The sequence below is a fragment of the Podarcis muralis genome, chromosome 14, assembly GCF_964188315.1.
Source record: "Podarcis muralis chromosome 14, rPodMur119.hap1.1, whole genome shotgun sequence".
Classification (NCBI taxonomy): Eukaryota; Metazoa; Chordata; class Lepidosauria; order Squamata; family Lacertidae; genus Podarcis; species Podarcis muralis.
The window spans coordinates 10,923,079-11,065,977 of NC_135668.1; the positions used below are offsets into that span (position 1 = coordinate 10,923,079).

Below are 142,899 nucleotides of genomic sequence, written 5' to 3' on the forward strand. Positions count from 1 at the left end.
AGCTGCAGAGGAGGCTGCCTTCTGCCTCTCACTGTTCTTCTGAGAAGCTCATGACATGCATCTCTCATAACTCTGACTCAGTCTGATGTTATGCAAGCATATAGGAGAAGAGGCACAGAAAACTGTGACTAAGCCTCTTGTATTGATGAGTATTTTTATTAGGTGCTTTTTCCCTAACTAAGGATCCATGATGTAACGGTCTTCAGGATGCAGAAAGATTTCATGCCAAGAACAAGAATATTTACTGAATTATGTCGACAGCTAGGATCATTTTTCATGGGTGAAGCCATCTTCCTGCATTTCCCCATGTCTGCGGTCTAGACCACTGAGCTTGCCGATCGGGCTTGCTGATCGGAAGCTTGGCGGTTCGAATCCCCGTGATGGGGTGAGCTCCCATTGCTCTGTCCCAGCTTCTGCCAACCTAGCAGTTCGAAAGCACACCAGGGCAAGTAGATAAAGAGGTACCGCTGTGGTGGGAAGGTAAACGGCGTTTCCGTGCACTCTGGCTTCTGTCGTTGTTATGTACTGAAGTTCTCACCCTGGGCCAGCAGGGGGATACTGTAGATAGTTTTCACTCAGGTCCACATATGCAAATAAGGAATTGAAAGTGACGTTCAGTGATTGGATAGTTACAGAAAGTTGTTACTGTTGCTTTGTAGCTGAGCTCTAGATAAGCAGGTTGAGTGAACCCTTCAGCCCAGTTCTGTTCTGGGCCTGTGAATAAAAAAGAGCTGTTTGAAGAATCGCTGTGTCGTCTGATATGTTCACCCACAACTTAACAGTCATGGTATTTTGTTGTGCTAGAAGCGGTTTAGTCCTGCTGCCCGCATGACCCGGAAAGCTGTCTGTGGACAAACGCTGACTCTCTCGGCCTGAAAGTGAGATGAGTGCTGCAACCCCATAGTTGCCTTTGACTGGATTTAATCGTCCAGGGGTCCTTTACCTTTACCTTAATAGTTCAGACCACTTCAATGGCTGTTAGCAACTATCAATCAGTGGAACATGTATGCATCAGAAGCAGCCAGTACCAGTTTCTCTGTGTGTTTCCGTATGTGGGCAAATAACAGGTGAAAACTAATATCTTGTGGGCTTCCCAAAGGTATCTGGTTGACCACTTTGAGAAACAGAATGCTAGATTACATGGGCCTTTAGTCTGACATGACCATTATGCGCTTATATTCTATGCAAACATTAAATCCTACATTGCGTGGAACTTTGCATTCAACTTACGGACAAACTCAATACAATGGTTCCCTTATTGTTATATGATCGCCATTCCTCTTAAAGTATTTCAATTTCGTGATTTCTAAACTTTTCACTAAAGGACCCCACCTCCTGCAATACTCTCTCACACTTTTTTTCTCTCTCTCCTTGAAATACCAACTGTCACTACAGAAAAAGTCAGCCTGGTATTTCTTTCAACCTTTGCTGTGGGAGAAGTGGCGATTTATGGCAAGAATGAAAAATCTGTTGGTTTTCTGAAGGAAAGGCCAAATCCTGTTGCCAGTTTCAGGTGCCTGGTCCTTGTTTTCTTCATGTGGGAATCACACACATGAGTAAGATAGAATCTTCATCTTAAGATGTTTTATGAAAACGCTGTGTTCAGCCAGACTATACTTTTTGGCAAATTATTGTGTTTTAAATTTAGACGAATGGGGCAGTTCATGTTGCCTGGTGTCTTTTGATCTTGGAAGCGGAGTCAGAGCTGAACTCGTTTGACTCAGAAGTCTGTGTAAATACTCCTCGCTGTTTTATTTGGATGAGGCCGTGTGTACTTATCTCTCTTCCTTCATAGCTGTGCACAATACTGAAGACACTTCCAGAGACACTGTACATTCAGGTTTAAGAATGGTCCTGTCTGCACTACACATTTTAAGCAGTATTATACCACTTTACATACTCATGGCTTCCTGCAGAGAATATTGGGAACTGTAGTCTGTTAAGGGGGCTGAGAGTTGTTAGAACATGGGTAGGCAAACTAAGGCCCAGGGGCCGGATCCAGCCCAATTGCCTTCTAAATTCAGCCCGCGGACAGTCTGGGAATCAGCGTGTTTTTACATGAGTAGAATGTGTGCTTTTATTTAAAATGCATCTCTGGGTTATTTGTGGGGCATAGGAATTTGTTCATTCCACCCCACACAAAAAAATATAGTCTGGTCTGTAATATAACCTGGTCCTGTCTGTAGTAGACCAGCCCCCTGCTGAAAAAGTTTGCTGACCCCTGTGTTAGAAGGCCCCATTCCCCTCACGGTGCTACAGTCCTGGCTCCCTGAGAAGGGGGATTGACTGTTAAACCACACTGAGAATTGTAGTTCTGTGATACAAGACTGCACATTGGACAGATATCATTTATTCAAAATGGCACAAACATTTTTTTAAAAAAATCCATCCCTGAGGTGACTGCCGTGTTGAAAACTTACCAAGTAAATATTGTGTTATGAGTTTTTGGTTGCAGACTTGCCTGAGTTAGGAGTTTCTGGCTCCCCTGTATTAGGAGTTTCTGGGTATGAGATACTGAACCCCAATCTCACTATGGTCTCATCTCATCTCACCCCTCCCAGATAAGCGTGAGCGAGCTACTCATAGGGAAATAATTGGGGTGGGGATGCACAGCTGATGGACAAGGGCACCCTATGCTGCAGTCTTTTATTACAGGTCCCACTTGTCTGAAATAATGTTTAACTCAGCCCGAGGCAGAGGGAATGTGCACAATGACTTTCTGTATTTGGTTTACAGCTGCTTAGCAACTGACCAGCCATGTCCCGTGTCCTGCCTCTCTGCTAGAAACCACTCCAGTCTCAGGTTGTTGCCAGCTTCTCTCTCTGCCAGAGGTGGAGAAACAGCAGGAGATCCACTTCTCTTGAAATTAGATACTTTCCTTAGGACAATCATATCACAGGAGCCCATGGTTTGGGGGGTTAATGGTTCTTGATCTGATCCGAATGGGGGTTCCACAGAATAGCAGCAGTCACAGTGAAAGAAGATGGGCTGCCTGCAGCTTTTTTGCAGGGAAACTGCAGCTACTCTAGTTCCCAGGTAAATCTGGCCAGGGTACGACATGGGAAAAACTGCTCACATTCCTCTCTGATTCAGCATAGGCTCCCCACTCTATCAGCTCTGCAAGCTCAGCATAGCTGGGAGTTTTTGTGTGTCGATGACGTATGTCTCAGAGGTGAGCAGAATACAGATCAGAGCACTGCAGTTCCAGTTTCTCTGCAGAACAGCCTGGAGTTGCAATAAAAAAATAAAATAGTTTGTTTTACATCTCTTAACTTGCTTTGGTAAGCAAACGAGCACGAGAGAAGATTTCTCCCTCCTCTCCTGCCAAAAGCACTATGCCAGTGTGTATACATAAAGGTAAAGGTACCCCTGCCCGAAGGCCAGTCGTGTCCGACTCTAGGGTTGTGCGCCCATCTCACTCTATAGGCTGGGGGCCAGCGCTGTCCGGAGACACTTCCGGGTCACGTGGCCAGTGTGACGAAGCTGCTCTGGCAAGCCTGCACCAGCGCAGCACACGGAAACGCCGTTTACCTTCCCGCTAGTAAGCGGTCCCTATTTATCTACTTGCACCCGAGGGTGCTTTCGAACTGCTAGGTGGGCAGGAGCTGGGACCGAACGGCGGGACCTCACCCCGCCACGGGGATTCGAACCGCCGACCATGCGATCGGCAAGCCCTAGGCGCTGAGGTTTTACCCACAGCGCCACCCGCGTCCCTATGTGTATACATAAGTGGAATTCCACATAAGTGGAAAATTAAGTGGAAACCTTTAGGAAAAGTTGTATTTCTAAGGTTTGACTGTTTATAACATCACTTTTTGAATATTAAGGTAAAGGTAAAGGTACCCCTGCCCGTACGGGCCAGTCTTGACAGACTCTAGGGTTGTGCGCCCATCTCACTCTATAGGCCGGGGGCCAGCGCTGTCCGGAGACACTTCCGGGTCACGTGGCCAGCGTGACATCGCTGCTCTGGCGAGCCAGAGCCGCACACGGAAACGCCGTTTACCTTCCCGCTAGTAAGCGGTCCCTATTTATCTACTTGCACCCGGGGGTGCTTTCGAACTGCTAGGTTGGCAGGCGCTGGGACCGAGCAACGGGAGCGCACCCCGCCGCGGGGATTCGAACCACCGACCTTTCGATCGGCAAGTCCTAGGTGCTGAGGCTTTAACCCACAGCGCCACCCGCGTCCCATTTTTGAATATTACCATGAAGTTATATATCATTAGAAAGATAACTTAATGCAGAATATAATCCAACAAACTGTGTTTAAGTATCTTTATTATATCAAGACGTATAGCCAAATACATATTTTCCTAAAGGTTCCCCTAGTTTTGGCTAGTAGTGTACATTTGCGATGTCAAATGACTGAACCACAGAGGGTTTGGGCTGCCCCCTTACGTTTGCTACCTGTCCACCATGTCAATGGATTGCCATAATTCAGGAGAAACTTGTCCCACTCTTTCTCTCCCCCCCCCTGCAAATCCAAACAGGAAAGTTGCATCAATTGCACAGAGAATATCTGGATTTAGGGAGGAGAAAGTGTGGGGAAGCGGGAGTTGAAAAGGAAGGCCACGTGGACGGAGGAGGGAGAATTAAAGGAGGCACAAAGGGTCTGCAATTTGCATTATGCTGAGATATGGATGGGCCATTGATCTGGAAATGCTTCTCCATACAAGTCCTGTCCATACTGTTGTGAAGACAGGATGGTGCTTTTGTAAAAGAAGATGCTGCTTTAAGGGGGAAAGGGAGGGATTCTAGAGGAGCTGGCAAAACAAAAAATAAAAAATAAAGAGATGCATAAGGAAGAGCCTTGCTGGATCAGGCCCAGGGGCGGAGGAAGGGTGGTGTGTGGGGGGGTGGACTGCCCCGGGTGCCTTTGCTGAGGGGGGTGACATTTGGCGCACCACCCGCCCGTGACTCCCAAGCCTACCCCAAGCCATCGGGGGAAGGGGGAGCTGCGCCACTTTGCCGGCAGCATTCCCCCCCTTTCCCCTTCATTTTGACAGCCAGGGGAGGCTTAGGAGTTGCAGGCGGGCAGCGCACCGAATGTCTGCCATCAGCGGCTTGCTTTGCCCCTGTGGGCGGCTCACTCTGCCCCCGACTGCAGGGTACATGTGCTGCTCCATGCACCCGAGTGGCTATCCTGCGCCTGGGAGGACACCCTCCGTGCCCCGCCCCCCCCCTTGGGAGCGCGCCCACCCTGGGCAGGGCGGGCATATGCTCCACCACTGATCAGGCCAAAGACACATCTAATCCAGTGTCCTGTTCTCACAGTAGCCAACTAGATGCCTATGAGGAGCTAACATGCAGGACCTGAGTGCAGCAGTGCTCTCCCCACCTGTGATTCCCAGGTGTTGCACACCACCCTAATCTCTGAGCGGTGTGAGATCCCGGGTGCTTACCCAGGGTTCATGTTTCCGATGGGAAATGAGTCATGGTGGAGACTGTGGTGTCTTCATGGTATATGGTTCATTTACACAACCTGAGCCTTCGATGGAGCATCAACACCACTAAAGGGTCTAGTTTCTCTCCTAGCCGGAGTCTTGGATTCAAGCAGAGATCCAGCATGGCTCTCTCTCTCTCTGCTTGCTGCTTTACTATTAGGTCACATCACAGCAAACTTTGCTCTAAAACTCAGGCTTTGTCCTTCAAGTTATCTAAGAGTTGAAGGAGAGGTTCCACCCATTTTTTTGCCTGGTACACAGCCCTCTTTCCTTTGTTCTCCTAATGGCCCATCACCCAGGTGATCACCTCCACAGGAAGATAGCCTGGGCTTATATTTTAACACTTGCTGGATCCAGGGATTGGGGCACCTGCAAACTCCTAACACCAGGTATTCAGAGGCAGCAATCATGAACTGCAGGAAGTACAGGAAGTAAAAAAGGAAGGGCAGGCTTGTAGAAAAAGAATACATACAGAGCCTCATTGGATGTTATACCTGCTATACAACTAGAAGCTCTGAGAAGGCGGGGAGCTGTATTGATCACTTGGAAGTCATGGGTCCCCCATTTTTCCACACTGCCAGTGATGTAGTGAATGGTGGGGATCTTGAAATGCATAGCTCCAGGATTTAGGACAAGTTATTTGTCTGGGACCTGTTGTCTTTGTCCATGGAGTTTTCTTGGCAGGGATACTGAAGTGGCTTGCCGGTTCCTCCTCCAGGTGGATCACGCTTGGTCAAAATTCTCCACTATGACCTGTCCATCCTGGGTGGCCCTGCACGACATGGCTCATAGCTTCTCTGAGTTATTCAAGCCCCTTCACCACGGCAAGGCAGTGATCCATGAAGGGGATGGAGGTGCTGGAGGAGACTCTTGAGTCCCATGGACTGCAAGAAGATCAAACCTCTCCATTCTTAAGGAAATCAGCCCTGAGTGCTAACTGGAAGGACAGATCCTTAAGCTGAGGCTCCAATACTTTGGCCACCTCATAAGAAGAGAAGACTCCCTGGAAAAGACCTTGATGTTGGGAAAGATTGAGGGCACAAGGAGAAGGGTATGACAGAGGATGAGATGGTTGTACAGTGTTCTCAAAGTTACGAACATGAGTTTGACCAAACTGCGGGAGGCAGTGGAAGACAGAAGTGCCTGGCGTGCTCTGGTCCATGGGGTCACAAAGAGTCAGACACAACTAAACGACTAAACAACAACATTTTTCTGGGGCATTGCAAAATTCAGAGAAGTGCAAATTTCAAAGGACAGCTGCGTTCCTGTTGGTATTCCATTTCGGAACATGCAAATTAGTTAGGTTTTGCCTTTAAGTGCAAACTGAATGCAATTTCTTCCCCATCCCTGCTGTGAGAATAGGAGTGCTGCGAGCGTATCTCGATTCTTATCTGTGAAATGTTAGGAGGTTGCACCCTTGCCTTTCCAAATCACACGTGAGATACGCCACAATAACATTTATTTTGAAACAAGTACTGAACCTCGTTGCTTGGTTCCGGTCTCCCACTTCCCTGCCTGTGAGACTGTGAGCAAATTGTAATTCACCATACCTCGATTTAGTTTGGCCATGGGACCAGGCTGAATCACATTTTGGCGATGGGGATGTGTGAGATGATTGCCCATCTCTGGAATAAGACAAAGACGCCTGGCAGCGGCTCCTGTGTATTGCAGCCTCTGCTAAATATATGCTGAACTTTGATTGATTATTGTTCCAGGGCTGCTGCGCTGGGCTGAAGAGCAGTGTGTCCCTGCTGCAGAAGTAAACAAGAGTTATACAAGACTCATTAATAAGCTGCGTGTGGCAAGGATGCAGTTTAGGACTGGCGCTCCAAGCTCATGGGACCTATTCATTAGTCTCATTGTAGATGAAATGTGTTCAAAGGGTGCCAGTCTCATACTGGCGCTTATTGTCCTGGTTACTAAGAGCTCTGGGCATCTGAGGGGAAAGATAAAGCACCATGGCAGGTGGATTCCAGGCAAGTCAACTCACCTGTGATTTGCTCGATTTGGTGACTTGCAGTGTTGAGCAAAGACTACAACACATGGAGACTTGGCGACACAGGTGCGTTGGCTGCTGGGCTTGGGGTGCTTCAGGCTGAAAGGTGGGCAGCATCAGCATCCATAGATTTTGTATCTAGGGGTCATGATGACTATATAGAACTCCAATGAGTTCAAGGTGGAGTAAAGGTAAAAAGGTAAAGGACCCCTGGACGATTAAGTCCAGTCAAAGGCTGGGGTTGCAGTGCTCATCTCGCTTTCAGGCCAAGGGAACTGGCATTTCCCACAGACAGCTTTCCAGGTCATGTGGACAGCAGGACTAAACCACTTCTGGCACAATGGGACACTGTGATGGAAACCAGAGGGCACGGAAATGCCGTTTACCTTCCCGCTGCAGTGGTACCTATTTATCTACTTGCACTGGTGTACTTTCGAACTGCTAGGTTGGCAGGAGCTGGGATAGAGCTATGGGAGCTCACCCCATCATGGGGATTTGAACCACCAGCCTTCTGATTGGCAAGCTCAAGAGGCTCTGTGGTTTAGACCACAGCGCCACCCACGTCCCTCTTCAAGGCGGAGTACATAATCCCTCACCCCTGCACCTCACAAACACTTTGTGACATGAATCAGGCTGGGAGACGGTGAACTGGCCCAAGGCCTCATGGCTGACTCGAGATCTGAACCCGGGTCTCCCAGATCCCAGCTCAATGCTTTAGCCACTAAACCACCAGTGCAGTAGATAACTGGATCTGCTACCCAACCTGAGCCCTTAGGATAGGATGAGATATAAAAGAAATGTAATGAATACAGTTCTGCCTGGGCTGGGTCAAGATTTTATCTATCATTTCGGCTTTATTTGATTTTTTTTAATTATCTGGTTTCCCTCCACTTTTAACTCTTTGCAACTACGACTAACAACATTACTTCTTGCAGATCTGTTGGTTCAGGATCTTTGCTCTTTGCTTCTGACAAGGCCAAAAAATGTTTTAAAAGCAAACAAATGATGCTAAGAATACCTTTTGCGAATATTGTTAACACAAGAGAGCCACAATTCTAATCAACTAATTAATTACAACCCACGTTGTATTCAGTATAGTTTTTAATTCCATGTACAGGTTTAGGAAATGCAAACCCCCATTTTAAGTGTCACTTCTTGTGAAAACAGCAGATATTATGCCCGCAAACTTTTAATTAAACTGCTCAGCAGGTAAGTAACATTGCTGTTGTTGCCCAGGGCAAAAGTCCTAAATTTATCATAAACACGGAACTTAAATCAGCACAGCTGATAAAAGGAAAATATTTTTAAAAGGAAAACAAGTTGATTGTGGGGCATAAATTGCAAACTTACTGTTTGCCCACAAAGTATGGGGTGCACACAAAATGGGTAGCCACTAGTGCAATCCTAGGGTTGCTGTTTTTGCCGGGGGAGAAACAAAAGGTCAACAACTTTCTGTCCAAATTTTCACTGTTTAAAATATGGCAACCCTAGCATAACACAGTCTGTCTTCTCCAAGTGCAATGGTTGCTGGTGGTCTAGCACTTTAAAGGACTGTCTAAAAGGAGAGTTAGCTAAAGGAAATTGACAGACGGTTGCAGATTCACAGCATGTACTGTATAACTCTGTGCACCTTCAGGCCAAAGTGCTTGTTGCATTGGGGCTCCATGTCTGGTGCTCCCAATGCCATCAGACATCTTGCAGTTTTGGAAGGTGACAGGGAGATGCACTGAAAAGAGCGGGGTGCATGAATGACTAGCAGGAAGCCGTGTGAACATCCCACAAGTCAATCCGGACGAATGCTCATTGTATGACTTATTGGTTCAAGTGGAAAAAAATAGGTATAAAAGGAGACTTCATGGATGTCAAGATCAAAGTGTGGAGCAAGTACTCTTTGGCGAGAGAACCCAAGCAGCAATTTAAAATAACAAAATATGCAGTAAAGCGTGGAAATATAGGCTGTTAGATCTTCAAAATATGCACTTCTAAGTTCCTTCCAAAGTTCCCCACTTCCCCTAGCATAGAGAAGGACACATTTGGTAAGTTAAAAATGGTTTACTTACAAACTCTCCAAAGGTCAGATTAATGTGCTTTTCCAAACAGCATTCAGAAGAGGTTGCACAGGCAATAAAACTTGAATTTCAGAAATAGACTGGAAAGAGAAGCGGCTGAATTGCAACTCATTACCAAACGTAAAACCATGGAGAGACCTGGTCTGAACAAAGACATTGGATTCTTATCTCATTATACATGACAAAGCCATTTTTCACCTTCTCACCCCTTACTTTTCCCTGTAAGACCTATTGCAGTCGTTAAGAGTTGTCAACAGGCTCATCACAGCTATCTGCCAATCACCCATTCACACCACCCTTCTGAGTAATACCCCTCCCCACCTTCTCACAATATAGAAGGATCTGGCAACTTCTGTTTCAGTGTATCTGAAGAAGTGTGCATGCACACGAAAGCTCATACCAAGAACTAACTTAGTTGGTCTTTAAGGTGCTACTGGAAGGAATTTTTTTTGTTTTGACTATGGCAGACCAACACGGCTACCTATCTGTAAATAAAACTTGGCTTAAGGAACTTGGTATAGGAACTCAAGAGTGGCTTGTGAGAGCCATGTGGGTAAACTAAAGCAACCAGCTTAGCCTCTTCACACACTGAGTTCATCAGGTAGACTGGGGGAGAACAACTGGATTTCCTTCCATGGACATAGCTAAGACTGGAAGGACAGCTCACTCTATGGTCATAGCTGTCAACTTTCAGATTTGAAATTAAGGGATCAGCAGCCTCACCTGTCCCGGGGACAGTCTACGGGATATCTAACAATCTGGGATAGCAGTGAGAAGCAGCGGGAAACAGTGCTGGAATAAAGCAATTTCCCGCAAAGATGGGAAGGTTGACAGCTATGTCTATGGTATTAATCTCTTTGTGCATTAATTAAACTTAAGCATGTTGGTTATATGAGGCTGGTTATCCCATATAACCACCTCATAAACAAATCAAAGTGAGTGTTTGATGAAGACTGAGCATCATCGAACCTCTGAGTAAGCTTTGTGCAAACAAATCAGGATTGATGCTCAATCAACAGGCCATCCGGAGGAGCCTTCAGACAGTTTAAGGCCTCTTCCTATGTTCCCATGAAAAGCAGTATACAAGTACCATCAGTCAATTAAACGTGCCAGGAAACAGAACTGCCCTAGTAAACAAGGATAGTTCAAGTGTTTGCAATAAGGCACAGAATCCTTCCTGCCCCAAGCTAGCCCAATTTAATCATTCCACCCTGCCAGCCCGCACACCCATGAAGGGATCTGAGCCAATCCCCACACCCCTCAAAGGCAGCCCTTGCTGCAAAAGCCATTAAACACAAGCCGCTGCTTGCTTCATTAAAAGAAGCAACACTTTTCAGCCAAAGTCTGCCGTCGAGCATCACGTTTCACAGGGCTGTGTTTGCTTACCAGGCATGTAGCAGCCTGGCGTGCCTAGGAGCGCTCTCCGGGAGCACATGAAGCTGTGAAGTGCAACGTGACTTTCTCAGGTGCTCAAGGAAATCCATCGCAAGGAGGGGGAAGCACCAGGGCAATGGAGGGAGGATGAGCTGATCAGCTGCAAAAAAGGAGGCCTGAACATTTAATAGCGGTGTTGAAGAGGGAATTTCTGCAGGGAGAGCATGTAAGCAAGCTGGAGGAAAGATGATAATGTTCCTTGATTTATTAAAAAGGGGGGAAAGAGAGGAAAAGAAATGAGGCAACCACACAAACAATTAGCAACTGCAGGAACAGATTCTTATAGTTAATTGCAGGTGTGGACCCTGGTGTATGTGGTAGGGTAAGGACTGGGGAGAAATTTGATTCAGTTTGTGCTTAAAGGCAAAGCAACCTAATTTGTACTTTCCAAAATAAGCTGAGAACCAAAACACAGCCATTCTTTGACACTCACACTTATTGGAACACTGCAATGCAGGTCTCCAGCCAAGTAACGTCTAAAAAATGCTTATACAAGACATATGCATATATTTCTGCAAACAATATGACCTGGCATTTAACATTCCACAGCTTCCAAGCATGCTCAGTCTCCATCAGGCTGCTCTCCCATCCTGGTTTGTTCCATTCATTCATTCATTTTAGGACTTACACAAACCACAGTTTCCTCGAGTTAAATGGTAGCACCTCTCCCTGATATCTCAGGATTTGGCTCCATTTCTACTGGCACTCACCACCTGTGTTTGCTATTAGAGGGAGTGATCAATAAGAATCATAGAGTATCATAGAGCTGTAGAGATGCAAGGCACCACAAGGGTCATCTAGCTCAGTGTTTCCCAACCGGTGTTCCGCGGCACACTGGTGTGCCGTGAGACCTTGCCTGGTGTGCCGTGGGAGGGAGGCGGGAGAGGCGGCACCCGAGATCGCTTCTCCCCACCGCCCCTTGCTTCAAAAGAGGTCCGGGGACAGCGGGAAGCGCTTCGCGCTGCCCCCGGACCTCTTTTGAAGCAAGGCTTTGCGGGGAGAAGCGATCTCCCCGCAGCCCCTTGCTTCAAAAGAGGTCCGGGGGCAGCGGGAAGCGCAGCGCTTCTTCCCCGCTGCCCCCGGACCTCTTTTGAAGCAAGGGGCTGCGGGGAGATCGCTTCTCCCGCTGCTCCGAAGCGGGGCGGGGGGGCGGGAACACCTGCCCCAGCCGCCCCGCTTCGGAACGCTGCTCCGAAGCGGGGCGGGGGGGCGGGAACCTCGCACCCCACCGCCGGGCATCTGAACGAGGTCCTGGACCTCTTCTGAAGGCAGGCGGGGGCAAAAGTCTTTGCTCCCCCCGCCTGCCTTCCCGGGACAGCGGAGACTTCTCCGCTGCCCCGGGCGATCTTAAAATGCTGGCGGGCGGGAGCGAAGCGTTCGCTGCCGACCCCCAGCATTTTAAAATCTCCTCGGGGCAGCGGAGACTTCGCTCCCGCCCGCCAGCATTTTAAAATCGCCCCGGGACAGCAGGGGCTTTTAAAATGCTGGCGGTCGGCAGCAAAGCCCTCCTGTCCCCGGAGCTTGCGGGGCGGGAGGTGGGAAGAAGGGCTTTTCTTCCCACCGCCAGCCTTCAGAACAGCCTTCTGAAGGCTGGCAGTGGGAAGAAAAGCCCTTGTCCCCCCCCCCCCCAGCCTTCAGAAGAGGTCGGGGGACAGACTGTCCCCGGACCTGGTCTGAAGGCGGTTTCCCTAGGAACGCATTAATTGATTTTCAATGCATTCCTATGGGAAACCGTGCATCGCAAGACGAAAAACTCGCAAGACGAAGAGACTTGCGGAACGAATTAATTTCGTCTTGCGAGGCACCACTGTACTTTTTATATAGTCAATATAGGCACAGAGTTAATTTTTTTAACATTGTCTAATGGTGGTGTGCCTCGAGATTTTTTTCATGAAAGAAGTGTGCCTTTGCCCAAAAAAGGTTGGGAAACACTGATCTAGCTCAGGGGTCAGCAAACTTACTGCACCCCAGGCCGGAGGGTGAGGGAGCACATGCCCATACATGTGCGCACACGCTATTTCCTGCACACTACCGGGTAAGAGGAGCACTGGAAATAGCTTGTGTGGATGTGCAAGGGCCTCCTCCAACCCGGATGTGCACCGGAAATAACACTTGCGCATGTGCAAATAACACTTGCGCATGCGCACAAGCTATTTCCGGTGCTCCTCCGACCCAGAAGTGGGCAGCCGCGCTGGTAAGAGCGGGCGGCGGCAGCGGGGGTCGCCATGGGCCGGATAAACAAGTCCCTCAGGCCTTATCCGGCCCGCGGACCTTTGTTTGGGGACCCCTGATCTAGTCCAACCCCCTGAAATGCAGGAATCTTTTACCCAACGTGGAGCTCAAACCCACAAGCTTGAGATTAAGAGTCTCATACTCTACCAACGGAGCAAGGCTCAAGAATAGCAGGTTAGCTTCATCCACAGTGCACTTTAAAATGTAGCAAAAGTTTAACAGCAAAATATTAACGTTCAATACAGTTTGTTAATGTATTGCACAGCAGGGACTCAGCTACACTGGCAAAGAAAAAGCGCTTTATACGCATTGTTTACGCATTCTAACACTGTGACCCCAGCTGCAAATAAAATGTTTGAAGTGGGTTTTAAGTGCAATATACAATGTGACACTAGATGGCGATGGTTGAGCCTTATGGAAAATTCAATGTATTTTTAAAAACGCTTTTAAGAAAAAGATTTTCAGAACTTTTTTTTTATATGTGTGTAGATTCCACCACAAAGTTTGCAACGCATTTAAGTGAAACGCTTCCTTGATGTGTCTAGATCCAGCCCAGGAGACAGTAGTTGGTAGGCCTGTCTGAATTAGGAATCAACAATGGAATATCTGCAGGACTAATTGTGTGTGAGATCAGGCATATACACCTGTGGTTGTGCAGGTGTGTGGTTGTGTAGAAGGGGAGGGGAACAGAGACAGTAGCAGGTAGACACTTCTTCATAAAGTTGCTGTGGGCTCCCAGGAGACTTACCGGTAAATTAATTAAGGCCAAGCAGCGCTCTCACGCTGGCAGTTCCTTTGTGGCCCCTTAATGTGCCTCAGCCAAAGAGTTTGGAAACTACTGCACAAGAAACTGATCGACTGCCTGGAAAGATACTCTAAAGGCCAGAGGATGAGAAAAGACTCTTGCAAATAACAGAGACCTAATTACGTGCTCATTTCAGCAAATAATGAGTGACAAAAAAATACAATACAAAACACCGGAGCTGAAGAGGGGCTTCAAAAAGCAGTGGTTCTTTCTGTTGCAGGAAATCTCCCCCCCCCCCCCATACCATATTTTTCCATCTATAAGACGCCCCCATGTATACGATGCCCCCTATTTGGGGGGACTCCAATTTAAGAAAAGGGGGGAGATGGCTCCATGTCTAAGACGAGCCACGATTTTGAACATTATTTTAGAGTAAAAAAAACAACAACCCTAGTCTTATACACGGAAAAGTACGGTAATTATTATGGATTTGAAGCTCCTAGTTTCAAGTATTGTTGGTTGCTAACTTTGCATCATTCTTTCCCCCAAAGCCTTTATTTGTGCTGATTAAACGGATTCACTCAATCAAGTAGAGGCAACCAAGGAGTGGCTGTTCTTGAGTCATATTCCCTTTTTCTCCTTATGGAACAGCTCTGGCACACAGTTTGCTTAGTAAGTCCTTTGCCTCTTCCTGCAGCAATTCATCAGAGAGCCCTGAATTCACTTGAAGTGCATGTATTCCTTTTTCTTTTTCACAGTCCGGGTCCTTTTGTTGTTTTTAATTCAAACTGCCCAAGAAGCTGAAAACAGAGCAAACCTCCTGTGCCAAGGAAAGGGACATTTCAAGGTTGCCTAAAGTCGAGCTGGTTGGAACACAGTCAATATGAGACAAAAAATAAAATAATCAATGGCATTTGCAATATAGAGTTGTCATTTCTTTCCTTGATGGGAGCTCTTAACAGCTGTGTAGCGGACAAAATCCACCTGTGGACCAGGGAATGAAGAAATAGTCCTCTTTTACCATTGTCCCCAACATCTTGTGTTTGGAAATGTAGTAGGGTTGAAAATGAAGGCTTTGTTTAGCTATTGTGACTAATCAGCCCAAGACATGTTGCTGCCTGAAGTGGAGCCCAGATTTCATAAATACACCCCACTGTAGGGAGTCTTAGTGGGACAGGTTCCTAAATGTGTCTACTTAGAAGTAAGTGCCACTGAATTTGATGGCACTTACTCCCAGAGACGTGGGTGGCGCTGTGGGTTAAACCACAGAGCCTAGGACTTGCCGAAGGTTGGTGGTTCGAATCCCCCCGATGGGGTGAGCTCCCGTTGCTCGGTCCCTGCTCCTGCCAACCTAGCAGTTTGAAAGCACACCAGCACAAGTAGATAAAGAGGTACCGCTCTGGTGGGAAGGTAAACAGCGTTTCCGTGTGCTGCTCTGGTTCGCCAGAAGTGGCTTAGTCATGCTGGCCACATGACCCGGAAGCTGTATGCCGGCTCCCTCAGCCAATAAAGCGACATGAGCACCGCAACCCCAGAGCTGGCCACGACTGGACCTAATGGTCAGGGGTCCCTTTACCTTTACTCCCAGGTAAGTAGGTTAGGAATGCAGCCTTAGTCTATTTACTTGAAAGTCACACGCTCTTACAGAAAATCTAGAGAGAAAGCCTAAATCTTTGGCAATCCTATACTTACTTACCTTGAATTCAATGACACTTACTTAATACCCTTCAACATTCCTCCAACAGGCCCAAAGCAGAAAACATGATAACATTATAAATGTAAAGACCTTTCATTGGGGGCGGGGGGACAACATGGATTGAATTGTGATTTGTTTTGAGAAATGCAAGAACAATAAACTGGTAGAAAGACCTTTCCTTAACAGATACACATTGCGACAAAACTGACAAAAACTTTACATCCCTACATAGTAATGGGAGTGAAATCTGAATAAATTCCTATTCAGAAGCACTTTCTGAAATATTAGGTGAACGGAAACAACAGCCAACCTTCAAAATTCACACTTCTCCAAATTTGGCAGTCGAGTTCTCTGGTCAAGTAACATGTACTAGGATAAAGTGTACATATAAATGCATATGTTTGTGAAAATAATATAAATAATTGCATTATATTAAAGAACATGACTGCAGAAATCTGCACATTAGGCAAAATTGCATGTACACATTGAGATTACAGTGGTACCTTGGGTTACATACTCTTCAGGTTACATACGCATCAAGTTACAGACTCCGCTAACCCAGAAATAGTGCTTCAGGTTAAGAACTTTGCTTCAGGATGAGAACAGAAATTGTGCTCCGGCGGCACGGTGGCAGCAGGAGGCCCCATTAGCTAAAGTGGTCTTCAGGTTAAGAACAGTTTCAGGTTAAGAATGGACCTCCGGAATGAATTAAGTACGTAACCAGAGGTACACTAAAATGCTGAAGAATTTTCATGAGGATTTTTTTTAAATGCAAACTGATATGGTAATGTGCAGAACTGAACTTAATATTGGGAGAAAATGAGAAAGGGAGACAAACAGAAATTGATAGATTCACTCATCCCTTGAGTTGCAGTCCAACATGTGGAGAACATCACTGGCTACCCCTGCTACAAATTCTACAAAACCTGCTGCCGTCCATCTTTGCCATCTGCCTGGAAACAAAGCGAAGCAGGATGAAAAGGGTTACACTCAATTGTTAGCCTTTCGGTCAGATGCGAGTGATATATTTGTTCAAACACGCTGACGTGTGTCGCTTCCAGGCAGTGACGACATACGTGTGGCTTTCTGTGTTTTCTTTTTGCTCTTCTGCCTGCACACTAGAGTGAGCTATTTATGAGGCACCAGGCGTTGCAACAGACAGTGTTTGCTGTTACTGAATTAAAAAAGGAAGAGTCCAGGGTAGGTTTGGACATGTGACTGGGCAGAGAGCATGCTGCTAGCTGACTTGCTGGCGTCTTGCCTGCCCAGGCCGCCTCCTTCCCTGTCCAATAGGAAGAGGCATGACCTTGTGAAAACCTGGCACCAGGAATCGTGCACATCATTAATTTTACTATTTAGGCCCTATACAGTGGTACCTCGGGTTAAGAACTTAATTCGTTCCAGAGGTCCGTTCTTAACCTGAAACTGTTCTTAACCTGAAGCACCACTTTAGCTAATGGGGCCTCCTGTTGCCGCCGGAGCACGATTTCTGTTCTCATCCTGAAGCAAAGTTCTTAACCTGAAGCACTATTTCTGGGTTAGCGGAGTCTGTAACCTGAAGTGTATGTAACCCGAGGTACCACTGTACTGCTTTTCTCCCCAAGCCCTCAAGGCACTTTCACAATTTTTTAAAGGATGGCATTCAAAATGAGAAATGCATACCCAGTGCCAAATTTACATATAAGCTAAACAAGCTATAGCTTAGGGCCCCACTTTTTGGGGACCCCCCCAAAAAAATTTAAAGGAACCATATAACACTGGTGCTAAAGGATCTTAGCTGACTCCCGGTACTTCTCCGAGCACAATTCAAAGTGCTTTTGCTGGCCTTTAAAGCCATAAACGGCCTCAGCCCAGTAGACCTGAAGGAGTGTCTCTGCCACCATCCTTCACTCCGGACACTGAGGTCCTCCTCCAAGGGTCTTCTGCTGGTTCCCTCCCTGCAAAAAGCGAAGTTACAGGGAACCAGGCAGAGGGCCTTCTTGGCAGTGGCACCCGCCCTGTGGAATGCCTTCAGATGTCAACGAGAAAAAGAACTACACAACTTTTAGAAGACATCTGAAGTCAACCCTGGATGTTTGATGTTTTACTGTGTTTTTATATATGCTGTAAGTCGCCCAGAGTGGCTGGGGAAACCCAGTCAGATGGGTGGGATATAAATAATAAAATCTATTATTATTATTATTATTATTATTATTATTATTATTATTATTATTTTAGCCAGCTCAAAGGAATCCCTCCAGTCATCACCGGCATTAATGGAAGGCGAGGAAATAAAGCTTCCCACAATGTCAAAATTCTCTTAAATAAATTAATAATACTCCCCTGTTGTGACTGGAAGGTTGGCTGAAGATAATTGATCATAGGGAGAAACAAACAGGAAATTACTCCGCCTGGTATAACGGATACTTGGTGTCTAGCATAATCAAACATAAATTATACATGTGATGAAGCACTTCCTGTCTTCTCTTAGAACAACGAATGGCTTCTTCCTCCTCGGTGTTTTCTAGAGACGGCAGCTCACATTTCAGCCCACTGTTATTATTATCTGGGCTTACTTTGGGGTGGGAGCAGGCAGAAAAGAGTTATCCAGCATCAAGACTGTCTTCAAACAGCACCCATTTGATCTGGAAACCCTTTTAAGTGCTCCAAGGTGAAGATGAAAGAAGAAAATCCCCACAGGATTAGACCAAAGGCCAGCATCCTCTTTTCCAGAATGGACTACCAGATAGTTCTGGAACAGAGGAGGCTCCCAATGGCCGGTCTTTCCAACCATTGATCTCCTCCAATCGTGCACATGATGCGCATTGCCACATGTCCACCGAAGGCCCAGCACTCTGTCACAACCTTTGACAAGCCCAGAGCACCAGTGCCAGACGGCAAGCCGCATGGTCTCATCAGCAGGCTCCTGCCACAGTGCTAGACCTGCCTCACGAGCGGGCCAGCCAGTTGAGGACTGAGTATGCTCATGGGGTGCAGAATACTGACTGTTGGAGAGTGACTGGCATGTGAGGGAGACACACGCTAGAGCATGGGTAGGCAAAATGAGGCCTGGGGGCCGGATCTGGCCCAATTACCTTCTAAATCTGGCCCGTGGACAGTCTGAGAATCAGCGTGTTTTTACATGAGTAGAATGTGTGATTTTATTTAAAATGCATCTCCGGGTTATTTGTGGGACATAGGAATTCGTTCATATTTTCCCCCCAAAATACAGTCTGGCCCACCACAAGGTCTGAGGGATAGTGGGCTGGCCCCCTGCTGAAAAAGTTTGCTGACCCCTGCGCTAGAGCATGGGTAGGCAAACTAAGGCCCGGGGGCTGGATCCGGCCCGTGGACGGTCTGGGAATCAGCATGGATCGGCATGGATCTGGTCGTTCAGGCTGCGCCAGCGCATGGGTTCGGCGGCGCCTTCTCCCTCCCTCCACCCACCCTGCCTAGAGCCGAGAGAAGGGGGCTGGGCTTTGTTGGTGCCAGCCCCTCTCCGGATCCCTTTCACCTGCTGCCCATTGTCCCCCCGCCGCCAGCCCCTGCTGCTTGCAAGACACAGGAAAGCAGCCACTGGGGCTTGTCTGGTGGTGTGGAGAAAGGAGGGGAGAGTCGTGGGGTGGGGTGGCTTAAGTACAGGTAGGTAGCAGTGTTGGTCTGCCGTAGTCGAAACAAAAAAACAAACAAAAATTCCTTCCAGTAGCACCTTAAAGGTAAAGGGACCCCTGACCATTAGGTCCAGTCGTGGCCGACTCTGGGGTTGTGGCGCTCATCTCGCTTTATTGGCCAAGGGAGCCGGTGTACAGCTTCCAGGTCATGTGGCCAGCATGACTAAGCCGCTTCTGGCGAACCAGAGCAGCGCACGGAAACGCCGTTTACCTTCACGCCAGAGCGGTACCTATTTATCTACTTGCACTTTGACGTGTTTTCGAACTGCTAGGTTGGCAGGAGCAGGGACCGAGCAACGGGAGCTCACCCCGTCGCGGGGATTCGAACTGCTGACCTTCTGATCGACAAGTCCTAGGTTCTGTGGCTTAACCCACCCACAGCACCTTACAGACCAACTAAGTTTGTTTTTGGTATGAGCTTTCGTGTGCATGCACACTTCTTCAGATACCATCAACCTAACAATGAACCAATCTATGCAAGAAATACATTTTTTGGACACTGCTATAAAAATACAGGATGGGCGTATAGACAAGTTACCTAAGTAGAATGTGTCCTTTTATTTAAAATGCATCTCTGGGTTACTTGTGGGAATTCGTTCATTTTTTTCCTTCAAAATATAGTCTGGCCCCCCACAAGGTCTGAGGGACAGTGGACCTGCTGAAAAAGTTTGCCAACCCCTGCGCTGGAGAGAGAAATGGCACCCTAGGGAATGGAGTATCCTGGAAATAGGCTAGCTGGCATCCTGTCAGAAGCACTCCACGCTGCGACTTGTTTCTTCACTGCTACCCTAGCTGTCTTCCGGCACAGCTTTGGGAATTACTGCTTTCACAGTTGCGCAGAGGAGAAAATTCCAGCAGATGCTACATTTCTCAAGTCTCCGTGACAAACGGTGCCTGCCAAAAAAAACCCCCATCTTCTCAACATGACTGTGAACAAGGCACTGGGCGCTCCTGCCCACCTTGACATATGGGGAACACTAGGAAGTAAATCCCCTCGTCACAACAATTCGCGCCACCGATGAGAGAAAGTGCTGTTAAAGCAGCATCTGATGTTGACTACCCTCCTGTGCAGAATTGCTAGGAGAGCCACGTCCCCCTCGCAGATGGCTAGTTGTCAAAGGGCCAAATCCCCCTTTCCAGAGAACTCTGGGAATTGCGAGGGGACGGGGTCTCCTAACCACTCTCAGCACCCTTAACAAACTGCAGTTCCTCTCATTTTGGGGAGAGAACCTATGGCTTTCTGAGAATTGTAGCAACAGTGGTACCGCGGGATGCGAACGGGATCCGTTCCGGAGCCCCGTTCGCATCCTGAACGCAACGTAAGCCGTGACGGCGCATCTGCATGGGTCACGTTTTGCCACTTCCGCGCATGCGTGTGACGTCATTTTGAGCGTCTGCGCATGCACGAGCGGTGAAACCCAGAAGTAATGCACTCCGTTACTTCCGGGTTGCTGTGGAGCGCAACTTGAATGCGCTCAACCTGAAGCGCATTCAACCCGAGGTACGACTGTATTTGATTCTTTGGAGGAAGCTGTAGCCGTTTAAGGTGGCATGATACTGCTTTAAATGTATGGTGCCAATGGGTCTTTGGTTAATTGTGCATCCGCTCAAGGGATTTTCAAAATCACCTTTGTAAAAATTGCCCTTTATTTGTGCCCCCCCCCATTTTTTTTAAAAAAAGTTGGTGGGGATGAATAGGGTGACAAAGAAAAGGGGGGGTCCTCTTGGCCCATACAAGAATGGAAACTGTGACTTTGGGCTCATAGGTACCATGCTCTAACCCAGGGAACTACTAACCAGGCCTCATTTCCCTCACAGAGGCCTTATTTTACTACTCTAAACAGGAAGCCTCTGGAGGTGAACCTGTTGCTAGGCAACACAGGCTCATACTGTACCACAGCATACCTGATTGCCAACCATAGGTTAGAATAGGCCAATATTATTATTATTGCACTTAGAAAAAAAAGTTTTTATTAAAGGTGTTTTTTTGTGTGTTACAGAACAAATAGATAAACAGGGAAAGGTACACCTATCACCTCTACTTTCAGTTATAGAGTCTTTTTCACACTTTGTTTACATTTAGTGAGAGACACTTTTGTCATAGGCATCTTGAGGTCGGGGGAAAGGGAGGAGGTTAGGCCCGTGGTGTGTCTGCAAAAACACAATTAAAAATCATACAGAATTTAGCGCCACATATTACAATTACTGCAAGGCATAAAAAATGATTAAGTTGTCCCCCAAGACCCTCAGCAGTTTTCAAGCAGCGCAGGCAGCAAAAAGTTTGAGAACCACTAACTACACGAAGAGCATGTTCACAGGAAAGACGAGTGCAGGAGCAAGATGGAGAGAGGAGCAGGGGGTGGGAAGGCAGAGAAATGCTATTCCGTTTCCATGTCAAAGTGAACCCACCTGAATTGCACATCCCCAAACTGAAACACAGCCAACCCTTCAAAAGTCGCATGTCACCGAATTTTGCAATGCAGTTCTCCAACCAAGCAACATGTACAAAAATGCATCTGCTAAGGTAAAGCGTGCATTAAAATGGATAATATATTTTTTTCGAATGATGTGTAAAATACATAAAAGGTGTTATATTAGGCAAAATTGCTTTGTAAAAAATGAGTATATTATACAGAATTGCTTACTAATGTGTATGTTAGAACAATGGCATAGCATGGGGGAGCACAAGGGTGGCTGCTATGGGTGCAAAATTGTTAGGGGCCCAGATTTCAACATCTGGTGCTACCTCAATACATTTCCATTGCTGGGCTTCATTGAAAACAGCTTCTCCATTCGAACCAGGAAGTGACCTCTCCACACAACAGAACCACTCTTATTTTCTTATCTCTGTGGCTGCTATTTCCTGGGTGACACTGAAGCCATTAGGCAGTTGAATGCGCTTGTGCATTCTGTCCATTTCTCTCCCTCCCTCCCTTTGCACGGCCCTGGGCTCTTGCAACCCATGCTATACCACTGGGTTAGGATAAATTTTCACTACAATGTTAATGATTTTTTAGGAAGGCAGGCCGATGAGGAAGCACAAAGCACCTATTTTAAGACTGGGGGAAAAGAGAAACTGCAAGGAACCAAAGCTGAGAGAGCCACCCATTCCTGAGAGAGAGAGAAATTGCAAGGGTTCTCAGGGATACACACAAATAGAAGCAGGAAGGCTTGGGGAAATGCTCCCTAATTGACTTCAGTGGCCGGACTTAACATTGCCTTTTTGTGAACACAATAGCGGGTGTGAGATGTGGACATGCAAACAGTTCTCAGCTAATCAAAGCATCAGCTTTACTTTACCCACTGAAGAAGCTCTAAAATTAAGCCAGCTGGTCCGTTTCCAAAACCATGCTGCGGGCGAGTACATTAGTCGAAGTAGTCAGGAAACGAAGTGGCAGGAAGCAAGTCCGTTGATACTGCAAGGATGGATCAAGAAAGATATTCTCAAAGAAACAGGAGAGAAGAGTCAGAAGTCCAACAGGGGTTGGTGTGAGGGCCAAACTAGTTATTAAAATGAATGAGTGAATGGTCACATTTAAGGATCCGAGGGGTTGATTCAGTAGACCTTTAAAGGTGACGATCTAATCCACACTTTCTGAAACAATATGAGATCCGACACAGAACCATCCTTCAAAAGTCACACTTACTGAATTTTGCAGGGTGGTTCTCCCCCTACCCCATGTTTACAAAAAAGCATGTATTAGGGGGAAGCATGCATTTTTTTAAAAAAAAATGGGACATGGGTGACACTGTGGGTTAAACCACAGAGCCTAGGACTTGCCAATCAGAAGTTCGGCAGTTTGAATCCCTGCGACGGGATGATTTCCCATTCTTCAGTCCCTGCTCCTGCCAACCTAGCAGTTTGAAAGCACGTCAAAGTGCAAGTAGATAAATAGGTACCACTCCGGTGGGAAGGTAAACGGCGTTTCCGTGTGCTGCTCTGGTTCGCCAGAAGCGGCTCAGTCATGCTGGCCACATGACCCGGAAGCTGTATGCCGGCTCCCTCGGCCAGTAAAGCGAGATGAGCGCCACAATCCCAGAGTCAGCCACGACTAGACCTAATGGTCAGGGGACCCTTTACATTTACCTTTATGCATAAAAATGAAGATATAAGCACAAATGACTAGGTAGTCTTTGAGGCCCCTTCAACTAGAGGATTCTCTCTCTCTCTCTTTCAGTCTCCATTCATTCAATGGACTGTTGATCAGTTTCAAAAGCTGCACTCTGGAAAGCTGGAGGGAGCAGCTGGTACCTCAAAGCGACTCACCTGGCCATTACCACACAAAGCTTCCTTAATGTCAAAAGTTCATCCCTCTTGCATGCAAACAAACCTTTCAACTCCACTTGATATTTAAAGGGCACACACCCTGCTAAATTCATTTATCCCTTGCAGATTGAAAACAACAACAAATGAAAACTTAATCTGCAGGGGGCGGAGGAATAGCTGATGGGGTAACTCTTAGTCATTGCCCAGACACCACTCCTAGCAAAGACCACAGGTTTTGTCTCCATGTGCATCTACACTAACGTGCCTGATTGCTTTCCGGTGAGGCAGCGGCAAGCCACATGACAACTTTCTGTTGCACTGCACTTCTGAGTTTTTGCCTGAAAAGTTATTTTCTCGTGCAGTTTGCTTTAAGGCATTCGTTTGTTTCTGTGATTTCATTATTCTTGGCATATTTCTAGAGACTAGGTGTGGCAATTATCCTTTCCCTCCCTTAAATCCTGAAAGCAGTTGTTTGGAGAAACTGTCAGTCAATCTTCAGTTCTTTATCCATTAAAAAAAGAGAAAGCTTTGAGCACAAGCTGGATGAGACCAAAGCCTACCTCAGGTGAACCTGAGATCTGAGGCTATCCTCCACACCTATCTGGCCATTGGGACTCTCCCCAGATCACATCCGCTCTCCACATTGGCCCAGCGCACAACCACCTTGAGGGTTTCAGCCTAGCTGGAATGTGTCCTTACACCCTGAGATTGCCTCCTACTTGCCGAGATGGAGAGGGTATGAAAGTCTGTGTAGAAACCAGCCTGCTATACAGAGGTAAAATTTACATTTGTTGCTCCACCCACTTTTGCTTCTGGCTCCACCCACCACTGACATGTCCACAGCCAATCAGAGTATGAGTTACCTCCGCAAGGCTCATGGCATTCTGACTAGTTGCTAGGCCACAGCTCCTTGGTTGGCTGTCAACAGAATTAACCCTTAGGATATTAACTGAATGATCCCTGCTGCTGTTCTTTCAGCAGTCTGCCCTGAGACTTTTAAGTACATAGCAACATCCCTATCTGTATTCCAAGCTCATGCCTGACCAATCACCCAAGGTCCTTTTCCTATTTTTTAGCAAGGGGTTGAGTTCAGAAAATAGGACGCCTATTTACCTCATTCAATCACAGCATGACCTTTGTTACTGGTGCATGCAAGATTGGGGTGGAGAGGTGTAGATAGGAAAACAAGAGCCGCTGCAGTGGGAAATGTGACATTTCTGTCAATTGACCTCATCTGGGTTAATGACATCCACTAGCAGCAGTGCTTAAGTATGAATAAATAAAGCCACCTGAGAGCTACTACTCTGGGCTGGTATCCGTCAGTTCAAAACACCATCTATCTTGTTTTTTTAGGGATTCAGAAAGAAACAAGGCAGAACGTTGTTGTCTAAGTTATTACCCACCCATTACCAGCAGATTCCAGAGCAGGCTAACATAATTTAAGGTTCAGTATTAAAAGCAGCGAAAACAAATGAGTCACAAGAATAGAGTGGATGCCTCTTTAGTATTCTGTCCGTCCTGAATCTCCCAACATTCAACATCTTTAGACATCCAACATTATGAGCAGGGCTGGCCCAAGACATTTTGGCAGCTCAGGCGATCCACAAAATGGCATCCGTCCCCGCCACCAGGGAAGGAAGAGCGAAGATCTACACTGGGAACAAGGGACAGAATCAAATCAACCTCCCCAGACGGTTGAAGTGGGAATCAAAGGCCGCTGCAGCGAGACTGGGAAGGGATCCACTCTGAATTATGCCGGGAAGGTGTACACCCCAGCAGAAGCAGAGCTAGCTCCTTTGGCACCCAGAGCGGTGCACATACTGTGCACCCAGGGGCAGGGCCATGGGGGGAGGACGAATATCCCAGGGGGGCACCGCAGCGAGTTTCCCAGGGAGCGAGCTGCCCATGGGGTGTGTGGAGTGATCTGCCCATGGCATGCTGCTTCCTGGGTGGGTGGGGAGCCGTGCCACTTTACCAGCAGCCTCCCTCCCTTCCCTCTTCCTTTTGACAGCAGGGGGGAGATCTCTGGGCGGTGCAACTCTGTCCCTTCCCCTGATGGCTCGGGGGAGGCTTGGGAGTTGCGGGAAGGCAGCACGCCGAATGTCACCCCCCTCAGTGATGACACCCAGGGTGGAACGCCCCCACCACCCCCTTCCTCTGCCCCTGGACCCCAGGAGACCCCACAAGTTTGCTTTTGGTTGCCTGTGAGCCAATAAGGTGTAGTGGTTAAGAGTGGTAAACTCATAATCTGGTGAACCAGGTTCGCTTCTCCACTCCTCCACATGCAGCTGCTGGGTGACCTTGGGCCAGTCACACTTCTTTGAAGTCTCTCAGCCCCACTCACCTCACAGAGCGTTTGTTGTGGGGGAGGAAGGGAAAAGGAGATTGTTAGCCGCTTTGAGACTCCTTAGGGTAGTGATAAAGCGGAATATCAAATCCAAACTCCTCCTCCTCCTCCTTCTTCTTCCCTCTGCCCCTGGACTCCAGGAGGATCTGCTGAGCAGCAGACAGATCTGTCCTCCAAGGAGCACATCACAGCCGTCACTGTCATCGTAGCAGCGCCAACATCAGTGGGAAATGCATTCCTTGGAGGTTGGATCTGCTGCCCCTGTGGATTCTGCCACCCGAGGCGGTCTTCTCGCCTTACCTCATGGGTGGGCCGGCCCTGATTATGATATTAGGGAAGGCAGAACGTTCTTTGTCTTTGTGAAACCTTTAGCGTCTTGTGTCCAGTTCTCTATCCCCGCCATAGCAGGGAAACGTTGGTCTTTTGTTTAAAATGGTTTATATGGAACTCTCCACCTCTCTCCCCCCCACCCTAGTTTTCCCTCAGCCTCAGCAAAGACTACGAAACCTGCCCTTGACAGATACTGATCTGGGGCGATGCCAGGTTGCTCATGCAGATGGAAGCTGCCTTCACCTCTCAGAAGCTACTGGCTGCCTTCCCTCCTTCTCATGTGCAACAAGGCATAACTCCAGCTGCTGACATCAACTGATTCAAAGGTCCCAGTTTAGACGCAGAGAGGAACGCTGCCAGAGGTGTCGTGGCAAATGCTGAAACGCAGCAGCTCACCATGACAGCTCCTGTTGTCATGTCCCCAAGGAGGATCTATAAATGCAGGCAGCTGTGTTCATCCATTTCTGACTCTCCTTCATTATACATACACACCCTGCCAAAGAGAAGTAATACAAATCATAATACCCAGTGTGTTAGGATAAGAATGACCACAATCTCATGCCTAGTTTCCTGGGAGTAGACTCCGTTAACCTCTGTGGCACTTTCTTCTGTTCTGGCTGGAGATATTCCACTTGTAAAACACACCGAGCTTTAGGAAAAGATTTTCAGCCAGCTGAAATACCACCTTTAGAAATGCAAATGACCTTGCAAATAAATGTTCTGTGAAGTCGGACACCCATCAAAGAAAATGAAAGAATTTCCCGGCCTCTGTTTGATTGTTTCTCTCCCGACTTCCACTATGCTAATTTGCCACAAACAGACTTGAAAGTCTCATTATCATCACATTCATTTGACAGATCAAGGAGGAGCCATCAATCACCGTGGAATTCAGTGGTTAAAATTCCCACAACTTGGAGTTTACTTGGAGACGACATAATGCAGGAAGCTGCCTTATACAGAGTCAGACTACCATATTTTTCGCTCTATAGGGCGCACCTGACCATAGGGCGCACCTAGTTTTCAGAGGGGGAAATCAAGGGGGAAAAATATGACACCCCCCCCAGCTCTGGGAGCAACGGACAGGCTGCACGCAGCCTGTGAACTTCTCCCAGACCTTCTCCCTGCTATTGCGGGAGGTGGGGGAATTCCCCCATCGCCCGCAAAAGCCCACAGGAGGGAGAAGGGACTGACTCGGCCAGTCAGTCCCTTTTCCCTCCTCGGGAAAAAGCCCCCAAGAGCGTGCGCTCTTTAAAGGCTGCGCAGCTCCTGCGGGCTTTTCTACGAGGTGGGGGAATTCCCCTGCTTTCCCCCACTGCCAGCCTCAAAGACCAGACTCTCCTGGCTTCAGCGAAAGCAACACAAAGCTTCTGGAGCACAGGCTTCGGAGGCTTCGCGTTGCTATCGCTGAAGCCAAGGAGCCTGCATTCACCCCATAGGACGCACACACATTTCCCCTTAATTTTTGGAGGGGGAAAAGTGCGTCCTATACAGCGAAAAATACGGTAATTGGTCCATCTAGATCAGTACTGTTTCCACTGGCTGGCAGCAGCATTTCAGGTTTTCAGACAGGGTTCTTCCCCAGCCCTACCCGGAGATGCTGCGGATTGACATTAGGAACTTCTGCTTGCAAGGCAGATGTTCTACAGAGCTATGGCCTTTCTCCCTCACTAAACCTCACCCCAGCCAAACTCCCGAGGTTGCTAGGATAGAATTGGGTAAATCCATCTACCATGTGCTGAGCTTCTTGGGAGCAGAGCAGGATATGGATAGATACAAGAAAATCAGGGATAACACAGATCTTTTGAGATACTCAAGTGGTACCTGCAATGAAAGGTCACTTTGTGGAGTGCTTCTATTCAGGATATGTGGGTGGTGCTGTGGTCTAAACCACGGAGCCTCTTGGGCTTGCTGATTGGAAGGTCAGCGGGTGGTCTAAACCACGGAGCCTCTTGGGCTTGCTGATTGGAAGGTCAGCGGTTCGGATCCTCAGCTCCTGCCAACCTAGCAGTTCAAAAGCATACCAGCGCAAGTAAATAAATAGGTATTGCTGTGGCGGGAAGGTAAATGCATTTCCATGCGCTTTGGTTTCTGTCACGGTGTTCCATTGCGCCAGAAGTGGTTTAGTCATGCTGGCATCCCCAACCTGTGCCCTCAATATGTTTTGGCCTACAACTCCCATGATCCCTAGCTAACAGGACCAGTGGTCACGGATGATGGGAATTGTAGTCCAAAACATCTGGAGGGCCGAAGGTTGGGGATGCCTGGCCTATGTGGCCAGCCTGTAACCATCACCTCAAAGAGGGCCTGAAAACATAAAAAAACAGTGCGGTCAGTATCACAAGATAGTTACCTGCTTAAGAAAACCCACCACCCTTGTCCCCAGCCCCAAATTCTTGCTGCCGCAGTCGTATGTGACACTGCCCCAGTTATCTTGACATATTTGCTTTATGATCTAAGAAGAGGAGTGAATCTGAGGGCAGGGAAAGAGGAGATCAAATGCTGAGCCATCATAAGTCCTGGGGAGAGAGGAACACAAGTCAGTTTCGCCTACAGGGAAAAACAGATTAAGGATTGGAAAACAATATTCAGAGAGTTGGCAGGGATTCCACCCACAGTGGAAAACAAACACATTCTCAGGGATGGAGGCTAGAGATAGAGTTGGCCCCATCCAACCAATCTTGCAGCCTCGGAATGATGACTCGCAGAATTGGGCTGGTGGAAGCAGCTTAGGAAACAAGCTTCAAAGGACTGGCCTACTAAGCAAGGTGTGCATTTCCAAGTGGGTTAGATTTGCATTTCGGTTGCGTTCCAAAGGGAGCTGCCCAGGCTTCCAAGTTTGGAAATCGGAACGGATTCAGAAGAATGGGAGCAGTCATAGAGGCTTAACCAGCCAACCAGCATCCCCAAGTGACTCAACGGTTGTTGGCATCCATCTGTCTCGAGAGACAATGGAGTGCACCTCCAAGGGTGAAGTCAAACTGCTGCATTAGCTGCACTGAAGTGACCTCCTTGGGGCACAAACCTGGGCAGTGTGTCTGGAGGTCCTGGGTTGCCCAGACAACAAGGCTCCCCTCTTGGCTTCGCTGATGTGGTCAAAAGGAAAGAAGAGCGATACGTTTGGCGCCAGCTTGGCTGCAGGAGTTGCCAGAAAGAGGCGTACCAGGCGCCACCCAACCATCTTAGGAAATCTATTCCAGATTTGTGCAGGGTTTAGTCCTTAGCCTTCTCTTCTCTTAAAGATAGCCCACAAGACAGCAGGAGCACAACGCAATGGCAGGGAATCTCATTTTTCCAATATTAAGTTCTGTTCTTCACATTTCAACATCAGTTTGTGATTTGTTTTTTTAATGTCCTCATGAAAACCAGCATCTCCTCATATACACATTTTGTGTGCAACATTGCCCAATACAGTGGTACCTCGGGTTACATACGCTTCAGGTTACATACGCTTCAAGTCACAGACTCCGCTAGCCCAGAAATTGGGCTTCAGGTTAAGCACTTTGCTTCAGGATGAGAACAGAAATCGTGCTCCGGCGGCGTGGCAGCAGCAGGAAGCCCCATTAGCTAAAGTGGTGCTTCAGGTTAAGTACAGTTTCAGGTTAAGTACGGACCCCCGGAACGAATTAAGTACTTAAGAAGAAGAAGAGTTTGGATTTGATATCCCGCTTTATCACTACCCGAAGGAGTCTCAAAGCGGCTCACATTCTCCTTTCCCTTCCTCCCCCACAACAAACACTCTGTGAGGTGAGTGGGGGTGAGAGACTTCAAAGAAGTGTGACTAGCCCAAGGTCACCCAGCAGCTGCATGTGGAGGAACGGAGACGCGAACCCGGTTCACCAGATTACGAGTCTATCGCTCTTAACCACTACACCACACTGGCTCTACTTAACCTGAGGAACCACTGTATACACAATTTTTACAAAAAAAAAAACCCTCTCCTATAATGGATTTTTGCATGCTGCTTTCACCCATATATGTATTTTTTTACACATTGCTCGGCCGGAGAACTGCCTTGCAGAATTCAGAGAAGCTTACAGGCAATACCTGGATCACAAGAGTGATTTGCTCATCCATTGGACTAAACGAGCAGTGTGACTTTAGAGCATTACAGTGGCTACTTCTCTGAGTGGAGCTTTTCGTTCCCTTATTTTTCAGTTATTTCTACCCCACCCATAAAACAAGCTTCCCCAGGTCTCCTTCACAATAAAAATAGAGACACAACGAAACAAAACAAGGATAATAAAATTCATGCAGCTAAACAAGATCTGTAACGAAAGCAGAGCATCTTAAATACCAATCAACAGAGACTTTAAAAAGCCTCACAGTTAAAATGTCTGAGGAGAACAAAAGCAGCCCTTGGCACTGAAATAACCTCGCGGCGCGACAGGTGTTATGCAAGTTTCACCAGGAAGCCTGTTCCGCAACAGGGGGCCATAGTTCTCTTTCCAAGACTATTCATCTGCGACAGAGGGGGCAAGAAAATCTCAGTGCAGAATAGAGATATATATTGGCTTCCAGCGCTTCCTGCTCAGAGAAGTATTCCCTGGCAGTCTTCCACGAGTGCCTTCTCTGATACTGACATTAGTCCAAATATCAGTGAATACCTTTAAAAGACCCCAATAGCTTGGTTTCAGGGTACCCGAAGGATTCCATTCTGCCTGCTCCCTAAGATCAAGAGAAATCTTTTTCTGTGTTTCTCCCTAGGGTGGAGGCCAATTGTTAAGTTGTGGGTGAACATATCAGACGACACAGCGATTCTTCAAACAGCTCTTGTTTATTTACAGGCCAGAACAGAACTGAACTGAAGGGTTCAGCCAGCCTGCTTATATAGAGCTCCAGAACAACGTAACTGTAACAATTTTCTAAAACTATCCAATCACTGAACGTCACTTTCGATCCCTTAATTGCATAACTATCTACAGTATCACCCTGCTGGCCCAGGTTGAGAACTTCAGTACATAACACCAATGATGATTAGTAACGCCTGAACCTAGTGGGGGTGGACTGTGGCCAAGGAGTTCCTGTGGATTCCTGTCTCTGCTCTGTGTATGTTTCTTCCTTTTCATCATCCATCACGTTCCCAGCCTCCAGTACCTCCCAGCTCATTCCCTCCTCTGGGGTGCAGTCAGTTTCCCACCACTAGGAGCCTGGGTCCAGATCTTCTCCCTCTGAGCTTTCCCAGTAAGGTCACATGGGTGGGACCAAGGAGGTCACATGGGTGCAGCCAATTTGCTCTGATTTTCTTCCCCTCCTTCCTTGCAAAGGGGTTGACTCTTTGACACCATCTGCACTAGGCATTTGAAACATTGTGCTCCGAACAGTCATGGCTTTGCCCAAAGAATCATGGGAACTGTAGTTTAAGGGTTTTGAGAGTAAATCAATCCCTCTTCCCAGGGAACTCGGATATTGTAGCTCCAGGAGGAAAACAGCAGTCTCCTAACAACTCTCAGCTCCCTTAGCAAGCAACAGTTCCAATATGTTTTGACTGTTCATGTGATATAATACTGCTTTAAATGTATGGTGCAGATATGGCCTCTATTATTCAAGCAAATGAAGTTTAGCCATCAAAAGACTAGACTCAGGGATAGGTCCAAATAGAATTTAGGATTAATATCATTTGTCTGTTTCTTTCCCTGTAATGTCAGGTCGGTGTTGAAAGAGAGAAGGTCAGACAAGGATGGTCAGCTAAACACCAATTCATTCACAAGACAAGAAAGCATCCTTTTAAAATCCGAATATATTTTGTTCAATAAAAATAAAATAAAAATCCCTTTTAATTTGTCTGGCTTAGCCTTTGCTTTCACTAAGATTACTACATAACCCTTGTTATTTTCATTCAACTTTTCCAACTGTTACATAAATGGAGCCTGAGAAAATCCCGCATGAAAGCAGCCAAGCCAAACTATGTATATATTGGCCAAAGGATTAGCCCTGTGCTCAGCAAAGGCTTACATTTTAAAGCTTGAATAACTGATTGCATAAAACGTTTTTCTTCCATCCAACCCGGTGAGAGGGGGAATTAAGGCCATTTGACAGAACAGACAAACAAACTGAAGCAAAACCCCAGTCATTGAGGATTCCAATATTTCCTGGGTTCAAGCCTTTTTGTCATTCAGGGATCGAAGACAAGGGCACTCGAGTTGAAACAAAAAATAAAATAAAATAAAAATCCACCACTTCCAGCAGCTGGGGTTATTTTCTTAATTATTATTATTAGCTGCAAAATGGCTAGGTCAGCTTTGAGCAGCTGTACCTGAATAAAGGAGATCTTCTCTAGTTCAAGATCCCTGACTTCCGCATCTTGAGCTGAAAACTAGGACATCAAAAGCAGCAAGCAGAGGTTTTTGGGGAACTGGGTGTCAAAATGCTCTTCATTTCAAACAAAACACTCTCTGCACCTACAAACCTTTGCCTATAAGTGAAAAACCTAATCTAGAACCGATATGTTTGTTTTCATATGGAATAGTACATGAACCCTCCTCCCCAAATTCAGAATGCAGCAATAACTGCACCACCCCACTCTGCAAAATCCCGACTGTAGATTTCCATTTTCGTTTTCTGATGCTTTGGGACATGACAGCAATGCAAAGCTCTAGCAAACATCAGGTCTTGATCACGGCTGAGATGTTGCAGAATCAAGATGCCTCAAGGATATCCTGCCACGGTGGCAAGTCTAGCAGCTGGGGCAGAAAAGCAACCTACTGCCAGAAGTTCCTATTTGGAGAAGAGAGTTTAATGGATTTTTGGTTTGCCAGTACTGCTTCAAAACAAAAACCAGACCCCAAAGGTGCTGTCTGTTTGCTGCAGGAAGCTTCCCTGCTCTGCTGTCACCCATTACGATACACTGAGAGTCCCTGCACACTTTCTCTCTGTGCTCTGAACATAATGTTCTATTGTTAGATCAGATATCAGCAAGTTAAACCCTATCTGGGCCATTTTAAACAAGCTCCCCTCTCTCGCTGTTCAGAACAAACCTTTCCCGTGTGGAGCAAGGCCAAGCCGATTTGTAATCATGTGAGACAGAAGCAAGCTTTCTAACTTCCCAACAGCCGGCCTGCGACCCTCTTTCGCCTTCCAGAGGCTGTCAGCTCCACCTGCAGTGCAAGGAAGAGCAGGACCATCTGGGATTGGTGGTATCAACTCCACCTGCTGCAACTGGAGTGGCAAGACGCCAAAGACTCGCCCTGTAAGATTCACAATTTCCAGATGCGTTGCAATCACTTCCAGAAAGGCATATTTCTCAGGAACTCACCCACACCTGTTTTTGCTATTGTTTAATAAGAAGCAGTCCATTTCCATCTAATCTAGTTGTTATAAGAACCTTGAAATATTAAGGATTGACACTCTAACTTGCTTTCTTTCTTCTTCCCTCCCCATCCCCTTTTCCTTTTGTGGGACGCGGGTGGCGCTGTGGGTAAAACCTCAGCGCCTAGGGCTTGCCGATCGAAAGGTCGGCGGTTCAAATCCCCGTGACAGGATGAGCTCCCGTTGCTCGGTCCCAGCGCCTGCCAACCTAGCAGTTCGAAAGCACCCCCGGGTGCAAGTAGATAAATAGGGACCGCTTACTAGCGGGAAGGTAAACGGCGTTTCCGTGTGCGGCTCTGGCTCGCCAGAGTAGCTTCGTCACGCTGGCCACGTGACCCGGAAGTGTCTGCGGACAGCGCTGGCCCCCGGCCTCTTGAGTGAGATGGGCGCACAACCCTAGGGTCTGTCAAGACTGGCCCGTACGGGCAGGGGTACCTTTACCTTTACCTAATAAGAAGCAGTCCATTTCCATCTAATCTAGTTGTTATAAGAACCTTGAAATATTAAGGATTGACACTCTAACTTGCTTTCTTTCTTCTTCCCTCCCCATCCCCTTTTCCTTTTGTGCTGTGTCTTTTTATTTTGTAAGCCCGAGAACAGGGATACTGTTATTTTCATTGATCTTTTTCGCTGGCTGAAAAAGTGTTTATTGCCCCTTCTGCCCAGTCACGTACACCCCACTTGACTGTTGATATACTTACAATGCTTTACATTTTTAGTGAATCATGCTGCAGGATTTATGTATGTCTAGACTGACCTTCCCCCTCCCCAAATGCTGTTTTCATGGCGGCTTAATCTCAAACCTGAAATTGAGCAATGCCTCATGTGGCTTCGAAGTCTAATTTGCAACAATTAAATTAAAGCCCTTGGAAAGTATGCATAACCTGAAATTGCTGTGCAATTAACTTTCTACATTCTCCCGGTAATGCAGAGTTATCTGTGGCCCAGTTACAGGAGAGAAAAAAGGGAAATGGGTTCAATTAAAGCCTATTTTGAAAACAGCCTCAACAGTTTCCCAAGAACGCACACCTTCTGAATGACAAAAAGAAAAGAAAAAAGTCACGCAAGCTTTAGGAATCTCATGAGATCAGGTCTGCTTAAGCCCTCTCAACATTCAGTTGAATGTTTTCAAGGAAACATTTGGTCCTATTTGCAGTGCGGGGTGTGTGTGTGGGGGGGGGAGATTTAAAATTATGATCTGCCAAAAGGTGCTTTTACAAAAGCCCCCAGCTTGGAAATGAGCGCCATTATGTGCCAATATCAATTAAGAACAGAAACACTTAAGAAAATGGAAAGCTGTTTTATATCACATCAGATGCTTGGTCCATGTAGCTCAGTACTGCCATAAGAGGAGCCCTGCTGGATCAGACCAGAGACCCATCGAGTCCACAATCCTGTTCTCACTGTAGCCGAACAGATGGCTATGGGCAGCTCACAAGCAGAGCCTCAGCACAAAAGCATCTTCTCCACTTGTAACTAGTATTGAAAGGCACAGTGCTGTCTCCAACAGTGAAGGTAGAACACAGTCTCATCCACACTGACTTCTGTTGTCCAATAAAAATTGGCCCAGTATACCTGAAGGAGCGTCTCCACCTCCATCGTTCTGCCCGGACACTGAGGTCCAGTGCCGAGGGCCTTCTGGCAGTTCCCTCGCTACGAAAAGCCAAGTTACAGGGAACCAGGCAGAGAGCCTTCTCAGTAGTGGCGCCCGCCCTGTGGAACGCCCTCCCACCAGATGTCAAAGAGAACAACAACTACCAGACTTTTAGAAGACATCTGAAGGCAGCCCTGTTTAGGGAAGCTTTTAATGTTTAATAGGTTATTGTATTTTAGTGTTCTGTTGGAAGCTGCCCAGAGTGGCTGGGGAAACCCAGCCAGATAGGCGGGGTATAAATAAATTATTATTATTATTATTATTATTATTATTATTATTATTATTATTATGGTTTTATACTAACACAAAAACTTCCAGGGCCAGATTATGTGTTTTGCATGACTCCCCGAGAACCATTGTTTGGGGTGACTGATAAACAGAACATATATTTCTCCGATTGGCCTTCCACAATCCTGCTTTCTGCAAGTCTGCTGCCAGCTGCTTCTGGTGAAGGGACTGCAGAGATGCAGATTCCTGCTTGAATACCTTGCGATTTCTCGAGAAGGAATCATAAAAGCAGGGCCGTCTTACGCATATCTGGCGGCATGGTGCAAAGCTCCCGCTGCCCCCCCCCGTCCCCCCCCCCGTTTCCCAGAGGTTTTTTAGGAAGGATGGCGCTGCCGGCGGGGCTGGAGGAGGCGGACAGCGGCTGGAGGGCGGCTCCTCCGACGGGGAAGAGGCGGAGGAGGCTCCGGGCGCAGTGCTGCTTTGGCACGGGTGGCATGGCGGAGGCAGGTGAGGCCGGCGAGCTGATGCCAGGAGGCACCCCGTCCAGCTTCCGCCTCTTCCTTGGCGCCCTCCAGGCCCTGGCACCCTGGCGCCACTAGCCTCTATGGGTAAGACACCCCTGCATAAAAGCCACAAGGGACTCCACCACTTCTGCCTGAAGCTGACTGGATCAACTTGCTGTCCTACTGTCACTCAATGGGGAAGGGCCATAGTTCAGGGGTTGAGCATTTCTTTGCACCCAGAAGGTCCCAGATTCAATCCCTGGGATCTCCAGCTAAGGCTGGGAGAGATTCTTGCCTGAAACCCTGACAAGTATCCAAACAAACCTCTGTGTTGCAAAAGAGAACGTCAACAATGTTTAGGCAACATGATGACCGTATACATACGTAATAGACAATCTTTTTGAATTCCTTCAAACAATAACGTTCAAAATGAAATCTTAGACTTAAAGTCTCTGAAAGTCTTTGAATGAAGGGAGGTACCGAACTTTGTATGATGAAAGATAAGCTGTGAAGCTTTGTGTGTTCAGCAAATATAATATCCAACACTGAACAGAGATTCCGGATATTGACTGCTGTTTCGTAGATCTTCGTCAGCGTGGTGGGAGAATATAGAATTGTTTCATGAACCCATCTTAATTCGAATAAATATATGTGAATGAAAATATCAAATGCTGTGGAGCAGTGCTCATGTAATAATGTACCACGCTGACGAAGATCTACCAAACAGCAGTCAATATCCAAAATCTCTGTTCAGTGTCGGACATTATATTTGCTGAATACACAAAGCTTCACAGCTTATCTTTCATCGTACAAAGTTTGGTAACTTGCTTCATTCAAAGACTTTCAGATTTCATTTTGAACTTGTTATTGTTTGAAGGAATTCTGTAAAGATTGTCTATTACGTATGTATATGGTCATCGTGTTGCCTAAACACTGTTGACGATGAAACCTTGAAAAAGCTGCTGCTGTAGTGTAGACAATACTGAGCAAGATGGACCAAATGTCTGTCTCAGTGTAAGGCAGTAGAGGGCAGCGCAATGTGTGCTTCCTTGCACAGGGTGAGTCCTTCTGCATTCTTCTGAATGACGGACAGGGCTGCAGTGTATGGCTCATGGGATGCAGCAGATACTCTGCCACTATCTCATGCCTGATTTTCAGCTGCTTTGCACCAGGAGTTTGGACTATATAACCCTTGGAATCCCTTCCAACTCTACTATCCTATGATTCTATGGTTTTCATGATTAAGAATAGCCATTCCCACATGCCTGAAGTCAGTCCATGCTTCCTCTAGAGCACACCCAAGTCCTCCACAGTCTTGCGGCCCAATGGGGAAGATCAATAGTGGCAGGCAGGCTGACTTTCAGGAAAACTCATCTGCCATTAGTGATCTCATGGAGGAATCTCCAGTCTTCTTCGGCAATTACTCACAGCCGAGTAAGATGGTCTTCCATAAACACGGTTTTAACTATGAGTTACAATGAGGCCAGTTCTGGATCCACACGTCCTTCCATAGTGGGGCATTGGTTTCTGGGCAGGAGTTGATCACGGTGAGGGTTTGCCAAGCGTGCCTTCCTCTTACCACGTTTCTCCCTTGCGTCCTGAGTTTGAGTGTCTTCAAAGCCCATGACACCTTTGGTAAAGGCTGCTCTCCAACTCCAGTAGGCTTCTGAGGAACACCAGGTTTGCTCATTTAGAGAAAACCACATACAGTTGGAAAACCAGTGTGTTAGAAGATCCGGAATCGGCGTGACGAACTGTTTCAAAAGGACTGGAGCAAATTTATATTTTATATGAAAGAAAACTTGAAACATTTGAAAACGTTTGTAGGTTTGAGTTGAAATGTTTGGTAATGTGAAAATAAGGAGCTGATTTACATATAAGGAGGTGAATGTCAAAAGAAGATATTAGGTAAAAAAGTGGCTATAGAAATGTGAAGAATTTGTAAAAGATGTTTGGAAGAAAGAGGGAGGGAAGGAGGTTGGTGCTTTGTTTGAGCAATGCTTTAAGTTACGTATTTGTGTAATGAAAATGTAATGAAATATGGAAAACTCAATAAAAATTATGTTTTAAAAAAAGGAAAACCAGTGTGTTAGACGATGTCGTCCAATCTTTCCCCAATTGCTCACATCAGTACAGAGATCCTGTGAGTTGAAAGATTCGTGCCACCACTAGTGTCTTTTTCAACTCTACAAAAGTCCCACTTGCTTGTGCGGAACTGGAAAACATCCTTATTGAGTTGACAACCTGGAATTCATGCAGCTGAGCTGCCCAGAGTAAGTTTTGCTTTGGCATTTGCTCTTTTTCTCCCACCCCAAGCCATCATACAAAGGGGGAGGGGGACAGGGCAGGGGGAGGCAGAGAGAATTGCCACAGTTAAGTTGGCTTGTCATCTCCTTTCTTTCCCCAAAGACGCACAACTCTTCGTTCAAAATGCAACATGACCCATCGGAATCTGAACAATACAGGGAGGAAAATGGCACCTTTGTACACTTCTTAATGGCAAGCATCGCCCGGTTGGGACCAAGGTGCCAAGACAGAGGGAGCGTTGAACTTGTCTGGCGCTGAAATTCAACCCGATTCAGTGGGGCTCGGAGATTAAATACTCCAGCAGCCTTAAGCAAATAAGCTTCCTGGAGACTTTTTATCTTATCACTGCAGAAAGCATCATAGATGGCTAATCATTATGCTTTAATTTAGATAGGATGTTCTGCCATCCAAATGTCTTGGACAAAGTGCAGATTTCTTCACTTTAAGGAAGTTACCTTGATTTTTCTTATCGAAAACAATGCTGTTGGAACTTCTGATATGATACCCCCAGCCATCCTCTGTCCCATCAAAGTGCATCACCTCTGTACAATCACCTGACAGGCTTTCTGGGCAAATGCACATCTTGAGTGAATCCCTACACTGGTTTCTTGTCCACTTCAAAATCCTGCATTAGGGGATTGTGTCCAATACAGGGATGGAAGGATCAATCAGTTTCAGTTTTCTCAGTTTCTCATTTTTCCAGTCATGATTTCAGTTGTCCAGGATTTCTGCAGCAATTCACTATTATTATTATTATTATTATTATTATTATTATTATTATTATTATTATTATCCTCATGGAAACTCATCAGTGTTTTGGTCAAATTTCTGCAAATAAACACATTTTTGTATGCAGTTTTGACTAACGTACACATTTTTACAAGCAATTTTCTTAATGGGATGCATTTTTGTATGTTATTTTCACTACTACATTCATTTCCACGCACCCTTTCCCCTAATACATGCATTTTTTGTAAACAATGGTTGGTTGGAGAACTAGATCGCTAAAGTTGGGTGACGGTGAATTTTGAAGAGTGGCTGTGCTTCAGCTCTCATGTCCGAAAGTGCAGAGTTGATAGATTTACCTTTAAATGTGAACTAATCCATCCACCTGGATAGCTCAGTTGGTTGCTGATAATGCCAAGGTTGCAGGTTTGATCCCTGTACGGGACAGCTGCATATTCCTGCATTGCAGGGGGTTGGACTAGATCAGCAGTTCTCAACCTGTGGGTCTCCAGATGTTGTTGGACTACAACTCCCATCATCCATGAGCTCTGGCCTTGCTAGCTAGGAGTGATGGGAGTTGTAGTTCAACAACATCTGGGGACCCAGAGGTTGAGAAAGGCTGGTCTAGATGATCCTCATGGTCCCTTGCAAATCTATGATTCTATGCTCTATCATCCCTAATCCTCTGTTAGTCCTACTTAATTGTTGTTGTTTAGTCGTGTCCGACTCTTCGTGAGCCCATGGACCAGAGCACTCCAGGCACTTTTATATGCCTGTTGTCTTTGTCCATGGAGTTTTCTTGGCAGGGATACTAGAATGGCTTGCTGCTTCCTGCTCTACCTACTTAGATTAAAGGTAAACGGACCCCTGACCATTAGGTCCAGTCATGGCCGACTCTGGGGTTGCGGCGCTCATCTCGCTTTATTGGCCGAGGGAGCCAGCGTACAGCTTCCGGGTCATGTGGCCAGCATGACTAAGCCACCTCTGGCAAACCAGAGCAGCGCACGGAAGCACCGTTTACCTTCCCGCCGGAGTGGTACCTATTTATCTACTTGCACATTGACGTGCTTTCTAACTGCTAGGTTGGCAGGAGCATGGATTGAACAATGGGAGCTCACCCTGTCGCGGGGATTTGAACCGCCGACCTTCTGATCGGCAAGTCCTAGGCTCTGTGGTTTAACCCACAGCGCCACCCGTGTCCTACTTAGATTAGACCCACTTAAATTAAAGGACTCAACTAACCTAGATTTTAATTTCACTTGGTCAACACTGCCCAGGACTTATTGGCATACAACCCAAGCTCCTCACCCTTCATTCATCCTTAACAGATAGCGACTGAACGAGGGCACTCGTTTGCATGCAAAACATGTACTCCACCTAGGGATGCTCGAGGATTTTGTTCCTTCTGTATTTTTAAAGCAAACTGACCCGATTTGTCCTTCCCGAACAAATGCACGGATTGGAATGCAGTTGTTATCCTTCAGTCCTCCAAATTTCACAATATCATCGTTGGCTCCAAAATGCATACCAAAACGTGTACCAAAAATGCATGCTCTGGGACAAAATGCATATGATGGTGTGTATTTCAGAATGAAAAGCATTAATAAATAATGCAAAATTTCTTATTTTTTAAAGAAATATGCACCCACCCTTGAGAAGGACGTATGCATGAAGTCGGCTGGACTTATAAATACATGTGGAAACCCATCAAGCTCTACCTTCAATGTCTTTTCTCTACCCAATGTGCAGCGTCACTCCCTCAGCTCATTCAAAGGCTTAATAGTGGGTTGCCTCCAATGCTAATGCCTGCTCAGAGAATGGATGGATAGTTGGAAGTCACTTCTATCGATCTTTCTCTCTCTCTCTCTCTGTTTTGTTATTATTCTTATCTTTCCAACCTTGGTATTCTATTATCATTTCTATTATCATTTTATCTTACTGTATTTGGGTAAGAATTGCAAGCAGATGAAGGGGATGTACAGACCCTGTGTGAGAGACAGGGAAGGGGAGATCTCTCAGTGCAGGAGGCTGGGAGACGAGAGAGAGGCTCCCAGGTGAGAGCTGGGAAGACACTCTGTATGGGACAAAAGTTAAGATTTATTTGTTAGAGACGATCCCTGGATTCTTCTATCTTTTTCCTTTTCTTTTTTATGATTCTTTGTGTCAATTAGCTTGTCTTTTATAAATAAATAAATAAATAAATAAATAAATAATAATAATTTATTTATACCCCACCCTCCCCAGCCAGAGCTGGGCTCAGGGCAGCTTACACCAATAAAATCACAGTAAAAACATAATAGGGGGGAAAGAGAGGAGAGGGGGGAAAAACAATTTAAAATACAGGTTAAAATGCAATTTAAAATGTAGCCTCATTTTAAAGTAGCCGATAAATCAAGACCATAAGGGGAAGGAAAGATAAGGGTCAGACCGAGTCCAAACCAAAGGCCAGGCAGAACAGCTCTGTCTTGCAGACCCTGCGGAAAGATGTCAAGTCCCGCAGGGCCCTAGTCTCTTGTGACGGAGCGTTCCACCACGTCGGGGCCAGGGCTGAAAAGGCCCTGGCCCTAGTTGAAACCAATCTAACCTCCTTGAGGCTTGGGACCTCCAAAGTGCTGTTATTTGTGGACCTTAAGGTCATCCGCAGGGATGAGGAGATGCTGTCCCGCAGGTACGTGGGTCCTACGTGGGTCCCATAGGTAAAAAGGTAAAGGGACGCCTGACCATTAGGTCCAGTCGTGACCAACTCTGGGGTTGCGCGCTCATCTCTCTCTATAGGCCGAGGGAGCCGGTGTTTGTCCACAGACAGCTTCTGGGTCATGTGGCCAGCATGACTAAGCCGTTTCTGGCGAACCAGAGCAGCACACGGAAACACTGATTACGTGGGTCCTATTTTTATTCTGAAAAGTGTTAATAAAACTTTATATATTAAAAAAAAAAAAACAGGGAAAGGGAAAGGAGAGAGAGAAGTCCTGTTCAAAGAAGATCCGCTGAAAAGAATAGGCATTAGATGCTTAGCTCCATTGAGTCGCATTCGACAAAGACTTCCCGTTTACACCACAACTTCTACCTGAGCTTCCCCTTCTCCTCCCCCTGCAAGCTTGCTCCCCAAATCTGCTCCAGAAGGTTGGGGGAACCCCCAGAACAGATCTGGGTGGTGCACAGAGGAAGAAGTTCGGCTGTACAAACAGAAGCCTTTGCGCAGATAGAACAGTTTCACAGGCTACAACCGAATGCCATGAACGAGCTGACTGGGCACCCTTACAGTGCACCCCAGAATCATCTGCAATGCGCAGGGTTCCATTGCAAGGAAGCATTCGCTGAAGCTATAAAACGATTACCTGCTATAAACCAGGCAAGCCAAATACTTTGAGAGAAAAGGGACTTTCTACCCCCACACCAGCTCAGCTTACATAAGTGTTCAGAACGCCCAAGCGTTGGCAAACACAGGCGATCGCTACCCTACTGACCAAGACTGGTCTGCAGCTTTCCGTAAGCTTTTCATGTTCGGGCAAGTGTGAAGAAATGTGGCCTGGAATAAACTAGGAAAACATGTTCCTTGGCCCTTCTGCCAGGGATTAGGGAAAGAAAGCAACAGTCAGAAACTCCTGCCACTTGAGGGGAGAGAGAGAGAAAGAGATGGAAAAATGATTGATCGAGTCTTAGAGTAAGTTCTCTGCCAAGCAACAGCGGTGGCAGCAGCAGCCAGAGCCTCTTTTAAACTCTCCAGATTATTCCACTGTTTATTTCTTCAGCCGTGGCTAGGCAACTTCATTTTAAAGGCACATTATCTAGACACAGGTGCCACATAGCACCGATTTTGCATTTGCTAGAACTCAATCTTTATTAATAATAATATTTTTTTATTTATACCCCGCCCTCCCCAGCCAAGGCCGGGCTCAGAGCAGCTTACAAGCAATAATAAAAACAAGTTGAATGATTACAACTTAAAAACAAAATTAAAATACAACATTAAGATACTGAAACATTAAAATATTAAAATGTAGCCTCCTCGCAGGAGGAGAAGGAAAAGAAAAAAGAAAGGGAGGGAGAGAGGGAATCAAATTGGCTCCAAGCCAAAGGCCAGGCGGAACAGCTCTGTTATGCCATATTAATATAGCCTCACCTGTTGTAAGAATTGCATCCAGGTGATTAGGCAAGAGCTGGTTCTGTTTTCTTTTTCTTCTGAGTCACAGTTGGCAAACATTGGAATACATGGACAGATGCAAATAAAAAGAAGACACGTGTGGGTGACTCCCAGGTCCTGCTGCTGCTACCACTGCTGCTGCTACCACCATCTTCTGTTATTATGGTTACAGCCCCTTCCATGTCTGCACTGCTTTATGGAGCACGGCATAGAAAAAGTGGGTCTCTGCACCCAAAGTACTGACAATCTCAATTTAGAAATTGAGGTTGGGGTGGATAGCCGGGGGGTGGGGGAGTAGCTGGTGAATGTGGCAATTGCAGCACAAGGAACCAGCCCTGAGAAAGAAGTAAGGTGTTAAAGAGGACAAAGGATTTTTAAAAACTTACAGTACTGTCGTACCTCTTAAGTCAAACGGAATCTGTTCTGGAAGCCTTTTCTACTTCCAAAACATGCAGAAACAAGGCACGGCTTCCGATTGGCTGCAGAAAGCTCCTGCAGCCAATTGGAAGCTGCGGAACCCACCTTGGACGTTTGGGTTCCAAAGAACGTTCGCAAACCAGAACACTCACTTTGCAGCGTTCGGGAGCCAAAATGTTCGTCTCGCAAGGCGTTCGGGATCCAAGGTACGACTGTAATTTGTTTTTTTCCTCTAGTGGCAGTAGTCTAGAACTCAGATGGCTCTAGGGAGAAAAATTAAGGGTGTATTCTATGAATCTAAAATAAGTATAGAGTTTTGCTGTTAGGCACAGTACTCCCTGTCGTGACAGTCATAAAGTGTAAACAAAAACGGGAGAGAGAGAAGTTTCTAGTCCTCATGGTCCTGAAAGTGTGTGGGAAATGTCTACTGAAATCACAGTAGCCAGAGTTCAAGGGTTTGAGAAACCGAAAATTTCCAATTGTCCTGCATAGGTTGAACAGTGTCCTGTGACCATACACAAACAAAACGTACAAGAAAACGTTATACAAAGTTAAAGTCCTGAGAGATCATAGGGAAAACTGAAGCAGTCTGCAGGCCAATGAAGTGCGCAGAGCAACTGTAATATTCCACTGAGGTCAAGAGCTTTCCCTCCACACACCCAGCATTATTTCAACACGGATATGCGCTGGCGTTGCTCTACGACCAAGCAAAAAGGCTACGTTAAATCTATATTACATAATGAAGCATCAGCCTCTTCTGAGCTGGCTTCTGTTATGTGAAAAGACCAAAGTAATACCTAAGTAACCTCACTAAGGGGATCAGTGCCTCTGCTGATGTCAGACTGCTAAGAAGATTAACAGGTCAAAATTCCAGCAAGTTATAAAGCAGCATTATTTTTCAGGGAGGGGGGAATAATACCCTAGTGGAAAACGCATGAATTTTATTAGACGGCGTTACAATTACACAGAGGAACGTTATAAGGAGAGGTTCTCAGGTGTCAAGTGATCACAAGTTTAGGGTAAATTAACAAAATAGGTAAAGGGACCCCTGACCATTAGGTCCAGTCGTGGCCGACTCTGGGGTTGCAGTGCTCATCTCGCTTTATTGGCCGAGGGAGCCGGCGTACAGCTTCCAGGTCATATAGCCAGCATGACTAAGCCGCTTCTGGCAAACCAGAGCAGTGCACGGAAACGCTGTTTACCTTCCCGCTGCAGTGGTACCTATTCATCTACTTGCACTTTGACGTGCTTTCGAACTGCTAGGTTGGCATATATTTCCCCCCAAAACTAAAGGAAATAAGGTATGTGGAACCACCCAGCTTTGATGCAGTGTGTGTGTGTGTTGAATAATGGAAAAACAGGCAACAGGTGGAAACAAAGATTTGGGGAGGCTTACATGGGATGGTGAAAATCTCAAGAAAAGTCATGGAAGTGACCATGATGTGGCCTAGAGATGATGAAGTTGAAGGAGCTGGAAATTTTTGTATGGACAGAGAGGGACGGGCCTTAAATGGGAATCTCCGTGGTAGGCTGAGGCCACATCCTCACCAAATATTTACAACAAGACGATACCACTTTACAGATTCATGGCTTTCCCCGCAAAGAATTCTGGGAGCTGTAGTTTAAGTGTGCTGAGATCCATGGTCCCCTTATAGAGCTACAATTCCCAGCGGTTTAACAATAAATCCTGCTTCACCAGAAACTCTGGAAATTCTAGCTCTCTGAGGGGAACAGGGGTCTCCCAACAACTCTTAGCACTTTTAACAAACTACAGCTCCCATAATTATCTGGGGGAAGCCATGACTGTGCTGTATGGTGTGAACGTGGAGTGAGGTTCTTTTGCCTGTAAGACCAAGCAAAGTTTTCTTCATAGCTAAGGCAGCAGCCATTCATCCTTCCAGACCAGAACTCACATTTAAACCCAACATGTGTCCTACTTTTGAACAAATTCTATCTTATTTTGGTCTGTTTCTATATCTAGAGCAGTGGTGATCAGCAACAAAAGGTCTTCGTGGCTAAACAGGAAGAAGAACACAGGTCTCCCCAGGTCTAGTAAGACACAGCTGACCACTACACAACACCCACCCATGTGTGTGTGTGTAATACAGGATCCAGCCATTTGATTAATGTAGCTATTTTTTAAAGTGTTAAACCTTAAATCACTTCTTCACCAGAGACAGGGGCCTGGCATAAGGAAGCAGAATCTATAAGCCACCCATATACCCTGTCGGCATAGTAGCTTGTGACTTATTTAATTCAGATTTGTGTGTGCGTGTGTGTATATGCATGTGCTTGTATATACGTGTTTCCATGTGTGCACATGCTTGCACATGTGCCTGTTTTATCTGCACCAAGGGTGGTACATGTTATGCCTGCCACCCAAATCAGCAGCCTCGCATCTCTACCTCCACTTCTTCTCCACTGTAGATATGCAAAACGTATGATACAGCAGCAGCAAGTTGCAAGTTTTCCTGTCCCTACGAGCAGCAGCCAGCAGGTTAAGGAAGGGGCAGGGAACCTTACGGTGCGATGGCATCGTGCCACACACTTTACCCTACTGAACGTTACAAGGGGGAAGAGGAGATGCTGGATCGCTGCTGCTTTTGGTGGCAAGATGTGACCCGTAACATTTCATTCCGGCTTCATAAAAGTCAACGATCCAGCAACCACCTAGCATTTGCCGAGCCCAGTGTTGGGCGATGAGATGGGTACAGATATAAAACAAATCTGCCAGAACATATTCCAGCGGGAAAAAGCAATCACCTTTTAAAAGAAGAGAAATTTAAAAGGGTCCAACAAAAATCTTTATTCATTTTAAGACTACAGATCTGAATGCAAGTTTCTTTTGTAAAAATAAAATAAAAATCCTCATTAGGTTTACTTACATCCTGGCTGCAAAAAGAACAGTGCAGTCATTATATATATTTACACGAATCTTGTAGACTTTCAGGCTTGCATTATGCATCCTCCTCCTCGTCTTCCTCATCACTGATCACGTACTTCTTGTGCTTCTTGCTCGCCTTCTCATCATCTTCTGCTTTTCTTTTACCAGATGGCTCACCCTCCTGCAGGGAAGCAGATCGATTTTAAGCCAAAATGAGCATTTCTCTAGGTGGAAGTGACTAAAACTGCAATTTGGATCATCCGTGCACTAAGAAAAAGGCATTTAATGCTCCCAAAGAAAATGATGCTCCCTCGTTGGTTAATAATGACACAACATTTAGAGCCTATGGAAACAGAGGTTGGGCTAAGGATATCTAAAGATGCAAACAGGACAGAGGACAGCTGGAAAAAACAGCCACATCAACAGTACCTGAATCACGTTTACTCAAAAGTTAAATTCCCCAGAGCTAAACCCACCAGGAGTGACATCTCAAGGCCTTCCATATGTGCTGTGCCAGGAAGATTTTGGGCATAACACAGCGACAGAGTCTCAAACAAGCCCACATTCCCAGCATGTTCGCACACTTGTCTCAGAGACGTCTACGCTGGCTTGGTCATGTGCACAGAATGGAAGATGGCAGGATCCCTGAGGATGCGCTCTACGGGGAGCTGGCTTCAGGCAACAGCCCCACTGGCAGACCAACTCTGCGTTACAAAAATGCCTGCAAACATGACACAAAGGCTGGCAAAATCAACCCTGCCGTGTGGGAATTCCTTGCAGGCGCCTGGAGACAGTCAGGTCATGAATCCATAGGAAAAATGACTGCTGGGAGGAGCGCAGAGAGAAGAAATGCCATTGTGCACCTGTCCCAATGAAACAGGACATTGCCACCTGCAGTAAAACATGCCTCTCCCATATCTCTACAGTCGCAGCAGGCACTGTGACCTTCCAGCGGTTTGACACCCATAGCACACTCTTCCATTGCCTCTCAAGACAGATGGATACAAGCCATTTGTCGTTGGCATCTGTGTTCCCCCAAAATTTGCTTTGGAGGGTTTCCCAACCCTCTGGAGCAGACTTTGAGGGTGCCCAGGGGGCTGCAGATCAACTGCACAAGCAAAGCTTGTCGTGTGAATAGTACAGCAGCACCGGATGCAACCTAATGTTTTTAGGATTGCAGTTTCCTTGGGGCAAAGAAGGGACAGGAAGCAAGCATCCGAATGCTCCCTGCATAAAATCTACTGCAAGTCCCTCAAACGAGGCACCATTCATTGTTGTGGGAATTCACATGGTTTCATGATGTCAAGACAGGAGTGTCACTACACATCACAGAAGGTGTGAAGTCAACACAGCGATGCCCTTTTCAGTGGCAGCCTTACATCGTCCAGAAACTCTGGCCTTGCCTGATGGGCATATTACAGTAGTTATGATTTCAGCCTAGATCTCTGCTAATTACTTGTTGTTAGCAAAAGGTAATGCATCTTGTTTGTTTTGCCAAAACATAGACTGTGTGCAAAATCTGGGGAAAAAGCAAACAATGCGATAATTATAATTTGCTCTTAATTTTCAGGTAAGTATCCTGTTCTAATTTACAATGAAACCACTTCCCATTTTAAGAAAGAATGCATTAACAGTGATGAGCTTAAATATTTCTTCTTTTCCCCCCAGAGAAGATCTTGTATCCTAGTACAAAATACTTCAGCAAATGGCACCACCTACCCGCAAAAAAAGAAAACCGACCCAAATGCATTCAAGTTTAATATTTTTCCTTTAGCTGTAAGAAGCCAGAAGTGCTACTGGGTGATTTGGGACTTTGGGTGAAAGCTAATTGCCATCTCCTATTCCCTGACTATTAACACGCATCCAGGTTTTGTGCAAATGAAAGATCAAAATGGAGTCCTTGAGAATTTCAAAGTCAGCCTCTGCAACACATGCTTCAAAAGAGGCTGGTGGTTATTTTAATGAAGTAATCCATAATGTGTGTGTCTCTCGCAGTGAAGTAGAATTTCAACAGCTTTCTACCAACTGGAAAATTACTTGCTTTTTTATTAATGAACCCAATTACTTGATTCATTTTTCGCTATAAAGCTTAACATAATGGAACCTAGGACACCCATTCAACATGGGTCCTGATTCGGGGAAGTGCCTGGGATGCTAGAATTTTTTTTGAGGGTGGGGAGAGAGCAGGAGTGGCTCCTGGGTCAAGGGCGGCTGATTCAACCATCTACTCAGAAGCTGAAACAAATAGTGCAAACAGTTCATAAGGCATGGACAAAAGTTGAATTCATGCATGCAAACTGAGCATCCATGTCGTGAAATGATATGACCACAATAAAAAAGAAGGCGTTTAAAAGGGGGACAAATTGAGGGGATGCCGAAAATGCTTCCTTGCCTGTGGGGCTGCTTGGTCTGGGTCAGGGACAAGGAATCTCAGGTGCAGGGTGTGAGAGTGTGTGTAGAAACTAGCCTACCATTCAAGATAAACTTCACATGCATTGTCCCTCCCACTTTTGCCTCTGGGCTCCACCCACCACCAGCATGTGGTCCAGAAGAGAATTGCAGCCTGCAGGCTCACAAAAGTTCCCACCTCTGGTCTAGGCACAAATTAAATGCTGACTTTAATAAGCCCGACCTCCTAAATAATGATGAACCTCTACAGACTGAATTCTGCCCAGGTTTCCCCACCACCACCCACAATGCACGTCAACTGATCTCGATGCAGTGCAGAATTCTTCTTTTGGACTAATTCACTTCTCCACCTCTTTCTGAGAAGTTCTGCTGAACTCAAACATCATTAGTGCAAGGAGAGCGGTCCTCTGGATCATGTTTGGAGAGCAAGGGTGGAAAAATGGTTGCAATGAGATGCATACCAAAGTACAAGTCTGTGCAGCCCATAATTTGTGGTCCATGCAGATGTGCTACTCCCTTAACTACTTTTTTTAATGTTTAAGCGCCACCATGTGGTGAAGTTAAACGTTAGCAAACTAAATTGCTTTTAAAATGGAAGGTGGGGGGGAGAGTAAGCAGAAGTCATGGTTTCGTTGCCTTTCACCTACACAGAAATTATAAATTTGTGGCACCAGACAGAATTCCGCTTGAAGAAGCCCTTTGATTGGAGAAGGCTTGGAGAAGGCTTTTCTTTGATTGGAGGCTCCCTTCTTCAATGCCATGAATACCACTTTTGAAACACAAGACCAAAGCCTCCTTGGGCATGCTGGATACTGAGCCACTTAAGTAAAAACATGCAGGCATCTAAAATTACAGCATTAAACAGATGCTTTTCAGCTATGATCTTAAGAGACAACAATGTTTTCAGACTAGAATCTGCGCGAACCTGAAGGATGCTAGCAGGCTTTGTGATGCAACTTTTTATCTCATTGCATTACCCTCAAGAATTTGAGCCCTGACTCCCAAGTTCCAGCCCAACACTCTAAACCACTGCGCTACACTGGTTTTAAAATGACATTAAAGCCAGAGTATTCTGACAAACCTAGACAGCATCTTAAAAAGTAGAGACATCACCTTCCCAACAAAGGTCCGTATAGTTAAAGCTATGGTTTTCCCAGTAGTGATGTATGGAAGTGAAAGCTGGACCATAAAGAAGGCTGATCGCCGAAGAATTGATTATTTGAATTATGGTGCTGGAGGATACTCTTGAGAGTCCCATGGACTGCAAGATGATCAAACCTCTCCATTCTTAAGGAAATCCGCCCTGAGTGCTCACTGGAAAGACAGATTGTGAAGCTGAGGCTCCAATACTTTGGCCACCTCACGAGAAGAGAAGACTCCCTGGAAAAGACCCTGATGTTGGGAAAGATGGAGGGCACAAGGAGAAGGGGACGACAGAGGACGAGATGGTTGGACAGTGTTCTCGAAGCTACCAGCATGAGTTTGACCAAACTGCGGGAGGCAGTGGAAGACAGAAGTGCCTGGCGTGCTCTGGTCCATGGGGTCACGAAGAGTCGGACACGACTAAACGACTAAACAACTAAACAACAACATTCTGGGTGAAACAGTAAAAAAAAAGAAAAAAGGGTATGGCAAGTCTCAGGAAACATTAGGTCATAGAAGAAGTCCAAGGTAAGAGAGCTTGACTAGTCTTCGGCATTTCAAACTAACATGTACAGCAGAGACAGATGTTGTAGGATATCACCATCCCTGACTTTTGGCCTCGATGGCCAGGGATTCTGGGAGCTGAAGTCTAACAATCTCTGGAGGGCCCTTGGTTCTCCACCCCAAGGTACAGAGTGGTCTATATTTCAAACCAATTATAGTAAGCCTGGGAGTCATTCTGGACTCACAGCTGTCCATGGAGGCGCAGGTCAATTCTGTGTCCAGGGCAGCTGTTTATCACCTCCATCTGGTATGCAGGCTGAGACCCTCCCTGCCTGCAGACTGTCTCGCCAGAGTGGTGCATGCTCTGGTTATCTCCCACTTGGACTACTGCAATGCGCTCTATGTGGGGCTACTTTTGAAGGTGACCCGGAAACTACAACTAATCCAGAATGCGGCAGAATGCGGGAGCAGCCGCCAAGACCATATAACACCGGTCTTGAAAGACCTACACTGGCTCCCTGTACGTTTCCGAGCACGATTCAAAGTGTTGGTGCTGACCTTTAAAGCCCTAAACGGCCTTGGTCCAGTATATCCGAAGAAGCATCTCCACCTCCATCGTTCTGCCTGGACACTGAGGCCCAGTGCCGAGGGCCTTCTGGCGATTCCCTCACTGCGAGAAGCCAATTTACAGGGAACCAGGCAGAGGGCCTTCTCGGTAGTGGCACCCGCCCTGTGGAACACCCTCCCACCAGATGTCAAAGAGAAAAATAATTACCAAACTTTTAGAAGACATCTGAAGGCAGCCCTGTTTAGGGAAGCTTTTAATGTTGAATAGGTTATTGTATTTTAGTGTTCTGTTGGAAGCCGCCCAGAGTGGCTGGGGAAACCCCGCCAGATGGGTGGAGTATGTATGTATGAATGAATGAATAAATAAATAAATAAACAAATAAACAAACACCTGAGCCACTCAAAATAGACCCCTTCACCATTTCTCTCACCTCGTCACTGTTGAGTTTCTTCGCTTTCAGTAATCTCTGAGTTTTATCTTCATCTGAGCCCTCATCGCTGTCTGAAGAATAAATCCTAGCACGCTCCTCTGAAAGGGAAAAATATATATATGCATTTCTCTCCAAGAGCTAATCTACAAAAACTGACCGTAACTTAGAAACTGGCCGCTTAGAAGTGACAATCCTTTCCCTCCATGAAGCCCTATCAGCGTTGTTTATTTGCTTGTCATCACCGGCCATTGCAAAACGAAACAAACAAAATAATCACATATTATTTCCAAAAGGATTTCCCGCCATCCTCCTCTTAGGTATTAATGCTCCACTTTTCCTTTGTGCGATAAGCCCAAAGCAACACCCTGGACTTAAAACCAGATAAATCCAGGACTCTGCGCTAAGCCGACCATACCTCTTATTCCGCCTTTATATCTGTTTTTAATTGCTGCCAGGCTGATGGCTTCTTCTCCTTCGTCCTCTTCATCGTAGCGGTCAGGCTCCAAGTAGCTGGCGCTCAGGCCCCGCTGGTGCTGCTTCTCTCGCATTCTCCTCTGCTGGGACTCCCTGCGAATGGAAGCTCGCAGCCTCTCCTCCTCTTTCTGCGGGGGGAAATGGCAACAACATAAGGGTGTGCCAAGGATATCTCAAAACAGGTCTCAGACTGTGCACTGCCCTGCACATCACTCACCACTAATTTACACCCCTCTTATTGCCCAAGCAGAATTCAAAGTGGTTTTCAAAGTACACCAGTTACAAGAATATTAGAGTAGAAACATCCATAATTAAAATACCCAATAAATCAATCCTATTAAACAAAACATTAAAACAGGTGAGGATTGCGGGGATGCCTGTGTAAACAGGTGCATCTTCAGAAGCCTGTGGAATGCCAATGCAGATGAGGCTTTGGCATTCTTGCAGCAGTTAAGTCTCGTTCTACTTTTATTCCAGGTTATTTTTCTGCTACATGGTGAAGCAGAGCAATGTGGCACAGGTTTCACGTGCTCTGTTTCATGACTTGCTCTGGCCTGGATTACACAGCTTGATCAATAGGTTAGAGAGGGAGGAAGAAGGATCCAAGTAAGGTTTTTTGTTTTGCTTCAGACTAAATTAACTTGAATGGGACGTGGGTGGTGCTGTGGTCTAAACCACTGAGCCTAGAGCTTGCCGATCAGAAGGTCAGCAGTTCGAATCCCGGTGATGGGGTGAGCTCCCGTTGCTCTGTCCCAGCTCCTGCCAACTTAGCAGTTCGAAAGCACGTCAAAGTGCAAGTAGATAAATAGGTACTGCTCTGGCAGGAAGGTAAATGGCATTCCCATGCGCTGCTCTGGTTCTGCCAGAAGCGGCTTAGTCATGCTGGCCGCATGACCTGGAAAAACCATCTGCGGACAAAACGTTGGCTCCCTCGGCCAGTAAAGCGAGATGAGCACCGCAACCCCAGAGTCGTTTGCGACTGGACTTAACTGTCTGGAGTCCTTTACCTTTTTAAATTGACTCCCAACTCAGCTCCACCATTTCACCAAATGGGGGAAAATGTATTTTAGTCCACTGGCAACATAGCAGCAAGGCACTGCCCATTCTTACCTAGCAGTGCTGGTGATACCATAAAATAGTTTATAAAGACTGATTGCCAGATTCCGATACCGAGTTTTGTAGGATATGGCAAATATGAAGTTACTCTTATCTCTTCTGTTCATCCCCTCTTGTTCCGTTCTTCTCCCCCTTTTCAACTGTTTGCAGCGTCAAAGAAGCTCCCTGGCTACCCACAGAGATGCCAAGGTAGGTAAGTTTGTTTTCTATGGCAATTCAGACTCCTGCCGAGCAAGAGCTTAGCTGCATTGAGGGCAGTAAGTCTAAAGATGCTGCTGAGTTATGCATACAAACAATATTTTAAGATTTGCATATAAGGGACAAATTTAATAATGGCTTAGAAGGCAGATTTTGATTCCAGCTACCCCACCCCAAATCTATACCTTAATCATTTCTGTTCGTTGGGACTCTGGATCACGGCCAGCCATGGGCAAGATACGAATTTTTTGTGTCTTGGAACATCTGTCTGCGAGCGAGAGAGTCATCTTTCTGTGTGTGGCACTGTCTGTTGAGTGAGGCCTGCGGTAAAATTGTTACTGGGTTAAAAAGCACTTCTTTCAGGGAACTGCAGGTTTGAGAAAACAATTGCATGTGACTGAGCTGATTCACACAACACGCTGTGCCAACCTGTAGCCAAGACCATCTTGTGGGTTGATCATCGGTTGCAGCAACCTCCTTCAAAGTAGCCTTTTCAATGCCCGGACACTAGGAGGTTGACTTCAAAGAGGCTCCCTCTGAGCAATGACCAGCTGATTGTCAGTTACAGGGAGCCCCTTTGGAATCTCTGCAGAGGGGGAAACGCTCCTAAAAGTAGAAAATTTCTCCCTCTGCAGAGAAAGCATTTCGTATCCCTGGAAAGAACAAAATCTCCATTTTAAATTTCAGCAATTTTCTCTCTCTCTTGAGAAAGTGGTTGCATCAGGTACTTCCTAAAGGGGAACTCCTAGCACAACTGATTCCAGCTGACTGCCAGGCCTTCAGCTGTGCAGCGCTCTCTTGAAGCCAGGCCTTCAGCTGACTTGGCTCCTGGGCCTGAGGTTCCCTACCTGACACTGTTAGAAACTGAGATATAAAAGCTATTCGGCATATGGCCCCTTAAAGCTAGGTTACAGGCACACTAACAGAATGTTTGGATGCATATGTTTTTTTAAAACAAGATCACAAAGCTGAAAATGAATTGTGTATATTCTCAGCTCCAGCGAAAATCTGACTCGCGCCCATAGCATGGCAACAAAAAACCAACAAACGCTACTGTCCGCTAGCCAGTCAGATGGTGATGTCAGGTGCCATCCTGCCACCCAGGCATCTTCACTTGGTCGCAAGTGGCTGATAGCCAGGTGCAAAATGTGCCTGGCTAATTCTGAATGCAGCTACCTGCTATAGGCCATAGACAACAGTGACCATAATAAAACGATTCAAGAGTTTTGTGGCACATTAAAGACTAACATATTGAGTATAACATAAGCTTCTGAAGACTAGAGTTCACATCATTCGATGCATTACATATTTTCCTGAATTGGAAGGTAGACACACACACACACACACACACACACACACACAGAGAGAGAGAGAGAGAGAGAGAGAGAGAGAGAGAGATGATAGATAGATGATAGATAGATAGATAGATAGATAGATGATAGATAGATAGATAGATAGATAGATAGATAGATAGATAGATAGATAGAGATAGGGTTGAGGGTGGGTGGGAATTGTAAGAAGTGAAATTAAGAGGGCATAGAAGTAGATTCTGAGCATTATGTTAAAGTTTAAAAGGTATGTAAAATCATCAGTGACCACAGCAGCACTGATGAAAATAATCTAAACATCCTGACGCTGATCAGTTAATTAATGCTTGTAGATGAGGCAAGTTTCAATGTTCTTGTTTAAACATGGCTACCCCCCTTGGAAATAATTAGGCAAACCACCTTGTATCCTCTTTCACATTCACTGTGATGCGATTACATGCAAGTATTTTCAACTCAATGGGATCCACGTGCTTACCTGAAGGTTAGTTTTGTTTTGAACACAGCTTGCCCCTGGAGACCTGTTCCTTGCCTGATGAAGAGATGGTTGTGATCCCCCTGCAATGGTGCTTTGTACACATCGAACACTTCATTCCCCAAATGTAGTGACATGCTTCAAAAGGAAGGAGGATTGCTTCGATTAGCACACAAGCCAAGAGCCTTATTTGCTTTGCTTATACAAGTACATTAAGCCAACTGAATACTTCGACTGATGTATTTACAGGCCCGTGATGCCCATATCGTGCACTCTGCCATTCTGTCTCAGCTTTGTCCTCTTTCTCCAGTCTCCTTTCCTTGGTCCCGTTTTACTTAGGCAGGAAGCCTTATTGCAGCAGCAGCCTTTGAGTTATTTTTCTGTTTAATGGGAGGCGCCCAGTTGATACAAGCAAACTAGATTTAGGATGTTATTATCTGTTTACAGAGCAGTGAAGACAGAAATTCTGACGACTCCTTCTATCATGGATTATTATTTTTTTACAGGTGTTACAGAATTTGGCAGTGCCTGTGTGAAACTTGCTAATTCTCCCAATCTATAATTATGCTCTCCTTGGTTCTGTTCCTAGCCTGTCTTTTATCCTGTTTATTGTCAGTTTTCTTTAACGCGCTGTATGGATATGTTTTTCTATGTATTCTTGCCTACTGCCTCCAGGCCCTCCTGCCATAACACGGATGCCCTAACAAAATTAGAAATAGCAAAGGAGAGGGATATGGGGCTTCTTAAGCTTCACTGACGGCACCTTGCACTTTCCTCTCCCTGTGGGTTTTTATATGGGTAGCGACATCGGCCATTGAGCAGCACTTCCACCAAGGTGTCTACCACTGGAACCTTCTCTGTTCCAAAGTGGGCGGGAGGCAGTAGTTATTTTGAGCTACCTTGGTAGCTTTTTCTGACCTTTAGTGGGGCAGCTCATTCAGCCTGGATCATAGCAACAAAAGCAGCTGCAATACAAACAGCGGTATATACATATTTAAATAAATAAAATGAAAGGCGTCCAGAAAGGTGAGATGCAATGAGGCTGAATGAAGGGATAGGGCAGAGCTCTGTCCCAGGTAAGGCACTGAACTGCTTAAAAGCTGGCCGCATGATTCCTTGCAGGAAGACTCAGCCCCTTCATGGATGCGTGCCCTCTTTCACTCAACTCAGAAAACAGAAAAATAATAGTAATAACTGGGTGAACGAGACCAGAGATAGAACTCTATGCAACACAACATGTTTCCTTCTACAGTTCAGAAGCATGGGTCAAGCAGGATCAGGCACAAACTGACCTCCCATCAGACCATTTGACTATCCGCGCGTTGCTTTCTCGAACCTCGCTCCCTTCTTCATCTCGGCGAGTTCGCCAGCGTATCGTGTTCTCCACCTGCGGGGACACAAAGTTGCCGCGTGCAGGAGGTATTTCTTGAGAGAAATGTCACAACGCTTGCAAGAAATAGAGTGTGGGGAATGCGGGAATAATGCTGGTGGGAATGTCATACACTGGTATTCTGAACTGCTGAATTCATGTTTAAAATATTAACTGGTTTAATGCATTAGTGTTGTGAATCAATGAGCAGAAAGACAGCTCAGTGTACCATGAGGGATTTAGCAGGGGGGCAGGGAGGAGAGGCCACCACTGCAAGTTCAGACCTTTTCTGCTAAAACTTTAGCGTAACATGTTAGTCCTCACATATAACATGCATGCAAACCTGAAATTAACTTTCTCTCCTCCCCATTCCCACTGTTGCTTCGCATGTGTCCCATTTTAGAAAGTAAGCTCCTTCAGGAAGGAACCTATCTCCCTCCCTGTTATGCTGAAAAGTAATAATCCATGTACACTGGTACCTTGGTTCCCAAACCTAATCCATTCTGGGAGTCCGTTCGACTCCCAAAACAGTTCAAAAACCAAGAAGCGGCTTCTGATTGGCTGCAGGAGCTTCGTGCACCCAATCGGAAGCTACGGAAGCCGTGTCAGACGTTCGGCTTCCGAAAAATGTTTGCAAACTGGAACACTTACTGCTGGGTTTGTGGTGTTTGGGAGCCATTTGTTCGACAACTAAGCCATTCTGGAACCAAGGTACCATTGTACATTGATGGAGATATAACTAAATAAAAACCAAGGAAGAAACCCCAGGTGCTCTAACTGGCAGAGAGAATGTTATCGTGCATATACTATGGTAGTGCTCTAGAGGCCAGCCCTATTGATGCTCCATAGAATGAATCAGTGTCATATTTTGTGTTTAAATAGTAATTTGAACACTCTCAAGAACTTCATGTAAGTTATCGTGGTCATCATCATTTATTTATTTCATTTACAAATCACTTCCCAGAGCGATGGATGTTTTCCTAACAATGACGTTGTAAGGTGGGTCAGTATTCTTGTCCCCCTATTGCAGATGGGGGCCCACAATTGGCTGGGGTGGGTGGAGAAGGCTTGCTTAGGGCCACCTACTCCCTGCTCTTCCTGGGAAGAAGTTTCTTGCAATGCTCAGCTTCATCTGAACCCTCCTGTAACTTAAGCCCATTTAATCTAATGGGCATCAGTTACAGTAGGGTACCTTTCAGCTGAACGTTATGAGAAACGTCTTGATGGAAACAGCAGTTGGACCATGAAACCAATTGCTGAGTCTTCGAGAAGAGTCTGGGCGGCTGCCTGTTGGAAATGCTCAAGTAGTGGGTTTCCTGCATTGAGCAGGGTTTGGAATAGATTACTTAAAAGCTTCCCCTTCCAACTTTAGGATTTGATGGGACTTCACCGCAACAGTGAATTTGAGCTGGGGACTTCTTGGTGCATTGCTCCATCTCTCAGAACTATGCTACACAAGCTCTCAATGTTTAAAGAAGAGATGGGGAACCTCCGGCCCTTCCAATTCAGCTGGACCACAGCGCTCCCTGACCATTGGCCATGCAGACTGGGGTTCAAGGGAGATGGGAGTCCAACAACAGCTGGTTCCCCAGCCCTGATCCAAAGCATGAGGCTTGACAGGATTGTGTTCCAAGACATAGCAAGGAGTGTTTGCATGTTGCGTGGAGGCAGAATTTATGGTATACGGTACCTTTAGTTTTAACCTTGTTCTACCTTCTTCATCCAGCATCTCCTCATCTTCAAATTCATCCTCATAGTACTGTGGATCAAAAGGCCTGCAATAAACCGGAATATCGGTTACCATGGATGTCTTCCTTTCCTTGCAAAACAATTTGGTACCAGGACTGGAATTCTCACACAAAAACCCAGTTATGGGTTTGTGGCCGCAGTTCCTTTGTACACATGGTAGGGGGTGGGAGAGATCAGAGAAGGCGAATGATTATTGGAGAAGGGCTGTAGAACATCTGCCTTGCATGCAGAAGGTTCCAAGTTCAGTCCCTGGCATCTCCAACTTGGGTTGGCAGCAACACACACGGGACACCCTGGAGAGCCACTGCCAGCCAGTGTAAACAGTGCTGATCTAGGTGGACCAAGGTGTGACTCAGTATAACACAGCTTCCTATGTCCTTAAGGTTTGCACATTGTGCAACAACATCACAAGCAGCTTGTTTGTGCATTCTATTGTGCAACAACGTTCTTCTGGTGCAAAACATTTCGCCAGTGGAACAAGTGCACTGCTAGGTGACTTTCACTTCGCACTACATTAAATACAACCCTCAGTTACTATCTTCTAGCAAGACAGAGGGTTTCAAAGTCACACCTGAGTTTTCCTAGTACAATTCTGTTTATTTAAAATGCTTATATTCTCCCTTTCGTCCTTATAATAAAGATGGTTTATAATAAAACCAAACACAGAATTAACTTGTTAGCATTAGGGTTTTGTTTTTTTGTAAAAGACCTATTTACAAATGTTTCATGACTAAAGGTGGGGGGGAGGACTTGTGTTTTTTACAGTTGCAATTCATCTGTGGATAGCACTACAAATTGGTTTTCTGTTTTTGTTTTTTAAGACCCTGGAAAACTTGTTTCCCAGACTGAGCCTGTGACTTTTACCTGGGCTCCACACTGAGGAAGTTGGGAAGCTTCACAAAATATAAGTCGTTTCCCAAGTCTGTGTTGACTTTAGGAATTTCGACTTCGATCCGCGTTTCAGGAATAGGTTCCTCCTCCTGTTGATCCTCGTTCAATCCATTCTCGTCCTATTCAGTGGGGAGGGGAGAGAAAATCACGTAGGAAATTATTGCCTTTAAATATAATTCCATCTCTTCCATTCCAGAGTGGTACATGCTCTGGTTATCTCCCGCTTGGACTACTGCAATGAGCTCTACGTGGGGCTACCTTTGAAGGTGACTCGGAAACTACAATTAATCCAGAATGCGGCAGCTAGACTGGTGACTGGGGGCGGCCGCCGAGACCATATAACACTGGTCTTGAAGGACCTACATTGGCTCCCAGTACGTTTCCGAGCACAATTCAAAGTGTTGGTGCTGACCTTTAAAGCCCTAAACGGCCTCGGTCCAGTATACCTGAAGGAGCGTCTCCAGCCCCATCATTCTGCCCAGACGCTGAGGTCCAGCACCGAGGGCCTTCTGGCGGTTCCCTCATTGCGAGAAGCAAAGCTACAGGGAACCAGGCAGAGGGCCTTCTCGGTAGTGGCGCCCACCCTGTGGAACGCCCTTCCAGCAGATGTCAAAGCGATAAACAACTACCTGACATTCAGAAGACATCTTAAGGCAGCCCTGTTCAGGGAAGTTTTTAACATGTGATTATCCCACTTTTTTCCTAATACAATTTGAGAATACAAATCTTAATATACATGTAAGCATTAAAATATAATTTGTCAAGTTGTCAGGTTAAATCCAACACTGATGCAAAAGCAGGACCGGGAGACATGGGCCACCCTCTGACCTCACAGACCAGGAAAGGTACTTACAATAGGTTGCCCTGGAGTTGGGGGCTTGTCTTCCCCATCGCTCCCCGAAGATATGTCATCTGCTCCTCCAAACAGATCCATTGCATCTTTATTACCTTGCCCAGAAAATAAGAAACAGAAATCATACTTAGAAGGTTGGAAACTGGAGATGGGGAAGGACTGGCTTTGTTTTTAAGAGACAACTTATTTATAGAAAATATACTCTACAAGGGGTGTAAAAATAGATATTAAAAATAAAATAAAATTGTCCAGTAGCACCTTAGAGACCAACAAAGTTTGTTCTTGGTATGAGCTTTCGTGTGTATGCACACTTCTTCAGATTCTTCGTGCATGCACACAAAAGTTCATACTAAGAAAACGGGGAAACGGTTATGTCCCTGTGGAGATGGCAGTATTGAGTCAGTGGCTCTCATGTGCTTCTGGCTTGAACTCTTTGTAAAGATTTGAGGAGTGAGGTTATTATCCCTTTATTATTGTCCATGCCAGGTCTTTCAACCATTGCTACTGTGTCCTTTCTTTTAGCAAATCAAGATGATCAGGTGACAGCAAAAAGTGCAAGGTTTTTAGCGGGGGCAATTAGAAAAGATCTATTATTTGATTATTGATGTAACCCCCCCCCCCCCAATGTATTTTCTATAGTTAAGTTTTTACCTCTATCTTCAGCACATTTTACTTTATTGCTACGGCTAGTGGCTGATGCAAATAAAGATTCTTCTGATTCTGATTCTTTTCTCCTCTCAGACAGGGCTGCTGTGAGGATTTATTTAAAAGGGCAGGGAAATCAAGCATTCCCTTCTTTTTAATCTTAATATTTTGATAATTTTATTACATTGACTTGTTTTTAAAATCTGTTGGTTTTATTGGCATTTTCTTATGAGTATTTTATATTATTTCATGTAAAGCTTTATATTATTTCATGTAAACCTTTTATTATTAAATTGTTATTTCTTTATCCTATGTGTTAAAGTCACTTTTCTTACAAGGTCGGCCCAAAGTGCCTTACATCCTTGTTTATCCCTTCCTTACAAACAAAAACAAAGCATTTTTAAAAAAACAAAAAACTAACTACAAAGTTTGCCCTCCAGCTTTCCTGGAGAGAGGGAGGCAGGCAAAGATTTCCTCAGAGCCTCCTGCTCCAGCTGGGCTCCTTTGCCCTACACAGAAACCTTCTTCCAACAACTGGCCTGTGGGAAGGTGTAACAAAGTTATCAGGTAGACGTGGCAGATGCACATGAGGAGCTGTGCATCTAAAGATGTCAGTTCTCTGGCAGTTGGAACTTTGTCAGTTGGGAGAAGACAGTTAGATCTCCGGGGCAAAGAGTCACAGAAACTGAGAGAGTGTCAGAGAGGGAGTGAGAGAGAAACTAGGTGATCTCAGCTAAGCCTGCCCACCCAGTCATAAAGATGTCCTGTCCTTTAAATGAGAGTTCTTCCACCTTGGGGGTCCCCACCTGTTGCTGCGCAAGACCCATCGTTACCAGCCAGTGTGGTCAACGGAGGGGGCATGATGGGAGTTGTAGTCAAATGGAGACCCAAGGTTGAAGAACATCGCTTTGAATGACTTTAGTGATAAGGAACGTGTAGCTAGACTGGAAGCAAGTTTCTTACTTCTTAGTCTTTAAGGTGCCACAAGAATCTTTGTCATTTCAGTAGCAGGTATGTTTCATTTGGTTTTGAGACTTTGCTCTGTATGCCTTGCCCTTGTTTTATTTCTAAAAAAAACCTTGCCCACTTGGCTTATCAATGACGTAAACCCTTCCAGGTATTTAGTGGTGTGCTTCAGATGCCTTTCTACTGGGGATTTTCTTTTGAAACTTAAGGATGGTCCATTCTGACCATGTGGGAAATCAGGAAGTGGTGCCAATGAACTGGTCTAGCAAAAATTGACCTTATCTCCGAAACTGCTCTTACAGTGAGACCTAGAAAATTATATGCACCACAGAAGGATACCAGGAGAGGGTGCTCACTTTGGCAGCACAGATACTAAAATTGGTTTCCAGGAGAGGGAGCCAAACATTGTTAACACTAGGTACGAGGGTTGGATTATTGCAAATTGTTCAACTTGATTTAATATTGTAATTCTAAATTTTTATACCAAATTTTAATTTTGTATTTCTGTAGTGTTATAACTTGCAAGTGTAATGAAAGCCAGTGTAATTTGTTTTAACTCATTCTAACAACGTATGTTTATTTTGTTGTAACCCACCCTGGGGTGAAAAAATTCCATAAATAATAGTATTTGGGGGGGGGGGGGGATAAGTAATTATTAGGTAGCTCTAGACCAGATGAAATTGTCTCAGGTGCCAGATCCAGTCCATGGAGCAACATGGAGCCAATCCTAGTTTATAGGAACTTTCCCACTGAAGCACTTGACCTCCTTTGAACCCTATAAAACAGGGGCAGAGGAAATGTGGAATTCCAGCTGCTGTTGGGACTAAAAACCCCTTAATCCCTGGCCACCGGCCTGCTGGCTGGGGGGTGATGGAGTCCAACAGTATCTGGAGGTCTACAGGTTCTACATCCCTGCTCTAAAGCAAGTGACAAGAGATGACCCAAAATACTGAAGTCAGAGCTACCGTGAAAATAATCAAACATGTAGATTTGTTGTTAAACAGTTGCTTAAATCAACTGTTGCAGTGACAACTTTCGATCTACTGCAGTGGAGGATGTGAAGGGGAGCTTGCCATTGCAAACCCAACCTCAGATGAGTTTTTGTTTTTTTTAATCCCAAATGACAGGAGGGGCTGCTTACCTTTTTGTCCTTCCACATCACTATCCATTTCGGAATCCGATGCAATTTGTTTCTTACGCTTCGTTTGCATGACTTCTTCATCACTGTCACTGCCTCTTGCCGATTCTGCAAAAGCAAATATCAATCTTGAAGCCCCCTCAGCACTTTCTATTATTATACTGTATATATTTCCATTACTGTATTTCCATTAATATATTATTATATATTACAAAATCCAGACACGCTGAATAAAACACAGCAGAGCAATGTCACTTTGAAGAATGGCATTCGTACCAGTGGACTTCCTAAAGTATTGTTGATGAAACCACACGGGTGCTAAAATAAAAATGACCAAGCAATGCAGTGGGTATATATAAAAGGAAGATACTTAAATCCCTACTTGGCCTTGAAGCTCCCTGGGTAGGCATTCAGCAATTTTTTTCAGCCTTCCTGCTATCAAAGGTTAATAGTGAAAAACAAACAAACCCCCAAAACATTACAACCCGTCCTGAAATTTTGGAGGAGTTTTAATTTTTTATAAAAAGGTAAGTGGAAAAAAGTGTGAGCACCTATGAAACACAAATTCTAAGAGATTATCTAAAGGGACAACTGTTCTGCAAACTAAAGATGGATTGTGCTAGACTTGTTGATTTGGGGTGGATGAAAAAGAGTAATCGTAGAAGAAGAGTTTGGATTTGATATCCCGCTTTATCACTACCCGAAGGAGTCTCAAAGCGGCTAACATTCTCCTTTCCCTTCCTCCCCCACAACAAACACTCTGTGAGGTGAGTGGGGCTGAGAGACTTCAGAGAAGTGTGACTGGCCCAAGGTCACCCAGCAGCTGCATGTGGAGGAGCGGAGACGCGAATCCGGTTCACCAGATTACGAGTCCACCCGCTCTTAACCACTACACCACATTGGCTCTTGTAACCTTCAAGATATGACTACTAGGCCAAAGCTCAGTGGTAAAACACATGCTTTGCATGTAGAAGGCTGGGAAAGAATCTTGCCCAAGAGCCCTCCTGACCTAAGGTTTCCCCAGCCCTGTGTCTAGACATTTGTACCCTCAATTCTCCATACCCGATTTATGCTCATGCTCTTCTTCATCCTCCGAGAGCCTTCGCTCTTCATCATCGGAATGCTGGGGCCTCTCTTCGTCAGAGTTCTGCATCTTTTCCTCGTCTGAATGCTGCAGCCTTTCATAGTCATCATCCGAGTTCTGCATATTCTCCTCATCAGAGTTCTGGGGTCTTTCCTCTTCATCAGAAACCTGTAGCCTCTCTTCGTCATCATCCGAGTTGTGCATTTTCTCCTCATCGGAGTTCTGCAGCCTCTCTTTGTCATCAGAAGCCAGAGGTCTCTCCTCGTCGTCCGAGTTCTTCTCATCGTCATCCAAGTGCTGGGGCCTTTCTTCATCATCCGAGTTCTGGAGCTTCTCCTCATCGTCTGACTGATCACTTCTGTCCTCCCTTTCCCATTTTTCATCCTCAGAGTGTGCTTTGTCAGAGCCTTCTGCCTCAGAGTGGTGGCTGCCTTCATCTGACCTGTGATCCTCTTCATCCTCGTCCTCCTCGTGAGCAGCTTCAGAGCCACTGTGCTGGTCCATATCTGACTGGTCATTATCCTCATGTTCAGAATGCCCTGAGCCTTCCGAGCGATTGTAGGATCGTTCAGACCGGTTATCACTGCCACTATGGTGAGAGGCGCCATCATCCTCGCTGTCGTCACCAAACAATTCTTTGTTACTGGGTTTCAAAGCCTCTCGGTCGTCATCTCTGTCGCTCTCGCTACCAGAAATATTACTGATGGAGCCAACAGGCTCCTGGTCAGAGTCTGAATCTGACCCAGAATCAGAATCTGTGAAAACCAAACAAACATAAAAGGACAACGTTAGCAAGAGGAAAAGAGTCAGATAACATGTATAAAAATCAACTGACCAATACCATTTTACAGTGGTACCTCGAGTTACATACGCTTCAGGTTACAGACGCTTCAGGTTACAGACTCCGCTAACCCAGAAATAGTACCTCGGGTTAAAAACTTTGCTTCAGGATGAGAACAGAAATCGCACGGCGGCGGTGCAGCAGCAGCAGCCCCCCATTAGCTAAAGTGGTGCTTCAGGTTAAGAACAGTTTCAGGTTAAGAACAGACCTCCGGAACGAATTAAGTACATAACCAGAGGTACCACTGTATTTATGTTCACCTAGTCAAAAGGAAGCAAATCCATCAGATATATGCAATTTGAAGAACTAGTCACTTTGCTGAAAACACTGACAGAAGTGAAAAATCATAATTTAAGTAGTAGTCCAGGAACAATCCTGACTCAAGTACTACGTAGAAGTAAAGCAAATGTTGACTGAAAATGGGCAAAACAGTAAAAACAGGTTCAGGTGGATAGCTGTGTTGATCTGTCATAGTCATAATAAATAACAAGATGGCAGTTGGTTCCATAGGGAAGGACAAGGGATTTTTAAAGCGATAGATGATCAAAATTAGCTTTAGTATGTATAATGGGACATGAATCCAATATCTCTATTCAGACCAGGTCTCTCCATAGTTTTTAGTTTGGTAATAAGTTGTAATTCAGCAACTTCTCTTTCAAGTGTATTTCTAAAATTCTTTTGCAGTAAGGCAGCTACTTTAAGATCTTGTATAGAATGTCCTGGAAGATTGAAGTAAAAACAGGATAGCCTGAACCATTATGTCCAAGCTTGATCACTGAGATCACCTGCAGGAGCGTCACTTTTAAATTGTCAACTTTAAATTGTCTATACAGGCAATTCAGACTGCATCTTTCCACAATGGTTAATTAATGTCTATTTTAACTTTTTAAATATGATTTTTATTGTATGTTGTATGTATTATTACTGTAAACTACTTGGGTATTTTTCTTTTTACCACATAGTGTATAAATATTTTCATAAGTAAAAAAAAACAATATTTAAGACACTGCTATTTAGTCCCATTATGCTATAAACTGGCCCATAAAGATCAGCTCTCCTGGTCATCTGTGCAAAATAAGAATCACCACGAGATGACCACATAAGAAAAATATTATCCAAGCTGGCTTATCCCCAGCTTTTAAGCCACGTATGACTGGCATGAGAATGTGACTGATAGGTAAACTGGCAATTACTGTTATTGACTAGTAACTTTTGTGGTTTTATTTATGAGGATGCTATAGACTGACTTGACAACAACCGACACGGTCACAGCATTTTGGTGCTGGCTAGGGCTGACAATAGTTGTAGTACAAAACACCTGCAGGGAATCAGTCTGAGGATGGGTGACTTAATGATATTTGCATTTGGGCAGAAATTACATTTTTTATCTTGCACTACACCACTCTGCTTGCCAATATGACAACCATCACACATCGAACCCTAAACAGCCTGTCTAAAAAAGGTCTCCCTTGCTTGTTTTCTTTTTCTTTCTTTCTTTTTTAAAAGACACCAAGACCTTGGATCTAGTGCACAGAACCAGGTAGTGTACAGCTTGGAGATCACCACAATAAAAATCCCTTGTTTGATAGTGGCCTCCAGTTTAATAGATGGTGGGTCTGCCCAAAGAGTAGGAAGACACACATATCTGTTTCTGAGAAATCTGATTCAAGGTCCACAAGTGTGTCATGGAGTACACCAGTCTCCTGTGATCTGAGAAAAAAACCCCACGGCAAACCACTATGTAAAACAATACACGCTAGCAGCATTGTTTAAGATGTTCTTGCAGGGTACCTAAAATGAAGAAGAATTTCAGAACAGAGGTGCATGGGTGAGAAGGGGGATGGAGACGAATGAACAGACAGAGACCACAACATTGTGACCAGATGAAAAGGAAATTACAGTCGTACCTTGGATCCCGAAGGCCTTGGTACTCAGATGTTTTGGATCCCGAATGCCGCAAACCCGGAAGTGAGTGTTCCGGTTTGCAAACGGTCTTTGGAACCCTAATGTCCAAAGTGGCTTCCATGGCTTCCAATTGGCTGCAGGACCTTCCTGCAGCCAATCAGAAGCCGTGCTTTGGCTTCTGTTTTGGAAGTCGAACGGATTCGACTTCCAAGGTACGACTGTATTGTACCTTTAACAGTGGCACATAAGGATTGCAGTGTTTCCCAAACTTCAGTCCCCAGCTGTTGTTGGACTGCAAATCCCATGACTCCTGACCCTTGGTCCTGCTAGCTAGGCATGATGGGAGTTGTAGCTCAACAGTTGGGGACCCAAATTTGAGAAATACTGGATTATAGTAACCATAGCTTGTGACAAAAGCATGAGAAAAGTCCCCCCCCCCGGTTGTCACGCAGCTGTTAAAAGGTACAGAAACCATGCCTTCCTTTGCACTTGCCCCATTCACATATTGCGAGTTTTGGAGTTTCAAACCAGTCTCACAAGCCCCAACTTATAGAAGGATGAGAAGATGAAACTGTGAACGGGGGGGACGGACAACTGAAATCTGATTGCAGGTAAATCAGCGCTCACAGTTGGGTCGGGGGAGAGACACTCAGGTAAGATTCAACCCATCGCTCACTGTCAGCCTAGCCTCCCTCACGGGGTTGCAAGAATGAAAAACGGGGCAGGGGCGGGAAACAAACTTGAAAGCATCCAGCCCTCTTCTCCCGCCTCATCCCAGCTGCATTGCAAATATGGCACTTTGCTCATGTTCAGAGGAACTCTTTTTTCTGCATGGCATTTTGCTCATGCTCAGAGGCACTCTTTTTCCTGCATGGCACTTTGCTCATACTCAGAGGAACTCTTTTTCTGCATGACACTTTGCTCATGCTCAGAGGAACTTTTTCCTGCATGGCACTTTGCTCATGCTCGGAGGAACTCTTTTTCCTGCATGGCACTTTGCTCATGCTCAGAGGAACTCTTTTTCTGCGTGGCACTTTGCTCATGCTCAGAGGAACTCTTTTTCTGCATGGCATTTTGCTCATGCTCAGAGGATCTCTTTTTCTGCATGGCCGCCTCTCGTGCACTCTGGTACCAAAACAAGCCTTGGGGCTGAGCTCCGGGCGCGAACAAGAAAGAGGAGAGAATTTGAAAGGAATCAAAAGGCGGCGGGGGGGAGGTTAAAAGCCAAGGCCTCCTTCCGCGCATGCGTGACACAATGCGATATGCCCCCTCCCCCGGCGTCCGTGTCTCCCCCCCCCCCCCGCCCACGTTACCTTTTTGCTCCGGCTCGGTGTCAGCATCGCTGCCGAACAGCTCCTCCATGTCCGCCATGGCGAGGGGGAGCCCAATTTCCTCAGGCCACCTCAGCGGACCCGGCGGCAGGGCTAGCGGAAGAGGGCGCCTTCTCGTGACGTAAAACAACTGCGACTGAGGGGGGAGGAGTCGTGCCTAGATTTACAATAAGTGAGAGATAGAATATAGAGCGGTTACAGACACTTCCGGTTTAAAATGAAAACCAAACGGCATTCACTTGCGTTAAACCGGAAGTGACCGCGTGGGCGGGCGGTAGTGGTTCGCATAGAGATAGAAATACAGAGTCATCTCAATCTATATAGAGATAAAAATCCTGTGCTGCAGTGGGTCAGGACGTCTGGCTGTTAACCAGAAGGCTGCTGGTTCGAGCCTACCCAGGGATGGCTGTGGGCAGGATTAGGTTGGCGGTTCAAATCCCCACGACGGGGTGAGCTCCCGTTGCTCAGTCCCTGCTCCTGCCAACCTAGCAGTTCAAAAGCACGTCAAAGTGCAAGTAGATAAATAGGTACCTGTTATGTATTGAATTGAATAGGATCCAAAATGCAGCAGTCTGATTGGTCCTAGAACAATAGGATCCAAAATGCAGCAGTCTGATTGGTCCTAGAACAATGGAACAGTATGGTTGGTCAGCAGGAGCCACCCAATCCAGCTCCAGGTGGAAGTGAATCCACAACCTGATTGGCCTACAGGAGAATCCCGGAATTAGCCAATCGCATGCAGCCCATTGTGTAAATAATATATATAAAGCAGATATTGTGGGGGAACTTCCATTCCTCCTCACCACTATGAGCTGAATAAAGAGCATGGAATCCACACTCGACTCTGAGTATATTTCAGTACCGCTTTGGCGGGAAGGTAAACGGCGTTTCCGTGCGCTGCTCTGGTTCGCCAGAAGCAGCTTAGTCATGCTGGCCATGTATGCTGGTTCCCTCGGCCAATAAAGTGAGATGAGCGCCGCAACCCCAGAGTCAGCCACGACTGGACCTAATGTTCAGGGGCCCCTTTACCTTTAAGCAAGCTATAAGCTTAGGGCCCCACTCTCTTGGTGGCCCCCCAAAAAATTTAAGGGGGGGGGGGAAACTGGATGTACATTTCCAAAATATAAGATAAAAAACAAATAAAATAAAACCTACATACAGCAACAGTGTTTTGTGTTGTGTAGGCTCTTATTTGTTATGTGCAAATAGCTTTAGATACCTATTAGGTCCATAACTGACCCTATAGCATATATTCCCAGACATATATGGAATACTGCTGTCTCTAGCATTGTCCGGGTGGAAATTTGTAGTTATCCAGGAAAATATGTATGGCAGCCCATGTCGGCAGTGCCAATTTCCCATAAACAACTCTGGGCAAAGCTCAACAACTTTTCCGTCCGGATTTTCACTCTTTGAAATATGGCAACCCTATCTCAAGGAGCTGGATGCAGGCTAATGCAAGCTAAAGGGAGAGAGATTTGATTTTTACTCTGATCGTAGTTATGTTATGTATATTTAAGAAGAACATATGCTCAAATATGCATATGTCTTATACATATTTTTGGATGCATCATTTATGTTTTTGTACCTGTTTTTTTAAGAATAGGATTCAGAATGCAGCAGGTTAGGATTCAGAAAGCAGCAGGTTAGTAAAGCTTTGAATAGTAATTATGGGTCTGGACGATTTTTTCTTCCAAAAGGAGTCAGCTTTTATGCATCCATGCTGCACAATATTAATATCTGCAGTAGAACCACCCTGCTAGATCAAGCCAATGGCCCATCTATTCCAACATCCTGCTTTCATGGTGCCAACCAGAAGCCTACAGGCAGCTCACAAGCACGGCCGGCAGGTAAGCAGCACCTGTGGTTCCCAGCAACTCAGGGCCTATTCAGAGCTTTATTGCCATTATTATTTATTGAATTTCTATAGCGCCCTTCATCTGAGGACCACGGGGTGGTTTATAATATAAAAACACAAAAATACGTAACATAGCAACAGAGAGCAATAACTCCACTCCCTGCCCCAGTTTAAAAGGCCATATTTCTTCCAATTAGTCAAAAGCCTGGGAGAAGACCAACCAACAGGTGTCTCCAACATCTGGAGGGCAACATGTTGACTGCCCCTGCACTGATGCCTTAAAAATATCTCATCAGTCCTACCATCTTCCCTCTTGTCTGATAGCCCAATGCAACTTATGTGCTTGGTAGCTGTGAATGCAGCCCCATGGGGTAAAAGGAAAGGAAAGCATTGATAGCTGGTTAGAGCATGGCATGCCAAGGTTGTAGGCTCGATCCCATGTGGGACAACTGCATATTCCTGCATTTCAGGGCGTTGGACTTGGATGATCCTCAAGGTCCATTCAAATTCTGTGATTCTATGATAAAGAGGGAATATATGTCTTCTTTCTGCATGGTGAGGAAGGGGAATCCCAATGGTTGGTTATGAAAGTTTTCTCTGACTTTATAGATGCCGATTATCTCCCTTAGCAATTTAATAACAAAGCGGTAGTGGGGTTGGAATGCAAGACGATCCACAAGATCTATGTGCTTTCTTTTTTGAACCATCCAATCCCCAACTGAACCAAGTTGGTCACCAGAGTGACATGTACACGAAGCATTTCAGGATGAGAAAACCACTGCAGTGACTACCGTATTTTTTGCTCTATAAGACTCACTTTTTCCCTCCTAAAAAGTAAGGGGAAATGTGTGTGCGTCTTATGGAGCGAATGCAGGCTGCGCAGCTATCCCAGAAGCCAGAACAGCAAGAGTGATTGCTGCTTTCGCTGCGCAGCGATCCCTCTTGCTGTTCTGGCTTCTGGGATTCAGAATTTTCTTGTTTTCCTCCTCCAAAAACTAGGTGCATCTTATGGTCTGGTGCGTCTTATAGAGCGAAAAATACGGTACTTGAGAAACACAAAGATGCAGACCATGGACCTCAATTTCTTTCTTTCTTGGACCTAAATTTTTGATATAAAGGAATGCCTTCCAAATCACATGAAACAATAAACCTACTTAAAGCGGGAGAAAAACCACCTTGTAATAATACTTTGAAAAAATCATTTGGATATTTTTATTACAATAACAGCAGCATACAGCGCTGGCATTCCTATATATTCCCATTCATGTTTTTTCCCCACAGAAACTTTGCCCAAAGATTCGAGAAAGTTTATAGCTTACAAACAGTATTATCTGTATCAAAAATAGTAAGAGAAGATAACATTTGTAAACAGTATTAAGTGGAAACACAGTATTTTGTCATATAGTATTCTGTTCAAGATCTTGAAAGTGGAGCCTAAAGCCAAGAGTTGTTTATTGTTGTTTTTAAAAAAGGGTAAGTGCATATATTTTAAAACATAAAGCAGTCTCTCACCTCAGCAAGAACCATTAGACTAAAAATGCACAACACCTTTTTGGGAAATGGCCCAGTTCTACAGTCATTTCTGAACCATCATTGTATGTAGACTTTCATGATATGTGCCCTTAACAGTAAGCTTAGTGAACCGGAATGAAGTATGAAAAGTCAGACAATTGCACTGCATTATAGTGTGCAACTCAGAAAGCTTTAAGTTCCAAGGAGTAGAAACAGGAATGCATACAAAACTAGAAAGAGTTAAAGTATCCTCAGAAGTCCTATCTCAAAAGGACAATTTGATGGCTTAGAGCAGGTTCCCTGCCTCTTTTCTCTACTCCTAGAGAAGATTGCTTGGCATTAAAAGGATGCCTGCTTCTATTCCACTAGGACAATGATCACTGAACTCTCTCAGGCTAGCTACCAGCTCACACAGACCTCTAAACTTAGGTGCTGCTAAATGCTCATATCACCATAATACTGATGGTCCATCTGGGCCAAAAGGAGCCAACGTGATTCTCTCCAGGTGCTTCTTAACTCCTGCCACCTCCAGCCAGGGTGGTCAATGGTCATCTTGGATGGTCAACAGCCATCAATGGGAGGCGCTGCCCAAAGCATCTACAGGGCACCCCACTGACCGCTCCTGGTCCGAAGCACAAGAGAGCTTCACACTTTACTGCCTTCCTTCATCTTTTAATTGAACATTTTCTGACGGTCATCGAAGCACCAATGAACTCTGCACCTGATCTGACAAATATGAAACCAGCTCAGTTAGTAATACAGAACCCGCCCTGTAACAGAAAAACAGAGAAACATTTACTCTCTCTGTGTGTATATGTGTTTTGACAACTTTTATATTGTATTAGGCACTACAGAAATTGAAAACCATCCATTCCACAACACCTCTTGATCCTAATGTGATGTAGGCAAACTCCCATGCAAGCCCTATTGAACTGAATGGAGGTCATGCAGTAGCAGTGCTTTCTGCACCCCATCCCTCGAGTTTCAGACAATGCAATACTCTACAAGTATTTACAGGGACGCAGACTTATAAAAAATATTGGGGGGGCCCGGGAAAGCTCATGAATAATAAATAAGCTCATGAATATGCAAATAAAGTGGCGCCGCCTCCTCGTGAGCGAATAGGGGAGAGCGTGCTGCGCCTATTAATCAGCTCCAAAGGAAATTGGGTGGAGCTTTTGCTCGGGAGGGAGGGCAGGAGGCATGCAGCCCGCCCCTCCCTGTGCATTTTGGGCTGGGGGAGGGGCGGCGATGGCGCTCTGCTGGAGGGGCGCCGGAGATTATTGGGGGGGCAGAGCCCCCCCAAACGAATTTTTGAGGGGGCTCGGGCCCCCTCAAGCCCCATGGAGTCGGCGCCTATGAGTATTTATGATGTTTTGGTCAACTTAGCATAGCACCACTTGTTGAAAAACACCCATGGAGCATTCCTGCCCATGCAATGTGGCTTGTGTGAGCCAAGTACCCAAGTAAGTGCAGGGCTGCAGTCTCAATAGATAGATAGATTTTTTTTAAAAATGCACGCAGATGATTTGAGTTCATTCTTTAAGGGGGGGGACACCTCTAAAAAAAGCCTGCCAGTTTGCAGTCTCAGCTCTCTTATAAAAAGCCATTCCTGTTTTGTGGCTCTCCATATGTCTGAAGCAGGGTGTTTCAGAAGCCCCCCCCCCCCCAAAAAAAAAATTAACTGGGTGTATCAGCCGCCTGGCAGGCTGCAAACCTGACAGGCATTTTGTCAAAAGAGAAAAAATAAGGGGGAGAGAAAGCTACTTAATCTTTGATTTTTCAGAACAAACCCACACTATCTTCTAAATAGCTGCATCGTATTTACAGACTGAAACTTTTAAAATGCATATGTTTATACGGAGGCAACGACCTTCTCTTCCCCCCTCCGTTTTTTCCTTGTTTTTGGGACTGTTTTAAAGCTTTGCAAGTGAGAAAAGAGATTTGGATTTGTTTTCCAAAATTGTTTTTAAAAATGCACGTTTCTGTTTTACAACACCTAAGTGCCAATAGGAACAAACATGTTAATATGGTTTCTTTAACGCAGTCTTTGCATACAATGCAGAAACGAACAAAAAAAACCCCCTCTGCCCTATAGCACCCTCCAGGTAGAATGTACTACAACTCCCATCAGCCCTTCACTATTGTGGATGATGGGAGTTTTAGTCCTAACATCTGGAAGACACCTGTTTTAGGATGACTGCCCTACAGAAACATACAACTTTAACTTCGGTATTCTCAGTGCACTGATTCGGAAAAACGTATCACTGATTTCAACACAACTTCCTTTAAGGCAAAATGTTTGCAGTTATGGTCCATATTCAAAGAGACAATGATGTGAAAAATAGCACATCAGAGTTGGGCAACATTAATCAAAATGCTTTCATCCTGGCCTGATGCTCTGCTCTGTGCCTTTTAGTTTTGCACTCAACAAATCAAAGAGCCAAAAGGTGTCAGAAAAATGAAGGAAAAACAAGATTGAACCTGGCCAGAGTTGTTTCCTAGTTTTTCTGAAGATAGAACCCTGAACTAAAAAATGAACCTGGCGTATACTCTGTGAATCCTATTCCATATACTACTACTGCTTGAGCTCCATTGACTTGTATCATGGTTTGCATAGGAGAAGCCTGGCGGATTTTGTCCAACATGCATGATTATTCCCCGTACCACGTGAAACTGGAGCTGTAAGTCAGTAGCAGGTATTAACATAGTGGCATTAAAACGGTCCTTATTTCACAGTGGGAACCAAGCTCAGGTCACCAAACCATCCTGTTAGTTATAGCTGTTGTAAGGTTAAAAGTATGTGTTGTTATTAACAGGTGTTTGAAAACTCTGGATTTTCCCTGCCAGCTGCACCAGAACTGTGAAAGAATACAAAATTTCCTATGCACATGACGGATGAAGCAGAGTAAGGGCTGGAGCCAGGGTTGAGGTTAGTAAAATACCACTTGGTATTTTAAGTCAGCGAACCCCTAGTGGCAAGGTTGGACAACTGAGAAGCCGCCATTAAAAAATCCCCACAGCATCTCAGAACAGTCAATGTATTGCCCCACAGCATCGTGGGAAACTAAAAGTGGTGGCGCCCAACTGGAAGCCATTTTAATTCCTCACGATGCCCAAGTGATGCTCTGTTGGCTGCCCTGGGGCATTGTGGGCAATTTAAAATGGTGGCTCATGGGAGGCATCGGTGAAAGTGGGCCCTGTTGAGGTGCTCAGAGGCTGCAAGGCCGCAGCAGCTGTCTGTGGGTGCTGGTAAGTAGAGGAAGCCTGAAGTTTCTAAAAACGTGCCATGTCACACTGGTCAGACCTCACAGCCAAAGAGCATAAAACCTGGTTGCCATGTGTTTTGGCCTATACAAAACAGCATACCAGCGGACTGCTACCTGATGCTGTGCTATGACTCAGAAGCCGTTTGTGTAGGTTTGGCATGCTGCCACTGAAGTGTGTGTGTGTGTGTGTGTGTGTGTGTGTGTGTGTACGTGCACGCACACACACACACATATATATATACTCACACACAAAGAGAGATTCCAAAGAATATAACTCGGCACGACGCGGATGAAACGAAAACACCAAAAGGTCCATAAATACATCCAGTTCAGACATAACAGAACAAAGGTGCCGAAACGTCATGTTCTGTAAGTTGACAGAAAAGGAAGCCAAGCAAACACCAGCAAAGGCTTAAAATTTCAATCTCCATTTCTGTCGGCTTCACTTACCTCCAATGAGGTAAGAGAGTAGAAACAGCCCTTAAAAGTGGGATAATAATCTCTTATAAAAAGAAGTTTCAAGCTTAAATCTCCATATCAAGAAAGCATTCTACATGGTCAAAGCACGTTAAGAACCAGAGGAGTAACTGCAGCAGCAGTGATTTATCCGCATCACATACAAAGTTGAAGTAAGTGGTCAAAGTCCTTTGCTTTTTCTTGGAAGGGTCTCTTTCTCTCCCCCACCCCCACCCCACCCGAAACATTTGTTTTCTAAAAATATGGAGTCCGTATTTTAAATAAGGACTCCGGGTTTCCTGCCTGAAAACTTGCTCCCTGCGGGTTTAAAACCGTCTGCCGATCCTTGACTGCATGTCATGAGAATACTCCGCAGATGCTAGAATTGGTACTTATCTTTGTGGAAGACACACACCCAAGTTCTGAAATGAAAGGCTGTTCAAGAACTGATCTTGGGCAGATATAGTTACAAGGCTTTGAACATACATGTGCTGGATATCACGCATACAAATATACATTTACAACACAGACACACAAAAACAGAACACCCGACAACAGGAGGAATGGCGATTCCAGTCTTTTCCCTTCTACCCAGGTAAGAAGTAATCTTGAGGTTGCCGAAGAAACCATCTCAGCAGATGCACCTGGAGGAGCTCCATTCTCCATGCCACACACATCTGGCAGCCGCGAAGGTTTATTGATGGTCTCCTTCCACTCTTCTTTTGCGAACTGTGCCCACAGAGGTGGGGGAAGAGAAACAAGACATGAGTCAACGCTGGTGTAAGGCTATCATGTTTCAGTTACTGGAATGACGTCTATTAACAGCCAAGAACTAGGAGGACTAATTGCAGCATTTGTCATGCACATTAAAAATGGTGGCCATGACTGAATTCTCCTACCCTTCAGCGATTTTTAAAAATTTCCTTTGTTTATTATGGGTTGGATCCAAAGTTCCCTTGATTGAGCACAAAGGCACTTCGGCTTACACAACTAGTCCCCATTTCACATTCCATCCATCCATCCCTCTCTCTCCCACTGCGCTGCTCGAAGCCACATCCTATGTCATTCCAAAGCATCCATGACTGATGGATGGGCCATTCTCACCATCCAGCATGCCAAATTTTAAAAGCCCCAGCGAACCTGAAGAACAGCTTGTAATGTGGCAGTGGGTATGCGATGTGGTTAACAAAACAAAACCACATCCGTGCTGCAGCGCATTGGGACTGCGGAGCTTTTACTGCAATTACTCTTCCTGTGCCTTTTGCCTGCATAGCAAAGATACTTGATGTTATTCAGCACTTTTTAAAACGGGTCTGGAGTCTTTACTGTACCGGTACAACTACAGAAGCACAGCACAAAAACACAATTCTTAGCAAGCAGGTCATGTTGACCTGAATTGGTAAGAGATTAAAAACACAGCCTATTATGGAACAGTTCAAGGAGGTCTCCTACTGCAAACCTTGTTTTGTTTTTTCAAACCAGGCAGGGAAATATTCATTCCAAAACAGTTAATTTGATAAGCCAAAGATTTAACTGGTCAATTCTGCACACACAATTCTCTGGCCTTTTTGTTAGCTTAAGAAAACACGTTAGTCCATCAAGTCAACAGTGAAGAGAGTCCAAACAGTCTTGTAAATATTTTCAGAAGGTTACTGAACATGTATATTAAGCAAGGAGGGGAAAAAATATATCAGCCCTGTATTTTGAAAGGAAACAGTTCTTCAAAACTTCTAAGTTTAAATGTACTGAAAACTCATTTTTTGTAAGAATCGGTAACTAAGAAGCTCACTCCATTGGCGCAGGCAGGCCTAGGCTAATAATAATAATAAGAAGAAGAAGAAGAAGAAGAAGAAGAAGAAGAAGAAGAAGAAGAAGAAGAAGAAGAAGAATTTATACCCGGCCCATCTGGCTGGGCTCCCCAGCCACTCTGGGCGGCTTCCAAAAGAATATTAAAATACTGTGATACATCAAACATTAAAAGCTTCCCTAAACAGGGCTGCCTTCAGATGTCTTCTAAAAGTCTGGTAGTTGTTGTTCTCTTTGACATCTGGTGGGAGGGCGTTCCACAGGGAGGGCGCCACTGTAACTTGGCTTCTCGCAGTGAGGAATCCAATTTGCTTTTTCTAGAACCAGCTGGAGTGCAAAACAGCAGCTCAGAGGCACAGATGCACTTATTAATTTAATGAAATTTATACACCACATAACATATTAACTACATATCTGTGCCTTTTAACTGCAGCTGCTGGTTTGATTCCACAACTTGCAGGCCTAGGGAAAGCTGATCTGGATGGAGACCACAGCAGAAGGTGGTAAAGAGTTGAAGCCCGCTTATACTAGGATCCTCCTTTGGACACCCTGCACAGGCAATTCACGTTTTTAAAAAGCCCTTCACTTTAACCAATGCAGAACTCAGTGGCGCAGTGGACCCCAGTTGGCTTGCGCAGCTGATTGGTGGAGGCAGCAAGCCTCCTTTACCAATGCACAATTGCGAGTGATGTCATGGGGCATCAGGAGAGAGCATTTGTGGGAAACAGCCTCACAGGCCAAAGTGGGACCTGTGTGGGTCCAGTTAGGTTTGTGGAACAAATGTCTCCCCCGCCCCCGACTTAAAGGCAATGATAAGCCATTATCGTAGTGTAGCTGGGCCCAAAGAATTAAGGAAAAAGGAGCCTCTGAGCACATGGCCCAGTACGTTTTTTAATTTGGTACTGGAAATGAGCTCACAGTCCTTTCACCTCAACATCTGATGCCCCTCTCCACCTTTCTTCATTGCAGCGTCCGAACTGGGAAAGAACAAAATGCCAAAAAGAAGAGAAGAAGAGTTTGGATTTGATATCCTGCCTTTCACTCCCCTTCAGGAGTCTCAAAGCGGCTAACATTCTCCTTTCCCTTCCTCCCCCACAACAAACACTCTGTGAGGTGAGTGGGGCTGAGAGACTTCAGAGAAGTGTGACTGGCCCAAGGTCACCCAGCAGCTGCATGTGGAGGAGCGGAGACGCGAACCTGGTTCCCCAGATTACGAGTCTACCACTCTTAACCACTACACCACACTGGCTCCCAAAAGATTGGATTTTTGGAACACGTTTCACTTCGGAGACGACTTGGAAACCTCCACTGGTCCAAAATGCAGTGGCCAGATAGATTACTGCCAGTGGTTCTGTTTAGATCTTACCTAACGTATTTTAATACAAGTGCACTGGTTGCCAAATTTATTTCTAGGCCCAATTCAAGGTGCCCATGTTAGTGTTTAAAGCCCTACAGACCGCTTTGGGTGTTAAGAATGACAGAGGAGACCCTATTGGTTGTTTTCCCATCCTCAGAAACTTGGGGCGGAGGCGGCTCGGAAGACGGCCTTCTCTGTAGCAGCCCCCAAATTGTGAAATTCTCTCCCAAAAAGGGTGCCCCAAGCTTCTCCATTGTACAGGTTTCAGTAAATACCAAACACGCATCTTCACCCTGGCTTTTGACATATATTTAGGACCCACCTCATTCTGTGTTTGCAAGATGGTTTGAACTGTTTTTAACATTGTGCTTTAATTGCTGTAACCTGCCCTAAGACCTTAGGGTGAAGGGTGGGTAATAAATACATAATCACAACGTATTTTTGGTGGTGAATATAACATGAATTATGGGAATTACACTAGAACTTAGTCCAATGTTGATTTTATTTAACTGGATCAAGGAAGATGAATATAACATGAATTATGGGAATTACACTAGAACGTAGTCCAATGTTGATTTTATTTAACTGGATCAAGGAGGGTATTCCAAAGGAAATGAAATCTTTTAATAATAAAATATTATTTTATATCTTTAAATGACATCTGAAGGCAGCCCTGTTTAGGGAAGTTTTTAATATTTAACGCTGTATTGTTTTTAACACTTGATTGGAAGCCACCCAGAGTGGCTGGGAAAACTCAGCCCGATGGGCGGGGTATAAATAATAAATTATTATTAAATTATTATTATTAACAACAACCTTGCTAACAGCAGCACCCAAATGTGTTGACATGCAAGTGGAAAAGTCCACTTGTTACATTTATTTTGTATTTTTCTTTATTCCACACCTATGCTTTTGAGCCCAATCAGCTCTGAGTCTGTTTAAAGAATAGCGACCCATTATGACACCATATATTGCAACCCATTGCTGCATGAAACTGCCTCAAGAACAGAATTGTACAGGATTTCATTTACGCCTCCCTAATTAATCATGCTATTAGAAAGGAATTCCAGAGCCTCCACGAAATGAAAAAAAGCATGCAGAAGAGTGTGATGGAAACATGGAGCAACAGTGTGCACACGAAGAGCTGTTAGGAGATTCATACAGAGACAAGGAAAGGTTTTAAGAGAGTTTCTCTTGCTGTGTTCAGTACCCAATTGGGCGTTTGCAATAACCTGTCTCAGAAGCTTCAGGGCTGAAGAGATGAAAGGGCATTTGATGACATTTTAACTCCTATACGCCAGACTAGGAAAGCAAAATAAAAAAGCAAGATATAAATAGACGAGAAAAGATAGACCATCCAGCAATGACATATCACAGCTGGAATTTGGGGCGGAAAATAGGAAAGTTTACAATGTGCTGAGCGGCTTTTTGAAAATGAAAGTAAGAAGAGGCCAAGTTATATTTCCTTAGAAGCCTAGATTATTTTCCTGCAGTGTTGAGGACACCTTTTGCTCTCCATCCCACCGGTGCTTGGCATGTACAGTGGTACTTTGGGTTACATACACTTCAGGTTACATACACTTCAGGTTACAGACTCCGCTAACCCAGAAATAGTACCTCGGGTGAAGAACTTTGCTTCAGGATGAGAACAGAAATTGTGCTCCGGCGGCATGGCAGCAGCGGGAGGCCCCATTAGGTAAAGTGGTGCTTCAGGTTAAGAACAGTTTCAGGTTAAGAATGGACCTCCAGAACGAATTAAGTACTTAACCCGAGGTACCACTGTACTCTTTGTTAGTAGCTGTTCAAGCAACTCTTAAGCTCAGTCAGTAGAGCATGAGACGCTTCATCTCAGTACAGGGCCATGGTTTTGAGTCCCACACAGGGCAAAAAGATTCTTGCATTGCAAAATGCCCCCAGCCAGCTCTCTACCCAATCACCTTCCTATTTACAAACAGCTGGTCAGCTCCTCCTTAGCCTCAGTGCTGCCCTTTGTAGAACTCAGCAGGGAAGAGGACGGGGCCAAAACTAGAATGGGGTTGGCTCTCCCTGTCAGTGGCTCAAACAACCGACTGTTTGGCCTTTGGCCCTGCCACTCCCAATAGGCAACATCTACTACCAAGAACACTTGTGATTAAACCTGCTTGCTTTCCTCCCCATTCCCTCCAATTCCTCTTCCCTTGGGTTTGTTATAAGTCTCAGGGGAGCCACTCTGGAAAACTTTACAGTTAAATAGCAGGATTTTGTGGGAGGGAGCATTACTTGTTCAGTTCTGTTTTATTACATACAGTGGTACCTCGGTTCTCGAACGTAATCCGTTCTGGAAAACCGTTTGACTTCCGTAACGTTCGAAAATCGAGGCGCAAAGGGCAGTCTGCAAATTGCATTGAGAAAACTGAAAACAACCAACCCTGGAAGTAAAATACAACAATAATATTTCACTCATACAGTAACAAACAGCATTTAAGGTTACATGTAGTTAATTCTCACTACATGATTGAATTTTGTGTGTGTAATATTTTATGTTCTTCACGTTCTCATTGTACGAGTAACAAGAACTGTATTATTGTTTGTTAACTGTATTTTGTTAACTAATGAAGCATTATTTTTTTAAATAGAGAGAAAATCGGAAAACACACAGTGGAAGCCGTTCGAATTCTGAGGTGCGTTCGAAAACAGAAGCATTTACTTCTGTGTTTTCGGTGTTCAGGTTCCGAAACGTTCGTCAATGCAGACGTTCGAGAACCGAGGTACCACTGTATTTTGTGTTCTCATTTTGTATTTTTCTGTTGTGAACCGCCTTGGGATCTTTGGATGAAGGGTAGAATATATTAATATTATTATTATTATTATTATTATTATTATTATTATTATTATTATTATTATCATCATCACCATCCCTTAACTAAGTAAATCAATCTGGTTGGCCATTATGAGAAACTAGATAGGCCAGAGGTGGGGAACATTTTGCAGGCAGAAGGCCACATTCCTCAGCAGGCAACCTTCTGAGGACTACGCACAAGTAGTATGTGCGGTCCTGAGGCAACTGAAGGATGGAGCAATGCATGTGACTCTTAACCTTTGTTCGGCAGGTTATATTCCAATTATACAAATACAGCAGTTTCACACCCACCTTCATCCAGGAAAGTAAGAGGCATGATCAGAGTTGAAGGACACTTTCCAGTCAGGCAAAAGCACAAGGAGGCAAGATAAGAGCAAGCTAGGGGGCCGCATTTAGTTTGAGGTTCCCCACCCCCGAGACAGGCCTTAGGCCTGATCCAACGAGGCTCTTGAAGAGGAATCAATGTGTAGGGGGAGCATACCAGCTGGAGGGGCTGAACTTTTGGTGGCAGTTTTCCTTACAGGCACATTCTTACACAAATTATGCCAGGTAGCTGCCACCACGCTCCGTGTGACTGAGGCCTGCTCGTTCTGCGGCAGAAAACGCCTTACCCAAATCGTTGTTTTTCGTAATTGCATCCGCTGCTCTGGCTCGCGGTCCCTGCTGCGTGAACTGATATCCGAACTTGAGGATCTTTGTGTTCTCCTCGAGCATCTTCACAATCTCCGTTTCTACAGGGGTCCCCAACTGCTGCCTCTGGTGGAATCAGCAAAGCATTAGAAAATCAGCAAACGTCGGTCCAGGGTTGCCCAAAATATAGTCTCCTAAGCACCTTGGGATTTTTAGATCAGTAGTGGGAACACTGAGATGGGTGATTTGACCCTAAAAGGGTCAGTTAAGAGGAGTTATGTTTCGAATTCAGAAACGATTAAACTTTCAGGCACCAAATTAAAGCTCGAGGCAAATCATCTCTTGCTTTCACTAAGAGTCAGATACGGTGAAAATAAAATTATTATTATTATTATTACAGTGGTGCCCCGCAAGACGAATGCCTCGCAAGTCGAAAAACAAGCTAGGCGAAAGGGTTTTCCATTTTTTGAGTCGCTCCGCAAGACGAATTTCCCTATGGGCTTGCTTCGCAAGACGAAACGTCTTGCGAGTTCTTGCGAGTTTGTTTCCTTTTTCTTAAAGCTGCTAAGCCGTTAATAGCTAAGCCGCTAATAGCCGTGCTTCGCAAGACGAAAAAACCGCAAGATGAAGAGACTCGCGGAACGGATTAATTTCGTCTTGCAAGGCACCACTGTAATGCTTTGATTCTTCACTGGCAGCCTCGCAACTGACAGTAAGAGCTGTTTGGCAGTAGAATAGACTCTCATAAGAGGTGGTGGACTCTCCTTCCTAGGAGGTTTTTAAGCAGAGGTTGGCTGGCCATCTGTCATGGATGCTTTAGCTGAGATTCCTGCATTACAGGGGTTTGGACTATATGACCCTTGGGTCCCTTCCAATTCTATGATTCTATGAACTGACACTGCTTGGGAATTTTAAAAGACTAATAAAAACTCCAGTGATTTTAAGAAGTCAGTGCCATTTTGAAAGGTTCAGTCTGTCATCTTGATTCAGAATGGTGCTCAGTTTTATCCAAACATAGAAGAAAACCAGCTTTCAGAAACCATCATGCGTATTTGGTTATGGTATCTTAAGAGGTGTCCAAATGCACAGAGAGAAGAACAGACAAACCATTTTGTAAAATATAAGATATAAGAGCATATCTAATTATTTTTAAAAAATTGTAAGCACAGGACAGATATGGACGTGTGTGCAGAGATTGCAAACTGCATGTTAAAAACAATAGCCACAACATCCCTATCTCAACTGTCAAAACTAATTTGTTTAATAACTAGTATGTAAGGAGTAGCTAACATTTTTTTTAAAAAAAACAGCTATTTTTAGTCTCAGCAATTAAAGTTATAGGGCAATTACTGTCATTGGAAGGCGGCTGTTCAAGGCCAACACAAAACTAAGCGAGAGAGAGAGAGTTAAATTCATGTTGTAGATTAAAAAAAATGTTACAGGTAGGTAGCTGTGTAGGTCTGCTGTAGTCGAAACAAAATAATAATAAAAATTCCTTCCAGGAGCACCTTAGAGACCAACTAAGTTTGTTATTGGTATGAGCGTTCGTGTGCATGCACACTTATTCAGATTCTTCGTGCATGCACACGAAAGCTCATACCAAGATCAAACTTAGTTGGTCTCTAAGGTGCTACTGGAAGGAATTTTTTTTATTTTGTTTTGACTACAGCAGACCAACACGGCTACCTACCTGTAACATTTTTTTAATCTACAACATGAATTTAACACTCTCTCTTGCTTAGTTTTGTGTTGGTCTTGAACAGCCACCTTCCAATGACAGCAATTGCCCTGTAACTTTAATTGCTGAGACTAAAAATATCTTTTTTAAAAAAACAACATGTAGGGACCCTCACACAAGAACCAACTGCACTAACTGTCTCTCTATTTCCATCTGTCTGCCAACTGCTTTCCCAACTGCTTCAACCAACCAACCAACCAACCAACCAAACCTCGGGCTAAGCCCTTTTATAAACAGGTAGGCTCCACCTCTGGCTTTCTATTGGTCTACCTATTAACTCTTTCTCTCCCCCTGTACAGACATTTTCAAAAGAACGGGCAAACGCCACATCCCTCCCAGCTAAAAGAAGTTTGATCAGGAGGGATAACTGAACAGAGGAAAAATTATTAACTGTCCATGGTTAACCTTCATCATCAAACTTCTTTAAGGGGGGAGGGATGTAAGTAGAAGAGTTAGAGCAGGGATAAAATAAGACTAAGAGGGTAAAGGGTAACAGCATTTCGAATGCATTTAAAGTTTATTTCTACCTCCCCTCACACAAGAATCATTGGGTCTTCTTGATAAAGCATCGGCCACAATGTTTAGTCAGTTGGTTGGTTGGGAAGAAGCAGTTGGGAAAACAGTTGGTAGACAAATGGAAATAGTGTGCATGCACATGAAAGCTCATACCAATAACAAACTTAGCTGGTCTCTAAGGTGCTACTGGAAGGAATTTTTTAATTTAAAAAATGCTTCAGGAAAGGATTAATTACTCCAAAGGCATCACTCCTCTGAAGAATAAATCTGCCTAATTTGTCCCACTACAACATTCAGGCTGAGAGGAGACTTTCAATCTCTCAGCCCTCTGAGTGTTCAGTAGAAGGTCTGAATGCAGAATCCATGCAGTTACAGCTTCCACCAAACAGCATCATTTGAGAGGTGGACCAGTAGCTCAACCTTCAGCCTCACCCCCACCAAACTAGATTTATTTATTTTTCACAGCAAAGCTTTGGATCCTGGCTAGCCTGCACTTTGACAGTTAACTTTGCATAAGAAGCAGCTGAAGTTACCTGGTTATCAATCTTTATTTCAGTCAGGGTTTCGTTCTCCTTGAGTGCTTCGACCAATGCCAATACGCCCACACCGGTGATGAAGTTGGATTCAATGTTTAGACTCTTCAGTGTTTTGTTCACCCTCAGCATGTCGGCAAAAGCCTTGAAATACAAAGAGGTGTCAATGAAATCAGCCCATATGGAAAACCAAAGCAGAGTGCGACCATGTCAGGCATGAATGAAAGCCTATACGATAATGGTCAATACTCAAAAGGTGATGAGGGTGACAGTGTCCTGGTTCAAGACTTCCCTCCCACCAAAAGTCTTGCCTCATCCTGCAAACCTGGCTAAATTCAACAGCGCAACGGTATCACCTAGGCTTCAGAAACTACTGGGACACTGTCAGCTGACCAACCCCGGCCAATCAGAGCCCACCAGGCCCTATAAAAACCCAAACATCCAAGTCAATTTCTCAGTTTGACCAACTCATTATTGTGAAAAGCTGCTGAAGAGACTAGTCTTGCCTCATCTCCCCCTCATTATCATTTTATCATTTTTAATTTGTATACCGCCTTTCAATCTTACAATACTCAAGGCGGTTTACAAGCTGAAGAAACAAAAAATGTACAACTTATAACAATCTAATGCAATACAAAAATGTGATAATAAAACATAACTTTAAAATAGGCAACCTCCATCAAAAAAGTAACATTCAACAATCATTAGAATAGTATAAAATAATAATATCAACATATAAAAGTTAAACAGAAATCCACTCAACAGTTACAATAATATCTAAACTATAATCAATAAAACAACCCTCTCGTGCCCTGACCCTTCTGACGATGTCCTCTGGCTTTTGCACCAGAATGAGACCCCAAGTGTCAGCTTTAGTCTGAGCTTATCCAAAGCACGACAGGTTTTAAAAGCATCTCTCCCTCGTGCACCTTTTACCTCAACTCAGTTGTTTTGAGTACCTCGTGTCAAGACAACACCCTAGATTAGCGAACCCTGGAATGTCACTTACGACAGCAACAGGGTCGTTGCTCCGAGTAGCCGCAAGGCTGAAGCTCTTCACGTAAGTATTTGTTTCCAATGCCTTGGCAAATTCTTTCAGTGTTGGAATGGGAATGTTCTTCAATCAAAATTAAAAGAGAGTAAGACACAATTAATATTATGATGGCAGTTCCCTCCTTCATTCAACTTGGGAGCAGTGGGGCCCTCAGTCTATTTTCACAAGGGAGGAAAAAGAGGGGAGAGGGTGGCAGATAGATGCCCCATCTGCACTAAACATTTAAAGCAGTATCATACCACTTTAAACAGTCATGGCCTCCAGCAAGTAATCTTGGGAGCTGTAGTTTTGTTAAAGGTGCTGAGAGTTGTTAGGGGGTTCCTTTTCCCTTTCAAAGAGTTAAAATTCCCAGAGTGGTTCACAGTGAATCCAGGGAACTCTGGGAGCAGGGATTTCCTAAAAACTCTCAGCAAGGACAGCATGTGCCACTGTAAATATCCACAGATCAAAAAAACCAAAATAAAAACAATACAGTTGTAGCTTGGATCCCGAATGCCCTGGAACTCGTACGCTTTGGCTCCCAAATGCCGCAAACCCGGAAGTGATTGTTCTGGTTTGCGAATGTTCTTTTGGAACCCGAACGTCCGACAGGGCTTCTGCAGCTTCTGATTGGTTGCAGGAGCTTCCTGCAGCCAATCAGAAGCCGCAATTTGGTTTTGGAAGTCGAACAGACTTCCGGAACAGATTCCGTTCAACTTCCAAGGTACGACTGTAATTAAATAACAACTTGCATTGTAGTAAGTTAAGCACACTATTTGCCATCATAAAACACTGGAGCCACATTGCCACGGACACAGAAATTCTGGTCATTTTGAAAGCTACATTTCTGGACTCCAGGAACAGGCACCTGTACCCCACCGGATGCTGTTGGACTCTCATCAGCCTTGGCCAATGTGTTTTGAGTCAGAGATCATGGGAGCTGTAGTCCAGCAACATCTGGAGAGCCACTGGCTTTCCATCCCTGCTGTTCTCTGTATGCTTCACAGTTACCTTTATGTTGTTCAAGTTGACTTCAACGAGGCGCGAATCGTTGTCTTTAATCCTTTGCAAACTCTCCTCTACGTTTGTGGGATTTGGTGGCTCATTGAAGACGGGCATGATCTTTTCGCCTTTGACCACATCTAAATCCAGAGACAGGGAATGTGAGAAACACGAACACTGAATTTTTCTTTTTTTAAAAAAATAGATATTAGAATTTTACAAAATGAAAAAAGAAAAAAGAAAAATACAAAATAAAAATAGATAAAAAACAATTCCATCTTTCCATCACTTTCTTTCATTTGCTTATTTCCCGGACCTCCTCACACCTCCCTTTTTGTATTCCAGTTCAATTTGTTAGTTCAGCAAATCCCTCCCCTCTTTGTTTATCCTAATCTTTAATCTTAAAATAATGTAACATTAAATTTTTGTCTGTTAATAGTCCATTTTTTTCATACTCCTTATAGTGTTATAGCTAAAAACCACATAACTTTTCATCCAACATCATTCTAACATTCATTAATTTTACAATATTTCTGTAGGTAGTCTTTAAATTTCTTCCAATCTTCTTCCACTGACTCTTCTCCCTGGTCTCGGATTCTGCCGGTCATTTCTGCCAGTTCCATGTAGTCCATCACCTTCATCTGCCATTCTTCCAGGGTGGGTAGATCTTGTGTCTTCCAATACTTTGCGATAAGTATTCTTGCTGCTGTCATGGCATACATAACGAAAGTTCTATCCTTCTTCAGCATAAATTGGTCGACAATGCCCAGGAGAAAGGCCTCTGGTTTCTTCAGAAAGGTATATTTAAATACCTTTTTCATTTCATTATATATCATCTCCCAGAAAGCCTTAATCCTTGGGCACGTCCACCAAAGGTGAAAGAATGTACCTTCAGTTTCTTTACATTTCCAACACTTATTATCGGGCAAATGATAGATTTTTGCAAGCTTGACTGGTGTCATGTACCACCTGTATATCATTTTCATAATATTCTCTCTTAAGGCATTACATGCCGTAAACTTCATACCTGTGGTCCATAACTGTTCCCAGTCAGCCATCATAATGTTATGTCCAACATCTTGTGCCCATTTAATCATAGCAGATTTCACCGTTTCATCCTGAGTATTCCATTTCAACAGCAAGTTATACATTCTTGACAAAGTCTTCGTTTTGGGATCTAACAGTTCTATTTCCAATTTTGATTTTTCCACCTGGAATCCAATTTTCTTACGAACACTGAATTTTTCAATCACACACCCAAACGGTGCCGGTACTAGTTTTAAAATGCAGGTTCAGGTGTTGCAACATTTTTCTGTCAGGGCAAAATGTCAACTACCATCAACAAAATTCCACAGGGAGAAGTCTGTAGTATGGAAACATAGGGATAAACCAAAGTACACAGCACAACCTCCCATATCTTGAGTTCTTAAAAAAATATATTGCCCATGCCAATGCAATCCAGAAGGAAACTCAATTCTATTCCAATTCAATTGTAAAAAAACCTAATGGCTAAAATGTTTTGATTTGAAAGACAGTTACATTGATCTTTTAATTTACAGTGGTACCTCGCAAGACGAATGCCTCGCAAGACAAAAAACTCACTAGACGAAAGGGTTTTTTGTTTTTTGAGCTGCTTCGCAAGACGATTTCCCCTATGGGCTTGCTTCGCAAGACGGAAACGTCTTGCAAGTTTGTTTCCTTTTTCTTAACACCGTTAATACAGTTGCGAATTGACTTCGAGGAGCAACTCATAGAACGCGGTGTGGTAGCCTTTTTTGAGGTTTTTAAAGACTTTGGTGATTTTTGAAGCTTTTCCAAAACTTTTCCGACACCGTGCTTCGCAAGACGGAAAAAATCGCAAGACGACAAAACTCGCGGAACGAATTAATTTCGTCTTGCGAGGCACCACTGTACTCCTTGATGGTATCTGATGGGTGCTTATTTTTATATGTTTTATTACAAATATTGTGTGTTTTCCTTCTCTGATTATTTGTGGGAGGTTACTGAGTTGTTCTTGTTTTTATTTTGATTATATATGATTTTGATTATATATTTTGTGTTTTTATATTGTTTTATATATGATTATATATGATTTTGATTATATATTTTGTGTTTTTATATTGTTTTATATTGTGATTTTGTTTTATATTGTGATTTTGTGAACCGCCCTGAGACCTGTGGGTATAGGACAGTATATAAATTTTAATAATAATAAGGGCAACCCTTCACTAGAAAACAAAATTCATAACAATGGCCCACCGCTTCCTCAAGATGTCATGTGTTGCTGATATTGGGAGAACTTTAAATGAAAAATCTGGAACGGCAAAAAGATAAATTACAGGTTGTATCCCACTAAATTGTACTCGCAGTAGACCAGCTGAAATTAGGGGATCTGCTCTGAATGAGTCTGATACTGTAGCCTTATGAGGCTTTGCCCTCGGGTGGGAAAAATATTGCGCCTGGGAAAGGGAAGTGGGAGTCAACAGACACTCAAGGAATAGTTTCGGAGAAAAGGCTTTTATTTCTACCATCCATGAACTGGTAGAAGGAGAAAGTGTGATAGTCCACAAAAGCATGCACGAGTTCACAATCATGTGCACAAGCATATATACCCCTTTCTAGTTCCCTCCCCCTTTCTCCTCCCTCAGGAGTCCTGCCCCATGTTGAGGTTCCTGAGCATGTACAGAAAGCTGTCTTGGGACTATTGTGGACTCTTGGCAGGAAAGGGGGTGAGGGGGTTTTCAGAGTGTTCCCGTTGTTTCATTCTTGTGCTTTGGCATGGTTCCCGGAGAGAAAGCAAGTTGCAATGTGGTTCTGAGAAAGGCCTGAGAAGACAATGGGCTCTGTTCTCTACCTTGTTGCGATCTTTTTAGTTACAGCAAGCGGAATGTTTCTGATGCTTAGCTGCTGAGAAAATGATTTTGAAAAGCTTTGAGAAGCTTTGAGCCTGCTTGGGGGGGGGGACGACTTCGGGCCTAGGTGAGGTCAAATGTCCTCACCTTCCTTCAATACAACCATGCAAACAAATCGTTACATCCCTTTATGTGTATTGTGTTGGACCGCCAATGGGTTGGCGCTCCCAAAAAATCCTTCCTCCAGCAGAAAGGATCTTGAGCAGAGTTCCCTGGGAAGAAGGACTGACTGTTAAATCATGCTGAGCTCTGTTGCATTGTGGTGGGAAAGCCATGACTATTTAAAGTGGTATGACACTGCTTTAAACGTATAGTGTTTGGGGGGGGGGAGGGGTGATTGAAAAATTCAAAGTGTTGGTGCTGACCTTTAAAGCCCTAAATGGTCTCAGCCCAGTATACCTGAAGGAGCGTCTCCACCCCCATCGTTCAGCCCGGACACTGAGATCTAGCATGCAGGGCCTTCTGGTGGTTCCCTCACTGCGAGAGGTGAGGTTACAGGGAACCAGGCAGAGGGCCTTCTCGGTAGTGGCGCCCGCCCTGTGGAACGCCCTCCCATCCGATGTCAAGGAAATAAAACAACTATCTAACTTTTAGAAGACATCTGAAGCCTGCCTTGTTTAGGAAAGTTTTTAATGTTTGATGCTTTATTCCAGGCTTCCTCAACCTCAGCCCTCCAGACGTTTTGAGACTACAATTCCCATCATCCCTGACCACTGGTCCTGGTAGCTACGGATCATGGGAGTTGTAGGCCAACAACATCTGGAGGGCCGAGGTTGAGGAAGCCTGTTTTATTCTGTTTTAATATTTTGTTGGGAGCTGCCCAGAGTGGCCGGGGAAACCCAGCCCGATGGGTGGGGTATAAGTAAACTATTCTTATTCTTGTTCTTGTTCAGTTGCTGGGAATTTTAACTCTGTGAGAGGTAAATTTCAGTGCCCAGAATTCTCTGAGGGAAAGAAGGAGGGTCAGACGCTTGGCAGCTGCCTGAGTGGTGCCCTGGGCCTGGCAGAGAGAGTGTTCCTGGAGCCCAGAGCCCATTGGCTCCTGTCCTTGGCCAGGCTCTGACCTCACAACCAGCTGTGGAATCCTGAGGAATGTTTTGTTTCCTAGGAGACCAGGTGAATTGTTTAAAAAGGATCCCTGGGTCAGTTGAAAGCCCAGTCAGTTGGAGCAGTTAGCAGCCCATAAAGCAGCGATCCTTCTTTTGTGGTCTTGAAAGCTGTTTGACTGACTTTCTGGACCTTTTTGGTTCTGAAGATCTTTGTGCCGCTGGTGGTGTAGAAGGTAAAGTCATGGGAAAGACAGTGGCGGAGGAAGGGGGTGCACCCCAGGTGTCATCACTGTGGGGGGGGGACGGGACAAAATTATTTTATTTTTCTTAAAGGGCTCACAAAACTTTTTAGGAGTGATGTGGTGGCTTAGGCGCCTGCAGGTTCTGTGCTGCCTGAAATGGCAGTGGTGGGACTTGCGTCTGCCTACTCCCTCTCCCTCAGCCAGCCGCCTTACAGCTGTGGAATCCTGGGGAATGTTTTGTTTCCTAGGAGGCCAGGTGAATTGTTTAAAGAATCCCTGGCTGAATGCCCTGTCAGTTGGATCAGTTAGCAGCCATTCAGATCCCTTCTTCTGTTCTTGTCTTGTCTTGAAAGCTGTTCAGACGGATTGACTTGACTTTCTGGACCTTTTCGGTTTTGTACCCCCATGGCACAATGTGCCACTAGTTGTGCAGAAGGTAAAGTCATAGTAAAGAGGGGAGACATCCTGAAGATTCATGCCCGCACCACATGCTGTTTTTAAAGATGCTCCTTGGATCAATGTTGATGTTTTATCACTTTAATTTTTTTTTTTATTATTATTATTATTATTATTAAAATTCTGTTGGGAGCCGCCCAGAGTGGCTGGGGAAACCCAGCCAGATGGGCAGGATATAAATAATAAATTGTTGTTGTTGTGCAGACGGGCCATAAAACTGTGCAATTAAGCCTCACAGGAATATTATGATGAGAAGAGTCTATTGGACCTCCTTAACAAAGGCATAAGAGACCCACCAAGTCACCGCTCACAACTGAGTAGCCTTGGGACTCCGAAGGAATCCTATTAAGCGCTGCCTTGTCCAGGACAATAGCTTAGGACACTTTAAAATAAAAATAAAAATGGCAAACATAGATAATCCACCGTGTGTGTGCAAGTGCTCAACTGCATTACGAAACCCATCTCAGCGAGGCTCACTTTCAGTCCAACCCACAATGTTGCATTTCCGGACTTTCAGCATGAAAACTCACTTGAAAAACTTTCATTGGCGACACCGTTGCTACTTCCCACAATATCGCAAAACTGAGAGTTGCTTATCAAGTTGTGCATTCCCAGGATAGCTGTTCAGGAGAAAGGAGAAACAAACAGCGGTTAGGTTTTGCAGCTGGGCCATTAACGCGACCGAAACATGAATCTGCAGCAGAATTTCCCAAAGACCAAAGTCATTCTTACGACTCCTTGTACAGCGCCACTAACATGCATGCACTGCTTCTGAGATATGGCTCATACCATCATCGTCTATGCCAGAGATTGGAACCTGTAGCTCTCCTGATATCGTTGGGACTCCCCACTCCCATCAGCCCCAGCCAACATGGCGAATGGTTAGGGATGATGGGAGTTGTAGTCCAACCATTTGTGGCTTCCCATCCCTGCTGTAGGAAGAAGCCTTAAGAATACTTACATGCTTTTAGAAAAGCTAAATCAAACTCAACACACACATACACACCAACCTGCAATGTCACATAGTTCAGTGTCTGTAGCGCTTGTCAATGCTTCCTCCAGCTCCGGATCAAGACTCACTTTTTCTTCTGTGTAAGACTGTACCGGCTTTGGCTTTGGAATAAATACTTTCCCTGTTCAAAAGAGGAGGACAGCTGTTTTAGGATATTATCGGTGCTCAGCTTTCGACAACCTCGCAGGATCTTGAGATCACATTGCATGATGATCAGTAGCTTACAAAGTCAAGACAGTGGTACCTCGGGTTACATACGCTTCAGGTTACAGACTCCGCTAACCCAGAAATATTACCTTGGGTTAAGAACTTTGCTTCAGGATGAGAACAGAAATTGTGCGGCGGCGGCGCAGCAGCAGCAGGAGGCCCCATTAGATAAAGTGGTCTTCAGGTTAAGCACATTTTCAGGTTAAGAACAGACCTCCAGAATGAATTAAGTTCTTAACCCGAGGTACCACTGTACTCACCAAACGCTAAAGGGGTAATGCCTCAGCCCAGTATACCTGAAGGAGTGTCTCCACCCCCATCGCTCAGCCCAGAAACTGAGAGGGCCTGCATGCAGGGCCTTCTGGTGGTTCCCTAACTGAGAGACACAAGGTTACAGGGAACTAGGCAGAGGGCCTTCTCGGTAGTGGCACCTGCCTTGTGGAACGCCCTCCCATCAGATGTCAAGGAAATAAACAACTATTCGGCTTTTAGAAGACATCTGAAGGCAGCCCTCTGTAGGGAAGTTTTTAATGTTTGATGTTTTGTTTTGTTATGTTTTATATGTGCTGGAAGCCACCCAGAGTGGCTGTGGCGACCCAGCCTAATGGGAAGGATACAAACAACAGCATTATTGTAATGATTATTATTGAATAAGGTAAAGGTAAAGGGACCCCTGACCATTAGGTCCAGTCGTGGCCGACTCTGGGGTTGCGGTGCTCATCTCACTTTATTGGCCGAGGGAGCCGGCATACAGCTTCCGGGTCATGTGGCCAGCATGACTAAGCCACTTCTGGCGAACCAGAACAGCACACAGAAACGCCGTTTACCTTCCCGCCAGAGCGGTACCTATTTATCTACTTGCACTTTGACGTGCTTTCAAACTGCTAGGTTGGCAGGAGCAGGGACCGAGCAACGGGAGCTCACCCCGTCACGGGGATTCGAACCGCCGACCTTCTGATTGGCAAGTCCTAGGTTCTGTGGTTTAACCCACAGCACCACCCGCGTCCCTTATTATTGAATAGGACGTCCCTATTTTCACCAGAGGAATGTTGGAGGGTATGCGCTAAAGGAGGATGAAAGAATGAGGAGCGTGTGTGGCTCTGGGAGAGTCCCAAGGCAACATACAGAGAAGCCTAGAGGGTCACATTAAACACCCCCACCCCAGGCCAGAGATTCCCCACTGCTAATATACAGCATGGGCACCTGCCACTCAAAAATGGCTTTATTTATTTATTTAAATTACTGGGATAGCTCAGTCAGTAAAGTACAAGACTCCTAATCTCAGGGTTGTGGGTTCGAGTCCCATGTTGGGCAAAAGATCCCTGCGTTGCAAGGGGTTGGACTAGATGACCCCCATGGTCCCTCCTTCCAAGTCTACAATTCTATGATTCTAATCACAGCACCTAATGAGCATATCCAAGCCCTCAGGAACTACCCCAAAGGTATTTCCTTGGACCTTGGCCCAGATCATTATCACCGTTACCGTGCATCATAAAGGCTGCATTCCACAACAAACATGTCAGCCTGTCTGCCAGTTCGATATAGACTGCATTTGCCAAATTGAACACGAAAATTCAGCTATTACATCTAGATAGAGCTCAGTAATCCGACAACATAATTGGCTTCAGTCTTTTGATTGCAATGCATCTGAGCGATTTCCGGCCCACTTTAAATTGCAGGCAAAAGCTTAAATCGGCATTTGCCAGATGTTCTGTATGGATGCCTGGTGGCACCAGGTTGGCACAGCCAGGCTTGATGGGGGCTGATGGGTTGTCAAATTCCAGGACATCAGATTGGGAAAGGCTGCTGGAAATGGTGCTTCAGACATCTCTCTGATGGATGCCTGACAGCAGTACGTGAAATATTTCTCTGCTAAGGCATTCTGAGTAATTCAGTAGATGGCACTCCTATCCCAATTTGCTGCTTCCTCTGAGAGCAAACACAGGAGCTGAATATATGTGTTCCGTATGAGAAAGTTGTGAATGCACATAGATGCAACCAACCTGTACAACAGGAAAACCCAGAGGAGGGGTGGGCAACCTTTGGCTCTCCAAACGTTGCTGAACTACAACTCCCATCATCCCCAGCAAGCATGGTAGATGGCAATGGGAGTTGTAGTTCAGCAACATCTGGAGGGCCGAAGTTTCCCTACCCTTGAGCTAGAGGATTGAGAGATGTGCATGAACCTAAGGAAGAAGCCTTAAGTCAGCTCAGACTAATGCCCATCCAGCCTAATATTGCAGACTCTGACTGGCAACAGCTCTCCTGGCAGAAAGGGTCTTCTTTCCCTTCGCTCTGCTACCTGATCCCCATTACTATAGAATGAAGCCTTGAACCGTCTACAGGCAAAGCACATATTCTACCAATGAGCTATCAAAACAGGAGCTTCAAACTCCAATTCCCATCAGCCCCAGTTGCCATGACCAATAGTCAGGGATGATGGGAGTTGTAGGACACTGCTCTGGAGCAAACCGGACCATACCTCCAGACCATAGTCAGGGCCCTTACTCTGTGTTTGCTCACCATCTGAGATACAGAGAGTGGCAACCCAGGCACTGAGATTACGGGACTCCATCCCTTCTTGGCTTTCAGATCCCAGATTCTGAGCGCTTCTGCAGACCCTGAGGGAGACTCCAGAAGGTTCTGAAAGCCTGTCTCCACTCCTAGAGACCCTCTTGGGTGTCAAGGTCATCGGAGGGGGCTCTGTCAGTAGTTCCACCACTGCCATAAGTGTGGGGAATGGCGGCATGCGAAAGGGTTTTCTCTGTGGCAGCCCCTAATTTGTAGAAATCCCTCTTCACAGAAGCATCTTCACTGCATATTTCCCTATACGCTGAAGACACACTTATTTACTTGGGAGTTAAGGTATTTTGTTTTGTGGGACCAATCCTTTTTGATGAATCTATACTTATTATGTCTGATACTTATTCATGTTTTTAATTTGTAGGAAGCCACCCAGAGTGGGTGGGGCAACTCAGTCAGATGGGTGACATATAATTATCACCATCATCTTATTCTTCATCATCAACTTGGTTGGAACAATTTGACTGTTTTAAATAATTCTAATCTTTTAAAATTACTGTATGGTTACTGTGCTGCAACCCGTCCTGACACCATATGGAGGGCAGGCCAGAAATCTTATAAGTAAACATAAATAAGTAATTTCTCCTTCTCCTAGCCATTTTACTTGGACCGAGCGCTTTTATTTTACGTTGTGGATTCTGTATATTTTAAAAAACAAGACAGAGAACAAGATACAGCAGCCTTTCTCCATCTTGGGTCTGTAGATGTTGTTGGACTACAACTCCCATTATCCCTAGCTTGCAAGACGAGTGGTCAGGAATGATGGGAGCTGTTGTCCAACAACATCTGTGGACCCAAGGCTGAGAAAGGCTGGGATACAGGCATAATAATGAAGCAAGAAAGGGGAGCATCTTTTGCTGAAAAGAGAATCTCGCCAAACAGTGTCAAGCCTCCCTTTCCAGCTTATCACCATCTGGTTCTGTTTTCCTCGAATTCACTTTCACGTTGTCACAAGTCTTGGCAAGAGCCAACTCTGATCTTCAAGATAAAAGGAAATGAAACAGGGTGATGGGGAATCAAATATGTCTGGAATCCATCTTAGCAATATTACAAGCAATGGAAGACTAAAGGGTCGGAGTTTTTACGGCACAGAAAACTTGGACGCAGATCTGATGGGATGACTAAAGACCCACTTTTGCCCTGGACTCGTTTTATAGTCTTTAGATGTCCATGTCGAAAAAAATACGACTGATATTGAGCTCGATTCTGCAAGGCCTCCAAGACACCATGTACAATAGGGTCTGTGGGTTGCAGCCTATTAAATCCTACTTAAGGGTAAGCACACTGAAATCAACGGACAATAGCCAGTCGCGCCCATTAATTGCAATGGGTGTGCTCTGAATAGACCTGACAATGGGTTCGATCCTATGAACCAAAAGTTTTCAGAACCAAAATGGGAGACAGAAGATTTATCACAACTATTTGAGAGCTGCTTTCTTCATATACAGTGGTACCTTGGTTTAAGAACTTAATTCATGCTGGAGGTCTGTTCTTAACCAGAAACTGTTCTTAACCTGAGGTACCACTTTAGCTAATGGGGCCTCCCACTGCCACCGCCGCGTGATTTCTGTTCTCACCCTGAAGCAAAGTTCTTAACCCAAGGTACTATTTCTGGGTTAGTGGAGTCTGTAACCTGAAGCGTCTATAACCCGAGGTGCCACTGTAGTCCGGCCCCCCACATGGTCTGAGGGACGGTAGACCAGTCCACGGCTGAAAAAGTTTGCTGACCCCTGAGGTAGAACATCATAGCTAGCAGCCATTGACAGCCTTCCCCTCTAAGAAATTCTCTCACCCTCTTTTGAAGCCTTCCAGGTTAGTGGCCATCACTGGTTCCCATGCTGAGGACTGAATTTGGGACTTTCTGCATACAAGGACAGTGCTCTACCAAAGTTATGAATGCTCCCCAATTATATAGCACGCCTGAAAAAGCTGAAAGCAATGAATATACATTACATGCTCCCTTTTCTCTTTTACTTTTCTCTGCCTTCACAATTGCATTTCTGTTCCTTCTGATTAGCGTTATTCTTCATGGTATGCAACAGGAAAAGAACCCAGTTATTAAAAACAGAATTGGCTCCACAAAAGAGGGCTCTGAGGCAATCTGCCGAAAACACACAAGCTGCCACCCCCCTCGGCAACACGGCAAGCGCGCAACTGGGGAAAAGCACCTCCCTCCTGGTTTATTTCCAGGGGGAAAGCTGCCAGTTCCCATTCTTGTGCCTTTCCTGTCCATTTGTTTCCATTATTAAACCTAGCACTGCAGAGCTGCACGTTAAGAACTGAGGCGGCTCAGCCGTCTCCCACAGCTCCAAAGCATTCTGGGTTCTGCAAAGGCTGAAACACTACACAGGCGATGAAATCTCTATGAAAAGCACAAAATGGGTACTTGTCCAAAATTCACTGTGAGACCTAACCTGGATTCCCTTGGCAGACTCCGCAGAACAGCCATAAACGTACTCCTTTGAGAACGTAAAGGAAAGCCCTGCTGGTCCAAGTCAACAACTCATCTACCTGTAGTTCAACACCGCCTCTGAGAGTGGAGGTAGACTATGAATAACAGCATACTTGTGACAGAGGAAGCCTGGATGGCCAGGCAATGGCCTTATTATTATTTATTGAGTTTATATACCACCCTATAAGGGACGCGGGTGGCGCTGTGGGTTAAACCACAGAACCTAGGACTTGCCGATCAGAAGGTCGGCGGTTCGAATCCCTGCCACGGGGTGAGCTCCTGTTGCTCGGTCCCTACTCCTGCCAACCTAGCAGTTTGAAAGCACATCAAAGTGCAAGTATATAAATAGGTACCACTCCGGCAGGAATGTAAACGGCATTTCCGTGCACTGCTCTGGTTCGCCAGAAGCGGCTTAGTCATGCTGGCCACATGACCCAGAAGCTGTACGCCGGCTCCCTTGGCCAATAAAGTGAGATGAATGCCACAACCCCAGAGTCGGTCACGACTGGACCTAATGGTCAGGGGTCCCTTTACCCTTATACCACACTATACCTGGAGGTCTCGGGGCAGTTCACAGAAAAGATCACAACATATATAATAGGAATAAAAACAACAACCCAATAACACCCCCCAAAGAAAAGAGTCACATTTTAAAAGGGTATAGGATGTCAACCAGATCAACCAAAGGCCTGGTTAAAAAGGAACGTTTTTGCCTGGCGCCTAAAGGTGTATAATGAAGACGTCAGGCGAACTTCTCCAGGGAGAGAGCGTTGCACAAACGGGGAGCCACCTCAGAGAAGGCCCCGTTCTCGTGTTGCCACCCTCCGGACCTCTCAAGGAGGCGGCACACGAAGAAGGGCCTCAGAAAGTGATTTCAGGGTCCAAGTAGGTTCATATGGAAAGAGGCGGTCCTTGAGGTATGGCGGTCCTGAGCCACTGGAGCAGAGCACAGTGTGCACTATTTCCCTTCCACTGCAGCTCCAGGGGTGCACTTTGGCCAAAGCACATACACAGAAACTTTCTCACACAGCTCTGAAGAACTTTTGAAGTACTCAAAGATAAGGAGTGTGAGAGTCACCGGACGGCAACTCCCCACAGACCATTGGCTGTGTTGGCTGAGGCTGAGGGAGTCCCCATAGCCGACCCAAATTTAAACACTGCTGTGTTCTTCCCTTTTAAACCCTGTGATCAATGCCACAGTGAGCTGGTTTAGCTGCTCCCTCGTGCAATCAACGACAACAAAAAAGACCCTCACACAAATGCAAACTTGGTCTCACTGGAGCTCCCAGCGAGTCTCGTCTTGCTCAGACCCACCCTTATTTCTGTTCTGAGAAAACTTCCGAGATTCCTTTCCAGGTAATGAGCAAATACTCTGAAAACTCAAGCTCATTGTTCAGTCACTGTGAGGGCAAAACTCTGCACAGCCTTTGGAAACAATGACATAACTATACAGGCAGGGAGCCAAGTGAGAGATTTCGAGATTCCTATCGCTCGACACGCACCAACACAAACGTTGTCGAAAGGACACATCTGCACTTGAGCTTGCAAGGGCCACAGGAGTGTTTTTGCTGATAATGTGGGAACATTTCATTTATTTAAGGAGGAGATCAAATGGTGGAGTGATTTGGGGGGGGGGGGATGCACATATCAAAACACTTCCACACCCAACAGCTTGGCATAAGTGTGTCAGAATGGTTATGTGTGCTGAGTATCACTGAAGTGTGTACAAACCAGGGTGGGAAAAATATGGTTCTCCAGGCACTGGCAGACTCCAGCTCTGATACAAAAAACTGAATAAAATCAAGGCTAAGATGAGCATGATGCATTTATGCGTTGGAAATCATAGCCGTTGTGGTGCAGTGGTTAGAATGTTGGGCTAGGACCTGGGAGACCAGGGTTCGAATTCCCATGCAGCCATGACACTCATTGGGTGACTTTGGGCCAGTCATGGCCTCTCAGTCTAATCTACCTCACAGGCTTGCTGTGGGGATTAACTGAGGAGAGGTAGAACCATCTTAAGCTCCTTGGAGAAAAGGCAGGATATAAACACAATCAGCTCAATCAATTTATTTCACATACTTGTGCAAGAAAAGAAAGGAAGCTGTGCCAAAATCAAACACAACATCTGGTAGCTAATTGAATTACATGGAATTGTAATGCAATAAAATACAACAGATCCGAAATAACAGAGGCAAGAGAGAATCATATAGCATCTAGCACAGTGCATTACATTTGCTACAACAGGCAGAAGAATCATTAAGTGGTTCTTCATGACCCTCAGCGGTTTTCGACTGGGCTGTGCAGGGGAAAAGTCTAGGAACCCACCGCCTGGATGCTGGCTTACAACGGACTGGCTTGCAGCTGAGCAATCCTGGGTTGCAAAACAAGGCAACCAGTGCAAAATTCACTGCATCGCCTTGTGGATGTCCATAGGTGACTTCCATTCTAAACGTAAAGGTACCCCTGACCATTAGGTCCAGTTGCGGACGACTCTGGGGTTGCGGCGCTCATCTCGCTCTATAGGCCAAGGGAGCAGGCATTTGTCTGCAGACAGCCTCCAGGTCATGTGGCCAGCATGACTAAGCCACCTCTGGCGAACCAGAGTAGCGCACGGAAATGCCGTTTACCTTCCCACCAGAGCGGTACCTATTTATCTACTTGCACTATGACGAGCTTTCGAACTTCCAGGTGGGCAGGAGCTGGGACCAAGCAACGGGAGCTCACCCCGTCGCAGGGATTCGAACCGCCGACCTTCTTATCGGCAAGTCCTAGGCTCTGTGGTTTAGACCACAGCGCCACCCGCATCCCCTGATTTCCATTCTAGTAGAGTCTAAATACACCCTCAGTGATTTGACCAAGGTAGCATAGGAAGCCAGAAAAACTGGACAAGTAGACACAAAGGCTTGGGGTTCTCAGGTAGGTGAAATCAGATGAATCAAATCATGTGGGCAAACGAAGAACGGTTTGCAAGCGCTGACGGTCAGCTGCAAAACCACACTTCCTTTACCAGTGCCTGCAAAGCTTGCTTCTGGCAAGGAGTCACATCTTTCTTTATCTGCCTTACACCCAGGGACGGATTTAGGTTTGATGAGGCCCTGAGCTTCTGAAGGTAATGGGGCCCTTTATATGTCCAGCTGTCATTTGTCAACAACAAATTGTCACTGTTTTTTGTGTTGAATATATGCTATATGGTACTTTATGGACCTAATAGGTATCTAAAGCCATTTGCACATAACAAAATGTATTTTATCAAAGTTATTGTTGAACTTATCTTATATTTTGGAAATGTACATCCAGGGTTTTTTCCCTTTACATTTTTTTGGGGGCCCCCAAGAGAGTGGGGCCCTAAGCTATAGCTTGTTTAGCTTATACATACATCCGGCACTGCTTACACCTGACAGCATATATATATATAGGGCAGATGGGTGTGGCTTCAGGAAAACAGGCTTGCGGGTCAATTTAGGACTCCCGCTTGGCCCAAGCTCACCACCTCTGAAGTAGGGAATCAATTCCCCAACCCTTCTGGGTCCTCGAGCTGTGTGCTTGCAGCAGACAACGATTGTTTGCATGCCTTCTTGATAGTCACAATGCTTTTTGCCACAAAGCTCCCATTGTTACGTGGATGAAATCTGTATTTTCTTTCCAAATGTCATTCCGCGAAAGAAAGTTTTCTTGCATCAGCCCTCTCCACCAGCAACAGTGGCTCATTGTATGTTGGCCAACAGCTGGGACAGGGTGAGGCTTTCAAGTTTTAGCAACCGCTTACGACAGGGGAGTGCTCTATTCATTTTGGAGAAGCAGCCCTCTCCGCTTTGATACCGAAAAGCAGAATTTTCCGAGGACCTCAAATTCATGCAGGCAAGTGCACATCTGAGGCCCAGTTCATACATATGAAGGAGTCAACACACACACTACTTTCTCTCTGTTACAGAGTAGGTCCTTCATCTCATTCCTCAGAAGACAGACAGGACTATAAGGTTTAAATTGGATCTTTACAAATGTTTAAAATAACTTTTTCAAAAAACAAAACAAAACCCAGAAGCCTTTCTTTTAGGACTTCTAGGTGCCGAAATCCCAAAGAAACAGAAAATACTATTTACGTACGTGAGTACGGCTGCACGGATGCTACTAGCCCAGAGATGGAAAGAAGATAAAAGTCCTTACCAGAGAAGAATGGTAGGTCAAGTTGATGCACTATGCTGAAATGGCTAAAATGACTGGAAGAATCAGAAATGTAAAGTATCTGAGGGAAGGTAAATTAGTAAGGAAAGATAATAAGAGTATATAGAAGATTTAAGAAGATTGTAAATGCAAAGGTAAATGTAATCTCAGAATGTGGAGGAAATTGAGTGGGGGCGGAGGGAAGTGGGGGGAGGGACAAAAGAATATAAGGTTTGATTGATGGATATATGGGGGATGTGGAGGATGTGGTGATGGCTTTGGTTTATTTATATTGTGATGTAATATGGAAAAAAGCAATAAAATATTGTATTGGAAAATAAAATAATAATAATAATAAAGAAATCAGGAAGACCAAAATTTTAATAAGGGGGGGATTTATAATCTATCTTAAAAACCATTGTAAACAGCTAAAATCGTTAGTGGGTTTGGCAAAACACTTGTAGTTTAATGGTGAATTTGGGATATAATGGAGCTGCGAAAGTTTTGGATTATTATAAAAGATGCAGGGGGAAGCCCAGGAGATTCTGAGGATTCTTGTTTTTATATTGTATGTTGATATGTGATTGTAAAATTTTAATTTGAAAAACCTAATAAATAACTTTATTTTAAATATATAAATAAACAAACTGGATCTTTACGAACAACTGCCAAGCCAAGCATTACCAGTTACAGCAGAAGCAAGGAAGAAAGGTGAAGAAGTAAACTCACACCGGTTAGCTCTCGGGGCGAGTTTGCGCAAACCATTGTGCCCGGTGTGGCGGTGGGGCTGGGGAGAAGCGCCCTTACCTTTCTTTTCTCCCGTGAACGGGACAAAATCTTCAACGTCTTTATGCTCCAGCGCTTCCTTCTCCAGATACGAAAGGAGTTTCTCCCTGTTGAAAGCACCGGAGGGCTTTTTGGAAGTCTGGTCCTTTTGCCGGAACCCTGCGGGCAACAGTGCATTCTGCAAAACGAAAACGACAAGGCTTCTACCGCTCTTATTCGTCAAAAAACAACAAACCGCAGAAGCGGTCCATTAAAATACACGCAGGTATCTTAGGAAGGGGTTGAAAAGGCCAAATCCTCCTGGGTCCTGTCTCGGGAACAGAGACATCACCACCATCATGTTTCCTTGCATCAGCCCTATCTCCTGGGACAGGATGAGACTCGCAAGTTTGAGGACAGATCTAACACAATGATAATATCTGCATTTATTCATCACATCCTACTTCTGGTGCACGTACTTTTAGACCCCTCCCTGAGCACACACACATAAGACTCTCTTCCACTTGGCAGGAACTGGGATACACCCCGATGCTGATATTAATTTATTTAATTTTATTTATACCCCGCCCTCCCCGGCCAAGACCAAGCTCAGGGCGGCTAACATCAAGTATAAAAACAGTTGATTAAAATACAACTTAAAAACAGGATTAAAGTACAACTTAAAATGCAGCCTCATTTCAGTGGAAGCCCAGATCAAAAACTGTTTGGGGAGAGAAAATGTCAAATCTTCACCAAGGCCAACTATCCAGACTGGTCCTACGTGGGCCAGAAAAGCCAGTAAAGGTAAAGGTAAAGGGACCCCTGACCGTTAGGTCCAGTTGTGACCGATTCTGGGGTTGCGGCACTCATCTCGCTTTATTGGCTGAGGGAGCCAGCGTACAGCTTCTGGGTCATGTGGCCAGCATGACTAAGCTGCTTCTGGCGAACCAGAACAGCGCATGGAAACGCAGTTTACCTTCCCGCCGGAGCGGTACCTATTTATCTACTTGCACTTTGACGTGCTTATGAACTGCTAGGTTGGCAGGAGCAGGGACCGAGCAACGGGAGCTCACCCTGTCACGGGGATTCAAACCGCCAACCTTCTGATCGGCAAGCCCTAGGCTCTGTGGTTTAACCCACAGCGCTACCCGCATCCCTTCCAGAAAAGCCAGTGAAGTCCCGAAATAGGGGTTCCACCACAGAAGGAAAAGCAAAAAGAGGGAGGGGATCAGGCTGATTCCAAGTCAAAGGCCGGACAGAACACCTTTGTCTTACAGGCCCTGCGGAAAGAAATCAGATCCTGCAGGGCCCTGGTCTCATGAGACAGAGCATTCCACCAGGCCGGAGCCAGTGCTGAAAAGGCCCTGGCCCTGGTTGAGGCTAATCTGACTTCCTTAGGGCCCGGGACCTCTAGGGTGTTGCTATTTATGGACCTTAAGGTCCTCTGCGGGGCATACCAGGAGAGGCGGCCCCGTAGGTATGAGGGTCCTAGGCCACAATGTGCATACATGTATAATATTTTGTGCTGGATTTATTCTGAAACCTTTTTTTTTTATTTTGGCATGTTTCTACTGAACCAGATCCATTCTGCGAGCACCCTATTTCTTGCTCACGGATAGGCCATTTCTGGGTGTGAAAAGAGTGCTACGTATGGAGAGTGAACCAGAGATGATGCTGCAGCACACAATCTGCTGATATTTTCCCTCTGGAATCCACACCCGTTAATGCTTATAGCTTAAAATCCATTGCGCCTGCATATCCAAGGCACATGCCATTCCAGATGTGGCCATCCAGATGTTGCTGAACTACAACTCTCACCATGCTGTACTTCCGTTTCTCCCAAACTTGTATCTCCAAGCTGTTGTTGGACTACAACTCCCATCATCCCTAGCTGGCAGGACCAGTGGTCGGGGATGATGGGAATTGTAGTACAAAAAATAGCTGGATACCCAAATTGAGGAAACCCTGCTCTACCTCCATTTCTGTATACAGGTTGCTGGGAATCACGAAGTGGGGAGAGCATGGTTGCATTCATGCTCTGCTTAAAGACTTCCCAGAGGCATCTGGTTGGCCACTGTGAAATGCTGGACCAGATGAGCATTTGAGGGTTGTCCACATGGCACTTATCCCTGACCATTGGTCATGCTGCCTGGGGCTGATGGAAGTTGAGAATCCAGCAACAGCCAAGATACCCCAGGCTCCCCCGGGATTTGCTTTCCATTGAAAAGATGTTTGCGCTCCAGTCACTGGGACTTGCAGTTCGTGCAACAGCCCTAACACATGGACTCATTCCATTCAGGCTTCTTGTGGTGTCAAGCCACTGTTTTTTGCACTCTCTTGCAGCATTAAAGGTAAAGGGTAAAGGGAACCCTGACCATTAGGTCCAGTAGTGGCCAACTCTGGGGTTGCGGCGCTCATCTCGCTTTATTGGCCAAGGGAGCCGGCGTACAGCTTCCGGGTCATGTGGCCAGCATGACTAAGCAACTTCTGGTGAACCAGAGCAGCACACGGAAACACCGTTTACCTTCCCACCAGAGCGGTACCTATTTATCTACTTGCACTTTGACGTGCTTTTGAACTGCTAGGTTAGCAGGAGCAGGGACTGAGCAATGGGAGCTCACCCCGTCGTGGGGATTCGAACCGCCGACCTTCTGATTGGCAAGTCCTAGGCTCTGTGGTTTAACCCACAGCGCCACCCGTGTCCCCTTGCAGCATTAGCTACCCTGAATGTTTGTACAAGAGAAAGCAGGATAAGCACTTTTTTAAACAGAGGGAATCGTCCCGCTGACCCAAAACACACCTCTGGGTCGAGATCATCCAGGACGGTTTCCAGTTGTTTCAACTCTTCTTCCGTTAACTTGCCCAGGATTTCATCCTCATCGAGGTCCTTGTATTTGTCCAAGTCTTTTCGGAAGGGGAGAGCCATCACTTCAGCTTGCGAGGGGGCAAGCAGCTTTGTCAAGTGTACGGCAAGGCTGGCAACCTGGGTTTTATTTTTAACTGGAACTGTGGAAAGAGGGACAAAGAACTCATCAACAAGGGCACTTTGCGGTGTAGTGGTGTGTGCAAACAGAAGGCCGTTCAAGAGAGTTGGGATGGTGCAGAGCAGCCGTTCCAACTGCAAAGGCAGAATATAAACTACAGGCAATGAGCGATGTAGGCACATCCGAATGGCACACACACTTAACCCGGAAATAGCCCCCAATGTCATAAATACATTAGGAAAAAGGGTGGAATAGGGCAGAACAGGGGTGTGGCAGGCACAGAACAGGGCAGGCTTATGCGCACTCTTATGCCAATGAGGGAGGGAGTCTGAAACATAACCTCTGTGCAAAAAGAGCATTGCCTGTATTGCTGTTAGGTAAAGGTAAAGGGACCCCTGACCATCAGGTCCAGGCGTGACTGACTCTGGGGTTGCAGCGCTCATCTCGCTTTATTGGCCGAGGGAGCCGGCGTACAGCTTCCGGGACATGTGGCCAGCATGACTAAGCCACCTCTGGCGAACCAGAGCAGCGCACGGAAACACCGTTTACCTTCCTGCCGGAGCGGTACCTATTTATCTACTTGCACTTTGACGTGCTTTCAAACTGCTAGGTTGGCAGGAGCAGGGACCGAGCAACGGGAGCTCACCCCGTCGCAGGGATTCGAACCGCCGACCTTCTGATCGGCAAGTCCTAGGCTCTGTGGTTTAACCGGCAGCGCCACCCGCGTCCCTCACCCACCCGCGTCCCTCACCCACCCGCGTCCCTCACGTATTGCTGTTACTAACACCTATTGTTGTTGTTGTTCTTTATTATTATTATTATTATTATTATTATTATTATTATTATTATTATTATTACTGCTGCTGCTGCACTGGCTGCCAGTGAGATAATGGGGCATATTCAAGGTGTGAGCGCTAGCATTAAAAGTCCTAAATGGCTTGAGACCCAAGCACTGAAAAGTGTGCCGCCCCACCACCCAAATATCAACCATCTCAGGTCCTACATTTGGCTGGGGAGGACATCCTAAACAAGGAAATTCAGAGTCAATCAAGGACTTTACAGGAGGTGATGCTGAAGACCTGTTTAGACCTCTGCATCATCATCATCATTTAAAAAGATGAATTACCGCCATGTACCCTCCTCCCAAGTTAGATCTGGACTGCAGCACTAGGAGAGGCAATTAGACCTTTCTTTGTACATCACTGTCCTAACTGAAACCTCTCTACATCCCCAAGCTGTGAACCTGATAAATGCTGGTTCAGGCTTGATATCTGCACTTTCTGCTTCATGGTGCAAACAGAAGCTTGAGAGGGGCAGCTTCAAGCAGCAAAACAAGGCCCAGGGCAGGGGGAGAATCAGGACCCCCATAGTCTGGTGTGCATGCGCGCGCCCCCACCACCTTCTGCACATCAATGCACCTGCTATTAATGCTGCTTGAAAGTGCCAGGGGAGACCCCAAACACAGCTCTCTTACAGCATATTACATTTTATTTTAAATCTACACCTCTGCCTTCTCTCCTGCCTTTTGCCCTTTAATTTCAAATCAGAACTGGGGGGGAAATAAAGGGATATAGTTTTCAGCAGCAGCGTTATTGTTATGGTTATTATTCTTATTCTATTGACACTTGTCCCAAGAATTAAGAAGGTGGGGGTGTCCAATCCCTTCCCAACTACAATGTTGTAATATTTTAAATCCACACACTTTAAAGACATGTATTTAAATGTGCCCATTTGTAAGTATTTTCATATGTTGTTTAGGATCTGTTTGCATTACTGATTGTTCTTTGACATCCAATGATCCTTTGGGAGGAAGAGCAAGTCATTTTTTAAAAATCTAATAAACGCAAAACTCAACAAACTGATGTTACGTTCATCCTGCTTGGCAGTAAATTTCTTTGAACAGGATGATATACAAGGAAAAGCAGTATATGTATACAGTGGTACCTCGGGTTACATACGCTTCAGGTTACAGACTCCGCTAACCCAGAAATAGTGCTTCAGGTTAAGAACTTTGCTTCAGGTTGAGAACAGAAATCGTGCTGCGGCAGCGCGGCGGCAGCGGGAGGCCTCATTAGCTAAAGCGGTGCATCAGATTAAGAACAGTTTCAGGTTAAGAACAGACCTCCGGAACGAATTAAGTTCTTAACCCGAGGTACCACTGTATTGATAAAACGCCAGCAAGAAGTGCACATTTCGCTTGAGAGGTTCATGCATTTTGTATTCAGACATCCATACTCTCGAGTGCAGAAGGTCAAGTGAGAAATGACCCTAGGAAGCTTAAGGGGAAAGTTTGAGATCTGCTGTCCGAGTTTAACTCAGATCACACCTCAGATTTCTGTTTAAAATCTAGAGCCTATGTCCAGAAAATGCACAAACCCCTTTCCCCTACTATATCATACTGCTGCATTTAAGAAGAAAACCTTTGGCTTAAGTCAGTAACTGAATACACAACTTTCGTTGTTAAAACAACAATGGAAACTCCAGAGACACTATTCTAGGCAAAACCAGGGAGGAGATAATTTATCTGCTCTTCAAACACTAGTTACAAATCCCAGGACCTTGGAGTCAGCTGCGCATACAGAAACTTTGTGAAACCATTTATTAATTTTTCTTCATGCTCAAGGTCACCTTCACAGTCTGAATCTGGAAGGCGCACAAAGGAAACCTTGGCTGCATTCAAAGCAGATCACACACAAGCACAGGTGCACGAGTCAGCAAAAATGGCAAAACATTTCCCCCGCTGAGTCGCTTGCATCCCAGCGCTAGCTACTGGTTCTTTCAGCCTCTCCCAACCCCTGTATGTTTTGGGACTTCAACTGTCATCAGCTGCAGCCTGCATGGACAATGCCCAGGGATGATGGAGGTTGTAGCCCAACATTTGGAGGGTGGCAGGTTGGCTGTAAGATGGCAGGCAGGTGGCAGCTGGCTGGGGGCAAACGGAGGTTGGTGGGGCAGTGCCCCCTTTGTCCGAATGGACCAGTCTCTACTGCTAACCAAGGGAGGGAAGAGATGAACTACTCCCCAGAGACAGCTCAGTCGCTAGAGCATCTTAATCTCAGGATCACGGGTTGAAGTCCCACACTGGGCAAAAGATTTCTGCATGGCAGGAGGTTGGACTCGATGACTCTGGAGGCCCCTTCCCATTCTACACTTCTATGATCCTAGAAACCTTTATAGGGAGAGGTGGGGGGATCTATGGCCCTCCCAATGCTGCCGGTCTACTTCTCCCATCATGGGCCTTGCTGGCTGCGGCTGATGGGAGTCAGAGTCCCAAAAGCACTCGTAGGATAACTGGTTCTCCATATCTGCCTTATGACAAGGATGGCCAGCTGAGAACCTGGGGCTAGATGTGGCCTCCAAAACAAATCTGGGGGGATGTTCCTCAGCTCAGTACAGTGGTATCTCAGGTTACATACACTTCAGGTTACATACGCTTCAGGTTACAGACTCCACTAACCCAGAAATAGTACCTTGGGTTAAGAACTTTGCTTCAGGATGAGAACAGAAATCGTGCTCCGGTGGCATGGCGGCAGTGGGAGGCCCCATTAGCTAAAGGGGTGCTTCAAGTTAAGAACAGTTTCAGGTTAAGAACGGACCTCCAGAACGAATTAAGTACTTAACCCGAGGTACCACAGTAGTAGACAATACAGCCATGTTCATATAGAGCCCTCAAGAACTTTTCCATGAAATGTGTTGCCTATTTAAAATAAACAAACCAGCTTGTTCTTTTCTGCACCACGTTCCACATCTTTTTCTACGACAACCCTTTTCTCGCTGCAGCTGAAGCAAGGAGTGGTTTCCATTCCACAGAGTAGGAGTAGCCACTTGTCTTCCACTGTTTTCCTTTGCAACCCAAAGAGTCAATTCAGCTATCAAGAGCAAACACACATTATCATAGTTTCCCTTATGTGCCAAGATGGATCCCTTTGATTTTTGGGTGACTTTGGGAGAATGCAGAATTCAAGCCATTCAAAAACAGGACTCTAAACTAAAGGAAGGGGATCTTAAGCCACCAGACAAGGAGACTTCATTCGGAAAGTATATTCTTTCCATCTATTACAGGATTTGGGGGATTTCTGGCTTGCCAGGCGCTGCTGAACTACAGCTCCCATCCTCCCTGGCTATTGGTCATGCTTGATGGTGCTGTTGCAACATCTGGTGGGCCAAAAGCTCCCCACCACCATAGATAAGTTACCCAATTTGACTTCTTTTAAAAAACAAAACAAAACAAAACCCAACACACCTGCTGTAAATAACCTCCAGCTTCTTTAAAAGCTGCCTACCTTCTTTTTATTCCTGTTTTTCACCTACAAAAGAACCTGTGTTTAGCCTAAGGATGGAGATGGATCTGGGCAACAGCTAGCGGTGCTTGTCCCCAGTGCTAGTCCTGCTCAGAACAGACCCATTGAAATGAGTGGACACAACTAACTAAGACCCATTCATTTCAGTGGGTCTGCTCCAAGTAGGACTTAGTTTGGGTACAACACCTGGAATTTATTATGTGTTCAAAGATGGTGGATCAAGCACTGCGTGTTTCTCCTCCCCAGACATCCCAGGTACAACCTGAAACTTGCACAGCACTTAATAGTGCTACGGGCAAGACTCCATTGCTCTAACCCCACCCGTTTTAATTACTCTTGATTAAGAGTCCTGGAGAACTCAAAAGCTTGCAAATCATTCTGTGGCATTTTGATTGGCCTAATGAAGGCATTGCCCTAATGTGAATCTGGGAGCATTTCATCATTTTATCACTTTGCTCTTATTTGATTACACAGTTTCCCTTACATCCTGCTCACTCAAGTCAAAAAGCTGCTTTCTTACTTGATTCCATTAGAGCTCGGCTTACAGATTTCTTTGAACGTCATTGTTTACTTTAAAGGAAGTGCCTAACTATTTGATCTTGGCAATATGTCACCCACTGGGCCATGTTCTCTTTGACTCCAGGGATAAAATGTCGGAGCTTTCATTCGCTTGCTCCAGAACATAAGATTTCATATCAACGTACCATACATAAAGTAAATATCAAAAACTGCGTCGGTTGCCGGTAAATTCTGTATATTTTGGGAAGGGGGCAGGAAATATCAAGATTGTGACATCTGCTTGCAAGTCAAGGACCAGTTAAGAACGTAAGCCAAGGATCAGAATTAACCTAACCTCTATGTTACAGACATGTGCTTACTCACATCCTGCTATTTTTCCATTAGCAGCAAAAATAAAACACTGCTGCGTCCAACTTCTATACAAAGTGAAGGCCAGCAGCTCTCTAAAAAGGTGTCAGGTATGCAAACAAGAATTTGAGTGCCGCTGGCATACAAACAGGTCTGAACCAGAGACAGCTGTTGAGTGGGAAGCAGAGGTCTAGGCAGGGAGAAACAGCTGTGAGCATGGCCAGTCAAAGCAAAGTGATAATTGCTCAGGCAACACCCTAGCCTGAACAGGAAGCTGTTACAGCATTTCCTGTTAGGGAGAACCAATGGCCAGTGTGGTTGGGCAGAGTCACTTCAGCAGCTGAGAATAATAATAATAATAATAATAATAATAATAATAATAATAATAATAATAATTTATTTACCCCAGCCACTCTGGGTGGCTTCCAACCAAACATTAAAAACAATACAGCATCAGACATTAAAAACTTCCCTAACCAGGGCCACCTTTAGTTGTCTTTTTAAAGTAAAATTGTTGCTTATTGCCTTGACATCTGATGGGAGGGCGTTCCACAGCGTGGGCGCCCACTACCAGGAAGGCCCTCTGCCTGGTTCCCTGTAACCTCACTTCTCACAGCGAGGGAACCGCCAGAAGGCCCTCGGAGCTGGACCTCAGTGTCCGGGCTGAACGATGGGAGTGGAGACGCTCCTTCAGGTATACTGGACCGAGGCCATTTAGGGCTTTAAAGGTCAGCACCAACACTTTGAATTGTGCTCAGAAACGTACGGGGAGCCAATGCAGATCTCTCAGGACCGGTGTTATATGGTCTCGGCGGCCACTCCCAGTCACCAATCTAGTTGCCGCACTCTGGATTAATTGCAGTTTCTGAGTCACCTTCAAAGGTAGCCCCACGTAGAGCGCATTGCAGTAGTCCAAGTGGGAGATAACCAGAGCATGCACCACTCTGGCAAGACAGTCCTCAGGCAGGTAGGGTCTCAGCCTGCGCACCAGATGGAGCCGGTAGACAGCTGCCCTGGACACAGAATTGACCTGCACCCCCATGGACAGCTGTGAGTCCAAAATGACTCCCAGGCTGCGTACTTGGTCCTTCAGGGGCACAGTTACCCCATTCAGGACCAGGGAGTCCTTCACACCTGCCCCCCTCCTGTCCCCCAAGAACAGTACTTCTGTCTTGTCAGGATTCAACCTCAATCCTTTACTGCCTTTGGAGATGCCTCAACCCAGAAGTAGCCAACAAGGGACCTTGCAGACACTGTTGGGACTATGGCTCCCATCATCCTTTACCACTGACCATGATGCCCGGGGCTAAAGGGAACTGTGGACAAACTTTAATTATCCACAGGGCCACAGGTCCCCCATCCCTGCTTTGCATTTCATCACCTTCCATGTTCGCTAGGTACCGCCTCTTTCCACCCAGTGCAGATTCTGAGATGAACGACAGGTTTAAAGTCAAGGCATCCACGTGATTCCTCTCTTAGGAACACACAATCTCTTTTTCAGATTCGTGAGACTCGGAATTATTTCTTGCGATCTCCCTGCATTCCTTCCCACCATCTTCTTAAAGCTTTGCGGCCGTGGAGAGTGGGTTATACGCTTAAACATCGCCGCCGAGTCCCACGCCACCTTACTTTGTCTCCCTCTCCAGGATGCCGCATGGCAAGGCACCCGTTTGCAGGCTTCTGAGCTGTGTGCAAGCTGGGGAGCCAGGATCCTGGCCCGGATCCTCACTGAGGGCACTTGTAGAGTTCCTTGGAAGCCTTGTTTACATCCGCAGGATTGCATAGGAGTAACACTGCTGCATGGTGACTTTCACCCAGCCTAACTGACCTACCTCACAGGATTGTTGTGAGGATAACAGTGGGAGCGAGGGTAATCCCCCAAACCACCCAAAGCCCCCTGGATGCAAAGGATAGAAATATAATAAGATATTGTGGGAGGAATGGAAATTCTATTCTGTATTGGAAATGGGCTTGAATTGGGCCAGGTTAGTCTCATGAAGGATGGAGCGTCCATTATTATTATTATTATTATTATTATTATTATTATTATTATTAGTTACCCGCCTTTCACCATAAGCTCTGAGCAGGTTTTTTAGAATGTGTCCTTTTATTTAAAAAGCATCTCTGGGTTATTTGTGGATCATAGGAATTTGTTCATTCCCCCCCCAAAAAAATCTAGTCCTGCCTCCCCACAAGGTCTGAGGGACAGTGGACTGCTGAAAAAGTTTGCTGACCCCTGGTCTAGACTGACAGATAGCAGTTGCCTCCAGATTTCTGGGACTTTCTGCATGCAAAGCAGATGCACTAACCACTGGGCCACGGTGGTTCTCCATGAGCGTTGCAACACTGTGGTACTGCTGCCATTGCAACATCCCTGTTGTATTTTTTGGGTGGGGTGGGGTGGGGGAGAAAAGCTTAGAAAGCAAACAAAAGTTCCTGCTCCCATCAGAGGAAGGGCCCCACCTCCCCACCTCCCAAACCCCCATTCCAATGTGAGCCAGCATCTTAAAAGGAAAATGGCTTCCTGCAGCTAATGACCACAGAATTGCTGGCTGCCAAGCCGCCTATCCATTTGCCAAGTCAACACTATGCTCTGTTTTTGTTCCTTCTCCCAGCGTAGTGCAAATCTGTTTATAATCAGACCAGACCACAATACTCTGGGAGGAGAAGGGAACCTTTTCCAATACGAGTGCTGGGGACTAGAGACAAACAGCCGACATTTTATTTTTTTTAAAGGAAGGTTGGCACAAAGGCCTCCTTATTTTCTCTTATCAAGCACTGGTACAGCTGGCTGTTTATAAGCCAGACTGTCACAGGAGGACCTAGTTTGTTTCTGAGCTCCATCACAATCTTACACCTGCATCATTCTATTCCAAAGAATCACTAAACGTCCCAAAGTGAGTCATGGTCCCCATTGTGGTTCTTTTATATCTGGAAACAGGTGGAATAACAGCATCTCTTGCGCTACAATGTGATCTGGCCATCAGTGCTGCTATCATTTTTGCTCCTTAATGCGCCTCGTCTGTCAGCACCCCCCATCCTATGAGATGCCCATTTTGAGCAGCTTGAACACATTGCAAACGCTAGACTGGTTCAGGATGAATGTCACACTGAGATGCAGCCAACAGCAACCACCACCCCCCAAAAGAAAACCCTGATCAGGTGATGCTTTGCTTACAATGTTCTCTTGCAGGAACTTAGGGCTTCTCTGCACTATAAGCAGTACAGTGGTACCTCGGGTTACATACGCTTCAGGTTACAGACTCCACTAACCCAGAAATAGTGCTTCAGGTTAAGAACTTTGCTTCAGGATGAGAACAGAAATCGTGCTCCAGCGGCGCGGCAGCAGCAGGAGGCCCCATTAGCTAAAGTGGTGCTTCAGGTTAAGAACGGACCTCCGGAACGAATTAAGTACTTAACCCAAGGTACCACTGTATTAGTCATGGCTTCCCCATTGGCCCAAAAATGGAAGCAAGAAGAACTACCAACGATGGAAGAATGGAGGATGAAATTAATGGACTATGCGGAACTTGACAAACTAACAGGAAGGATCCGAAACCGGTGGGACCAGAAATTTACCGAAGACTGGAGTAAATTTATGGATTATTTGAAAAGTATTTGTGACGATCAGACTACGCTTTTAGGTTTACAAGAAGTTCTGTGAGGGCTAATATTAGAAATATGGAAAAAAATGGAAAAGGAGAGATGATATGTTAAGAGATGTAAAGGCAATATTAAGTTAGGAAATGCATAAGAAGTGATTAAGACGGAGGATTATCAGAGGTGCTGATGGAAGTCCAATAAGATTGTATTTGTGATAAATTGTGTGGTATGTTTTATAATTTTGTATGACAAAAACCAATGAAAATATTTATATATATAAAAAAATAGTCATGGCTTCCCCACCCCCCAAGAATCCAGGGACCTACATTTAGCAGGAAAAGGACTGACTGTTAAACCACTCTAGGAACTGTACCTCTGTGATAGGGAAAGAGGTGACCTAACAACTCAGCAGCCTTAGTAAACTACACTTTCCCAGGAAGCGGCTCTGTGATCTTTCCAAATCCTACAATACTGTCTGTACCAGACTTGATATTTTATTTTAATGTGCTTTTGGCACCAGACTTCATTGTTAAAACACTATGGGAAGCAATGCATCAATGAAAATACAGTAATGACCAAGTATGCCAGGATTCGAACCTAGGGCCCCTGGCGTGAAAAGCATGTGATTCACCTGCGGATTTTCATCCAAAGGCTGAAGATACCAGGGATTCAAACGGTGGCCTGCCTGCATAGCACATTCAAGTTTTTCCTCTGCAACAATGAGGGATAGAAACTTGCTTTAGTTTAGATAAACCTATTTGTCTTATACCAGGCCAGAGTCATTAGTCCATCTAACTCATGTACAGTGGTGCCCCGCAAGACGAATGCCTTGCAAGACGAAAAACTCGCTAGACGAAAGGGTTTTCCGTTTTTTGAGTCGTTCCGCAAGACAAATTTCCCTATGGGCTTGCTTCGCGAGTTCTTGCGAGTTTGTTTCCTTTTTCTTAAAGCCGCTAAGCCGTTAATAGCCGCTAAGCCGCTAATAGCCGTGCTTCACAAGACGAAAAAACCGCAAGACGAAGAGACTCGCAGAACGGATTAATTTCGTCTTGCGAGGCACCACTGTAGAGTGAACTTTGAGTGGCAGCAATGCTCCAGAGTTTCTCGGTCCCCTGCCTGAAAACTTTGGAGCTATCTACCTGCAGCAACGGAAATGCTATTTGTCCTGAATTAAGACCTAAATAAATGTTTTAGCAGAGGCATGCAAAATACATGCACTCCGGACCCCTTGACCTCAGGCACTAACAAGGCTACAAAGAGGTTACTGGAGACGAGTGACCTGCAAAGCTACAGAGTCCTAATTGTTTTCTCTTTAGAAGGCGGGCAGGGCTTCCAAATTTACTGAGGATCTTTGCGAAACAAAGCCCCATTGCTGAAGTTTTAAAATAGAAAATGACATCACAGGCAAATAAACAAGAGCTGGTTTGGAACTAAGAAGCCTTAAAACATTGTCCTTATTTTTGGTCCGCCTCTTATTCCAATCAGCCTCTGGATGAACCTCAACAGGAGAAGGGAGAGTCTTTTGTAGGCAAAGTTTATCAGTTTTCCACCATCAATCACAGGCTTGAAAGGGTTCCAGCTGCTTAAGGCAGACCATTTCCAACCTTCTCACCAGAGAACCCTCACATTGGCAGCAGCGTTAACTCTTCACCAGCCGGGAAAACAGTTCGGACATCCCTGCTCCAGTTGGGCCATAAAAATATGCCTTATGGATTCAGCAAAAACGTTCTCCTGTTCAGTCTTCCAGCCAGCCAGCAATCCCCTTCCCAGGACACTCCATTGCATCTTCCCACCCACCCACAGTGATTTTCCATTTCCTCTCTCCAACCACAGTCTGCCAGCATTCTTTCGCGACTCTCTATTCCAGACACGGACACATTTTCTACCCCCCTGCCCCTCCCCAGGTCCAAGAAGCTGATCTATGCTGGCTGGGGCCATCAAAAGTTGTAGCCCGACAACATTGGGAGGCCCGGAGATGGCCCAATTCTGTTGTGGTGCAATTGTTCTCTGCTCAGTTTTGGTTTGCACAGGCTAGGAATGGGGAACGCTTTTCAACCTGGGGGCCATGTTCTCTTCTGGGGGGCGACTGCCAGTAGTGGTTGGGGGCCAAAGTGGGTGGAGGAAGATATTTTATCTTGGTCCAGCTGGCTGGTTTCGATGCACAGCCACCCATCAGAAGGCATTATCAGGTACAGAACTGATACACGGATGGAAATGACACAGGAAATGGATTGGGACGCAAACAAAGATCATAAAGCGACTGAACTACTATGTGTTACTATACCAACACAGGTTAAAAAAACACCCAGCTTTTCTTTTGGAGAAGGAGATAAAAGAATAAAGAGGGAATGTTTTATAATGGCGAAGGCAGTAACTGGAGAATCTTCTTTACACTTTTGTAAACGAACTGGACAGCACTGGGTGGAAGGTTGAAAAAACAACTTCCAATAAAGAAAGGAACAATCGAATAACCTAGATTGAGCATTTGACGATTTGGAAGAAATATTGCATACACAGCTGACAGATGGCTCTAGCTGGACATCTTTTATTTTTCCCTCTATTTTCCTTTCCCTTGGTAGTTGTCTGTTTGTTTTTGTTGTTGTTGTCTCTCTCGTATTTCTGTTCTTATCCTGAAGCAAAGTTCTTAACCTGAAGCACTATTTCTGGGTTAGCGGAGTGTGTAACTTGAAGTGTCTGTAACCTGAAGCATATGTAACCTGAGGTACCACTGTACCGGGTAGAAGGCTGAAAAAACAACTTCCAGCAAAGGAAGGAAGAATCAAATAACGTAGATTGAGCATTTGACTATTTGGAAGAAATATTGCATACACAACTGACAGATGGCTAGCTGGAAGTCTTTTCTTTTCCCCTCTCTATTTTTCTCTCCCTTGGTAGTTGTTTGTTGTTGTTGTAGTTGTTTGTTATTGTCTCTCGTATTTTGGTAAGAACTGTATACAGATGAAGGAGAAGGAGTCTGAGGACCCCATGTGAGAGGTGGGTAAGGGGAGATCTCACAGGGTGGGAGGCTGTGACAAGAGAGGGACGAGCTCAGGGGAGAGCACACCTTCCTCTGTAGGGGATGAAAGTCAAGATATAGGGGTTAAAGAGGATTCTGTAGTTTCTTTTTCTGTTTCTTCTTTCCTTGGTTTATTTTCTTTAATTTTTTGTAGATTGGTTTGTTCTTTCTAATTGTACTGTGGAAACTTCAATAATAAAAGAAAGTGAAGTATTATCAGGGTTCAGCGATGCATTCCAGCGAGAGGGAAAGCATTTGCTGAGTGTGCAAACGGGTGCTTGACAGGTCCATGGAGAGTCACGAGCAGGAATCGGCAATGTTTTTGTGGCTTGGGCCGGTTCACGGTCCCGCAGACGCTGTGGTGAGCCGGAGTGCGCGCGCACGCATGCGCAAACACTATTTCCTGTGCTCCTTCCAGCGTGGAGGAGGCATATGCAGCTTCCCATTGGCTGCAGGAGCTTCCTGCAGCCAATGGGAAGCCGGCCAGCATCGCGGAAGGCAGTCCCTGCTCTACTCCGTGCCGGTTTAGCCCGGCGCACAAGAGCCGACTGAGTGGACGGTGGAGGTCCATGGGCCAGTTAAACGACCTCCATGGGCCGCTTGTGGCCCATGGGCCTTAGATTGCCGACCCCTGGTCACGAAGGGCAGGCTGAAAGGGCTCAAGGGCCACATTTTGGTCCCTGAACTTGAGGTGCCACATCCGTGGTGTGGACTCAGCTATTGGTAGATTGGGGAGAGTATAAGCCTAATTGATATTTCTGGTTGATCATTGTTCCTTCTCAACTCAGCGATTCTAGGTATCCCAAGCCAAATTGATTTATTTTTTAATTTGTATTTTGGCCTGAACCGATTTCCCCCTCTTCCCTTTCCTCCAGCAGCGACAACTTGTCCCCTTTGGGAATCAGCTCGCAACTCCTCACAACTGGTTTTGCTATAAGATTTCCCAAGAACGCACCACTCAAAAAAAGTCTTGTGAGGGACACATCCAGCATCACGAGGACTAAGGTTGGGGTGCCTTGCCTGCCACCCCGTTCTCTTCCCACTGTTTGTTTTATCTTTGAAAGAAGAAAGACAATCGCTCTGGTTGTTTCCACAACCGTCCCACTGCTGAACTTTATATCCCTGAGGCCAAAGCAAACAAACTGGTCTAGGAGATGCCCCAAGCATTATGGAAACATTTCGAGTATGTACACATTTACATAGCAAACAGAGCCTAGAGACAGGAGGGAGCCCTGCCATTCAAAGTACCATTTCTAGAAGCTAAACATACCTTTCGAATGCTCTTATTTCCTGTTTCTACTCAGCTACGCCACTCAGCACCGGAACTGCTTTGCATTAATAAGAGTGACGGCGCACACCTAACATTTTATTAGGCACACCACATCAGGTGAGCATTCCTGAGTCGAGATACCTTTGGGGGGAACGGACACATACCTGTGCAGCTTTTTAAAAAGTCCCATGGAATGTAAAACGGCTCGTTTGAAACTGTAGCACAATACTACAAGAAGAAGAAAAGAATAAGTAGGAAATCTAGAGGTTGCATCGAACCAAGTTCTGCTCATAGTACACCCAGTGAAATTCCTGGACGTAAGTTAGTCATCTGCTTAAAGAGAAGTTAGTCATGTTCATCAACTTTGGTCCCATCTGTACAACACACTTGAAGCAGTGTCACAGCACTTCAAATTTAGTTTGTCAAAGGTGCTGAGAGTTAGGAGACTCCTTTTCCCCTCAAGGAGATACAATCCCCAGAGTTCCCTGGGAAGAGGGACAGACTGTTAAACCCCTCAGAGTTACAGCTCTGTGAGGAGAATCGGGGTCTCCTAGCCACCCTCATCACCCATAACAAACCACAGTTCCCAGGACTAGAGGAAGCCATGACCGTTTCAAGAAGCATGATACTGCTTTAAATGTTTAGTGCGGATGGGGTCTGGACTAGCATTGGATATAACCCCAACTTCTGAAAGCAACACCTTACAAATATGGGAATACTTCAATAGACACTGTTGACATTCTTTGAAGCGGCTTAGTCATGCTGGTCACATGACCCGGAAGCTGTACGCCGGCTCCCATGCCCAGTAAAGCGAGATGAGCGCTGCAACCCCAGAGTCGGCCACGACTGGACCTAATGGTCAGGAGTCCCTTTACCTTAGTCCGCTAAACGGATGCCAATGACAACTCCATCAGCAAAGCGTGGGACTCTTAATCTCAGGGTTGCGAGTTCGAGGCACGGCTTGGGCAAAAGAGGCCTGCATTGCAGGGGGTTGGACTAAATGACCCGCAAGGTCCCTTCCAACTCCAGAATTTTATGATTCTATGATTCTAGGATGTTGGTTTGTTTAACTGCCACTGTAATAGACCAGTCTTTTATTTAAGCACTGGCCCATTAGCCATAGGCTTGGATTGTTTATTTGCTGTATTTTTCAGTCGCCTCATGCAATGAGCCTCTAGCCTTCCTCAGCCTGGTGAGCTGCTTGAGAAAGGTCTGATGCCAACGAGGCATAGATGATGGGCTTCCACGGCACATTTCCCTTTAAGACCACCTTCTTTACGCAGATTATCATGGAACATCGGTACTATTTTCATGTCTAGCACCCTACTCTCCTGAAAGCATTTTCAACAGCATACCAGCACAAAGCCAATCCAAACATTCAGACAGGCATGCAGGACAGCGCTCCACCCAACGGGAAATGAAATACTGTGGTACCTCGGGTTATGTGCGCTTCAGGTTACAGACTCCGTTAACCCAGAAATAGTACCTCGGGTTAAGAACTTTGCTTCAGGATGAGAACAGAAATCGTGCGGCGACGGCACAGCGGCAGCAGGAGGCCCCGTTAGCTAAAGTGGTGCTTCAGGTTAAGAACAGTTTCAGGTTAAGAACAGACCTCCAGAATGAATTAAGTTCTTAACCCGAGGTACCACTGTAAAAATATAAATAATGTACTTCTTTGAGAGGGGCAGGGGCAGCTCCTCGTCTTTAACCTCACACCCCCAGATGGGATTGTCAATCCACACCTACAGATGTGCCCAGAAAATTTGGTGGGATCCCAATGACCATTATGGGGTGGAGATATAGGAGCATCAGTTGCACAAGGTGTTCCAAAACAAGGCTATGCAGACACCGTACCTTTAAAGCACAATCGGAGCCCACGCTTTCCCTTAAAGGATTCTGGGCCCTGTAGTTTACCCCTCGCAGAGTTGCAGTTCCCATCAGCCCTTTGCGAACTACAGTGCCCAGAATTCTTCGAGGGAAAGAATGTGTTTCAAAGATATGGTGTGAGTCACTTCCTAGTTCCTACATTACCACCTCAGCCGGCACTGGGGAAACAGGAAGGGCATTAAGGTTAGCAAGTCCAGAGTCTAAATTAAAAGTTGGACCTCAGTGAGAAAGGATTCCCTTTCCATTCAACCTGCAGACCTAGAACAGATGTAAAGCAAAGAGCGATCTTTTGTTGCATGCAACAGGAACGGAAAACACTGAAAAGCAAAAGATGACCCGCTTGTACCAATATGTTGGGCGTAGTACAAAATGTTCCACAGCCAAGGGGAGGCAGGCATCATGGCAAAACAAGGCTCACTCTCACCTGCCCTTAAACTCTTGGCCATTTTTAATCAGTTGCGGACCAAAAGTGACACATATGCCCTCTTTGTGGGGAAATCATACTGGTGACAAAAAACCAACCACCCCCCTATAAGCTCTGCACGCTGCAGCCCTGAGCAGAAAAGCCCAAGGTGCGGTGGAAAGACAAAAGCATCAAACAGAACACCAAACCCCACTTGCAAAACATTTCCCCCCCTTTCTCCCCCTCAGAGAGAGAGAGAGAGGAAGGACGTTTCCCTGAGTTGGGGAGCCGGCATGTAGTCATAGAGGGAGGAAATCCTTGCCGAGCAGACGGAGAAGGGGGTGGGGGGGTGGATAAGGTTCACGATGCGACAAGGGGTGGAGTTGAGCTTCCTGGGTGTGAGTTTGTCAAGTTTGCAGAGGAAAAGAGCTGTGGGGAAGGGAGGCACGGGGGAAGAACTGAAGCGGGTGTGGAAGGGGAGCGACTCCGGATCCTACTCCGCGTTGCTGGATCTGCACAGCAACTGCTCCCCCAAAAGAGAGCTTCGACTGACTCTTTGTCCTTGTGCATACCACCCTTTTAAATAATCAATAATAAAGAAGAAGAAGAAGAAGAAGAAGAAGAAGAAGAAGAAGAAGAAGAAGAAGCAGCAGCAGCTATGCCTGCTTTCCCACAACGGCAGCTAGCTCCCTCCTCTTTCCGCCTCTCCTATGCAGTTGGAAGGGGTTCCCCGCGGTCATCTAGTCCAACCCCGGCAAGGCAGGAATCTTTCCCCCCAACTTTTCCCAAAGTGAGGCCAAAATGACAGAAGTCGCCTCCAGATGCAAGAGCCTCACCCGGGCCCGGCTAATTCCACCCCGCCCTTCCCACCCTCGTCGCCCCCGGAGGACTCACCCAACCAGGCGGCGAACTTCTCCCAGCCTTTTCGAAGAAGGAGAGGAAACGTACAAGGCTGCGGCTGCCGAGTCTCCGCCCGGCCACTGCGCCTGCGCGCCCCTCCCAGGACGGGCTCCGAGGCGGCGCTCGCGTGGGATCATGGGAGGCGTAGTCCGCCATTGATTGGGGCTGTAGTCCGGAAGCCTCTCGCTCGAGGGATGGAGCGGGAGGGGAGAATCCCGGGTGTGACGCCGCCACCCTATCTTCGGTTGCGCACACAGACCTGGGATTCCCCCAAAGAAGGAATCATAGAATTATAGAGTTGGAAGGGACCACGGGGGTCATCTAGTCCAACCCCCTGCGATGCAGGAATCTTTTGCACAATGTGGGGCTCGAACCCGCGACCCTGACATTAAGGGTCTTGCACTCCACCGAATGAATTACCCTCAGCATTCCACTTCTGAGAGCCATTAATATAATTATAATATAATATAATATAATATAATATAATATAATATAAATATTTGCCTGCTTGTTTTCTCCATTAAAAATAAACCACTAAAGCGGATTCATAAAATAATTTATATACAGTGGTACCTCGGGTTACATACGCTTCAGGTTACATACGTTTCAGGTTACAGACTCCGCTAACCCAGAAATAGTGCTTCAGGTTAAGAACTTTGCTTCAGGATAAGAACAGAAATCAGGCTCCGGCGGTGCGGTGGCAACAGGAGGCCCCATTAGCTAAAGTGGTGCTTCAGGTTAAGAACAGTTTCAGGTTAAGAACGGACCTCCGGAGCGAATTAAGTACTTAACCTGAGGTACCTCTGTACAGTGGACGCTCGGGTTGTGAACGTGATCCATGCGGGATGCACGTTCGCAACCTGCAACGTTCGCAACCCGCAGCTACGTGTCTGCGCACACACAGGTTGCAATTCGGCGCTTCTGCGCATGCACAAAGTAACCTGTTCTGGTGTTTCCAGGTTTCGGCGGTCTGTAACCCGAAAAAACACAACCTGAAGCTTCTGTAACCCGAGGTATGACTGTACTTAATGATAATAATACTGACATTTTGTCTGCAAATTTTGAGTGCCTGTGTTTATTGTTATTTTTAAAATAAATTGTTTCTTGAAATTGATGGGGGGGTGTATTCTTCCTGGCTGGGAAGGTGTTGGTGTAATCAGGTCAATTCAAAATAAATAGCAGCAGCAGCAACAACAACAACAACGTCGTCAACCAATATATGTAAAAAACACACAATCCATGCGTCTGTATAAAACAATACAAATAAAACAATTTAACAGCTTAAAACTAGATGGGAGAGAAAATACTGCCTAATGCAGAAATAAAAAAGTAGTATGCAAAACATCAACATGCTCCAGATGATGTCCTGTATTTTTTGCTCTATAAGACTCACTTTTTCCCTCCTAAAAAGTAAGGGGAAATGTGTGTGCGTCTTATGGAGCGAATGCAGGCTGAGCAGCTATCCCAGAAGCCAGAACAGCAAGAGGGATTGCTCCTTTCACTGCGCAGCGATCCCTCTTGCTGTTCTGGCTTCCGAGATTCAGAATATTTTTTTTCTTGTTTTCCTCCTCCAAAAACTAGGTGCATCTTGTGGTCTGGTGCGTCCTATAGAGCGAAAAATACGGTATCTTATTTCTAGTAAATTGGATCTAAGACTCAACCTTCAAGCATCCATGTCTCACCCAGGGTACTGCAGACACTCCCATTCCAGTTCTTACCCAGAGAGGCCTTATGGACACTTATCATGGGCACTGACTCCACCCAGAGGCCAGTAATTTCTTTTCCACATTCTCCCGCCAATTCATCCAGGCTGGGGTGGGGGTGTAAACAAAGTTTTTTTGAGTGGCAGGGATGGGGGGGGGGTAGGACCCTTGCCCTTGTAACCTACAAAGCAGTGACTTTTACAGCCCTTTCTCCAAATTAAAGTTCATAGAATCAGAATTGTAGCGTTGGAAGGGAGACCATGCAAGTCACCTAGTCCCAACTCCTGCAATGCAGGAAATTTACCTAACCTAGAGCTCAACCTCATGAGCCTGACATTAAGTGTCTCATGCTCTACTGACTATCTGAGCTGACATAAGGGGAACAGGGGAGAAACATACATTTCAACATGCATATTTCTTAAAGAAAAATAAATAGTTTCTAATGATCAAGTGGGCTTTAAAAGGTAAAGGTACCCCTGCCCGTATGGGCCAGTCTTGACAGACTCTAGGGTTGTGCGCCCATCTCACTCAAGAGGCCGGGGGCCAGCGCTGTCCGGAGACACTTCCGGGTCATGTGGCCAGCGTGACAAGCTGCATCTGGCGAGCCAGAGCCGCACACAGAAACGCCGTTTACCTTCCCGCTAGTAAGCGGTCCCTATTTATCTACTTGCACCCGGGGGTGCTTTCGAACTGCTAGGTTGGCAGGCGCTGGGACCGAGCAACGGGAGCGCACCCCGCCGCGGGCATTCGAACCGCCGACCTTTCGATCGGCAAGCCCTAGGCGCTGAGGCTTTTACCCACAGCGCCACCCGCGTCCCTTCAAGTGGGCTTTAGATAATGGGGAAACCATTAACTTAACAGCATGGGAAGAAGAACTATGGAGAAAGAACTGGAAATTTACAGCCTGTGAAGTACTGAGGAAAAACCTAATCAAGATGTTTTATAGATGGTACTTAACACCTACCAAAATAGCTAAAATGTATAAGAGAAAAACAAATCTATGCAGGTGTGGTAAAACGGAGGGGACACTTATACATGTTTGGTGGACTTGTGAAAAAATCAAAAGCTTCTGGAAGACAGTGTATGGCGAGCTTAAAAAAATGTTTAAGTATAACTTTATGAAAAATACAGAAGCTTTTCTACTAGGGATAACGGACACAGGCATAGCAAGAGAAGATCAGAAAATATTCCTCTATGCCACGAGAGCGGCAAGGATCCCAACTGCTAAAAACTGGAAAAAAGAAACCGTGCCAACAAAAAAGGAATGGCAAGATAAACTGTTAGAATATATTGAACTGGCTAGATTAACAGAGGCAATTAGAGATCACACTAGACAAGCGTTTCACAAAGCATGGGGAAAATGCAGAGAATACTTCACAAAACAGTGCCCTAAAATACATACCTGGACTTGTTCCAATTAATGTCTGCAGGAGACTTTGTGGATATTTAAGTTATTATTAGAAAAATCTTAATAATTATTCATAAAGGACACAGTTTATAAGAAGTAAATAAGGAGGCCAGAAACAGGATAAAGAAAGTCTTTTATTTGGTTGTTTGTATTGTTGTATGTTATGTTCACTGTATGTTATGTTGACGTTTAAAGTGTATTGGGGGTGGGGGTTGTGTTATGTTGTAAATAAAATTCCAATAAAAATTTAAAATTAAAAAAAGAAAAGAAAAGAAAAAGAAATAGTTTCAGCTTAGTACTCATAAGATAAAGGGTAAAGGGACCCCTGACCATTAGGTCCAGTCGTGGCCGACTCTGGGGTTGCGGCGCTCATCTCGCTTTATTGGCTGAGGGAGCCAGCGTACAACTTCCAGGTCATGTGGCCAGCATGACTAAGCCGCTTCTGGCAAACCAGAGCAGCGCACGGAAATGCCGTTTACCTTCCCGCTGGAAGATTGATCTACTTGCACTTTGATGTGCTTTCGAACTGCTAGGTTGGCAGGAGCAGGGACCGAGCAACGGGAGCTCACCCTGTCGCGGGGATTTGAACCACCGACCTTCCGATTGGCAAGTCCTAGGCTTAGTGGTTTAACCCACAGCGCCACCCGCGTCCCTTAGTACTCATACTATGCTCTAAAAAGAAGCAAGCCATCCTCCCCCGCCTTTGCTTAGCCTTGCAAGTTAGAAATAGAAATTTTGGAACTTGTGTAACAAAGCAATAAAGCAGCACCTTCGACTTAACAGTCAGAAATGCCTCTGCCACTGAAAGGCCAGGTCTTCTGTATCCACCCAGAGCACTGCCAACTTCAGTTCATACCACCACCATCCTCAATAGTGAACAAAAACAGGATCATCATTTTTACTACCTCTCTCAAACCAGGTTCAGTTTTGAGCAACCACTCACCTTAGCACATGAATCAATCTGTTTATAGTGGTGGCAGGACAAGAGAGAGTTTGCCCTGAGATGGACGGCCTTTGATATCATTTGCCATCAAAGCACAGGATGATCAGGAAGGCACACCTGAAAGACTTGTTCAAGGATGCATAAAGGAAAAGATCTGGTCCCGAACTGATGTATAACTAAGAACTGTATAATGCATGGGAGAGTCTATTACATTTTTGATAGAGAATGGTGCCCAGAATAGGCAGAAGCACCACATGGGAAACAGAGTCCTGCATACCTAGGTGATGCCAAGACAGCAGGGCACAACCTATTTTGCCATAGGTATTAACATGGGGTAGAAAAACCTTAATAACTTTCAAACTGCTGATCAGAACTTCATCAGGCCAATGAAAAGGTCAGGTCAACTACAAGCCTGAATAAAATGCATCAGTGGTCCCCCCCCAAATTGGAAATAACCAAATGATAAAGGTAAAACAGGTAAAGGACCCCTGACAGTTAAGTCCAGTCACAGACGACTCTGGGGTTGCAGCGCTCATCTCGCTTTACAGGCCAAGAGAGCCGGCATTTGTCCACAGACAGTTTTTCCGGGTTATGTGGCCAGCATGACTAAGCCGCTTCTGGCACAGCGGAACACCAAAACCAGAGCAGCGCACGGAAACGCCGTTTACCTTCCCGCCAGAGCAGTACCTATTTATCTACTTGCACTTTTTTTTGGCATGCTTTTGAACTGCTAGGTTGGCAGGAGCTGGGACAGAGCAATGGGAGCTCACCCCATTGCAGGGATTTGAACCGCCGACCTTCAGATCGGCAAGCCCAATAGACTCTGTTGTTTAGACCACAGCGCCACCCACGTCCCCTAAATAAATGATATGCTTTCTTAATAGGGAAAACAAGGTCAAAGTGTCACTTGTCGCTTTGGTGGCAATTATTATCGGATCAGTTTGGAATCTGGCACATTTCAGACCTCATGGGAACATCGGGTAGTTCACATACGCCGCATTTCGTGTTATTAGCCCAACTAATGTCATTTTTGTAAGCAGCAGAATTTTACAAGGCTTTTCCATGACGTAGCCTTGCTTTTACCGCTTGCCTTAACAATACTTATGGTCCATTGTCGTTTCCCCACTTCTTGGGGGCTCGGGATGGGAGAGTCCCACATGAAAGACAATGCTATCTTAGAGCTCTTTGTTCCATCCCATGAAAAGCACCCTCTATGCTAAACCGGGAGTTTTCTGCTACTGATCTGCTTGAGTTGTATAATGGCTGTGACAGTTTCCTCTGAGTGTGATAGGCGGGAAGGGGGGTGGCGCTGAGAGATGCCACCAAGCCAAGTTGAGTACTTCTGGCACCCTGCCCATGGTTTGGATGAAGAGAGGCTTTTGTATGCTCAAGAGTATGCCTGCCATTGAGCAGAGGTCTATTATAATTCTGCAGTGCTCCTTAGAAGGCGAGTCTTTTCCCAAACTTGCAACTACATGCTTGAGCAAGGGAGATTTTTTAAAAAAAATATATAGTAATAGTAAAACTTCCTTTTCAGAGGAGTAGCCTAACTTCTGACATCTACCATGAAACAGAAATTTAAACTGTACCAGCTCTCGGGGAAACACAAAATGTTTAAAAGACACACAGAAGAGATGAGTAGTTGGCAGTGCTTATGTCTTTAAGAAATATAAAGAGAGAAAGAATTAAAGATGAACAAAAACAGAAAGAAGCTCTTTTTGCAGAAACTCAAGAAAAGAGCCCAATGAAACATTGCAAGAGGGAATCTGTGCTTTGTTAATTAGAACCAGCGGGACCTGCTGCAACAAAACGCAGCGGTGCACAGTGTTCCTGTTCGCATTCCAGCCAGCAAGTCACACCCCTTTCCAGAATACTCCATTCCACCATTTATTTATTTACTAGGTTTATAGCCCACCATTCCTCCATAGAGCTCAAGGTGGAGTACATGTTTCCCCCTGTCGTTTTTCCCAACACTTTTAATTGTCAACTCATATTTGTGCAGGTTTAACAGATGAATAAAGTAGCATAGGATTAATTGACTAAGATTTCTGTAAATGGGGGGGGGGGGAGTCCACATTGACCCAATAAATTGTTTGATTGACACAATAAGTGTGTGCAGCAGCAGCAGTCCTATCCCATCCTTGCCATTGCTTCCAATATCTCTGGGCCATTTTCCTCTCTAGGAGGACAGAAGTGTTTATTCCACAGAGCTGTGACAGCAACCCCGTATCTGGGCTACTGCTCTCAGGTGTAGTGGAGGATGCAATTCTATCACAAACTTGAAAAGTCAGCTGTCAATCCAGTAGGCTTCTATATGTGGCAATTGGTGGGGAGGCACAACCTCATCCTTGGCCTCCACATGTCTTGAACTAGCCCTAACCTGGAGTTCCCATCATAGAATAGCTTGAGCGTGGGAGAGGAAAAGAGAAAAAAAAATATGCCTTGGCAGATGTAGGTCTACAGCTTCCTCATATGTCGAGCATTCATCCTGATTTGCTTGCACAAAGCTTATGCAGAGGTTAGACTATGCCTGGTCTTTGCTGAGCATTCATCCCGATTTATTTGTGGGAACTTATACAACAAAGAACATTCATCCCGATTTGCCTGTGGGTGTTTAGATGTCTTCCTGTTAATCATTAGCTCATCCCACATGTTTGAATTCATTTCCCCATCTCTTTCCTAACTGCAAAAAGTCTGTTTCTTTTTAAAGATAGACTTGTTAAACTAGGGCAATCAATAGAGTGTTTTAATCCACTAATTGTGCAAACCTACATTTATTGTGGGACGTGGGTGGCGCTGTGGGTTAAACCACAGAACCTAGGACTTGGCGATCAGAAGGTTGGCGGTTGGAATCCCCGCGACGAGGTGAGCTCCCGTTGTTCGGTCCCTGCTCCTGCCAACCTAGCAGTTCGAAAGCACGTCAAAGTGCAAGTAGATAAATAGGTACCGCTCTGGCGGGAAGGTAAACGGCGTTTCCGTGCACTGCTCTGGTTCGCCAGAAGCGTCTTAGTCATGCTGGCCACATGACCCGGAAGCTGTACGCCGGCTCCCTTGGCCAATAAAGCAAGATGAGCGCTGCAACCCCAAGAGTCGGCCATGACTGGACCTAATGGTCAGGGGTCCCTTTACCCTTTACATTTACATTTGTTGGAGTACACTTGCACCCTTCCTGTGAAGAATTATTATTATTATTATTATTATTATTATTATTATTATATCAGGGTATTTTACAATATACAAGTACAGAAAATACATACTGTTGAATAGTGGGTAGACATGGCAGATGACACAGCGATTTCTCCAAAGCAGCTCTTTATTTTGTAAGCTGGAACAGAAACTGAACAGCAAACAGCTCAGCCGGCCTGCTTTTATAGGCAGCCGGCTGTCAACATTGTAGCAACAACAACCCAGGGTTTCCCGCCTAGAATAACTGACGTGGACCTGAGTGAAAACTATCTACAGTATCCCCCTGCTGGCCCAGGGTGAGAACTTCAGTACATAACACATACCATAGTAACAAAAAAAACCACAATACCCACACCTCCAGTTTAAAAGGCCATTGATTGTTTTATTAGCCGAAGGCCTGGGAGAAATAAAATATCAACCAAACAATGAGAAAAAACACTTCAATGGCTTTTGTTAGGCGAACAGATGCACAATCACGATCTGAATCTTGGTGGCGTTTCAGTAGCAGGAATAAGGTGCACTGAAAGAGTGCATTTTTGAGTGGGGAGCCAGCTCCAGACATGCATGTCCTTTGATGAGTGCATATCTTCACAGGTGGTGACAGAAATGAGCTAAGCATCTTGGGATGACATGTTCCAATACCTTCCTCATAATTAAGTCATCTATATTGTGTCACTGCAAAGAGGCACACTGTTTAATTAAATGAGCGCATGGTTCATTATACATCAATGATAGGGGAAGATTTCTTTGATGCTTACCAGACTGGCTTTTCTGGTGGTTCCAGCTTAGGAATCAAGATTGCTGCTTATGGTTACGTTCCTCTTTAACAAGCGCTTCCTCGTGAACCTTGAAGGATGTTGCTCTGCTATAATTAGAACTTGTGATCAAGATAATTTCTAAGATTGCCCCCAAGGAAAGGCTGGGACAGACAGGTGTGTCGTTCAGGGAGGAAGAGAGGCAGTCTCCACCCTTCAGTCTCAGTGAGTTAGGATATTACTATTCCTCCAGAAGGACCCAGTTCTCTGGTTATGATGAGATAATAAAAAGTTAACCCCCCAAAATACTCTGAGGCAGGGGAAATCGACAGTGAAGGCGGTGAAGGTCCTGTGTGAGTGCCTGGAGGCGGTTGGAGGATGGATGGCGGCTAACAGATTGAAGTTGAATCCTGACAAGACAGAAGTACTGTTTTGGGGGGACAGGGGGTGGGCAGGTGTGGGGACTCCCTGGTCCTGAATGGGGTAACTGTGCCCCTGAAGGACCAGGTGTGCAGCCTGGGAGTCATTTTGGACTCACAGCTGTCCATGGAGGTGCAGGTTAATTCTGTGTGCAGGGCGGCTGTCTACCAGCTCCACCTGGTACGCAGGCTGAGACCCTACCTGCCCGCGGACTGTCTCACCAGAGTGGTGCATGCTCTAGTTATCTCCTGCTTGGACTACTGCAATGCGCTCTACGTGGGGCTACCTTTGAACGTGACCCAGAAACTGCAATTAATCCAGAATGCGGCAGCTAGACTGGCGACTGGGAGTGGCTGCCGGGACCACATAACACCGGTCCTGAGAGATCTGCATTGGCTCCCAGTACGTTTCCAAGCACAATTCAAAGTGTTGGTGCTGACCTTTAAAGCCCTAAACGGCCTCGGTCCTGTATACCCTGAAGGAACGTCTCCACATCCATCGTTCAGCCCGGACACTGTGATCCAGCTCCGAGGGCCTTCTGGCGGTTCCCTCACTGCGAGAAGTGAGGTTACAGGGAACCAGACAGAGGGCCTTCTCAGTAGTGGCGCCCGCCCTGTGGAACGCCCTCCCTTCAGATGTGAAGGAAATAAGCAGCTATCTTCTCTTTAAAAGACATCTGAAGGCAGCCCTGTTTAGGGAAGTTTTTAATATTTAATGCTGTATTGTTTTTAACACTTGATTGGAAGCTCCCCAGAGTGGCTGGGTAAACTCAGCCAGATGGGCGGGGTATAAATAATAAATTATTATTATTATTACAGTGCTTTATGGGAATTTTTGGACACGGGTGGCGCTGTGGGTTAAAGCCTCAGCGCCTAGGACTTGCCAATTGAAAGGTCGGTGGTTCGAATCCCCGCGGCGGGGTGCGCTCCCGTCGTTCGGTCCCAACGCCTGCCAACCTAGCAGTTCGAAAGCACCTTCGGGTGCAAGTAGATAAATAGGGACCGCTTACCAGCGGGAAGGTAAACGGCGTTCCGTGTGCTGCACTGGCTCTCCAGATGCAGCTTGTCACGCTGGCCACGTGACCCGGAAGTGTCTGAGGACAGTACTGGCTCCCGGCCTATAGAGTGAGATGGGCGCACAACCCTAGAGTCTGGCAAGACTGGCCCATACGGGCAGGGGTACCTTTACCTTTTACCTTATGGGAATTTAACCTTGCATGCATGCAAGTGTGTGTTATAACCTTACTTGTAAGTAATCTGCCCCACTCCCACTCGAGACCACTCTTCTGGAAGCTAGGAGGACTGAGGTCTACCTACATGATCCAAGCTTAGGGTCCTTATGCCCAGTGAAGGATCTGCTAAACATTCTGTTTTAAAACTCAAAGATAGGTTCGCCCATTAGGAACCACCGCCCCCCCTGCAAAAACCCACAGTTGGGCAATACATTGATATTGAGGCTAACCAGAATGTCACAAAAGAGTGAACAAGCTTTCTGAGTTTTCCGTAACTCTTGCCAGCCAACAAACCAAGGGATTGAGGGGAAGGGAACAGCAACAAAAATTAGGCTGGATGTTGTAGGCATGAGGTCTGGATTTTGACTTACTATAGGGAAAGAGCCATAGCTTAGCGGTCGAGCATCTGCTCTGCACACAGAAGGCGCCAGGTTCAATCCCTAGAATTGTAGAGTTGGGACCCAAAGGGTCATCTAGTCCAACCCCCTACCGTGCAGGAATGCCCTGGCAGCTCCAAGTAGGGCTGGCAATTTCCCAATGTGACCGTCAGCCTGAATCATGATCGGCTGAATGAGAGCCATGCCTCGTCCTCCTGAACACCAGATTCAACCTCGGAACTTGTGTGCCAGAATTTGGGCACGTGCCTCTGAGCATATGCAGAACGTCGTTCCGCTAACCACCGAAAAATAATCCCCAGTTGCAAGGCTACAAATAGGTGTAGAGGAAAAGAACGGTGGAAATGGAGGCATCCTGACCTGTTAACACAAATTGAAATAACGCGAGGAAATCAGATTCTGTTACGCGTTGCAGTAAATCTATGTTTTATTCTTCTGCAAGTTTATGTTGTGGTTTATAGCATTGTTTTGATTTTGAATTACATATTGGGTTGGGGGGAGGTACCATAATCTTTTCAGAGCTTGGGGCCTCTAAAGGCCTTAATCTGGCCCTGGACCAATGGTCAGGGATGATGGGAGTTGTTGACCACCAACATGCTGAGTTCACCAAGTTGGCTGCCCCTGGGATACATTGTCAAGACTAGGAGCTGGGAGGCAAGGGTTCAAATTCCTTCTCAGCCAGGGAAGGCCACCAGGTGACTATGGGCCAGTCACCTTAACCTACCTCACAAGGTGTTGTCATATTGTTATAAAGATGAAATGGAGAGGTGGGAGGAAGCCTGTATGCTCTTTGGAGCAAAAGGTGTCATGCAAATGAAGTAAATAAATATACTGCTGCATTGCAGGGTATTGGACTAGATACCTCTTTGGGTCCCTTCCAATCCTATGATTTTTCTATACAACTAAAACAAACATTTAAAAACCCATTAGGTGCACTTCCCCAGCCCATCAGGCATATAGAGGTAGCAATGTGGACACCCACACCCACCCTGCCTCTGATTCAGCTGCCAAAGGCACAGGAGCTCAGGGAGCCAGACAAAGTTGGCCACCTCAACCTATCTCACAGAGTGAGGTAGACAGGCGAACTAATGCCAGTGTACTGGAAGAAGCAAAGATCACCAGTGTCGAAGCAATGATTCTTCCACATCAACTTCATTGGACTGGTCATGTTGTGCGGATGCCTGATTATCGTCTTCCAAAGCAACTACAGTGGTACCTCAGGTTAAGAACTTAATTTGTTCCGGAGGTCCGTTCTTAACCTGACACTGTTCTTAACCTGAAGCACCACTTTAGCTAATGGGGCCTCCTGCCGCCGCCGTGCTGCCAGAGCACAATTTCTGTTCTCATCCTGAAGCAAAGTTCTTAACCCGAGGTACTATTTCTGGGTTAGCGGAGTCTGTAACCTGAAGCGTCTGTAATCTGAAGCGTCCGTAACCCAAGGTACACTGTACTCTATTCCAAACTTAAAAATGGAAAGTGTAATGTTGGTGGTCAACAAAAGAGGTTCAAAGACTCTCTCCAGGCAAATCTAAAAAAAATGTAGTATAAACACCGACAACTGGGAAACACTGGCCTGCGAGTGCTCCAATTGGAGAACAGCCTTTATCAAAGGTAATGTGGGTTTTGAAGATACTGGAACTCAGGACAAAAAGGAGAAACATGCTAAGAGGAAGGCATATTTGGCAAACTCTCACTATGATCAACTCCCGCCCAGAAACTTATGTCCCCACTGTGGAAGGATGTGTGGATCCAGAATTGGCCTCCACAGTCACTTATGGACTCATTGTTAAAACCCTGTTTATGGAAGACAATCTTACTCAGCTACGAGTGATCTCCAAAGAAGCTATGAGGATGAAATGGAGAGTGGGGAAAGATGCCTGTGCTGTGCGCATGTCAACCTTTCCCTTTTCTTGCAAGGAATCCTATTCGGAATAAGGGAATTTCCCTTCAAAAAAGGGGAAAGTTGACAGCTCCTTGGAGGAAAAGATGGGGTGCAAACGCAATATGTAAATATACTCCTGCATTGCAATTTTTCCAAAAAAATGCATTAGGTGCGGTTCTGGACCGGGCAGACCCCGGCCAGGCAAGGGATGCGTCGGAGTCCCAAGAACTACGAGTCCCAGAGTGCTCAGCAGCGGCGTGGAGGCTGCGCAACCGCCTTGCCTGGCTTGGCTGCAGAGAAGGAGGGAGCGCCTTGCCTGTTGACAGCCCTCTGGGGTGGGCTTTTCTCTTTTTTGGTGGGTGGGTGGGAGCGCGCAGGCGAGAGAGGAGCGCACCATGCAGAGAAAGGCCGGCAGGCGGACGGGATAAATCGTGCGTCCGCCCAAGGAGCAGCGGGCAACGGCGCAGCAGCTGGTAAGCCTGCGGTCGTCATCCCCCCCATCCCCATCCCGACCCCCGGATCTCTCCCATCTCGGGATGCGTGCATGCATGCACGCGCGCTCGCTGCCACCCCACCCGCTCTGCTCCGAAGGATGGAGCCAAGCATCCTTCACCAGCCAAACTCCCTTCTGCAGGCAGAGCCCGGAGATGATGGCATGGGGTGCATAGAAGCCATCTCCTGGGAGCCGAGGTCCCTTGGCCCCCCCTTCCCAATAAAATATTTGAGGGGGCCAGGGATCTCCAAAGTTGATGGGCATTGCCATCCAAATGGTATGTGCGCCCCGCATCTTGTGATCGATTATGCGGGGCTTCCTTCCCCCCACCAATATTTTATTCAGGTTGGCACCCCTAATGGGGTGCAATGGTGCATTCTCACCCCACCTCTCCTGGATCTGCCTGGGGGTGAAGCCACTCCTATATTCGAGCCGCGGAGGGGACAGAATGGTCCCCGCGTTGCCCGCTGCGTGAATTACATCTCCTAAAGATGTACTATGCAATGATGCTCCGTTGAGGCTCAGCCGCCTCAGTTGCCAGGCGGTGCGGGCCGTGTGTGTGGGTTGGGGGGGGCGGCGCTATGGGGAGGGGCGATGTATTGGATGTGGGGCCTTCTCGGGTTTTTTCCCAGGGGGAACCCGCCCGGGAAGCAGAGGTGGGGGCACGGAGGAGCGGTTTCCAATAATACAGCAGATCTTTGTCAAAGGGAGCCACTCGCCTGGGAGATGGGCAAAGGGGCAGAGGCGAGCGGGTTCAATACGAGCTGGACCAGGGATGCCAATCTGAATAAAATATATAGGGGGGGGTCCCCCAGGTAAGCCTCGCCCCTGCATAATCGATCACAAGATGCAGTGCACACACATCATTTGTTGGCAATGCCCATCAACTTGCAGGCCCCCTCAATTATTTTATTGGGGGTGCGCGAAGGCCCCTATGAACAGGAATCCGGATTAGAGCTTTGCCAAAGGGGACTCAGTCAGAAAAGTGCAGAGGGAATGGGTACACATACAAATAATAGTAAACAAATTAATAATAATTAATTATTATTAATAGCAATAATTATCCACATCCCAAAGAGGTTTCACTTTGATCTTGCAGCACCGGGTTCCTTGGTGTTTGTGTGTGTTTTAGGATAATAATGGATTGGTGTTGCTATCTTGTGTGTGTGTTTTAAAATGCTTCTGTCATGAGAAGTGGGCGTCGTCAGGTGGTCCGTGGGAGAGCAAGGGGCTGCTCGAACTCTGAACTTCCTGCCCTGACCAGGATGGGGCTGGACTAGATGACACCTGGAGAGCCCTCTCTCTGACTCCTACGATTCTGTGGCATGTGGTGGTTCTTTAATAGAGGTGTGTGCATTTAAGATATTAAGCCCTTTGCTAGTGGTCCTCGATAAACGGCTCACATAAAAATGCTAAAACAGTAGGCACCTGTTTAAAAATAGTATAAAAATAGCAAACACAAGCTACAAAGGACAGGGTGGGGGCTTAAAAAAATCTCTCTTAGCTCAGGGCAAGATGGTTCCTGAGTAGGCTCTCTGTTGGCGTGGGAGTGGCAAAACTAGATGATGGAAAAAGGCTGTTCTGCCTCTTCTTTCCCCTCCCCCTTTAAGCATTTTAAGGTGCCCTAGGGACGTGGGTGGTGCTGTGGGTTAAACCACAGAGCCTAGGACTTGCTGATCAGAAGGCCGGCGGTTCGAATCCCTGCGACGGGGTGAGCTCCCGTTGCTCGGTCCCTGCTCCTGCCAACCTAGCACTTCGAAAGCACGTCAAAGTGCAAGTAGATAAATAGGTACTGCTCCGGCGGGAAGGTAAACGGCATTTCCGTGCGCTGCTCTGGTTCGCCAGAAGTGGCTTAGTCATGCTGGCCACATGACCTGGAAGCTGTACGCTTGCTCCCTCGGCCAATAAAGCGAGATGAGCGCCGCAACCCCAGAGTCAGTCATGACTGGACCTAATGATCAGGGGTCTCTTTACCTTTACCTAGGATTCTTTAGGTGGGTTTCTAGAAAGCTGCCTTATACTGAGTCAGACCACTGGTCCATCTATCTCAATATTGCCTTCACTGACTGGCAGCTGCTCTCCAGAGTTTCAGGCTATGAAAAATTCCCAGCCCTTGGAGAGGATGGAACCTGGTACCTCATTCCTGCAAAGCAAACTAGATGAATTGATGACCCTTGGGGTCCATTCCGACTCTACAGTTCTGTGATTCAAACTGAGCTGCAGCCCCCTCCCCAGCTGCTGCAAGAGATGAACAGCACAACCCTCAGAAGTAAAGTCCCATTGTGCTGAATGGCACTTACACACCCTAGTCAGTGTGTTTGGAATTTCAACCTAGCACGGTTAACCTTTCAGAATTGCCTTGATTTTCCCCAGCGCTGCAGATGTAGTAGATTAGAAGAAAGGGAGGTGGTTGTGCTATTTAGTTCCGAATGGGTGGGGCATTGAAAAGAAGAGCAATTTAAAATATTACTTTCAGTGTCCTGTATTATTATTTTTTTATAGATTTGACAGGGATTTTTTCAATAAGATAAATGCATAACATAAAACAGTACCTGGAGACAGGATGGTGCATTAAGTAAAAAATACGAACGAATAAATAAAATAGGTTCTTGTATGCTAGCAGATAAAATGCACAGATTCCTTCTGCGAATATTTCACAGTGCTCCTCACACTGTGGGTGGATTTGCATTTTCTTGCGCCAACACGTGATAGAAAGACCCAGTTTTCCAACAAAAACGACTGCAGGGTTGCTGACCCTCTTTCTTCCCTTAATATGCATTTTTTAAATACAACAACAACAACAGCCAGATAACATACTTAAGATAGTTCATTTAAAAAAATAGATTAAAAGGGACCCAGTTGCCCGAGTCAAACAGCTTTTCTCCTGCAATATCTTTGACTGAGTATCCCCTGCAGAGGACCTCCCTATAATCCAGCTGTGGTTGTGTAATCAGCAGAGGCTAAGAACAAGGCGAGTGCATCTTGCCAAATGCTCATGCCAAAAGAAGCACAATAAGGGGAAAAAATACAACAAACCATTTCACATCTTTGCTTCAGGACAAAGCAAGAAACTTTTAGGATCGTCAGCCACTGCACCCAAGAGCTAAATCTCCTTTGTCTCTCTTCCCCACAAACCCTAAACATGGCAATTAGCTGGATCCTGAGAATGGAACTGTCAAGCAGGGGTGGTGAGCCTCAGACCTGGGGGTCGTGGCCCCCCAGGCATCTCTGCCTGGCCCTCAGGACTCTGCTGACCCCATGCTGCCCCTCCCTCCCAGGTCACACCCAGCACGGATCCTGCTCCCCGCCTTCCTCTAGTGATTTTTACTTAGCTGAAATGTGTCCTTGAACTGTGACAATTCCTCTCGTTTGCCTGGGCATAGGATGGAAAGTGGTTGTGTATTTGCCAACCCCAGCCTTTGCCGCACTTGCCACTGGCTTGCGGCCCCCCAGATAGGGGCTTCCCCACCCCAGCTGCTGAACCTTAAAGATAAAGGTAAAGGGACCCCTGACCATTAGGTCCAGTCGTGACCGACTCTGGGGTTGCGGTGCTCATCTCGCTTTATTGGCCGAGGGAGCCGGCGTTTGTCCGCAGACAGCTTCCGGGTCATGTGGCCAGCATGACTAAGCCGCTTCTGGCAAAGCAGAGCAGCACACGGAAACGCTGTTTACCTTCCCGCCGGAGCAGTACCTATTTATCTACTTGCACTTTGACGTGCTTTCGAACTGCTAGGTTAGCAGGAGCAGGGACCGAGCTACGGGAGCTCACCCCATTGCGGGGATTCGAACCGCCGACCTTCTGATCGGCAAGTCCTAGGCTCTTTGGTTTAACCCACAGCGCCACCCGCGTCCCTCTGCTGAACCTTACCTAACAAACCCCTTTTTCTTGAGAAGTGATGCGCAGATGAGATGAGATGAGTGCTAAGTAGTGCTGAATTATCTTCGTTCTACATGCTTTGAAGCTGTAGTCGAGGGGTCAGCAAACTTACTGCGCCTCGGGCCGGTGTCTCCAGCGCCGATTGCACGGCAGGCCAGAGGGCGAGGGAGCGAGTGCCCATATGCGTGCGCACACACTATTTCTGACACTCTTCCAGGTCAGAGGAGCACCGGAAATAGCTTGTGCACATGTGCACATGCCTCCTCCAACCCTGATGTGGACCAGAAATAATGCTTGCGCATGCGCAAATAACACTTGCACATGTGCAAATAATGCTTGCGCATGAGCACAAGCTATTTCCGGTGCTCCTCCAGTAAGAGCAGGCAGCGGGGGTCGCTGCGGGCCGGATAAACAAGTCCCTCGGGCCTTATCTGGCCCGCGGACCCTAGTTTGGGGACCCCTGCTGTAGTCGCATTTCAGATCCCAGCTAGCAGAGACTGGGACATCAGCCCTATGGGAGTAAGCTGGGATAGCTCAATCCATAGAGCATGAGACTCTTGATCTCAGGGATGTGGGTCCAAGTCCCGTGTTGGGCAAAAGATTCCTGCATTGCAGGGGGTTGGAATAGATAATTCTTGCGGTCTCTTCCAACTCTATGATTCTACAAGAAGCCCTGAAGAGATGCTGCCCTTCAGAATATACATGACTTTCTATCAATGAGGAACTTGACTCAATATGTGGTCTCCTCCAAATAATCCCGTTTACTGAGTGTTTGTCCTGATTTTCTGGCCCAAAGCTTACAGAATCATAGAATTGCAGAGTTGGAAGGGACCGGCCTAGGACCCACGTACATACGGGACTGCCTCTCCTAGTATGCCCCACGGAGGACCTTAAGGTCCACAAATGACAACATTTTGGAGGTACCAGGTCGTAAGGTGATTAAATTGGTCGCAACTAGGGCCAGGGCCTTTTCAGTACTGGCCCCGACTTGGTGGAACGCTCTTTCACAAGAGACTAGGGCCCTGCGGGACTTGACGTCTTTCCGCAGGGCCTGCAAGACAGAGCTGTTCCGCCTGGCCTTTGGCTTGGACTCAGTCTGACCATGATGTCCCCCCCCCCTTATGGTTTTGATTATGGGCTATTTTTAAAATGAGGCTGCATTTTAAATTGCATTTTAACCTGTATTTTAAATTGGTTTTTTCCCCTATTATGTTTTTACTGTAATGTTATTGGTGTTAGCCACCCTGAACCCGGCTCTGGCCGAGGAGGGTGGGGTATAAATAAAATTTATTATTATTATCATCATCATCTTCATCTAGTCCACCCTCCCACAATGCAGGAATATGCAGCTGTCCCATACGGGGATTGAACCTGCAACCTTGGCGTTATGAGCACCACCCTCTAACCAACTGAGCTATCCGCCCCCTCTGCGGAGCTTAGACTATGTCTGGTCTTTGTTGAGCATTTGTTCTGATTTTCTGGTGGGGAGGTTATACAATAATGAGCACTCAAGCAGACTTGCCTCTGGGGTGTTTATGTGCCTTGCTGTTCATCATGTGTTCGTCCTAAGCTCTCCACTGTTTTTTCCTAAGAGCAAAAACACTGGGTGTGTTGCAACAGAGCACTTTCATCTATTTCAGTTGCGCAAACCTAAATTTCCGGCATGCGCTTGGATCTCTCTCATGAAATGCTGGCGGGCTGGAGGTGACCTAAGTCAGTTCCACATGTTGCCAGGTGATGTTCGGAGAGCTTTTTAGCACCGCTTTTGGCACAGAGCAGAACATCATGTGCCAGACTTTTCATTATGTATTAAGATCTGGAACTGGCTGGAAGGCAGATTTATATTTCCAGCTCATGAGTGATGTGTCTTTGAGAGCACCTTTAATACATGACCTCTTTTGGACGTGCATCTTCCATTATCCAACCTGCTTCTTTCTTCTTTTTCTTCTTTGGCGATCACTCATAGCCGAGTAAGATTGTCTTCCATAAACACAGTTTTAGCAGTGAGTCCGTAAGTGACTGTGGAGGTCAATTCTGGATCCACACATCCTTCCACAGTGGGGACATAAGTTTCTGGGCGGGAGTTGATCATAGTGAGAGTTTGCCAAACATGCCTTCTTCTTAGCACATTTCTCCCTTTCGTCCTGAGTTCAAGCATCTTCAAAGCCCATGACACCTTTGGTAAAAACTGTTCTCCAATTGGAGAACTCGCAAGCCAATGTTTCCCAGTTGTCGGTGTTTATACTACATTTTTTTAGATTTGCCTTGAGAGAGTCTTTGAACCTCTTTTGTTGACCACCAGCATTACGCTTTCCATTTTTAAGTTCAGAATAGAGTACAGTGGTACCTCGGGTTACAGATGCTTCAGGTTACAGATGCTTCAGGTTGCAGACTCCGCTAGCCCAGAAATAGTACCTCAAGTTAAGAACTTTGCTTCAGGATGAGAACAGAAATCGTGCTCCGGCGGCGCAGCGGCAGCAGGAGGCCCCATTAGCTAAAGTGATGCTTCAGGTTAAGAACAGTTTCAGGCTAAGAACGGACCTCCAGAATGAATTAAGTTCTTAACCCGAGGTACCACTGTAGTTGTTTGGTAGACAATAATCAGGCATCCGCACATGACCAGTCCAAAAAAAAAAAATTCTTCCTTTCAGTAGCACCTTATAGACCAACTAAGTTTGTTATTGGTATGAGCTTTCATACCAATAGCAAACTTAGTTGGTCTCTAAGGTGCTACAGAAAGGATTTTTAAAATTTTGTTTCGACTACTGCAGACCAACACGGCTACCTACCTGTAACCAGTCTAGCGAAATTGATGTTGAAGAATTATCGCTTCAACACTGGTGCTCTTTGCTTCTTCCAGCATTAGTTCGCCTGTCTTCCCAGGTGATATGTAAAATTTTTCGGAGACACCGTTGATGGAATCTTTTGAGGAGTTGGAGATGGCGTTTATAAGTGGTCCACATTTCACAACCAGCTTTCTCCCGATTGAAGTGCAGAGTGTTTGAGGACCGGGACATTTTCAGGGAAACCAAAATGCTTGTTTACAAAGCATTACTGTACCCCACATGCTATCTTTAGAGTGTACAGGCAATGGCCGATTAATACGCACCCGAATGATGCATGGCCATGCACTTGCACACAGATCCAAACCTGAAAGGGACGGAAAATGTGACAAAAAATAATTTTAAAAAGTGCAGAACTGGGATGGGGCTGTGTGGAATGGGGTGGGTCATGCTTTTATGCGCTCCACTGATGTGCGGGGGCCGGAAACGGAACCCCTTCACAAAATTGTAATCGACTGTATTTGTGCATAAGTAGCCACGAAGGGACACGGGTGGCGCTGCGGGTTAAACCACTGAGCCTAGGGCTTGCCGATCAGAAGGTTGGCGGTTCGAATCCCCGCAACGGGGTGAGCTCCCGTTGCTCCGTCCCTGCTCCTGCCAACCTAGCAGTTCGAAAGCACATCAAAGTGCAAGTAGATAAATAGATACCACTCTGGCGGGAAGGTAAACGGCGTTTCCATGCGCTGCTCTGGTTCGCCAGAAGTGGCTTAGTCATGCTGGCCACATGACCCGGAAGCTGCACGCTGGCTCCCTCGGCCAATAAAGCGAGATGAGCACCACAACCCCAGAGTCAGCCATGACTGGACCTAATGGTCAGGGGTCCCTTTACCTTTACGTTTAGCCACGATGGATGCAGGTGGGCATGGTGAATCATTTGTCAGACTTGTACAGTGGTACCTCGGGATGTGAACGGGATCTTATCCAGAGCCCTGTTCGCATCCTGAATAGAACGTAAGACGTGACTGCACGTCTGCATGTGCCGCTTCCAAGCATGTGTGTGACATTATTTTGACCTTCTGTGGATGCGCATGCGTGAGCGGCAAAACCCAGAAGTAATGCGCTCCATTACTTCTGGCTTGCCGCGGAGCGCAACCTGAAAATACTTATCCTGAAGCATATTTATTCCGAGATATGACTGTACCTGGGAGAGCAGGGCTCAAATCCCCACTCGACCATGAAACTCACTGGGTGACCTTGGGCCAGTCACTGACTCTCAGCCCTACCTACCTCACAGTGTTGTTGTGGGGCTTAAACGAGGAAGGGGAGAACCATGTATGCCCCCTTGAGCTCCTTGGAGAAAAAGTTGGGATATAAACGGAATAAAGCAATAAATAAAATACAGTGCTGCCTGATCCCTGAGCTTATGGGGGAAATCTCTGTTGGCGGTCCCCCGTGGCTCAGAGAAGCTATTAGATAAGCCGTGCATTCAATGCTGTGGCCCAAGGGTGGATCTACACACAGGGGTGGGGGGATCGTTATAAATAAGTCAGAAATTAAATCGTTATACCAAAAGGGAAAAAAACGCTATGTAAAAATCACATAGAAATTTCTTTTGCTCTCTGGCGCCATCTGGTGTTACATGTTTATAACGCATTCAAGGCATTGTGGGTTGTTGTTTTTTTACTAATGTAGCTGAGTCCCTAGTCTGTGGAAATCCCTTCCAACCAAGATCTGACAGGCCCCCTCCTTGCTAAACTTCTGGTGCATGACAAAGACATTCTTATTCCATCAGGCACTTCCGTGTAGTGTTGGATCTGATGATGTCTTATTGGTTCATTCTCTGCATTTTTATGTACAGTGCTTAGAAATGCCAATAATCGAAAGGTTTATAAATACATTAAATCAATAAATGAAATAAAAATGAGTGTTGTGATAAAGTATTCACTGTGGGACAGGATACCTGCCAGTCTTGGCGGCACCATCAAGCATTATTGAATAACTAATAAAGTGGTTTTTCTGCTTTTATGAAAACATCCATCACTGGATTTTCTAGATGTCGTTCAGAGGATCAAAGCTATTTTTAGGCATTTTAATCCTCAAGTTGCAGTCGATCAGCAAGTTTTTGGGGCTTCCAGTTCTTTAGCCACAGCACTAAGAAAAAGCACACACCCCCTCTTCTAAATTAGGCTGCTGAAATGTGCACACAGCATACATTTAAGGTACATGCCTTCCCCCAGAGAATTCTGGGGATTGTAGTTTGTTAAGGGTGCTGGGAGTTATAGTTTTGTGGAGGGTAGACTACTGTTTCCAGAAATCTGAATTGGAGCAAACTTGGAAGACCCGATTAATGTTTGCTCTGATTCAGCGGTAAAGATCAGGTTTTCCCCGTGGAAAAGCAGCTGGACAATGGAAGGC

At 45.8% G+C, this 142,899-nt stretch overlaps 3 protein-coding genes across 8 annotated transcripts in view; 1 reads left to right on the forward strand and 2 right to left on the reverse strand.

The window, feature by feature from the left end:
- Positions 1-46,272: 46,272 nt before the first annotated feature.
- Positions 46,273-67,929, reverse strand: LEO1 (LEO1 component of Paf1/RNA polymerase II complex). Its single transcript, XM_028706168.2, has 12 exons — positions 67,772-67,929; positions 63,691-64,467; positions 62,632-62,736; positions 59,880-59,974; positions 59,000-59,145; positions 58,077-58,161; positions 56,310-56,404; positions 55,021-55,155; positions 53,403-53,538; positions 51,845-52,031; positions 51,430-51,527; positions 46,273-46,556 (listed from the first exon to the last, which is right to left on the reverse strand). Exons 1-12 carry the CDS (start codon positions 67,827-67,829, stop codon positions 46,449-46,451), a joined length of 2,025 nt encoding a protein of 674 aa, XP_028562001.2. The 5' UTR covers positions 67,830-67,929; the 3' UTR covers positions 46,273-46,448.
- Positions 67,930-70,845: 2,916 nt separating this feature from the next.
- LOC114584146 (tropomodulin-3) lies at positions 70,846-121,503 on the reverse strand. 4 transcript variants are annotated; one of them, XM_077919061.1, is made up of 12 exons: positions 121,403-121,476; positions 118,383-118,446; positions 104,978-105,183; positions 102,220-102,376; positions 92,008-92,130; positions 91,528-91,617; positions 86,348-86,478; positions 85,313-85,420; positions 84,304-84,447; positions 81,498-81,642; positions 79,280-79,349; positions 70,846-75,613 (listed from the first exon to the last, which is right to left on the reverse strand). In XM_077919061.1, exons 3-11 carry the CDS (start codon positions 105,101-105,103, stop codon positions 79,294-79,296), a joined length of 1,080 nt encoding a protein of 359 aa, XP_077775187.1. In that variant the 5' UTR covers positions 105,104-105,183; positions 118,383-118,446; positions 121,403-121,476; the 3' UTR covers positions 70,846-75,613; positions 79,280-79,293. The 4 variants fall into 4 exon arrangements, with proteins under 4 accessions (XP_077775187.1, XP_028561547.2, XP_077775186.1 ...); XM_028705714.2 differs by lacking the exon at positions 118,383-118,446 and having other exon boundaries at positions 121,403-121,503; XM_077919060.1 differs by lacking the exon at positions 118,383-118,446 and having other exon boundaries at positions 79,258-79,349; positions 121,403-121,503.
- A 12,115-nt stretch (positions 121,504-133,618) lies between these two features.
- LOC114584574 (tropomodulin-2) overlaps positions 133,619-142,899 on the forward strand; it is a 56,776-nt gene continuing 47,495 nt past the window's right edge. For 2 of the 3 annotated variants that reach the window (XR_013390717.1, XM_028706555.2), the window contains exon 1: positions 133,621-133,804. The gene's annotated coding sequence lies outside the window, so the exon portion shown is untranslated. Of the gene's footprint in view, positions 133,805-142,899 lie in introns of all 3 variants that reach the window. The other variant, XM_028706556.2, reaches the window with a different exon arrangement.

Bases quoted from the DNA above. Each gene is read 5' to 3' on its own strand.
- LOC114584146 (XM_028705714.2), bottom strand. From the start codon at position 105,103: ATGGCTCTCCCCTTCCGAAAAGACTTGGACAAATACAAGGACCTCGAT. The intron at 85,421-86,347 runs GTAACTGTGAAG...TTTTGATTGAAG, and splicing joins TCAACTTGAACAACATAAAG to AACATTCCCATTCCAACACT. The intron at 84,448-85,312 runs GTAAGTGACATT...TTGTATTTCAAG, and splicing joins GCAACGACCCTGTTGCTGTC to GCTTTTGCCGACATGCTGAG.
- LEO1 (XM_028706168.2), bottom strand. From the start codon at position 67,829: ATGGCGGACATGGAGGAGCTGTTCGGCAGCGATGCTGACACCGAGCCG. The intron at 56,405-58,076 runs GTACCGTATACC...GTGTCCCCGCAG, and splicing joins GAACAAGGTTAAAACTAAAG to GTGGAGAACACGATACGCTG. The intron at 51,528-51,844 runs GTATGGTCGGCT...TTTCCCTTTCAG, and splicing joins ATATAAAGGCGGAATAAGAG to AGGAGCGTGCTAGGATTTAT.